General features: G+C 44.3%; 1 protein-coding gene across 2 annotated transcripts; it reads right to left on the bottom strand.

Annotated features, from left to right (window-relative positions):
• Positions 1-32602: 32602 nt before the first annotated feature.
• LOC129702557 (immunoglobulin-like domain-containing receptor 2) lies at positions 32603-138201 on the bottom strand. Of its 2 annotated transcripts, XM_055644323.1 has the most exons (10): positions 135902-138201; positions 82926-83264; positions 82234-82353; positions 65071-65127; positions 50351-50497; positions 47592-47756; positions 44460-44582; positions 42510-42705; positions 40030-40669; positions 32603-33839 (listed from the first exon to the last, which is right to left on the bottom strand). In XM_055644323.1, the coding sequence occupies exons 1-10, from the start codon at positions 135948-135950 to the stop codon at positions 33804-33806; spliced, it is 1872 nt and encodes a 623-aa protein (XP_055500298.1). In that variant the 5' UTR covers positions 135951-138201; the 3' UTR covers positions 32603-33803. The 2 variants fall into 2 exon arrangements, with proteins under 2 accessions (XP_055500298.1, XP_055500299.1); XM_055644324.1 differs by lacking the exon at positions 65071-65127.
• Between the last annotated feature and the right edge of the window lie 5978 nt (positions 138202-144179).

The raw sequence follows: 144179 nt of genomic DNA, 5'->3' as shown, positions 1-144179 counted from the left end.
CAGAAGCAGGCAGATACAGTATAGTTACATAGATCTGTTTGCCTTGTTCTTCTTTGTGTTGTTAACGTGTACTAAGAAAATAAAACAATAGCACGTGGGAAGCATTTTTGAAAATTTCAAGTAATACCATCAAATTCCAGGAAATTTGGGATTCTATTTAAGGAAAACAATTTTGAGGTGTGGAAGCACTGGCTGCAAGTAATTCTTGTGCCTACCGGAAAAGACAAACTATAAAAAAGCAAATGGTATGTTAGCATTCATAGCAAAAGGATTTGAGTATAGGAGCAGGGAGGTTCTACTGCAGTTGTACAGGGTCTTGGTGAGACCACACCTGGAGTATTGTGTACAGTTTTGGTCTCCTAATCTGAGGAAAGACATTCTTGCCATAGAGGGAGTACAGAGATAGTTCACCAGACTGATTCCTGGGATGGCAGGACTTTCATATGAAGAAAGACTAGATAGACTTGGCTTGTACACGCTAGAATTTAGAAGATTGAGGGGAGATCTTATAGAAACTTACAAAATTCTTAAGGGGTTGGACAGGCTAGATGCAGGAAGATTATTCCCGATGTTGGGTAAGTCCAGAACTAGGGGTCACAGTTTAAGGATAAGAGGGAAGATTTTAGGACCGAGATGAGAAAATCACTTTTTTACATTCTCTGCCACAGAAGGTAGTTGAGGCCAGATCATTGGCTATATTTAAGAGGGAGTTAGATGTAGCCCTTGTGGCTAAAGGGATCAGGCGATATGGAGAGAAGGCAGGGATGGGATACTGAGTTGGATGATCAGCCATGATCATATTGAATGACAGTGCAGGCTTGAAGGGCCAAATGGCCTACTCCTGCACCTATTTTCTATGTTTCTAAGTCAATGTTCATACCGCCGGGGTGTAAGCTACCCAAGCGAAATATGAGGTGCTGTTCCTCCAATTTGCGCTGGGCCTCATTCGGACAATGGAGGAGGCTCAGGACAGAAAGGTCAGTGTAGGAATGAGAGGGGGAGTTAAAGTGTTTAGCAACTGGGAGATCAGGTAGGTTTAGGCTAACTGAGCGGAGGTGTTCAGCTAAACGATTGCCGAGCCTGCTCTTGGTCTCGCCGATATATAGGAGTCCACACCTGGAACAGCGGATACAGTAGATGAGGTTGGAGGAGGTGCAAATGAACCTCTGCCGGAGTCAAGGGAGGAGGTATTGGGCAGTTGTTGCATCTCCTGTGGTTGCAAGGGAATGTACCTGAGGAGGAGGTGGTATGGGTGGGAAGGGATGTGTTAACCAGGGAGTTACGAAGGGAATGGTCTCTGTTGAAGGCGGAAAAGGGTGGAGATTGGAGGATGTGGCTAGTGTTGGGATCCCTCTGAATGTGGCAAAAATGTTGGAGGATTATGTGCTGAATGTGACAGCTGATGGGGTGAAAGGTGAGGACTAGAGTCCCTGTTGCGACGGGTGAAAGGGAGCAAGTGGTATGAATTAATGTTCCTGGGAATTAATGTTTCTTTAGTATTGTACAATATAATTTCTACCTTTACATCAATGTTGCTAATGAAGTATTGATATATTTACTTTTGACTCAAATCAAACTTGCAGCTACCCAGCAGATAAGAACTAATTGTGAAAAGTCATGAGTATTGAAGAGCAATTCTATGCTCGTTACCATGGATCCGCCGAGATAGTTAGTGTAAACTTACTAAAATATCAAGATTTGCATAGGCTCTGTGCCAGCAATTGTATTGATGTAATCATGGTGCAAACACGGCTTACAGTAAACTAAATGCAGGAACACCTCTGGTTACGAATGACCTGCCGTATGGAAATCTGACTTTACACAAATTCTCCCTTGCATTCTTGAAGCTACGACTATGAATAGTACATTTTTATGTGGACTTCATTAATGGCTGGTTACAGTAATGATGGACAGTGTGAGGTTGATTATTCAATGAAATGAAATAATTATAGCAAGTATTTGTAGAACTGTGATACGGGTAAATGTGTAGGAAGGAACTGCAGATGCTGTTTTAAACCGCCGGGAGATAGAGGGCGAGGAGGGGGGTAGGGATGGGACAGAGGTTATGGAGTTAGGAAGGGAGTGACTGAGGGTAGGGGAAAGGAGAGGGAGGGAGAGGGGGAGGGGAGGAGGAGGAGGGGCGAAAGAAGAGGGAGGGTGAAGGAATGCTGGGGGATGAGGGGAAATGAGCCATGCCTGCGCAGTTGGAGGCTATGGGTGAGTGGTGGAATATTGTGTTGGGGGAATAGGTTGCGTTGGGGGAACGGGGTCCAACGGGTCCCACTTGGTCTAGTCTATACTATAACTAAAACTCTTCGTCTTGTTTGTGGCTGTATGTGTGTGTGTCGATTTCTATTTTCCTATTTTCTTCCAAACACCAGGCCACAGCCTTCCCATTTTTACACATTCTACTCACATTTTTCCCGTCGAGGCGATAAACATCTTCCCGTCGTATTCCCACCTATATTTCCAAACTTTTTAATCGCTTAAAGTTTAAAAAGCCTGAAAACTCACCCATTTCGGATAAAAACCCAGAGTGACGTCACAATGTACTCGAAAGGCAGGACGGGACACTCTGGAAGGCAGGACGGGACACTCTGGGAGGCAGGACGGGACACTCTGGGAGGGAGGGCGGGACACTCTAGGAGGGAGGGAGGCACACTCCGGGAGGGAGAGACACTCCAGCGCACCCGAGTGACGTCACAATGGACTTGCAAGGCAGGACGGGACTCTCCGGGAGGGAGAGAGGGGGCATTCCAGGGCACCCAAGTGAAGTCACAATGGACTTGCAAGACAGGACGAAACACTCTGGGAGGGAGGAGCACTCCAGCGCACTGGCGTGACGACTGCTGCCGGATGGGTAGGGTGGTGCTGGAGCTGGAGTGAGAGCCGAGCAAGGGGCCAAAATAGAAGCCGCCACTGCAACCTAGGGCAAGCCTGGGTCCAGGGTCAGGGACGAGCACAGGTGGCGGCCGAGCTGATGGCTGAAGTCTACAGCCAGGGCTGGGCCGAGTACGAGAACCAGGCCGGGTTCCAGGTCCTGGTGCTGCTGTAGGACCTGGGTAGATCCTGGGGCAGGGAATGGGAGTGAGTGGAGGAGGATGAGGGAAATGGGGAGGAGGGAGATGGGGTGGGGAGTGGGGTGGTAGAGGGAGATGGGGGGGGTGGTGGAGGGAGATTACTTGAACTTGCACTGACAGTTCGCAGTGTATGATGTCACAATGGGATCTCAATCACATAAACTGCCCGTCAGCAGTGTTCCACCACACAATGACATCATAATGGGATCTCATTTACATTTTTTAAAGTCTGTTTTAAAAAACGCAGCATTGTTCCATTCAGATTGATGTTATATTTTGCAAGCTATTCACATTTTAAACTTTACGAAATTAGAACATTAGAATATTAGCTCCTATCTTAATGAATTTAGTCTCAATACCAGCTGGTCCAGATCCACAATCATCCTTTAATTAATTAATAGCATGTTGAACGTCAATGGGTTTTATTTTTTGAAAAGAAAAAGAGCTTCTACATGTAGAGGTAGCTGGAAAGTCACATATAATAGATGAGTCAAATACAGTAGAGCTACATACAGTGGAGAAGTGCTGGTTGAAAGCATTGGATATAACAGCAGGGTCCTGAATTATGTAATTGTTGACCCGAATCTGAGTGCTGATATTTTGATTTGATTTATTAAGAACAGTATTTAGTCTTTTCCAGAACTTTTTTGGATTATGCATGTCTTCAGAAAGATGTTTTTTAAAATGACTTGATTTAGCATTACGTGTTTTTGTCGTACACTGATTCCTTAAGGACCTATATTTTTCCCAATCAGCAGGGTCCTTTGTTTCCCTGAAAGTCTTCCAGACTTTATCCCGCTCATTAAAAAGGTTGATCAAATCAGCACTAATCCATGGTAAATGTTTTCCCTTGACTTTTATTTCTCTCCAGGGGGCATGCTTATCGATAACTCTTGTGACTTCAGTGTATAAATAATTCCAGGCATCCTCGACAGTTGGTATAAGTTGAAACCTGTCCCAGTTTATTGCAATCAGGTCATGCATATAATTATCATAATTAAATTTTCTACATTGTCTAACACGAATATGTTTAGGAGGGAGACGGGAAGGTTTAATCTTCCACGCACAGAAAATAGCAGAATGATCGCTAAAGCAATCTGACAAAACACCAGATGTTAAGATTCGGTCAGGATGGGTAACAAGAATCCAATCTAATAGTGATGTAGAATTGCCATGAACTCTGGTAGGTTCGTTGATTAACTGGGTCAGGTTTATACTTTTTGTCGTTAGAAGAGGAGCGATCGAGCCAGTTTTTATTGAAGTCACCAAGAAGCACTAATTCACATGGGTGTTCAATAGAGGTGAGAGTGGAAATTAGGGACTTAGTTGAGTTAGGATGAACGGGGGGGGAATCGATAGATAGTGCCGATAATTAGATGTTTATTCTTATGAAGGTTTTAACCTAATGAAAAGGCTTTCAAAGAGAGATGAGGTTACTTTAGGGATAGTAGGTTCAGATATAAAGCGAGTTGACACATAACAAGCCACACCTCCAGCTCTCGTAGTCCTATCTGCTCTATATAATACAAAATTATCAATATGAATATCATTGTCACAAATTTCACTATGTAACCATTTTTCTGAAAATGTTGTTGTGTCAGGTTTATTCTGTGCAATCCAAACTCTAATTAAATCTATCTTTGGAAGAAGACTCCTAATGTTCAAATGGATGATTTTTAGGCCTTTAGCTGTATCAATTGTGGATCAATTGGGTGTAGATAAGGTTGGGGGAGTGGGGCAGGGAAATAGCATGAGAAAGGGGACGAGAGAGCCACATACACAGATTGACACAAACACACACACACACAGAAGACAGGACAGACAAAGCACACAAGATCAGGGAGAGGGAGAGGGAGAGAGAGAGAGGGGGAGGGGGGGGAGAGAGAGAGAGAGAGAGAGAGAGAGAGAGAGAGCGAGGAGCGAGAGAGAGAGAGAGAGAAAAAAAAAAAAAAAAGCGAGCATACACACCTCAGTCTGCATAGCTCATGTTTATGCAAATAGATCAAAGTATGAAGTCCTGGACCAATTATTTTTAAATTAAATTAATGAGGCTTTATGAGGTCCAGAATAACAACTCGTATTATCACATATCAGTCATAACAATATTATCATATCACAAATTGTCAGTCATAACAACTCTCATGCCAGCTACAACTTTGTGGTTAAATAATTACAAGAGGAGCCGCCGGCATTAAATTATAGAAAAAATACAACAAAAACCAGCTAAACACAGAGTTCATCGACAGACAACATTAATGTGCTAACGCTAACACCAACATTAGGCTGTTATATCAGAGTCCATGGAGGAGTTAATGGAGGAGAGCTCACCAAGAAATGTCCCAACTTCACCAGAAAGAACTGTGTCTTGCCAGCGTGGACAACTCTCAGTGTGCAGGGAAAGATCAATGCTTATTTGATGTCACGGTCGCGTAGTTTCTTCTTAGGCGCATCATACTCCCGGCGTCTCTGGACAAGACCAGCGCTGAAGTTAGATATGAACCCAAGCTCCGTTGTACTCAAGGGGCACATTTTTCTCCCGGGAGAACTTCATTATCCTCAGCTTATCCTGGAAATAGTGGAACTTCACCAGGATCGGCCTCGGCCCCTTGGCTCTGGAGTTATCCTTGCGACCAGTACGGTGACAGCGCTCAATCACTAGAGGAGTGGGGAAATTCGCTTCACCGAGAAGCTGCGGTATCAGACGGCCCATGAATCCGGTGATATCTTTGGACTCGACCCTCTCGGGGATGCCGACGAAACGTAAGTTGGAACGTCTGCTTCTGTTCTCAGCGTCATCTGCCCAAATTTTCAGGGCAGCGTTTTCTTTTTCAAGTGATTTTACACGTCCAACCAGGTCTGTTATATTATCCTCGTTGGAGCTAACTCTATGCTCAAGCTCCGTTACTTGCTCTCCAAGCGTTTGAAGTGAGCCTTCAATGTTAGTCAGGCTTGCTCCAATTGGATCAATTTTATTGTCCATGTGTAATATCATGTTGAGCTACATTTGCTGCATGTTATCCAAGATACTTTGGAGGGCAATTGGCTCGCCCATTATAAGGCCAGTAGTCTTTTCCACTCAATGAAATAGTAGAAGGTAAAAGGTAGTTCTAAAGTCCTTACTTTTAGTACTAAAGTTGTTTTACCTTGCTTTTTAGATTCACCAAAAGTTGTTCATTGACATCAGGAGAGTTAGAGTGAAAAGGTATCTCAGAACGCCATCAGTAGACAAATAGTTGAGCCAGCAGACTAGAGCTTGTTACAAACCCTCACACAGTAACGGCAGCCATTTTCCAATGAAATTGGAAATTGAAAGAACACAACATCTCCGAGATAATCCGGAGAGAAACCAGGAGAGGGCACAAGAGACACAGCTAGAAACATCTCAGTGTCTCCGAGATAGTAGGGGGAGACAGCGGGAGAGAAGTGCACATGTGATGCAGCAAAAAACAACTCAACGTCTCAGAGATAAACGAGAGAGAGAGCGGGAGAGATTGGCTGAAGAGACGCATCAAGAAACAACTCAACATTTGAGAGATAAACGAGAAAGGGAGGAGGAGAGAAGGGCTCAAGAGACGCAGCCAGAAATAACTCAACGTCAGAAATAAACGAGAGAGGGAGCAGGAGAGAAGGACTCAAGAGATGCAGCAAGAAACAACTCAACATCTTGAGGAATATCAAGAAAGAATACAATTGAGAAGGGATGAAGAGATGGGAGATGAAAGAACTAGAAGGCTGGATGAACAGCGAGACAGATACAAGACAACGAAATGCACAACTAGGATAAATCTTTCTGTTGATGTTGGTCAAATGACCAATGTTTGCCTTCAAATTCAAATTCAAATTTCAAATTTATTTTGTCACATACACCTAGGTGTAGTGAAATTCTTTTTGCCATGCAGCACATTAAAAAAGAATACAACATGACAGTAATAGATAGTTTCAACATCAAAACATCCCCCCACAATGGTTCCCATTGTGGGGAAAGGCACAAAGTCCAGTCCCATCCCCATGTCCACCCATAGTCGGGCCTCCTTACTCGAGATCGTGGCTTCCGGAGCCGACAGGGCCGCGCCGAATGGAGCTCAACTGGCGATCTCATCAGGAGATCCCAGGTTCCCGATGGAAACTTCAGCGCCGCCGCCCGCAGCCGCTCCACAGACCCGCCAGTCACCGCCAGCTCCGCAATGGCGCTCCAGCGCTGCACCGCCGTCCTCCGACCCGCAGCTCCGCCGCCGCCGAGCTGGTACCGCTGCCGCCGGTGCCGCTGCCGCTGCCACTGTTAAGCTGAGCCAGTGCCGCCGCCGCCACAGCTGAGCCGGTGCCGCCGCCGATGCCGAAGCTCCAGGCGGTCCCCTCAGGAGACACCGCTCCAGGCCCGCTGGTAGGCCGCGGGGACGGGTCGAAGCTGCAGCCCTTCCCCCCCCCCCCCCCCCCCCCACACACAAAAAAGCTAGAACTCCTCAAAACAAAACACTAAACTAACTAAAAATAGAAAAAGAGATGAAAAAAAACTGACAGCTGCAGGCAGCTTCATTGTCGAGCGTACCGCTTCTCAGGAGAAACGACCAATTTTTGCTGCATGAAGGGCAAGATCAACATTGCTCCTCTGAAAACACTCCCGAATGCACTCATTTACTCATAATGAATTGAATTACAATAGATCAGAACAACAGTGATTTGTTGATGAGAAGGAGCCTCTGCTGAATACTGAGCAGAGAGAAGTTTATGACCACGTGTGTGACTGCTTGCAAAGGGATCTATCTTCAATGATTTTTATTGACTCACCAGGAGGAACAGGAAAGACATTTCTCATGAATTTGATCCTCTCCACGGTTAGAGCTCAAGGTCAAATTGCCATTGCTGTAGCATCATCTGGTATCGCAGCTACATTAATGCCTGGTGGAAGAACTGCACATTCTCACTTCAAGATACCTATCCATGTGAGGGAGGATTCAACGTGCAATGTCAACAGCGACTCTAAAATGGGAGACTTCTTCAGAAGAGTGAAGCTCATTGTTTGGGATGAATGCTCAATGATTAGGGGGGAATGCTTTGAAGTGGTGGACAGAACTCTTCAAGATGTATACCGCAAAAAGGATCATTTTGGCGGGATTCTTACCATTTGTTGCGGTGATTTTCGACAACTCCTTCCTGTAGTGAAGATGGGAAGTGATATTGATGTTCAAAACTCCTGCATCAAGACATCGTACTTGTGGCGAACTTTCACAAAGTTTGAATTGAAGAGAAATATGCGATTGACCGAAGGAGAGGGTGAGTATTCTCAATTTTAGTTGAATGTTGGAGGTCAAGATTGAAAATAATGAATACAATGAAATTGACTTTCCAGAAGACATGGTTCTCTCAGCAAGAACACTGGATGACTGCATTGATTATATCTATCCAGCATTTGACCACCCTGCAACATTATTCTCTAAAATTGTATCTTGGTTCCTCACAATGTTACGATGAGAAGAATCAATTCAACGTGTATCAGACGCTTCCCTGGAACCATGAGGGAGTACTGTTCTTTCAATACTGTCACTGACGGAACAAATTCAACTCACTTCCCAACGGAATTCCTCGATTCAGTCGAGATCTGTGGATTACCACCACACAAGTTTGAGTTGAAGAAAGAATCTCCAATTGTTTTAATCAGAAACTTGCAACCGCCAACGTTTTGCAATGAAATGAGGTTAATTGTAGAACAGCTAGACAATAATCTCATCGTTGCTAGAATCAACATGGGGGCCTATAAAGAAGAGATTGTTCTCATCCCAAGGATGATGATCAATTTGTCAGAACATGAAAACATTCCCATTAGGCGGAGCCAATTCCCTATTCTGTCGAGTTTTGCGATGACAATTCATAAGGCACAAGGGGAAACCATGGAGAAGGTCTCGATATACCTTGAGAAACCAGTATTTCAACATGGCCAACTATATGTAGCTCTTAGCAGAGGAAAGGTGAAGAAACAAGTAAAAGTGTTCTTGAAGGATGGGACATCAACCAGGAATGTTGTCATTAGATAAATGCTTTGTTGATCAATGACTCCTGCAGTAAGTGCTCAAATGCCCATCCGGTAGGCGGCGCGACTCTGGTCAGCAGCGGCCTCTGCAGCCTGTCCGCGTTTTTATTATTTTTTGTCTGTGTTTTTATGTAGTTTTTGTTATTTTATGTTGGGGTGTGTGTGTGGGGGGGCGGGGGGGGGGGTGGGAGGGGGGGGGGGGGGGGAACTTTTGAATCTCTCCCTGCACTGGAGATCCAACCTTTTCGCGTCGGGTCTCAGTTGTCGTTGGGGCCGCAACGAGGAGCGGCCTCCAACAGGAAGAAGCCGGGGACTCTGGTGCTCCGACTCACCGTCGCGGAGCTGGCCGAGACCGGAGCGGGTGGAGCGGTGGAGGAGCGCTGCCGCTGCTGCTGCTGCTGCCGCTGCTACTGCTGATGTGGAGGCTCCAACGGCGGGTCTGTGGACGGTGGCACCGGGAGCCCGCGGCTCCCTGGAGGGAGACCGCTTTTCGGGGCTCCTGCAACAGCGACTTCCCCCGCCCGAGTTGCGGGGTCGAAGAGCTCCTGGAGCGGGGCCTAACACCACTGCCCCGCGCGGCTTGGAATGGCCGCGGGACTCTGCGAGCGCACACCGGGGTCTCTAACACCAAGACCCGGTGTGCGACCTCGCACCACCCGGCGTGGCTTTAATGGCCGCGGGACAATCGCCATCGCCAGCCGGGGGCTTTGACTTTGACTCTGACATCGGGGGGGGGGGGGGGAGGGGGCGGGGGAGAGATAAGTTTTTTTGGCCGTCCATCACAGCTATGTGATGGATGTTTATGTAAAATGTAATTATGTTGTGTCTGGGGTCTATTTGTGTGTAATGTATGGCTGCAGAAACGGCATTTCATTTGGACCTCCAGGGGTCCAAATGACAAATAAATAGACTATTGACTATTGACTATTGAATTTTCCTAAAGTCAACGAAAGAACGCAAAACTGAAGGCAACAAGCGATGCAAGATTAGAAGGTCCCGAATGTCCAGATGTTTGCTCCTCAGTTCAACAACGGATGTTTAACACAGGAATTACATTTCTGCACACAAAATTTTAAAATGCTGCCTCAAGCTTCAAGGACACATTAAGTGACATGTAAAATCTTGCCAGTTGCATTTGCCTTTTGGATTGAAAGTTGCTGGAGTTGTTCTCATGCTTCATGATAAAGCTTGCAGATGGATTATTTCCTGCAAGATATAAAATCACAGGCTTGCACATCTAGGGCATATGTATCAGGTCCAGTTCAATTGTTAAGTCAATTATTGATTAAATTATGATTGTCAAGATATTGATGTTTGAGGATTTGGTGCTGGTAATGGCATTGAGTATCAAGGCTATGTGGTTAAATTCTGCCTTGTGGGAAATTATCGTTACTTTTTCTGTTGTTTGACATGAGTGTTACTTTCCACTTTGGTCTATTGTCAAGTTATTTTGTTTGTAAGCATTGACTGCATTTTCTCAGGAGTTGCAGTGGAATTGGAAATTCTGTAACCATCAGTGAATATCAACTTCAGATCTTAAGATGGATGAAAGGTCAATATTTGAAATTATTTGGGACCAGTGCATTGTTTTTTTTATCCTTGATACAAATTTACTTTAGTTTTATCAGAATGCCCTAATACCATTCAAATGCTGCCTTTTTGTCTAGAGCAAAGATATGTTGAGAAGCAGTAAGGAGCAGAAGTGAACAAGAGACAGAACAAGAAAGGACTGAACCTCTTGAGGATCTCCAAACAATAATTGAAGTTTGCATGGAACAAGAGATAAAACAATAAGTTGCCAAAATACAGCCAAAACAGTACACAATGGTGTAATGACACTTTTAGTCATAGGTTGATTTATTGATAGATATAATTGTCTTTAGAAGTTTATAAATTTCTGCAATAGATAAAATTGTCTTTACAAGATTATAAATACCTACATCGTGATAAACATTTCTCCTTTTTACATTAAGTCAAGAAATGGGAGCAAATGTGCTGCAGGATGGTCAAGGAACACCGCAAAGAGATGTTGAGAAGCAGTAAGGAGCAGAATGAAACAAGAGGCGCAACAAGAAAGGACTGTACGTTTTGAGGATCTCCGAAAAGTAACGGAAGTCGCAGGGAACAAGAGACACAACAATAAGCTGCCAAATTACATACAAAATGGTACATAATTGTGTAATGTCTTTTTTTAATTATAGGTAAATGCATTGATAGATATAATTGTCTTTAGAAGTTTACTAAACCAAATGCAGACCCGTTGGGTCTGTTCCCCCAACGTGCGGTTGTGGGGGGGGGAGGCGGCATGCAGCGTCACACACACTAACTACCCCCCCGCACTCACGCTAATTACCCCCCTTGATATTATATTAATATTATTAATTTGCTCCTTTTACCCCATAACCACCCTATCTACTGACGCATAGCCCCCAACTTGCAGTCACATCTAGAGAGCGGGGGGAAGAGGAGGGAGGGGGGGAAGAGGAGGAGGGGGGGGGAGAGGAGGAGGGGGGGGAATAGGGGGGGAAGAGGAGGGGGTGGAAGATGAGGGGGGAAGAGGAGGGGGGAGGAAGAGGAGGGGGGAGGAAGAGGAGAGGGAGGAAGAGGAGAGGGGGAAGAGGAGAGGGGGGGGGGGGGAAGAGGGGGGGGGGAAGAGAGGAGAGGGGGGGGAAGGGAGAGAGAGGGGGGAGGGGGGAGAGATAGAAGTGAGAGAGAGAATGGGGGGGGGTGAGTGGGGGGGGAGAAGGGGGAGAGGAAGAGGGGGAGGGAGGGGGGAGAGAGAGGAGGGGGGGGGAGAGAGGAGAGGGGGGAGATGAGGAGAGGGGGGAGAGAGGAGAGGGGGGAGAGAGAGAGGGGGGAGAGAGGAGAGGGGGAGAGGAGGAGAGGAGAGGAGAGAGGAGGGGGGGAGAGGGGAGGGGGGGAGAGAGGAGAGGGGGGTAGCGAGAGTGCCTTTTTAGAGAGAACCCAAACCCCCCAAACAACCATTTGCAGGCAGTGCTTTTTTCCTTCAAACTAACCATAACCATATTTTCATTATCAAACCAAATTAAGGGTACTTACTCACAGCTGTGTAGACATTTGTTCAGTCATTCAGAGCTCAGACCTCCATGTTGTAGAGACTGATTGGGGCACACCACAATGGTTTTATAGTCCCTCCCCCATTCCACCAGCAGGAGCAGCAGAGAGAATGGGGAATTTTGTAAAAACATTAATATCTCTGTCATATTTCATCAACGGGAAAAATCCTCGGCACACATGCGGCAGAGGGGGGCTCTGAGTGAGGTGGCCAAAAATGACGGCCGTAGGTGGCGGCGTTCCCTCGGAAATCGCAGCACAGTTCGCCAAAAGCGGTCAAGAACAGAGTTTTAGTAATATAGATAAATGTCTACAATAGATGAAATTGCCTTTACAAGTTTATGAATATCTATATCGTGATAAATATCTTTCTCTTTTTTTACATCATGCAAAGAAATGGGAGCAATCGAGTTGCTGGATGGTCAAGGAACAACACAAAGCGACGTTGAGAAGCAGTATTGTACTGTACTGTATTGTACTTCCGGTGGCGCTGGTACCAGCAGCCTCCACCTTCAGCCGGGTATCTTTTTGTTTTTTTGTTTCTTTAGTTATGTCGAAGTGTGTTTTTTATGATTTTTTTAATGTCTTTATGTGGGGGAAGAGGGCACGGTGCGGGGGATACCGTCCTTCAGCCGCTTCCTGGTGAGGACGCGACTATTATTCGAGTCGCGTCTCCCCCCCCCCCCCCTCCCAACGCGGGCGGCACTGACTAACAATGCGGGATCCTGCGACTCTGCCCGGCTCGACCTGCAGACTCGGGAGCTGCGGACTCCGGCTACGGGAGGCGGCTGATCTGGAGGTCCGGGCCGCTGAGGAGGAGGATGTTCACCGTCGGGGATCGGCGTCGGCGTTCCACCAGCCCGGCGTGAGGGCCTGAACATCGGGCCACCCGGTGCGGCGACTGCGGGTGCTCGGAAGGCCCCGACCACGGATGAACATCTGGGAAGATCGGAGGGGAGGCTGGCTGGACTATGGTGCCTTCCTCACCTTGGTGCCACTGTGTTGTGTCGTGGACTTTCTGTGTTTGTGCTTTTTTTTAAATTTCTATTTTATTTTTTTAATATGTTTTAATATTTATTAATTATTTATTTTTATGATACTGACTGTAAAGGGAAATTCATTTCGTTGTCTCTAATTGAGACAATGACAATAAATTTGAATACAATACAATACAATACAATAATGAGCAGAACGGCACAAGAGACGAGAGGAAGTTGCCAAAATACAGCCAGATCGGTACACAACAGTACAATGTCTTTAGATGTTTATAAATATCTACAAAAGATAAAATTGTCCTTTTTATTCATATGTTATTGGCTTCATAGAAGGAATGAAAACGCAACAAGAAATAACGTTAGAAATTTCTCCAAAAAAAAGGAATTCAAGACAAAAGTAATGAACAGCCGTGACAAGAGAAACAGTGTCTCGAGGATCAACGAGAAAGAACACAAAACGAAAGAGACACAACAAAAATGAACTTAACTGAATACATTTATCTTTAACATTTAAATTGTTGTATTTTAAGTTATTTACATGTTAAGATTTAATAAATCCATTTTCCACTTGCAGTGCCTGTCAGCCGCTCTCTCTCTCTCTGCCCCCTCCCCTCTCTCTCTCTCTCTCTCTCTCTCTGATCTTTATCTCTTCCTCTGCCCCTCTCTCTCTCTTCCACTCTCTTTGCACCCTCTCTCTGCCCCCCACCCCTCTCTAGATGCACCTGCGAGGTGAGGGCTATTCGTCAGTGGATAGGGTGGGGATGGGGTAAAAGGAGCCAATGAATAAAATTAATATAATATCAAGGGGTGTGATGAGTGTGTGTGAGGGGGAGGGGTGGTTAGTGTGTGTGTGATGTCGCAGGCCACCCCCCTCCCGCAACCGCGCGTTGGAGGAACAGATCCAACGGGTCTGCACTTGGGCTAGTATATTATTAAAACTCTCATCTTGTTTGTTTCTATATCTGTTAATCTGTGTGCGCAGTGTGATCCTGAAATTACGGCAAAACGGTACACGATAGCGCTAGAATTTTTGGCCCATCTTACTCACCATTGTCCTAGTGTGTTGTGTATTAAGTTTTGTTAAGATTAATAGTATATTTTACAAGTTATTGACAATTAAAACAGTGCCCTCACTTGCCATTAGCAGCGTAAGATGTCATAATGGGGTCTCATTTACATAAACTGCCCGTCAGTAGTGCTCCACTCCACAATGACATCACAACGGGATCTCATTTACATTAAAAAAAACCTCCCTTTTAAAAAACACAGCAGCTTTCCTCCATTACCTCACAATGGGATGCCATTTACATTAAAAAAAACTTTGCTGTTCCCGATAAAAGCACACTGGACAGACACGGAAATGACTGGGGTTCGAGCTGGTGCGAGGTCCGGGGGGCTGCTGCTCCGGAGCCGCAAGGAGGGAGAGGAGCCAGACATCCGGGGCAAGGACCAGGCCGCAGCCTCAGCCTCTTCATCCCCCTCCCGTGGCTCCAGACCAATGTGTCGGCCTTTCCCTCCTCCCGTGGCTCCAGACCGCTCAGCCCCTCCCCCCGAAAGCCCCCGTCTCAACTAGAACTTAATCGCCGACGTGGTGGAGAAAATGGGGCCGGTGGTGGTTTACATCGAAATCCTGGGTAGGTGAGGAGGGAGTTGGGGGGTTGAGGGAGAGGAGGGTGTAGGGACGGAGATGGATGGGAAAGTGGGGGAGGTGAGGAGTGAGAGCAGGTGGGTGGGATAGGAGGGAGGTGAGGAGTGAGGAAGGATGGGGTTACCAGGAGAGGAGGGGGGGTAGGGAGGGGATCGAAGGTTATGGGGGGGAGGGAGTGACTGAGGGTAAGAGGAGAGGGGAAAAACGAGGGATATGGGGAAATGGAGGACGGGTAGGAAGAGGGATGGCGACGTATTGGAGGAGGGGAGGGGGAAGAGAAAGAAGGGGAGGGAGGGGGTGAGGGGAAGAAGCAGAGGAGGGTTGGTGGAGGGTGGGGAGAGGGAGGATAATGGAAGAGGGGACTGAAGAGGGAGAGTGAGATGCGCTCACATTGATCTTATATTTTACAAGTTATTGCAATTTGAATCTTTGAGAATGTCAGCCGCGCCTGCGCAGTTTGGGGCAATGGGTGAGTGGTGGAATATTGCATTCGGGGACCAGCACTCCCATGGGACTGGGACCCAATGGATCCTACTTGGGCCTAGTCTAAACATATCTAAAGCTTTGATCTTGTTATCTTCCAGTTGCGCGGTCATTCTATTAGCGCAAAAACCTTACGCAATAGCTTAAGCGAAAGTTTCATTCCAATTGGTGGTCTAATGCGAGGTTTAAAAATCTTAAAAACCTCATGTGCACAGATCCATCTCCTCTCTTGTCGTTCAGCGCCGTATGGATTGGTCTTTTCTCCTGTCACTTCCTGTCCGCCCCTTCCTGCACCATCGCGTTTTTACTGGAACGGTGGATGGCCGGTGGAGGTTTCCAACCAGACACAATTTTTGGAGGGACTGGAAACGGCACGGCCCGGCATGGGAAACGTTGCCAAACGGAAAGTGGAGAATCTGATCGTGGGGCCGTGGGGGGGAGAAAATGGCCGTAAGGGGTGTTGGGAAAAAAAGAAATGGTGGGAAAAAACGCGCTGTATCTCTGAACACAAATGAATTCAAGATATGCAAAAAAGTATCAATGATAAAGGAAACAGGCTGTTTGCTAGATGAGAATGAAAAACTAGGGCATTCTTTCGGGAACAGGGGTTCCTCTCTTCCATCATAGATGAGGCCCTCACATGTGTCTACCTACCACCCCATCAGCCGTCTCATACTACACATAATCCTCTGAAAATTCGGCCACCTCTAATGGGATCCAACCATTAGTCACGTCTTCCCATATATACCCCTTTCCACCTTCCGCAAAGACCGTTCCCTCCGCAACTCCCTGTTTAACTCATCCCTTCCCACCCAAACCACCGCCTCCCCAGGTACCTTGCTCTGCAACCGCAGGAGATGCAACATCTGTCCTTATACCTTCTCCCTCGACTCTGTCCAGGGACCCCAACAATCTTTTCATGTTAGAGGTTCACTTACACCTCCTCCAACTTCATCTGCTGTATCAATTGTTCAAGGTGTCATCTCATATACATCGGCCAATGCTAGACTGGGCAATCGTTTCACTGAACAACTTCGCTCAGTCTGCTTGAACCTACCTGATCTGCTGGTTGCTATACAATTTCCCATTCCCACACTGACCTTCTGTCCTTGGCATTCTCTATTGGAAGAGTAAACGCAAATTGGAGGAACAGCATCTCATATTTCGCTTGGGCAACTTACAACCCAGGGGTATATTGATTTCTCTAACTTCAAGTAACCCCAGCATTCCCTCTCTCTCCATCCCTCCCAGACCCAAATCACACCTGTTTTTCATTCATACCTAGCAAACAGCTAACAATCAGCCATGATCATATTGAATGGTGCTGCTAGTTGGAAGGGCCGGGTGGCCTACTACTGCAACCATTGTCAATTTTCTAATGACCTGTTTCCGTTATCATTGTTACTTTTTTGCATATCTTTAATTCATTTGTTCTTTTTCTCTCTACATCATCGTCTATACCTCTCGTTTACCAATCCTGTGACTTTCAGTTTGAAGAATGGTCTCGACCCGAAACATCACCCATTCCTACTCTCCAGTGATGCTGCCTGTCCTGCTGAGTTACTCCAGCATTTTGTGTCTATCTTTGATGTGGATCATTATTTTAAAACAAGGATTTCTAATTTACAATAGTGAATATCAGGGAATAAATTATATTGATAAGTAACCTCTCCAGCAGACAATCACACATAATTGCAGAGATGTACTCAGTGGTACTATTATACTGCTTTAGTAAGCACATTGCATTGGCATGTCAGTGTTCGTATGCAGATTCCAGTCCTGAGCAGCATCCAGTTCTGAGCAGAAATGTTTGTTTTGCAGCCAGGCAACGTGAATAGGAACTTCTTTACTACCAAGCTTAAACTGAGCAGGAATTCTTTTGGTTTCAGATGCAGCGTATTTTCGTAATTGAACACACAATTTATGATCTTGCCTGAGATGGTTTCTCAGGTACAACAGTGCTGTTCTTTGGCCCATTTGGAGCTTGAGTATTTTCCTTTTATAGAAATTGATCAGCATTGATCTCATGGTAAAATATAACCATATATTTGACTATATGGTTAGTATAGCAACCTATATTTTGGGCCAGTGTTACAGTGCTGATTTTTTAGCTGCCAGAGCTGTCAAACAGAGGCGTCATTTCAGGTTTTGTTTGGGGGGGGGAGGGGGCAAGCTAGTCTCCCAAACAAGATTATAGCCTATCGCTACATCCCAGTGCGTAACTAGTACAATTAAACATATAATACTTAATTTAATAATGACAAAATATTGCATGGTTGTACTCACTAATTATCATTAAATATAATTGTCAGGCAAGTTAAGGAAAAGCCAGTAATCATGGATTTTTACAGAGGTGCCGGCCCGGCACCAACTTGCCCTGACTCTCCCGCAGCTCTGGGTCTTCACACACACACACACACACACACACACGTCACACACCCTCACTCATACTCACTCACCCACCCTCTCACTCACTGACTCACCCACTTCTTCTTTTTCTTCTTGTGTATGGCGTGCATAGCCTAACGTTGTAGGTCAACTTGTTCTATTTGATCTTGTTTGTGCACGTCGGGTTGATTCCATTACTCGAAACAGGGTGGACCATGTGAAGGTTGCAATCTCCCACCCCACTCACCCACTCACTCACCCACTCACTGGCAGCTCTGGCAGCACTGGCAGCACTGCACCCCTGTTTAAGGGATTTGATGGCGGTATCCTTTCATGAGGCGAACTGGATGCTTAATTTTATGAAAGGTTTCTTCAAGTCTAGTAGAAGACAATCCCAACCCAGATTAGATAAAATGGTAGTGGTTAAATTGCTTTATTCCACTACAAACTTCAACCAATTGAAAGGTAATTATGATCAGACTCCGTTAATTAAATCTGTAACATGTAATCTTTGCATAATAATCCGAAAACACCATGTTTAGCAATGTTACAAAATTTTGAGATTTAAAAAATCAAGTCTGTAATTTATCCCATCAGATAAAGCATAAAAAGAAGTTTAATTTGACACCTAATTCACTTTCATATCTCAAGTATTTAAAAAGTTATGGCCATTTTCATACTTGAAAATTAGCATCTTGTTCCCTATTGATTTTCTATGGACATAACAAAAAAAGCTGTGATCGTGTGCAGTCAAAAGCCCATAACCTTCTTCAAAATTAAGAGAACTGAATGAAATTTTCAGTTATCGTAGATTGAACCATTCTGAAACAAATATAAAATAATCTTACTTGGATGACCTGAAATTAAAGCATATAATTAGTTACCCAATTGTAGCTAATTTCAAACTTCAATTACTAGATCTAAACATCTATCCATTTCTTAATAAATGATTAACATTTTTAAATAGCCTAAGTGTCCAAATAATATTCATAAATAATTCACAATAAAACATGATTTTTAAATCTCATTTACATTAATTTATAGGCCAAATGGAAGGAATTTAGTGTTCAATTGCTGTAAATTAAAGTCCATTTTAAATCAGCTTACTAGTGGGACCCTGTGAACGCGCTGATTTAGAACGTTCACATTGCGGTGGATTTGTGCCCTCAAATGCCCAGAAAAATACTGCGGGATATAATGGGGCCAAAATGAGCTACTCGCAACTTTAAACTTTGTATAAAGGGATCTTAAGAAGCCCTTTTTAATGTAAAAATAAACAGCCTACCTTCTGTTGTCTGCTCTATGCGACCCTGACAGCTGCCGGTGGTCGCGGGTTTAGAGATTGATTTTTAAACTACTATAACTATTATACAAGGCTTTTAAAACTAATAATAGCTTTTGCGACGGGGTCTTCCAGCGATTTTTCGTTAATAATGAACTAGGCTGAACATCTTCGATTGGAACAGCCTAGAGAAAATCGCGTTTTAAACCCGCCCCCCTCTAAACGGTGCCAAAATCGCGCACACGGGCTGGGACAGATTTTCAGCGACGCTTCAGGTAGGCTTTGCAACATACCTACCATGTTACCCCCAGATTATATTTGACATATAAAATAATTTCATAATGTCATTCAGCATTTCTATTCACTGAGTTTCAACTAAATATTTTACAGATTCCTCCGTAAAACATAATTGGCTGATTTTGATCCCTTTTATTTCTTAACTGACTACCTCTCTCCCAATCTCTGTATAAAGTGGACAAAAGATGACTATCAGACTTGCCAGCATTATCCATGTGAAGTGGTTTACTGAACACTAAGACAAAATAATTAACTACTTATTAACTGTCCAAAGGTAAGCAACATTTGAGCCAGCTCATTAGCATTATATTTTCATGTTGCTTTGATGCTTTTATTTAAAGTAGTGTAAATTCACATAAAATATAATGTTTAAGTCAGATTCTTTACTTCCCTAACGATTTGTGGGATAAATGGTCATAACCTTTCCTCAGGCTATCAACTCAATCATTTAAATGTACACATTTTTAAAAGTACATCATATTTACAGTATGCCACCAGACCTTTAATATGCAACTTAAAACAATTTTGAGGAACTTTCAGTGCAAAATTTGTTACGGATACGGAGCATTGAGCTAAATATCCATTGCCTTACCACCGTACCATGAAAGCCAAACTGCACAAACACTACAGGACTCTCATCTTGTCCAGTTCATCGTGACAATGATGGCGAACCGCTGCTTCTTCGTATGCCTGAATGGTTAGAACAGCCATTGGAGACGCCAAAAGAATGGTATACCACAGGGCAATGTCCTTGCCCCAACGTTCAATATATACAACACTGACCAACCCATCACCCGAAAAGTAGGTCGTTTCTGTATGCCGATGACTTATGCATCGCAACACAATCCTCAGACTTCAGCCAGATTGAGACTGTACTAGAGGCTGCTCGGCAGAATATGACAACATACTACCAACAGAACTCCTTGCACCCAAACCCAACAAAAACGCAAAGCGCAGCTTTCCACCTCCGGAACCTGGATGCGAAACATCAACTGCAGGTGTGATGGAATGATGTCCTGTTGGAACACTGTAAAGCCCCAAAGTACCTAGGTATGGTCCTCGATCACAGGTTATCATATCGCCAACATGTTGAGAAAACCAAGGCAAAGGTCAACACCCGGAACAATGTTATCGATAAATTGGGAAACAGCTCATTTGGAAGTGAGCCAACAATCCGCACTGCAGCCCTGGCAATCTTTCTCATTGGCAGTATATTCAAACCCCTTCTGGAGCTGCTCTAAACATGCACACAAGGTGGACTCTGCATTGAACACTGCCACACAAAACCACAGGAGCCTGAAGCCGACAAAGGTTGAACTGTACGAGCTGGCTGACATTGACAAACCATCTTGAAGACATGATAGGGCGGCTGCAGTAGAACGCTTCAATGCGAACACAGACCCCCGCCACCCCTTGCACAATCACCAACATGCCAAGAAACGCCTGAAGAGTCGGAACAGCTTCATGGAACTAGAGCAAACCATGCCTTGGATCGCTTCTGGAAGTGGCAGCGCTGTTGACAGCTGCGGCTCGCCTGCGGTCTGTCTGTTTTTACTTTTTTTGATGTTTTCCTTTGTCCTGTTTTAGTTACATTTTAGTTTATTAGGTTGTGTATATGTGTGGTGGGGGGGAATGTTTTTTGTCTCTTCCTTCGGGGGAATGTGACTCTTCTTGTTGTATCCCCCTTCTCTGCCTCCGTCTGCGCTGAGGCCTAATGGCGGAGCTGGCTGCCTCCAACTGCGACCGACCTCGAGGCTCCGTAGGCAGAGCCAGCCAGGACTTACCAACGCAAGGCTGGCCGACTTCGGGCTGGGGCGGGGCTCGGCCGCGGGCCCAGTGGACAACATTGTCGGGAGCTCGCAGGTCACAGGTTGGCGACCTATTTTTCAGGAGCTCCCGCAACTACAGTTGCGTCCGCTGGACTGGAGGGCGGCAGCTTCGGCAGCTTCGACTGCCCCGGGCCACGGAGCTTGAACTGACCCGTTCGCGGAGCTCGGTTGAGCCGCGGGACTGACTTACTTACCATCATCCGGCGGGGGTCACAACAACGGAGGCCTGGATCGCCTCAGCGCAGAGGGAGAACAAGGAGGGAAGAGACTGAGAGCTTAAGTCTTTTGCCTCCATCACAGTGAGGTGGTGCCTGGTGAACTCACTGTGGTGGATGTTAATTCGGTGTTTATTGTATGTTTTGTTATTTATTATTATATGTATGACTGCAGGCAACAAAATTTTGTTCAGACCGAAAGGTCTGAATGACAATAAAGGAATCTAATCTATCTAATCTAAAAATGCCTGGCACCTAAACCAAACAGCAGATGGCACCAGGACACCACCTGCCTTATACTACCTGGAAAGCCCTAAACAGTCTCCGCACTGCAGTGGGGCATTGCGGACTCAACCTGAAGAAGTGGGGCGTCTCGGTCTCTGACAAGTGCAACTGTGGAGAGGTACAGACAATGGCCCACCTACTGACTTGCTGCTGATAGGCATGCACTGCGGACGATCTCCTCTGAGGCACAGATGTGGCACTGGCTGTGGCAAAACGATGGCAGAACGTTGGCTGACACACAAGCAAACTAGCATGACATCGGTGCAGGTTCAATTCAATCTCTAACATCAAATATTTTAGAGAGATTTAATTTTAATTTATTTCAAATACAATTCTTACCCAAACTTTGTTAACTTTAATTCCCCTTGCAATCTTTAAGTGTTTTTAAATAATTCCCTCTGATTTAGCAGCAGGGCCATCTTGACTTGCCTTGAATTTTTGAATCAATTAGCAATGTCACTTGCCTTATTTTGGGTTTTATATCTGACCCATTAACAAGCACCAGTACTTATTAGATAAAATCAAATGAGAGACTGACTCAAACAACAGTGTTCCCAGATAACGTGTGCTTACCTTGTGATCAAACAGTTATATGCTGAGTTATAGACTGCCACCACGATAGCATTGGAGATGAATATATGACTTTATCTGTATGTATTGGACTCCATCTAGTATTTTCTGACATCAGCATAAACTGAGGATTGATTTGTTCACCATTATTGTATCACTGTTCCGTTACTATCTGTAAGAACTCAGACATGTTATATTGGAGCAATACCAATACCATTAGATGAAATTATGATATATATTTTGGGAAAATATTGTAAATGATGAAAAACAACTTTTGTTCCTTTTCACTTCAAAAGCTGTCTGATAATTACCCAGCTTATATTGCTAATACGTGACAAGGAAAGGTTCAGAGGGATATGGACCAAATGCAAGCAAATGGAACTTGTTTTGATGGGATATCCTGGTCAAGTTGGGCCCAAGGGCCTGATCCTGTGTTGTGTGACTCGACACAAACATATGTAGAATATGAGTAGTTACATTTTCCAACCACATTGTGAATTGTTTAACTTTTTGAATGTTCTATATTTACCTAGACTCTTCACTTTTTTTGGTTTATATCTTATCACTGGTTTATATATTATCACTTTTACAACAATTGTTCCAAAAGAAAAGCATTCCCCATTTTAGAAATGATTGAGCACAAGATAAAATTTGAAGGATATCCAAACTGTATTGTAAAGGTAAAAGGTTAAAAAAAAGTTAACTGGGCATATAAGGGGAATTAGTGTAAAGCTGATTATAATTAATTGTATATTTGAGAATTAAGTTAGAGCATTGCTGCATGAATTCAACGATGCTCTAAAACTTAGGGTAAAGGCATGATTATGTTGGTGGGCTAAGCTACCTTTCTATCCATGTATGTATGTGTGCGAAAATGGTATATACGATTTAATACAAGCAAGGTGACCCTGAGCAAGCAGAATATGCAATAAACGTATAAAACGAATAATACTTGAAACAGGAGATTAAACAGAAAAGGGATATCATCTATATTTCTTCAAGACCAACAGCTTAACGTATGACAGAAATAATGAAAAATCTTTGAATTAATGGCCTTATCCAGTAGGATAAAATAAAGCCCGAAAGACATTAAACTCATATCAAAATTGGTGCAACCCATCTTGACACAATATTCTAAGAAAGCAAGGATATCTTAACATTGTGGTATATACAGAGGAAAGCAACCACCAAACTCAAGTTTTCCTTTATGCCCAATAAACTCACATCCGTTTTTAATTCTGATCATAACATTGTAATGGGCGTATAAAGCTACAGCAAGGTAACATTGTTTCATGTTGGTACATCTGACAATTAAATACTTGATTTGATTCTTAAATTCTATTTCAAATTATAGCCAATAAACTCTGTCCATTTCAAACTCTTTAGATGCTGTGCTAAAACTCAAGGAACGTAAATCCAGTTTTGCTACTAACTCTAAATGGCTACAAGAATATCAGAGATTGGTGAACACAGCCAGTTCATCACAGGCTTGTCACTTCCTCCCATCGATCCATCTTCACAGCACATTGCATCAGGAAGGCTAGGAGTATTGTGGAAGATGCTTGGCACACTGGCTATTCCCATTTCCCTCTTTTACATTCTGAGAAAAGGTACAGGAGTGAGAGCTCAGATATCCATATTTAAGAATAGCTTCTTATAATAATAATAATAATAATCTTATTTATATAGCACATTTTTAGTCAACTTGCATTGACCCCAAAGTGCTTCACATAATTACATTACATTTACACACAGGCAAAGGTGGGTGAAGTGTCTTGCCCCAAGGACACAACGACAGTATGCACTCCAAGCGGGATTCGAACCGACCTTCCGGTCACCAGCCGAACACTTAGCCCATTGCGCCATCTGTCGTCCCACTTCTTCCCCACTTCTATCTAACTCCTGAACCAATCAACTCTTTCACACCCCATTCTTGGAGGTGGTGCCATGCACTCGACTCTTAACTCTACTCATTTATTAGGTTATTCCTTTATTGTAATTTATTATTTTTCATCACTCATTTTTACACTCTGGCAAAAAAAAAAGGATTTGCTGCTTCTTGCAGTCTCTATTGTGTTTATATGAACCCTTATGCATAATCCTGACCTAAACGTGCTGTTTCAAGTATGGCAGAGAATTAGGATAAATGCTTTTGTATCTGCGAGTTTAAGAAGGAACTGCAGATGCTGGAAAATCGAAGGTACACAAAAATGCTGGAGAAACTCAGCGGGTGCAGCAGCATCTATGGAGCGAAGGAAATTTATTTCCTTCGCTCCATAGTTGCTGCTGCACCCGCTGAGTTTCTCCAGCATTTTTGTAAAGTCTTAAGAAGGGTTTTGGCCCGAAACATTGCCTATTTCCTTCGCTCCATAGATGCTGCTGCACCCACTGAGTTTCTCCAGCATTTTTGTCTACCTTTGTATCTGTGAGGTTGGAAGTTTAATTGCTTATATCAGGTGCGGAATAAATGGATCAGCCATTTACTAATGAGCATTCAGCGGACACTCTCCATCCCAGAGGACTCTGTAATATCCAGTCGATAAAACTTTCAAACATTGAAAGGATCAGATGATGGGGTTGGAAAGTGTTCGAGACACAGGATCAGCCAATACATTAACTGGTGAAAAAGATTCATTGGGTATTCTGGCCTCCACTTGTTACTATTTGCAAGTTTGTTCTGTTTGCTTTTCTCTGCAGTTCATTGCCAAAAATCCATGTCGCCTAATAGAATGATTACTCTTTCATTATCTAAACTGTGGAAGAATATAAGAGCAATGAAACATATTATTATCTGTGCAGAAAGTTCTACTTTGATACTGAGTTCAAAAGAAATATTGGTGGTGTGGGTCATACAAACACAAAGGAATACTTTTGCCAAAGCTTACAAGTTCATAATAGTTACAAATAACTACGATATTCAATGTACATTCACAAATACTGAAGAAAGGTCATGTGGCTTCAATCTCGGAAGATGAGCAAAGAGTTTGGATTTAAATACTGAACAGAGAAAACAAAAAAATGTGAAAAACAATGGCATGGCAGGAAAGACAGTTTGTGTCAGCAATTCCAAGAGGACACGAGGCAGAATTTTAGAGAAAGGAACTATTCAGAGTTGGATCTATATTGTGTCTTTTCCTTTCAGCATGTCCCAAGGCAGTTCACAGCCAATGAATTGTTTTGGAAAAGTGGGCACTATTGATATCCAGCCATATGAAACAGCATGCTTTACAAACGGCAAGATAAAAGACCGGTTCTTTGGTTGAGGTTTTTGATCTTTGGGGCCAGTTGGATTGAGCACAATGGTCTGTCCACTAAACAGAGGCAGAATAGTTATAGATGTATTAGTCTCTCGTTAGGTTATGCTTGCAGAGACAAGGCCAGGGATAGTAAAGAGGTTCAGAAGTTAAGGATATAAATCTGCCAAGACAGAGAGAAGCGCTGAGACAGGAGAAAAGAAGGGAAGGCAAAGCATGGGGAAGCAATAAGAGAAGATGGTGGGTTAAGAATAAGGACAGAGACTGTGGCGTTGGGAGAGGCAAGAAATGGAAAATAGAGGAAACAGTTGAGGGAAGAGGACGAAGCGGATGGGAAGTAGCTGTTCAGTGGCCGAGTTTCACTTGCTCCTCAATGGGGATGGGGTGGGTTAGGGAGATGGTGCGACAGGAGTGCTTACAAAAGCTCAAAGTAGTCACTGCGGAGAAAATTCGATAATACTCAGCAGAAGGATAAGAGACTCTCAAAGAAGAACTGGTTTAGAGGGGTTATGTGTGTGTTGTGGAAAGAAGAATGCTTGGTATCAAAGCTGTTTCGAAGAGTGGGGAAGAAATACAGATACTGTATCACAGAAGTACAAGTTATGTTCAGTTCTGTAAATTGAATAAGTGGCAATAATGCTCAAGAACAGTTCAGTGATGAGTTCGGCGTGAAGATGGGCTGTGTCTAGTTAAAGACAAGCCAAAAAAACTGTGAGGAAGTGTGGAATGGATGGGCATCCGGCAATATCCAATCACAATGTAGTGCTGGATGAGGTAAGGGGCAGCTGGTGTTGGAGGGAGCGGGGTTTTAGTGTGTGCTCCATTCCTCTTTTCATAGGCAACTCTTTATTGATCGTCTTACACTAAAAATGCGTTTAATATTGTTTCTTTTTTCCCTGTGCTCAAATAACAGCTGCTACAGCGGGCTGTTCTATGGTGTGACTCAGTCACCAGGTTATGAAACTGAAAAGAAACGGAATCAGTGTGGTATTATTTCTTAATGTGTTTTCCCAGATGGCTCCGAAGCAAGGCGACTCTCCGTGTGCTGGCTGGACCCAGGAGCGGATCTGCGTTCAATTGAACATTACGCCCCATTATTTTAAACTTCTACTCCAACAGCTGCATTTCTGTCTCATTAAAGATTATGTCTTTTATCCTGTATCTATACACTGTGGAAGGATTGATTGTAATCATGTATAGTCTTTCTGCTGGCTGGATAGCACGCAACAAAATAAGCTTTTTATTGTACCTTGGTACACGTGACAATAAATTGACCCAAAGTAGATTTTCTTTTAATAGCTAATGTGAAATGTAACATCCAGCATCGTACACCTAAAGTAAGTGGTGCTGGTAAAAGTCAAAACCATTATGATTGGTTGTTGATTTGAAGAAGTATGGCTTATAACTTTAAATACATTTTGTGGAGGAATACATCATTTTAATATCCATTCAGAATATTCGGTAGATATTTTGCTACAAGCAGTGTTAAAAGCAATTTGGACATCCTGCTAGCACAAACTAAAATATTAAATAAGGCCCAAGGTGTTGTCTTTGGCCATTTGGTACATTATTCAATACAGAATATGTAGGCAGAACTGATGTCCTTCCTAATGTAGAAACACAGAAAATCCATAATAACCTAAGTTACTGTCCCAAGCAAATATATTACATAATTCATTCATTCATTGTTTTTCTTAAAAATGACAACAATGTGATTATGGCAAGACTTTAGTTACCAACATCATAAGGTACAATAACAAGAGGTATTCATAGAGAAGTACTTATGTAAAATAGAAATCTTATTTTCTTATCAGTATACCAGTCAAAGGTTCAGAATGACTATCAGTACAACATGTTCTAGCAATTACACTGTTTATCACTAGTTTTCAGAAAATGATTAAAATACAGCAGATTGCAAAATATTTAATATTTGACTACATATTCAGTACCTGATAGAACTACATATTCACTAATATTGAGAGATGGATAAAGTCACTGGTCATAACTGTACTTTCAGATAACCACAGGAAATCACATCCATTTAAAAATAACATCACTTATAACAGAAAACAAATTCATATCAGATGCTGTAATAGATCCATCATTGAATGTGTTAGTCTCTATATATATATATATATGTTAATATACATTCACTCCCAGATTACATGGCTTTTGACAAGGGTGTGCATGGATTGTGATGCACAAGGCATTAGTCATGTGGAATTGACTGCTTGGATGCCTGTCAGTTATTTTTTTGTATGCATTACATGTAGTCTTGAGAAAAGGATTGGCAAGTATGAACATGGACAAGACATGTTTCATAGTCCATATTGCAATGTGTTCCATTTTTTTTGCTTCTCTAAGATTGTCCATAAGTTTAGCCCCTTTTTTTTTTGATTAGAGTGCGGTTGTCATAGCTCCAACTGTCTACTTTGAATAAATATTAATGAATAGCACAGAAGAAAAGCTGCCATTTAGAGTGCAAGATGCCATTTAGAATATCAATAGTGGCCCATGTTGTGTTCTTTGCATTTTGCTCTTCACCTGATTTGCCAACCAGATTGAAGGTACACATTAGACCAACAGAATGAGAAAAATATATCAATTGTAGCAAAACAGGCAGTTTTAGATTTTATGAAACCACGAGAGTGCATTAATAACGCTAACAATGGAGTCTGAGTTTTTGATCAGTTAAAAATAATCTTGAGATGGGAGAAATATTCTTTGCGCTTAGGTTCAATGACAGCTCCTTTTGTTGGCGTTTTAGTTGATTATAAAAACTCGAGACACAAGAGACTGGAATCTGGAGCAACAAACAATCTGCTGGAGGAACTCAGTAGGTCAAGCAGCATCTGGAAGCAAAAGGATGGTCACGTTTTGGGTCGAGACAGTTTATGCTCAAGTTGCATAGAGCATGCATAACTTAATGTTTCAATGAGCTCCCACGTGAGCACCAAGCTCACGGCATGGCGAAAACAGAATACTTCGGAGCAGTTGTCTGAATGGGGGAGGGGGCAACTACAAAAGCAAGACAAGGAATTGAGGGATGTTTAGTGACACTCGTACACATCACTAGGCAGTTAAGCAGCTAATTCTGACTTCCCGACTGCAGGATAACCTTGGAGGTCAGGGGAAATCAGTCAAACGTCTGGCACATCAGTGATGAAATAAAGTCAAATAATTAGTCAATTAAGAGTATTTGAGATCACAGTTTTATTTTATAAAGCAAAGGAATATTAGGGAGGTTTCGGAAGTGAGATTTAATGGAGTGTGATTTGTAGCAAAATATTAGTGCAGTTTGGTTTTAGAACAATATTTGAGGGGACGGTTTTGAAAAGGTGTTCTAACGCAGATACTCGTCGATACCAATACACTGCTTCTTGATTACTTCTTTAATTGAGTCTCTAATAAACCCAAGAATTGGAACTGACAAGAAATATTACAGAGACAATGGGAAATCGAAAAATGATTTACAGGTAACCGATTCTGTGAATGATTGTAAAATAATGTTGACCTAATGAATTTATACTTCTGCAAGCTTTTATACTAACCCACAAGAGTAGAAGAAAGAAAGTAGTTCTATGAGTGAAAGTGATATAGAGGTAGGTGTGATGGATGCAGTTGGTGTTAAGGAGGTGAGACTAACATTGAAATTGCTAAATTGATTTGGGTTGAGATAATGCTGAATGGGGCTAATAAGGTCAAGGCCAGAGGTGGAAGTATGCATTGGAGAGGGTGGTGGGTATATGGAATGAGCTGTCAGAAGTCGCAGGTTAGATACGTGCAATAACAACATTTAAAAGACATTTGGACAGGTACAATGGCAGGAAAGGTTTAGAGCAGTGGTTCCCAACCTTTTTTTGGCCATGCCCCACCTAATCACCTCTAAAATCCTGATGCCCCCCCCCATGTGGTGATATATAATTCTTATCATTTAAAAAGTGAACTCCGTTTCAGCTGAAGAAGCTTAAAACGCCAATACGTTGGTTTAAACAAGCTTCAAAAGAACATGGCATCCATGAAAAAGAAACATGAAATAAACAAAAGACAGTTAAAGTTCTGAGCAAGAAATTACTAAAAAATTGTAAAAAAAAAGAAAAAAACATTAGGTGGAAATTGCCCCCCTTAAAAATCAAATTGCCCCCCTGTGGGGCGTACGCCCCACGTTGGGAACCACTGGTTTAGAGGGATAAGGGCCAAACGTGGGCAAATGAGACAAGCTTGGATGGTGCATCATGGCCAGCATGGACACATTGGGCCGAAATTAAAATGATTTACTATTTTTAATAAGTAATAATTTATCACCATGAATAACTACAATGTTTTGAGGATATCTCAAGTCATGGCATATCAATCCCTTTGGAGCTTCCACAAAAACTGCAAAATATGTACTTTGATGTAAATTGATCACAAATGTTACAATCTGGCTATTTCACTCACTCCACTGAATGAGAGTTAAAAAAATTGATTAAAACAAAATCGAAACCGAATATGAATGTAACCACACCAAATGGACTAAAGTTAAAAGAAAAACAAAATGTTCCAGCATAGTGCTTAGGCCAGCATTCCTCATACCTAGTAAAACAAAGTGCTGGCATAACAGCGGGCCAGGCAGCATGTTGGAGGACAGGGATAGGCGATGTTTCGGGTCGGGACCCTTCTATTGACTCTTATGTCTAGTTGTACACTTGTTAAAATATCAAAGGTACACAAAAGAGCTGGAGAAACTCAGCAGGTGCAGCAGCATCTATGGAGCGAAGGAAATAGGCAACGTTTCGGGCCGAAACCCTTCTTCAGACGTTAAAATATTTACGTTAAAAGACGTTACATGATGTTAAAATATCAATCCTGGCATATTGGGTGAAGTAGTTATGGGGATGTGGATTTTGCAATGCATTTAGAACAATGCAACCATTTCCTGAAATTGGAAACCTGTGACAACTATATTATTTGGTGGGACAAATAACAAAAATCTATTTCTTGAAGGAATGCAATGTAAGTGTGGATGAAAAGCATAGTTAGTACTCTAATAGCATGAAAATTCACCCAACTGTAACAGCAGTAACATATCCAACTGATAGTTCCTAAATTTGTAGCAAAATATAATCTTGGTCTGCCATGTATGAAGGGGATCTCAAAGTGGAATGTGACATCGTTTTTTCTCCACCCTGTATCTGTGAAAAGGCTCGTTACAAGGAAGCAGCTAACTAACTTAACAACGGAGGAGGTTGGAGTAAACAAAAGAGGCGATTGAGTCACGGCGTATTGTGTATGTTGTAAATGGAACTATGGCAATACTTTTAGAAGTATTTCCGTCAATTATGTTTCTGACGTGGTGGATTATCTCTGCAATCCCCTTAAAGGTCGCACCCAATTCAAAGTGATGCTGAAAGAGAAGAAATCCAGGCTTAAGAGCCCACTGAAGTTTTGTGCGGGTTGTTTTATTTTCCAAGTCATCAGACACTTTGTCAATGATTGTAAATCTGGGTTGTTAATTTAGTTTCTGCCCACACAAATACTGGCTGACCTGCTGAGCCAGCATTTTCTAAAAACTCTGGACGAGCATGCATTTATCCAGCTGGGCTTTTCAGGCCCTTGTGTCATCGCTTCAAAAAACAGATACGGTGCATCTGAAAAATGGCAAATCATATACAGCAGTCACATTACACCTAAAATTAGTCAGTTATGTGTAGTGATTTTTATTGAAAAAGAACTACTAAATGGAAAATATTAAAACCTTAAGAAGCTGCATATTGGATTAGTTGGTTTGGTTTTAGCATGGCTCTTGTTAAAAGTTTTATAATTGACTCAATGTGTAGGAAGGAACTGTAGATGCTGGTTTCAACTGAAGATATGACACAAAAAGATGGAGTAACTCAGCGGGACAGGCAGCATCTCTGGTGAGAAGGAATGGGTGACGTTTCGGGTCGAGGCCCTTCGTCAGACTCAAATTCTGCAATGTTGAACAAGATAAATAATTTATTATCAGTAGCCAGAGGTATACATTGCTTTTAACAATGGCATTCTCCAGTTGTTTACTGACTGAACCTTTTTCCATGTTGAACAAACCTCCAATCCTGACTTTGTATAAGAATTCCTTAAGCATTCTCTTGGGAATGAAAGAGAGGTTTGAGATTAGATGGCCAACATTTCTTGTTTGAGGTGTAAAGAAAGAGGGTGTTGTTGAACAAGAAAAACTCTTACCATCAGAAAATGGGAATGATCAGAGACTTGAAACTTATAGCGTAACTAGCAGGTATCAGGGGAAACTTATAAACACCAACAATTTTCATTGAAATAATGTTAAGAGATCTAAAATAAATGTTTAATTTAACATACATTGATAAAGTGAATGGAGAGAACTGACCCATGAAAGAATAGAACAAGAATTTAATTTTAATCACCAAAGGAATTGATAGAGCAGCTGGAATTTATTTTCTCTTGGCAGGGCCGGCCTTAAGCCAATTGGACCAATTGCTCCCAATTGGGCCCCGCGCCTAAGGGGGCCCCACGCCTAAGGGGGCCCGGCGCTCTGTGCTAGTGCCGCTAATCTTCGTCTAGAGAAGACTATATTGGGGTCTGCAGTTGCTTGGACTGTTGCTGAATGTGCGGGAGTGTTGAATCCCTTTTGCATTGCTTTTAGTAACGGCATCCTTTATACGATGCAACGCAGGCTCACCAATTGTTCCCAATTGGGCCCCGCACCTCCTAAGGCCGGCCCTGTCTCTTGGGTAGTATAGTGTTGGAATTGGAATTCCACATCAAAAATGTTGTGGAAGTGGAATCTATAACGGATTTAATTATAGCCTGGGACTGGATGTCAGGTATCCCGACAGGCTTTTGGAGGATGCTACTAGCTAGAGACAGACAGAGCAAAATGCCGGGAGATCAAAGGAGCACAGTGAAAATAGTCACGTCATTGACATGTGGTGAGAGCAGAGCTGAAGGTAACTTCACGGCTAAGGCAGTGCGGCCTGGAGAAGATACGGTGCCTGGAAGGGACAAATTGCAAAATGACTCTAATGGGAAGGAGATATGAACAGGCGACATAATTAAGAAGGTACACAAAATTGCTGGAGAAACTCAGCGGGTGCAGCAGCATCTAGGAGCGAAGGAAATAGGCAACATTTCGGGCCGAAACGCTTCTTCAGACTGATGGGGGGTGGGGGGGGAAGAAGGAAGGAAAAGGGGAGGAGGAGGAGCCCGAGGGCGGGCGGATAGGAGGGTGGGAGGAGACAGCTCAAGGGTTAAGGAAGGGGAGGAGACAGTAAGGGTTAGCAAAATTGGGAGAATTCAATGTTAATGCCATCCGGACGCAAGGTCCCCAGGCGGAATACGAGGTGCTGTTCCTCCAATTTCCGCTGTTGCTCACTCTGGCAATGGAGGAGACCCAGGACAGAGAGGTCGGATTGGGAATGGGAGGGGGAGAAAATTAAGAACTCCCTCGCCTGATAAGGAATGAAGATGTGTTTTGTTTATTCAGCCCTTGGAGGAGTGACAGGTTGAAATGATTGACTGTAAAGCCATGAGAGCCTTGGGTTGGAACAAAGACGTCCTTTTGAAGATGGAAGGAAAATTAGTATAAAAGAAGGGGCATTGGCAGCGACAAGCTGGGAACAACCATCACAAGAAGGAGGGACCTGAGACTACCCCCTACCCCCAGAGTGAATCTGGCCATTCATTCATATCTGACTCCAAGTCATGAGTTTGTGATTTAGTTTAAGAAGTGATGTTGAAATAGTAAAGTAAATGAGAAGTTATTAGGAGTCAATTATTTGCATGCATGTTTAAAGTTACCCAAGTTCTAATACAGATTAAGTTGTACTGAACTAAACCTTGGTTTAGAGTCTTTTGTTCGACATGTCACTTGATACCCTATAGAGGTAATAGGGTCAACATAATAAAACAGTAAATATTAGAACTATGAAAGAAAAGCAAATATGGAAGTGACAAATTGGCTCGTCCCTTCAGAAAGCCAGCATGATCTTTAGTTGTGTCCTATCATTCTTTGATTCTCAGGCTTGTATTTGATACATGGTAAATTGTATGCTAATGGCCACACTCAGCTAAACTGAATCAGTCACTAGATACAAAGAGATGATTCCTAAATTCCAGAGTAATACCATAGAAGCTATCATATTAATGTAGTGTTCTGTACATGTAAACCAATCTGACAAATCTGCCAGAGACTCACACTACTGGACATATGGAACTGGGGCAGACAGCTCCCCAGGGTTGTGCAACATGTTTAAGCAAGCGTTGATGAGGCCCATGTTGAACACAAAACATGTCGTCAGCATTCTGAAGTCCATGGCATTTCCCCTTTGTCAAACAGCATGAGCTTAGAGGCAGAAACGTCCCATCCTCCTTTTTGCTTTTACACCACAAGAGCATCTCTGGCTGGGAAAAGATTCTGAAAGACAAAAACACAATCACCAATTACAAAAGGGATTTAACAATATGTTCCTTAAAAATATCTGTCACAAAGTTCTAGAGAGATATAGGTAACCCCCACATTATGGCCGATTGTGTATTGGAGATTTGCGCTTCACAATCTCTGCCCAAATATTAATGTTAAGGAATAACATTTCCTTTCACTGGTATATACGTGGAGGGGGTAGGGGTAGGGGGGGGGGGGGGGGGGGGGGGGGGGGGGGGGGGGTGGAAACGAAGTAAATACAAAATGCATGCAAAAAACTAAAATGGCATTTTTATTTTGAGTTACTCAATAGTGTGGGGACAATGTGTTTTGGATACGATAACACCGAGTTGATGTTGGCAGTCACAGCCTAGCCCCACCTTTGCCATGCCCTCCCCAGTCCGATGACTTATCAACAGACATATCAACAGAATAATGATCTCCTTCTTTTCTTTTCACTATTTTCTCTCTCAACTTTCTTCATTTACTCGTTTCCTTTCTTCACACACTATATATTTCACATTTTTCTATCCTTTACTATCTAACTTCTTTTTCTTATTCTCATCTTTTTTCAATGTAACAAAAAAAAAAGAAGTTGTACATAAAATGTATTATGAAAATATATATTAGGCACTTTGGTGCCATATGACTGTGCTTACTTCTAATAAAATAAAATATTAAATAAATCAACAGACATATCGGAGTACCACTCTCTTAATCTGCAAGGCATGTTCTGTGATGCACTGTATTGTGGGGTTGCAGTTGCCATGGCCAGCTTGTTAAAATGGCCCCTCAGCCACACGTAAACACACTACCCTCCTGAAGGTCTATATCTCCTTTCTCCCACAATCTCTGATCCTGGAAACCTTTCCTCTTCTCTCACATCCCTTCCCTTCCTAAACTCTTGTGTAGGAAAGAAGTGCAGATGCTGGTTTATACCGAAGATACACACACAAAAAGGTGGAATAACTCAGCGGGTCAGATAGCATCTCTGGAGAAAAGGAATAAGTGACATTTCTGGTCGAGACCCTTCTAAGGAAAGATCTCGACCCGAAATGTCACATATTTCATTTCTCCAGAGATGCTGTCTGACCCTCTGTCACTCCAGCTTTTTGTGTCTACCACAACTCTTTCCTAATCCACAAATGTTAGCGCCCCTCGTTACTGAGTGACTGAAAATTAAAATTGACAACATTTGTTTAGGTGAGCCTTGTCCATCCCCAGAGTCATATGCCTAAGCTGATAGATAATGTCAGTGGATTATTTTGTCATTTTGATCATTTTGAGAATCAAATGGCTTAATAAAGGAGGAATGTATCTCCACATAACATGGAAATTAAATGGGAAAAGGGAGTTCAAGTTACTGAAAACCACAGACTGCACCGTGACATAGGGGTAATCTGTATTGGAGACAAGTCCTTAACCCACTGAGTCCACTCGGCCCATCAACCATCCATTAGGATGAATGAGATCGTGGATATTTATTGTAGGAAGGAACTGCAGAACCTGGTTTAAACTGAAGATAGACACAAAATGCTGGAGTAACTCAGCGGGCCAGGCAGCATCTATGGAGAGAAGGAAAGGGTGACGTTTCGGGTCGAGCCCCATCTTCAGACTGAGTCGAGGGAGATTGAGAGACAAGGAAGTGTAAGGTGTGAAAATGAAACAAAGGGGATACAGTTCCAGGCAAATATGGAATAGATCATTGTTAGCTAGGAGAAGTATATGTAAACGCGGACAATCAGACTAATCATAGAGCTGGGAAGGGGAGAAGGATGGAGAGAGAGAAGGCAAGGGTTACCTGACGTTAGAGAAGTCAATATTGCTACCGCTGGGGTGTAAGCTGCCCAAGCAAAATATGAGGTGCTGTTCCTCCAATTTGCGCTGGGTCTCACTCTGACAATGGAGGAGGCCCAGGACAGAAAGGTCAGTGTGGGAATGGGAGGGGGGAGTTAGAGTGTTTAGCAACTGGGAGATCAGGAAGGTTTAGGCGGACTGAGCGGAGATGTTCAGCTAAACGATCGTCGAGCCTGCGCTTGGTCTCGCCGATATATAGGAGTCCACACCTGGAACAGCGGATACAGTAGATGAGGTTGGAGGAGGTGCAAGTGAACCTCTGCCTCAACTGAAAAGACTGTTGGGGTCTTTGGACGTAGTCGAGGGGCGATGTATAGGGACAGGTGCTGCATCTCCTGCGGTTGCAGGGGAAAGTACCTGGGGAGGGGGTGGTTTGGGTGGGAAGGGATGTTAACCAGGGAGTCGCGGAGGGAACAGTCTCTGCGGAAAGTGGTGGAGATGGGAAGCTGTGGCTAGTGGTGGGATCCCGTTGGAGGTGGTGAAAATGGCGGAGGATTACGTGCGGTATGCGATGGCTGATGGGGTGAAAGGTGAGGACTAGAGGGTCTCTGTCCCTGTTATGACCAGAGGGAGGGGGAGCAAGAGCGGAGCTGCGGGATATCGAGGAGACCCTAGTGAGGACCTCATCTATGATGGAAGAATGAGGGCATCCCAGATATCCTGGTATGGAACACCTCATCTTGGGCGCAGATGCGGTGTAGACGGGGGAATTGGGAATAGAGGATAGAGTCTCTACAGGAAGCAGGGTGGGAAGAAGTGTAGTCTAGATAGTTGTGGGAGTCAGTGGGTTCACAGTGAATGTCAGTCGATAGTCTCTCTACTGTGATGGAGACTGTGAGATCAAGAGACAGTAGGGAGATGTCGGAGATGGTCCAAGTATATTTGAGTGCAAGATGGAAATTAGTTGTAAAGTTAATGAAGTGAGTGAGTTCTGCACGGGTGCAGGAGGTGGCACCGATGCAGTCATCAATGTAACGGAGATAGAGATTGGGGATAGGGCCAGTGTACGTCTGGAACAGGGATTATTCGACATACCCTACTAAGATGTCGACATAGCTGGGGCCCATATGGGTGCTCATGGCTACGCCTTGGATTTGTAGGAAGTGGGAGGAGTCGAAGGAGAATTTGTTAAGAGTAAGGACCAGCTCCACTAGGCGGCGGAGAGTGTTGGAAGAGGAAAATTGGCTGGTTCTGCGGTCGAGGAAGAAACGGAGGGTTTTAAAACAGAGGGGCATGGAGATGTAGAGTGACTGAACATCCACAGTAAAGATGAGGGAGTGGGGGCCTGGAAAACGGAAGTCATTGAAGAAATGAAGAGCATGTGAGGTGACTTGGACATGGCTATGGAGGGATTGGATCGGGGGGGATACGATGGAGACAAGGTATGGGGAAATTAATTCAGTGGGGCAGAACCAGCAGAAACAATGGGTCTGCCAGGGCAGTTCTGTTTTTGCAGAGAAGATAAAACCGAGCCGTGCGGGGCTGGGGAACGGTAAAGATGGAGGCTTTTGGATGGGAGACAGCCGGAAGTAATAAAATCAGATATGGTCTGTGAGATTGTGGCCTGGTGCACATCTGTAGGATCATGTCTGTCCTCGTTTACATTTTATCTCTGTTTGCTTTGTTGTTACCTTCTCCTAGCTAACATTGATCTACTCTACATTTGCCCTGATCTCCATCCCCTTTGTCTGGTTTTCACACCTTACACTTCCGTATCTCTGTATCTCCCTCTCCCGTGACTCAGTCTGAAGAAGGGTCTTGACCGATATGATCACCCATTCCTTCGATCCAGAGTTGCTGCCTGTCCTGCTGAGTTACTATTGGAAAGTTATATTGGCTCCTCTGTTGATAGCATGTTTTTTTTCTTTTTGCCATAATGCATAGCGTGGGACATGTTTGTCTACCATCAAATATTGAACCTACGAGGCCGGATCTGTTGTGTAAGAAGGAACTGTAGATGTTGGTTTAAACTGAAGATAGACACAAAAAGCTGGAGTAACTCAGTGGGACAGGCAGCATCTATGGAGAGAAGGAATGGGTGTTGTTTCGGGTCGAGACCCTTCTTCAGACAGGTCAATCGTCTGAAGAAAGGTCTCGAGCCAAAATGTCACCCATTCCTTCTCTCCAGAGATGCTGCCTATCCCGCTGAATTACATAGAAACATAGAAAATAGGTGCAGGAGGAGGCCATTCGGCCCTTCGAGCCAGCACTGCCATTCACTGTGATCATGGCTGATCGTCCCCAATCAATAACCCGTGCCTGCCTTCTCCCCATATCCCTTGATTCCACTACCCCCTGGAGCCCCATCTAACTTTCTCTTAAATCCATCCAGTGACTTGGCCTCCACTGCCTTCTGTGGCAGGGAATTCCACAAATTCACAACTCTCTGGGTGAAAACGTTTTTTCTCACCTCAGTCTTAAATGGCCTCCCGTTTATTCTAAGACCGTGGCCCCTGGTTCTGGACTCGCCCAACATTGGGCTCCAGCTTTTTGTGTCTATCTTCATCTTGAATTTATTCTAAAATATATCAAAATCACAACTACAAAATTGTTATGACAACTACAAACCAAAAATAAATCAATACCTGATTTGACTATTTTGGAAACAAACAGGCCATCTTTCACGAGGTGGCTCGAGAAAAAACTCAATGAGGGATAGTCGCCGTTAAACATGCTCATTTTTTTCAATCTGTTGATTTTAATTGCAATTCAAGAATGAAGATTAGTTTTACCAAGCTCTGGTTTCCTCCCACATCCCAAACACGTAAGGGGTTTGTAGGTTAATTGGCCTCTGTAAATTGCCCCTAGTGTATAGGGAGCGCATGAGAATGTGGGATAACATGGAACTGGTGTAAAGCGGTAACCGATGGTCGGCATGGACTCGGTGGGCCGGTGGTTAACGCTAATTCCATATCATGAATGATTTTTTGCAAAATCTTTGATAGCAAGAATAGGATTTCCTAAATTGCTACACATTTTTCTTTCAATTTCTCTCATGCTAATGATGATGATGATGAAAAATTTGGATTCCAGCTTCATTGCCTGTCAATTGTGCCATCAATTCCTAGAAAATAAATGTGCAAGCAATTTTCAGAAACTCTGCATCAGCGACCAGAGATTATAGTTCAGATGCATCATTTAAAAAATATTGTTTTCTGCAAACTCCATCAGCATAACAATGTATTCCTAATCACAGAATTTAAATCATCTAAGCTTGCAAACATTTTTATTGAACAGAAAACAAAGAACTCACTGTTTCTTCTGTCTTGTTTGCTCTTTGCGCTCATGAGCGTTCTCCATTTTATGATAGAAACCGTTGTTTTCCTCACCCTAATCTTCTGTAAATGCATCTCCAGTATTAATGTAACTGGAGGATTTCCCATTGTAATGCTCATTAGCCCGCTTCTCCATTTTTTGAAGGAGTTTCATCTTGAATCCCATGCCTTGGCCTTTTTTCTCCAGAACATGATATCATAGGAGAATTACACCTTAAATTCTTCCTGCTTAATCTTCCCTGTTAGAATATGTTTGGCTTCAAACATGCCATCTGAATCCTTTTGTTGGCTTAATCATCCAAAAACTCCCTGATTGCAATCGGTCTAGAGTGCCTTGTAAGACTGCCCTCTGTCATTTCCTTTCTCGTCGTTCTGGCTCCCAGGGAGTTGCCTCTCCTTTCACGATAATTGATGTCAAGCAAAATTACTTCCATACCATCGAGTGACTTTCCTGTTTGTCGTGTAATTGCAGTTCAATTCGTTTCAATTCACATGCTAATGAGAATAACCATGGAAATGAAAAATTTCCCAAGTGTGGGCCACCATGTTAATTCTGTGATTAAACACCATTGCATTCCATGAATAATTTCAAATCTTCTGATAGCAAGAATAGGATTTCCTAAATTGCTACACATTTTTCTTTCAATTTCTCTCATGCTAATGATAATGATGAAAAATTTCCCAATTCACCATGGAATGATTCCCTTGCAATGATAATTTCAAACCAGCTTCACCCTGGTCCCTGTGCCATCAATTCCTGAGAATAAATGTGCAAGCAGATATCTTTTGTATCTTGTACCAGAGAATGGAGCAAGGTAAAAGGCAGAAACTCTGCATCAGCGACACTGAGAGACCGGGAATCAGATAGTTGGCAGACCTTAGCAACATTTAAAAATATTGTTTTCTAGAACTGACAAACTCCATCAGCATAAAATGTATTAACACAAAATAATACTCACATTTTAATTAAATATATTGCAAAGAAGCTGTGCAAGTTCCAAAAAGATATCGATTTTATTTTACTTTTTATTGAAAGAAAACAAAGAACTCACAGTTTTCTTCTGTCTTGTTTGCTCTTTGCGCTCATGAGCGTTCTCCATTTTATGATAGTAGACCCTTGTTGGCACTTCCTCTGCCCTAATCTTCTGTAAATGCATCTCAGTATAAGGAGGCAGTGTCTCTTCTTCTTCTGTCCTGTAACTGGAGGATTTCCCATTGTAATGCTCATTAGCCCGCTTAATACTAGCTTTGGAAGGAGTTTCACTGCTGTAGCTTTCATTGTAAGATCTGCCTTTGGCCTTTTTCTCCAGAACACTGTTCATGAAAGCATCATCATAGGTTCTGCCGCCATCATTTGTACACCTTAATGGGTATTCTTCCTGCTTATCTCTCTTCCTTTGACTGTTATAAATATGTCCTTGGTCAGCTTCATAGAGTTCATGCCTGCTCTGAATCCTTTTGTTGTAATAATCATCCAAGGAACTCCCTTGATTGTGGTATCGGTCTCTGAGTGCCTTGTAATACTGCCCTCTGTCAGCCTCTTTCCTTTCTCGTCGTTCTGGCTCCAGGGAGTTGCCTCTCCTTCCCCGATAATGATAGGATTCTGCAAATTCTTCCAGTTCATCGAGTGACTTTGCTTGTTCGTTGTCGTGCAGTTCAATTCGTTGTCTTTCACAAGATCGAGACCGCGACCTAGTTAATAAACAATAAATATTCTTACCAGCTTTTCACACAAATTTAGAATGAACTACATTTTTATTTAAAGTGTAATTACCACCATCAAAGTTCATTTAATTCTGTGAAATATATACATAGTAAAAACTTTAAAAGATTAAGGGCCTGTCCCACTTGCATGTGATTGCATGCGTTTGTCACGACCGGCCGTAAGCGGAGGCATCGTGTGGCCGTGCGTGGGCCGGTCCCACTGAGAAGCGCGGAGGAGTATGCAATTGTGCACAACATTTTTTTAGTGAACAAAATCTTTGCGCGCCAACGGCCTGTCGTGTAACTGACGGCCAAAGTGGGACAGGCCCAAGACCCTGGCGCGACGCAACGCAACGTCTCACCTCCAACAGCAGCAGAAGCAGGCAAACGATCGCCGAGCTCGGCCTGGGGCTCACGGCCGTTGCGGTCTGGATCCGCCCCCACTTCTACTCCCAGAGCAGGGCCAAGAAAATTGAAGATAGACACAAAATGCAGGAGTAACTCAGCAGGACCGGCAGCATCTCTGGAGAGAAGCAATGGGTGACGTTTTGGGTCAAGACCCTTCTTTTCAGACTGAAGAAGTCTCAACACGAAACGTCACCCATTGCTTCTCTCCAGAGATGCTGCCGGTCCTGCTGAGTTACTCCAGCTTTGTGTCCATCTTCAAATGACGTCACATGCTCCAGATGGTTGTGCGTACGCATGTAATCGCGCCCGACCTTCGCGGCTCAACGCGACCATGAGGTTGCGTAATTTGCGTGCCAAGGACACGTGAGTGTGACAGGCCCTTAAGTCTTTTTTAAGACTTCATTCAACAATATATACACCATCTCAGGTGGTTCTCATTTCATTTTAACGTTGGGTTAGGAGTGCGAAAGTTATTAATCTACTCAAATTCTAAAATTACAGAATATAAATTAAATACTGGTTGTTCTTAGAACTGAAATAACTTGAAATGTTATAGAGAAGCTTCATCTGTATTTAGAAGTGCATGCAAGACCATTACACTTCTGACCAGAACTGCATTGGACATTTATGCTTGGGGTCAGAGAATGTAGGTCAGGCAATAAACGAGTACTTTGGATTGGTGTTCACCAAGGGAAGGAAGGACATGGCGGATAGTAAACCAGTATGGAGTATACTAATATGCTGGAGGTGGTTTTTGGACATTTGGGAACATTAAGGTGGATAAATCCCCAGGGCCTGATGGGATTTATCCCAGGTTAATGAAAGAGGCAAGAGAGTTTGCTGGGGCCTTTGCAAGATATTTGTATCCCCTCTAGCCTCATACAGGTCCTGGAGGTTTGGAGAGAAATCAATATTGTTCCTTCGCTTAAGATGAGAAATAGGGATAATTCAGGAAATTATGGCCTTTGAGCCACACGTCAATGGTAGTGAAGCTACTGCAGAGGATTCTTGGGGGATCGGGAATTACTTGCTTTTGGCAGAGAATTGGGTTAATTATAATGGTGGAAACAAATATGGTGTTGTGTGTAAGAGGCGTACGTGAATATGCAGGGAACGAAGGGATAAGGATCATGTGCAGACAGAGGAAATGAGTTTAATTTGGCATCATGGTCGACACTGACATCATCGACTGAAGTACCTGGTCCTCAGCTGTACTATTCAACGTTCTAATTGTGCATCTTGTTCGGCAGCAATGCTTTTCCATCAGTCACAATTCAGACATGAATGTCAATTTTCATTTTTAGAAATAGAGATGACAGGAATAATATGTCCAAAAACAAAATAGCTCCAAAGGTTATTACGAAGATCAACTTTAATACTATACTGTTGTTTTTCAGATTGAACATTGCTTTGGTTGTACCTGCTATTGCAGCATTCACCGTCTCTCTTTGCTTTGCTCTTGAAATGTCCCGATCCTCTCACCAGCTGAGCCCTGAATGCCAAGTCAATATCCTGGTCAGTAACTGGAGGTTGCATTTGTTTTCGAGCCTGGCAGAAGTTCTGGCAGAAATCGGTGTTCTGATCATGCAGTGAACTTAACTCTGACATGTTGCTCGCTGTATATAATACAAGTAGTTTAGATCATTCATTTATATCTTTTTCTAATGTTTTCACAATGGGTTAATGTTACAAAAGAGAACAACAGAATTCTTCGAAAACCATTCAAAATGCAAAACACATTTACTGATTTGCGTATGAAAAGGGAAAGAGACGCTGAACTCAATTGAAGTCAAAGCTGGGATTTCCAACAGAAATGTTCTTTGAGTAAACAAGTGTTGGCATCAGATCAGTAAATCATTCTGCTCTGTGTGGAACAGCTACTATGTGCCCGATTATTGTTCACGGACTAGATCTTGACATTATGAAGGACCTTAAAGAAAACAATGTTCCTGGTGCAAATGGATGATCACCATAAAATATTTCTGAAAGTGGACGGATTTACCCTGCACAAGAAACACATCACAGTAGTCTTATGTTGGAGCACTTGGAGATTCCAACAACAAGATTGGTGAATGTGCAACCAGATCTTTAAAGACAAGATTTTTATACATTTTACAATAAACTGGTACTAATTCCAGACCAAAGTTTCACTGAAAGTAATACTGAATGTGGAAAGGACTAAAGTATTCCTGATCAGATATAGTCCCCCTTAGTTTGATGAGCACAGCATAGAACCAGGCTAATCATCCCATGGTGGTCTGTCAAGGACCACTCCTGCTGGTCCTAGGCAGGATTTCCATCGCTCCATAGATGCTGCTGCACCCGCTGAGTTCCTCCAGCACTTTTGTCTACCTTCGATTTTCCAGCATCTGCAGTTCCTTCTTAAACACTCCTGCTGGTCCTACTCCCTATCTGTCACACAGCTCTGAAAAAATTCCTTCCTCAATTAATTTTCCATTTCCCTTTTAAAAACTACTGTTCAATCTATTTCCACCAAAATATATAGCAAAGTGTTACAATCTCTAACCACGAGTCGTTTTCACAGCATTCCTAAAGTGTTTTGTAAAAGGTTTAGCATAATTCCCAGCTTTTGTATACGCAGGGATCCCCTTTCCTATATTAATTGCTTTATTAACCTGCCATCTTCAAGGTTTATGTGTAAATATCCCAGGTTACCCCGCCCAACCCCCATTTAAAATGACACCAATGAATATGAAATATTCATTTTTCCTATCAAAATGTTTCACCTCCTACTTTCCTGAATTGAACTTATGACCTTTGTGCTGTCCGCCTTCCTGACCTCACCAATCATAATATTGCCAAGTTTCATTCCATCGGAAAGCTTTGAAGTTGACCCTAGTAACTAGAAGATAGACACAAATTGCTGGGGTAACTCAGAGAGACAGGCAGCGTTTCTGGAGAAAAGGAATGGCTGACGTTCCGGGTCAAGACCCTTTGTCAGCTAGAATGTCGCTATTGTAATCTGCAGCTGGTTTTATAGTCCTAGACATGGCTGAGTTTAGTACTTCCATCTTATGTGTAATCGCAGGGACATTCATGAACAATTCACATATTTGCACACATTTGGGGACCTCACACCAGTTCGTAGTTGAACTAAAGGTTGCCTGGATCTCTGCACTTGAAATTAAATACTTCAAAATCTAGCGGTTTCAATGGAAGATCTCAAATTCAGGGTAACCATACGGCAATCTATTTATAAATCATATGCAGAAATGAAACTAATTAATTATGACAGTGAAAACTGAAGTAAAACAAGTGGCTGAAAGGTCCTGTGAAATTGGTATTTTGCTGAAGCAGCAGACTTATTAAAGAAATCAGTACCGATCATCAGTTATCTCTTAATACCTACAAGCCATACACTGCTCATATTTTCTCCGAGTGGGATCAAACTGTGCCAGCTCCTTTTCCACATAGTAAAGGACTTTCATTGAGTCTCGCTCTTTGTTAGCTTGAATCCTGTATCCACTGCATACTGAGGAGGAAATAGAAATATTACAACCCACGCCTCAAGTCCATTGAGATACAATAGCTTTGTGACCATCTCTACCCTTCTCTTCCCCAACAGACACATCTGCCATTCAACCCCTCGTTACCTCGATCCACTCATCACCAGCCACCTCTTGCATCACCCGTTCCCCTCACCTCTTTCTTCCCCCTTTTCCAGTCTTGAAGAAGAGTCCCAACCCAAAATGTTGTATGTCTACTTCCCTGCACAGATGTCTGCCTGAGAGGTGCATAAAATCATGAGAAGAATAGATACAGTGGAGGCACAGTCTTTTACCCAGAGTAGGGGAATCCAGAATTAGAGGACATAGGTTTACGGTGAAAACCCGAGGGGCAGCTTTTTCCACACAGGAGGTGGTGGATATATGGATCAAGCTGCCAGAGGAGGCAGTTGAGGCAAGTACTAATAGCAAATAACGTTCAAAAAGATACTTGGACAGGTACATGGATAGCAAAAGTTTCAAGCAAAATGGGCAAAATGCGGGAAAATGTGACTGGTTTAAATGGGGCATCTTGGTCAGCATGAATGAGTTAGGCCAAAGGGCCTCTTTCCATGGCAATGACTTAATAGACAATAGACAATAGGTGCAGGAGTAGGCTATTCCGCCCTTCGAGCCAGCACCGCCATTCAATGTGATCATGGCTGATCATCCACAATCAGTACCCCGTTCTTGCCTTCTCCCCATATTCCCCGACTCCGCTATCTTTAAGAGCCCTATCTATCTCTCTCTTGAAATTATCCAGAGAACTGGCCTCCACTGCCCTCTGGGGCAGAGAATTCCACAGACTCGCAACTCTCTGTGTGAAAAAGTGTTTCCACATCTCCGTTCTAAATGGCTTACCCCTTATTCTTAAACTGTGGCCCCTGATTCTGGACTCCCCCAACATCGGGAATATGTTTCTTGCCTCTAGCGTGTCCAAACCCTTAACAATCTTACATGTTTCAATAAAATCTCCTCTCATGCTTCTAAATTCCAGAGTATACAAGCCCAGCCGCTCCATTCTCTCAGCACATGACAGTCCCGGCATCCTGGGGATTAATCTTGTGAACCTACGCTGCACTCCCTCAATAGCAAGAATGTCCTTCCTCAAATTAGGGGACCAAAAAAATGAAGAGTTCCTCCGCAATTTGTTTTTTGCTCAAGATTCCATCACCTGCATTCTCTTGTATCTCCACTGTGAGCATTCGGCTAGTCATACCTATTGGGAATGCCCTAGGTGGAGTGCATGATCTCATACCATGGTCTAAGGAAGCCTGGGACAGTTACACAAATTGCATGGAACCATATGTATTGAAATTTTAATTTAAATATGTTCAATTCGTTTGATTTGTTTTCTTTTAGATTATAAATTGGTGAATTCTTTACGATGAACGGTGAGATTATGGTGGGATTGAATCTAGTCTGTTCCTGAGCATCCATGATTAGCAAGGACAGTCGAATCATTTCATGCAAGCACACCAATATACCAGGGATAATTTTAAATGAGTAAACCATTGACATTGATGTTTGGTAACAAGCTGAACAGAGAGAAGGCTACTAGTTGGATTTAGAGCTCTCCTGCTCTTCCCTGATCCTTTCCTTTGTTCCTTTCCCAGTTGCTGGATGGAATCACGGGATTCACATTGAAACTACTCAGGCACGAAAATCGTTGTCAAAACATGGGGGACACACACAATTTCTTGGCGGATGCACATGCGCACACAAGCGGGGTTTCGGCCCTGGGCCCTACGGCCGGTAACATCCGACTCCGAACTCTGGCAACAGCAGCTTCGTCCGCCCCGAATGGTGGGACTTCAATCGGCCCGTTCAGGGGGGCTTCAACATCGGGAGCCTCGACGCAGCAATTTGACCGCGGGGCGGTGGAAGATCCCGGGGTGGGTTTTAAGCCGCGTCGGCCCTGGCGATGAAAAGCCCCGCGAACGGGCCGATTCAAGCTCCGCTCTATGATCTTTGCTCCACCAGGACGTCTCCCTCCTCCAATCACCACGCTCTATCCTCAGTCCCACCGCCCTATTTCCCGCCTCTGACCGACACCACCCTCCTCCAATCATCGCGCTGAATCATCATGCCCCCCCCCTTACTGCCTGCTGACTGACATCTCTCTCGTCCAATCCACTCCCTCGATCATCAGTCCCACCCCCACTGTATCGCGGAAAGCAGAGATTTTTAACAGCTTTTTTTAAAAATAGAGTTTTAAAATCCGGATTACAAAAAATGGGGGGGGCGTCCCCCATCTCTCCAAACATGGTAGGGTGGGGGCGTGTGTCCTCCGTCCCCCCCTGGGATTTCCGCCCCCCTGAAACCACTGTTGCTCCAGGTCTCAGCCACGTCCCCCCTCCCTCCTTTACTTAGATCCATTCCAGTGTCTGGATGGGATCATTGAGGCTTGTAGAAGAGAAGGTGATGACTCCTCTAAAACCTGAGGAACCATTTGGCAAGTTAATAATAATAATGGATGGGATTTATATAGCGCCTTTCTAGATACTCAAGGCGCTTTACATCGCATTATTCATTCACTCCTCAGTCACACTCAGTGGTGGTGAGCTACTTCTGTAGCCACAGCTGCCCTGGGGCAGACTGACGGAAGCGTGGCTGCTAATCTGCGCCTACCACCAATCACTCACACACATTCACACGCAGGCAAAGGTGGGTGAAGTGTCTTGTGCCCAAGGACACAACGACAGTATGCACTCCAAGCGGGATTCGAACCGGCTACCTTCCGGTTGCCAGCCGAACACTTAGCCCATTGCGCCATCTGTTAGACCAACAAGGCAACAGCCACATGGAAGGAATTGGAAGAATAAAAGCAAATTGCATGGACTTATATTGTTGCAGTAATTTAATATTATACACCTGTATTAGGAGCTTTGTGTAGGAAAGGTTTACAGCCTTTGCACTCTTTCACACAAATATGCCAGTAATGATGATGTCTATGTCTTTGAGTTGACATTCGTTTCAAGAGAAATTCATCTTACCAGAATCCCCCATATCAGTGTCGACACGTACTGGTGGAGGCAGAGACTTGGTGTCCATTACACTTGATGAGATTGGTATCCTAGAGACACTGGGGATGTAGTATGGTGGATAGGCTGCTACGTTGGGATGGTGTCTCGCTTTCACTGCTTTTCCAGCTGCATATACTGAGAAACAGGCAAACATAGTATTAAAACTCAGATAAATCATTCTGCCTACATGCAGTCATACAGTGTGGAACTAGGCCCTACAGCCCAACTTGCCCACACCAACCTACATATCCCATCTACATTTGACCCACCTGCCTGCATTTGGCCCATATATCTCTAAAAATATCCTATCCATGTACCTGTCTAAATATTTCTTAAGCATTACGATAGTACCTGCCTCAACTACCTCTTCCGGCAGCTCGTTCCTTACACTCACCGTCCTTTGTGTAAAAACATCACCCCTCTGGGTCCTATTAAATCCCCCCCCCATTTCATCTTAAACCTATGTCCTTTGGTTCTCAATTCCCCTACACTGGGCATGAGACTCTGTGCATTTACCCGATCTATTCATCTCATGATTTTGTACACCTCGATAGGGTCACCCCTCATCCTCCTGCGCTCCAAGGAATAGAGTCCTGCAGACCTCCATATTTGCCTGTTGTTTCTCAGCCTCATGCAACTGAAGTCAATTATTTTCTGGAGTGAAGTGTCGCAACACATTTTACCATTCAAGAGATTAATCTTGTCATTTCCAGATATGAGTCACCACAAGTTATTTGTATGACTTCCACATCAGGGACACTCAGTGTGACATTGTTTCCCTTGTAATATTCCTTTTGGAATATGCGGAGCAACTTAGTCCACATTCTCCTGGGAGCTGCGATTATTGGACACTCCAAGAACATTGTGATCTTCCTAGAATGGAGCCAGACTGGAATGGAAAATTCAATACGTCACCCGCCATTGTCCTCCCAGTACATTTGCCCATGATGTGTTTCCACCAATTATCACCGACTCGGAGTATAAGAATCCTCTCCTCCCAATTTGAATATTCTTCACCGACTACTATCATTCGAGCCAAATATCCCAATGCTGCCATCCTCATCTCCATATAGCGTCACACAGCACAGAAACAGGCTCTTCAACCCAACATGTCCATACTGACAAAGATGCCCCATCTAAGCTAATCCCTTTTTCTCACACTTGGCCCATATCCCCCTAAACCTTTCCTATCAATGTACATGTTAACTTGCCTTCTAAACTGTAAGTTGTAACTGTACCTGTCGCAACTATCACCTCTGGCAGCTCGCTCCACGTATCCACCACACTCAATGACAAACAATGCCTCTCAGATTCATTTTAAATCTTTCCCTAGTAAGTGCCACATGATTTTATAACCACAGTAAGGTCACATCTCAGCCCCCGTGCTCTCCAGGGAACAAAGACTCAGCCTATCAGCTTCTGCTTATAACTCAAATCCTCCAGTCCACGTTATATTCTCAAATATATTTTGCATCATTTTTATCAACCTTTTTATTTCAGTAATCTTTATCAAGTATACTTTTAGTTAAGTGATAGAGCATTTGGGAATATAAAACTGTATGTACAAAAAGTGCTGAGAAACTCGGTGGATCAGGCAGCATCTGTGGGTAGAATTGGCAAATGATGTTTCAGGTCAGGATCCTTCATCTTAACTTAATCTGATTTATACAGTGTTTTACAACTTGGCTTCCATTTTATATGGTTCTAGATGCTCCAATTCGGTTTTATTTTAGCTTGTAACATAGCAAAAGATGACATTTGTAAGATGAAGGTAGACTAAAGTGCTGGAGAAACTCAGCGGGTGAGGCAGCATCTATGGAGCGAAGGAAATAGGCAACGTTTCGGGTCGAGACCCTTCTTCAGACTGGAGTTCTTCAACTCAAATTTCCAGCATTGCAGTTCCTTCTTAAACATTTGTATGATGAAATCATTTTCGGCTATATTCAGTTTTATTTCCATATTCAATCAACACAATTCCTAATCAGTGCAACTTTTGCATGGAGAATCGCTGATACTGTAGCATCCCATGGCAAGCATAGCTGTGGAAGGACATAGAAACATAGAAATTAGGTGCAGTAGTAGGCCATTCGGCCCTTCGAGCCTGCACCGCCATTCAATATGATCATGGCTGATCATCCAACTCAGTATCCCGTACCTGCCTTCTCTCCATACCCTCTGATCCCCTTGGCCACAAGGGCCACATCTAACTCCCTCTTAAATATAGCCAATGAACTGGCCTCAACTACCCTCTGTGGCAGAGAGTTCCAGAGATTCACCACTCTCTGTGTGAAAAAAGTTCTCCTCATCTCGGTTTTAAAGGATTTCCCCCTTATCCTTAAGCTGTGACCCCTTGTCCTGGACTTCCCCAACATCGGGAACAATCTTCCTGCATCTAGCCTGTCCAACCCCTTAAGAATTTTGTAAGTTTCTATAAGATCCCCTCTCAATCTCCTAAATTCTAGAGAGTATAAACCAAGTCTATCTAGCCTTTCTTCATAAGACAGTCCTGACATCCCAGGAATCAGTCTGGTGAACCTTCTCTGCACTCCCTCTATGGCAATAATGTCCTTCCTCAGATTTGGAGACCAAAACTGCACGCAATACTCCAGGTGTGAGTAACTACATGCCTCTGTTTACACTGCATCCCTGAACTACCAGCATACACGGGTGCAAGGGGAAAATAAAGTAACAGACAATAATCCTTCTAAAAGGTGTAAAGATGTACTTACAGGCTTGAGGGCAGCAGCAGGATTCCGGACAACAAGGGCAACGGATGTAACAACAGCAGGTATGAGGACAGCATTGACACCAACATATAGCGAGGAGGAGGATGAGCAGGAAGGATCCAGAGAGCACTAAACCAACAAATGCCCATTCTGCAATACAGAAATATTTCACATGCATTATGCAGCTTGAAAAATGATATTGACATGCTGTGGCTAAATAACAGCTACACCATTTGACATGTGTAGATGCTGGTAAAATCGAAGGTAGACACAAAATGCTGGAGTAACTCAGCGGGTCAGGCAGCATCTCCGGAGAGAAGGAACGGGTGACGTTGCGGATCGAGACCCAAAACATCACCCATTATTTGATGATCAGAAAGTTATATGAAAATTGATAAAAACAGGCATTAATAATAAATCCCCCAAATTTCCGCCACCTCCAACAGGGTCTCACCACTAGCCACATTTCCCCATCTCCACCCATTTCTGCCTTCGGTAGAGACCGCTCCCTCCGCCATTCCCTGGTTAACTCATCCCTTCTCAGCCAAACCACCCCCTTCCCTGGTACATTACCCTGCAACCACAGAAGGTGCAACACCTGTTCCTATACCTCCTCTCTCGACTCTGTCCAGAGACCCTGACAGTCCTTTCAGGTTAGGCAGAGGTTCACTTGCACCTCCTCCAACCTCATCTACTGTATCCATTGTTCAAGATGTGGACTCTTATACATCGGCGAGACCAAACGCAGACTGGGCGATCGTTTTGCTGAACACCTTCGCTCAGCCCGCCTGAACCAACCTGATCTCCCGGTTGCTGGACACTTTAATTCTCCTTCCCATTCCTACACAGACCTTTCTGTCCTCTGTCTCCTCCATTGTCAGAATGAGGCTAAACGCAAATTGGAGGAACAGCATCTCATATTTCGCTTGGGCAGCTTACAGCCCAGTGGTATGAATATTGATTTCTCTCACACCAGGTAGCCCCGGCATTCCCTCTCTCCATCCCTCCCCCACCCAAGTTGCACCAGCTTCTTGTTATCACCCAACAAACAGCTAACAATGGCCAGTTTCCTTTATAATTGTTATTTTTTGCATATCTTTCATTCATTGTTCTTTATCTCTCTACATCATCGTCTATATCTCTCGTTTCCCTTATCCCTAACCAGTCTGAAGAAGGGTCTTGACCCGAAACGTCACCCATTCCTTCTCTCCAGAGATGCTGCCTGTCTCGCTGAGTTACTCCAGCATTTTTGTCTATCCTCGGTTTAAACCAGCATCTGCAGTTCCTTCTTACACAATAATAAAACAAATATTGATTTTGTTTTACTTCTATATTACACTGAAACCGGGGGATTCTGCAACCCAACAATGCATTTCTGTAGAGTAGTTGAAAGGCTCACTGTATCTCCCTCAGCATGCTCCTCGAATTCAGCTGCCCGCATTCAAGCCTCAATATTAATAAATGTATCCACAACAGAAGTATTCTTAGCGAAGGCTCATGTTAAACAAGGATGTGACACTACCCCCCAAAAATGTTCTCATTCTTTCTGGCCCCAATGTTGTATTTACACTCCGATAAATCTGCTGCAAGAGTGAAGCTAATCTTATGAATTAATGCTGTTCAACCTAAAGGAACTACACTTAAAATCCAAGGCTAGCAGACCTCAGTCAACAAGATGCAAAAGGCAGTTGACATGAGTGTTTTGTGCCTGTCTAGAGGCTTAATTCCAGGCTCAAGGCATTTTTAATGCTCAAGGTGAAGTTTGGAAGCTACCAGGTCTTGCATTCAATTTCTGCCACTGAAGGCGTCCATCGACCTGCTGCTGTTGCATTACGTTGCTCTCCATTAATAAAGGTTCACAGCAAAACCTGACAAAATATCAATTGCTTCCCATATTCATGAGCCACCTCTTGAAGGCAGACATTAAAAACATTATCGAGCACAGCCATTGACTGATAGGGGAAAAAGGATTGAAAGTTGAAAACTTCGGGCTCGACACATGACAGGCATCTCAAGGCACATTTAAAGGCTAGACCGTGGGACCCGTTGTTTGTGGGTGAGGGGGCTGCGGCATCACACACACACACACACACACACACACGGGGGGGGGAGTGGGGGGGGGGGGTAAGGAAGGGGAGTGGGGGAGAGATTGGGGGGGAAGGAGAGAGGGAGGAGTGGGGCAGAGTGGGGGGAGAGGAGGAGAGAGGAGAGGGGTAGGGTGGAGGGAGGGGGGAGAGTAGGGGGAAGGGCGGGGGAGGGAGGTGGATGTGGAGGGGGCAGGGCTGCCAACTCTCACGCTTTGAGCGTGAGAATCACGACCTCAAGCAAACTCACGCCCTCACGCCGATCAGAAATTTCTCACGCTCAGTGGTGAGAAATTTTGTGATCAACGAAAATTTCAAAACTCGGATAAACTGCCTGGTCCGCGGGTGTTGGGGAGCCGGGGCTGCGGGAGTGATGGGAGCAGAACCAGCGGCCGGAACAGATGCGGGGAGCGGGGCCGTGTGCGGCGCTGTCGCTCGCTGCAGCTCTGGCCATGGAGCGCTCCGGACAGTGCGAGTGTCCCGGGCCGTCGGAAGCAGCCGATGCGTCGCTGCCGCGAGAGTCTCTGTGCCGAAGGGACAGACTCTCAAAGGGAGGTGGAGAGAGAGAGAGAGAGAGAGAGGAGAGGTGACAGGGGGAGGGGGGGGGGGGGGGGGGGGGGGGGGGGGGAGGGTGGTGAGAGGAGAGAGAGGGGGAGAGACAGAGGGTGCGTGAATGGTGAGAGAGAAGAGGGAGAGAGGGGGGGGTGGAGAGAGGTGGGGGGAGGGGGGGGAAGAGAGAGAGGAAAGAGAGGGGTGAGGGAAGAAAGAGGGAAAAGAGAGGGGGTGGGGAGGGAGGGAGAGGGTAGGAGAGAATGGGAGAGAGAGGGGAAGAGAGAGGGGGTGGTAAAAGAGAGAGAGAGAGAGGGGAGAGAAAGAGAGGTGGAGAGAGAGGGAAGAGAGAGAGAGGGGAGAGAGGGATGCGAGTGAGGTGGGAGGGAGAGAGGGGAGAAAAAGAGAGGTGGAGAGAGAGAGGGGAGAGAGGGAGATGGGGATAGAGAGGCAGGGCTGCCAACTCCCATGCATTGAGCGTGAGAATCACGCATTTCACCAAATTCTCACGCTGATCTCAAATTTCTCTCGCTCTGTTGTGAGAAATTCTGTGATTATCGAAAATGTCAAAACTCATATCAACTGGAAGCAGCGGCGGCGACAGATGCGGACGGGGAGCGGGGCTGGCAGGTGTTTGCCGGGCTGGCGAGTGTTTGCCGGGCTGGCGAGTCGCTCACTGCAGCTCCGGCCATCGAGCAGCCTCAGTGCAAGAGTCCCGGGCCGTCGGAGGCGTCAAAGCATTACACCGCTGCCGTGAAAGTCTCTGTGCCGAATTCGCCCAGGTGACCGGCATGGATCAGCTTGCGGCTCGGTACATCCTGGAGGACAACCAGTGGCTGCTGGAAGTAAGTACCAAGCACTGGGTAGATACGGTGGAAGGTAGTGGACTTCAAATGGGGGTGGTTGGAGAAAGCATCCTGCTTGCCTGCTGGATTTTCACTTACTGTAACTGCAGGAAAAATGTTCCCGATGTTGGGGGTGTTCAGAACCATGGGTCACAGTTTAAGAATAAAGGGGGGGCCAGTTAGTACTGAGATGAGAACAAACTTTCTTCACGCAGAGAGTTGTGAATCTGTGGAATTCTCTGCCACAAGGCAGTGCAGGCCAATTGACACGTGGACCCTTTGTATGGATAAAGTTACCCCTTAAAAAGTTACTTCTTAAAAATACTTCATACAAAAAACATTGAAATCATACTTCTACAGTGCACTAAAACATGATTTTAATACATCAAATTTCAAAAAGTTCCTACCCTGGAAGGGGGGACACCCTTCTTCCACACCCTCTCCCCATTTGGTTGCTCCACCCTCTCCGGGTACCCACAAGGCCGGTGATCAGTGATTGCACAGCCTCCCCCCTTTCAAAAACGCTCCAATCCAATTTAAAGCATATATATTGCATTCAAGTGTAAGTTAAAAGACTCGCTACAGTATGCACCATATTGCACAATTTCAAGCTGAAAAATGGAAATGTTCCATGCCAATGGGAGGGGAAACCCCAACTGCGCTTGTCCGTGGTCGTGCTGCAATAACGACCGCCGCCGCTGCAATGTTGTTGAACTTCAAGAAGCCCAGCGGAGTGCGCAGCACTACATGATCATGTGTTCAACGGCTTAAATCCAGAGCCGGGGGGTGGAGGAGGACGGCTGGGCCATGTAACTCGCAGCTCGATAATGAATCAAATTTACAGATGAAGGGATTTTTGAAATCATGAGGTAAATCTCTACCGGAATATGTAAAAATGTCTCCGTTAACACGTCAGGTTTTCGAGGAGATGTGAATCACATACAAAATGACACACACACACACACAGAGTTTTATATTATACTAGATTAAGTGGGACTCGTTGGGTCCCCCAACGCAATATTTTACCTCTCCACCAATTCCAATATTGGTGGGAAGTGGGGCGGGAAGGGGGGCTTTCTGGAGCACTAGTATAGGTGTTGTGGGCCGGAGGGACTGGTTTGCAGAGGGAGGGACATTGTGGGAAATGGATTCTTGGGTTGGCAGCTCAGTCACTCAGGCCTGGTGGGCTGGCGGCTCAGAAACCACCAGAAATTCTGCCCAAAAAAGGTGAGAGACTCTGTGAGAGAGAAGGGGGAGAGGGTGGAGAATCATATTTTAGACATTTTTCATCTTTTACTGCAGATCAGTCTATCCTGGCCTGGATCTCACAGGGAGCCAATGAAGGGAGGGAGAAACATACTAGGATGAGGTTTAATACTTGAAGGGGGAATACTTACTGATGGGCCAAAATGCTCCTCCTGGGCTAATACGGGCGTTTTGGGCAAAAGGCACTGGTTTCTCTGCTAATAGGGACCTTGTGGGCCGAAATTTGTGGTTTCAGGCAGGCCAAACAACTCATTTCATTTCCATTTCAATTTCAAGCCCAGGGCAAGCCAAACAACTAATTGCAGTTTCAAGCACAGTGCAGGCCGAACAGCTGATTACATTTTCAGTTCACTTCCATTGCAGTTTCAAGCACAGGGCAGGCCAAACAGCTGATCGCATTTTCATCTCACTTCCATTGCCATTGCAGTTTCAAGCACAGGGCAGGCCGAACAGCTGATTGCATTTTTATCTCACTTCCATTGCCATTGCAGTTTCAAGCACAGGGCAGGCCAAACAGCTGATCGCATTTTCATTTCATTTCCATTGTCATTGCAGTTTCAAGCACAGGGCAGGACAAACAACTAATTTCATTAAGGGCTAACAAATCATTTATTGCAAGTACATTGCAGACTCACATTTCAGCTGATTCACAGCTTAGAATGAGTCGTGGCCTCTCCCTCGTGATCTTGCAGGGTGACTGAGCTGTCTAGGCATCCGGTGTGTTTTATAGTCTTCCAACCCTCCCCCCCCCCCCCCCCCGCCCCCGGAAGACCTTCATCACGGTGATTGACAAACGCGAGGATCTTAAAGTTTTTTATACACTCATAATTTTTTTATTTGTCATCGATGGGGCCTGCTCAGTAGAGGAGGACTGTGAGTAAGATGGCCAAAAATCATAGAGATATATGGTAGACAGGAAGTGGTCAAGATGAGACTTTTAATGATATAGATATGATGTGCGGGCAGCTTTTTTTATTTTACACAGAGCGGTAGGTGCCTGAAACGTGCAGCCAGATGTGGTGTCGGAGGCAGATACGATTGTGGTGTTTAAGAGGTTTTAGAAAGGCACATGAAAATGGAGGGAATTGGCTCATGTGTGGGCAGAAGGGATTGATTTTAATAGGCTTCATGTCTCTATGCTGTACTATTCTATGACAAAACTCCTCTGGTGTTAAGCCCTATTCCTAATCTTGCAGGAGATATCAGAGCAAAGACTTTAGCAGGATACTGATCAGGTTAGCAGTGGAAACAACTAGGCTTGTAACTACTAATTGCTCACGAGGACTATTTAAAATTAATTTGTATTCATAAATGAGTAGATTGTTAATTATAAACAGAATGTTATTATGGAAACTGATAACATTCATGTAAAGTTCAACTCAATTATCTTATCCCATTTCATTTGTTAATTACAGCATCATGTAATGGCATATTTTCCGTTATTAGTGACACTGAAGGGCTACAAGCAGCAAACAGCTGTATTACACCGCCCACCATTCTTATAAAAGATTAATTTTATCCGGTGTTAAAGGTGCTTCTGAAAGATCTGGTAAATGCAAAGAATATTTTCTGAAATTCAACAGTGAAATATTTAAGATAAGATAAATCTCTCCCTGGAGCGGTGTAAAAAATATATGTTGTAACTGTGTGTTTGATCAGTTTATTCTGATATCAATGACCACAATCTGGATGAACAGCATTTAAATCAAAACACAAAATGCTAGAAAAACTCAGCCGGTCAGGCCGCATCTGCGAGAAAAGAAACAATGTTAACATTTCAAGTCGATGACTCCTTTCCAGAACCTATTCAAGCTTCTTCAGTCCCAGTTCTGATGAAAGCTCTTCAACGTGGTATAAATATTGTTTATTTTTCCCACAGATGGCTTTAAACATTTTTTTCATGTACTTGTCCCAAAAATTCCACTTTTACCACCTTGAGTATCAAGGGGAACCAGAGGCCTGTATTATTTTTTCCCAGTTATCATTCTATTTGCTACGAAACACTTTGCTTTTGCTCTTTCCTGGTTATTTTCGAATGCACGATGTTTTATTTTTTCTACAATCTTCAGTTGCCCTTGGAATGATCTTAAAAGGAACTGCCAATACTCAAATCTTGAATAAAACACTAAGTGCTGGAGCAACTCAGTGGGTCAGGTAGTGTTTGTGGAGGGAATTGACAGGCGATGTTTCAGTGGGGATACTTCGACCCCAAATGATGCCTATCTATGTTCTCCATAAATGCTGTCTGACCTGCTGATTTAAGGGGCTGTCCCACTTGGGCGACCTGATCCGCGAGTTAAGAAGAGTGTCTTTGACCTTCAAGCTCGAGGGCACTCGCCTGGAAAGTCTCAAGCTCGATCTACCATCCGTGTTGAAACCGTGATCTGGATGGATGGATGGATAGATCGACTACACACACACACAGCAAAGGCGGGGGGCAGGGAAAGCGGGGAAGCGCTGTCTGAAATTCACACTCGCGATGAAGAGGAAGGTAAAATGGCTGCACAGTCACGGTAAGTCCTTTAGAGAGTGGGGGGGGGGGGGGAGGGGGAGAGAGAGGGGGGGAGAGAGGAGAGGGAGTGAGAGGGGGGGTGAGAGGGGGGGCGAGAGGGGGGGAGAGAGAGGGGGGGGAGAGGGAGGGGGGAGAGAGAGGGGGGGAGGGAGAGAGGGGGAGAGAGAGAGGGGGGAGAGGGGGGGGGAGAGAGAGAGGGAGGGAGAGAGAGAGGGGGGGGGGGGGGAGGGAGGGGGAGAGAGGGGGGAGAGAGGGGGGGGGGAGGGGGGGGGAGAGGGGGAGAGAGGGGGGGGGGGGAGGGGGGGGGGAGAGAGGGGGGGAGGAGGGGCGGGGGGAGGAGGAGGGAGGGGGGGGGGAGAGGGGGGAGGGGAGAGAGGGAGAGAGAGGGGAGAGGGGGAGAGAAGAGAGGGGGGGGAGAAGAGAGAGGGGGGAGAGGGGGAGGGGGAGAGAGGGGGGGAAGAGAGGGGGGGAGAGGGAAGAGGGAAAGGAGAGAGGAGAGAGGGGGGAGAGAGAGGGGGGGGAGGGGGGGAGGGGGGGGGGAGAGAGAAGGGGAGGAGAGGAAGTGGAGACACTTTTAAGAAGTATAATAAAGTTTAGAGGGCATTTGACCTACCGGTCGGTTTTCCTGGTCCTGAAAACTCAAATGAGCCAATCAAAATGCCCGGTCAATGAAGGAGATGCCTAAGGCTGCCCTCGACTGCCTGTAACTAAATAGTGACCCCACTCCACTGCACTACGAGTTAAAAAGAACCATGCCAACCAAATTTCACACGCGGAAAGTTTTTCAACATGCTGAAACATTTTCCGCGACCTAGCTGAGGCCACAAGTATTCGGGAACTTCCCTCGAGCATGAAGGAGAGTTCCAGCGACCTCATAGGACCACGTGTTGACCCTGCTGTGAGTTTGAAGGTCGAAGACACTCTTCTAAACTCGCAGATTAGGTCGCCCAAGTGGGACAGCCCATTAACTCCAGCACTTTGTGTTATAGTTCAGGTGATAGTGTTCTTATCATGGGATTCAAGTTATATTTGAGGGTTGGGGTTGGGGGTGGGGGCAGCAGCATCTGGTGCACTGGGATTGTCCTCAGTAGATAAGATTCTGTGAAGCAGGTTCTGTGTCTGTTGCCACAATGCTGAGGATTCATGATACTATGTGGCCAAGATCTTTACACCCACAAAACCAGATTTCAACTGAATCGCTTAATTGTCGTCCGGGACCTTGTGTACAAATCAACTGCCCATGTTTACATGCATAATAACATTTACCACACGGCCAAGAAGCTATTTTAATGTAAAGTGTTTTGGGATGTGTCTGAAGGATATGATAAGTAACTACATAAATGCAAATATTTAATCAGCTTTGATTTACCACTGCTGGTAGTCAGAAGTAATTATCTTTAGTGAAGGAGGCTTCTAAATAAGAACATGTAAAATAATAGTTCTCCAACCGAGGGTGCAAAATGTAATTAAGTAAAGTTGATCCTTCCTTGGAGCACATTAAATTAGCATTTCATTTTCATTATTTTCCAGTAAGTCGATCTCATTTGGGCAATCAAATAACTTTTTTTTCCAGGGTAGGGGAATCAAGCAGTGGGGGACAGAGGATTAAGGTGGGGGGGGGGGGGGGGAAAGATTTAATAGGAACTTCAGGGGCAATTTTTTTCCACATGGAGAGTGGTGGTGTATGGAACGGGCTGCATATGGAGCAGAGTAAGTAGATGATACAATAACAAGTGCAATAACAACATTTAAAAGACATTTGGGCAGGTATGTGGATGGGAAAGGTTTTGAGGGAAGGTACACAAAAATGCTGGAGAAACTCAGCGGGTGCAGCAGCATCTATGGAGCGAAGGAAATAGGCAACGTTTTGGGCCAAAACCCTTCTTCAGGTTTTGAGGGATCTGGGTAAATTGAACCAGCTTAGAGGTCGGCACGGCCAAGTTGGGCCAAAGGTCCTGTGTGCATGCTATATGACGATGATCCGAACTGATTGTTCCTTTGCTCAAATTATTGTGAATTCCAGATTGACTCATGCTATTTTTGACACCAAATTGTTCTCAGAATATCACAAACTCATTTTAAATGTTGCTACTCACCCAAGCAGATGAGCTTTTGATCCTATGAAACGAACAACCCACGGGTCAATACAAATCAGTGGAATTTAAAATAACTGATAACTTGAACTGGAATCACATTTGCCACCAGTGCAGATGAACAGGGAATGCTCTGGCAGAGGAGCAACATCTCTCCAGGAATCTGACATTGTTTCTCAACCTATGTGGCCCACCACCATGGAGAAATGAACAGCGTGCACTATTTTCAGCAACAATTATATAAAAGGATTCCATGAAGCGTAAAGTTACAAGTGTTGGAAGGGGAAATATTTATTAGTTCACAATGGACCAACGGAAGTGGAAACTAGGTGAAAGCTAAGGGCTGCTACTTTAAGTGAAGTCAGCAGTTCAGGCAGTCTGGCATCAGCTGAGATCTCTGGCACAATAAGCAAGTTCCATGTTACCATTACCAAATAAACCAGTGGAGGGGCTCCAACGGCAAAAACAGGATATTGCACGATCGCTGGTCAGTCCCGGAAACATTGCAATTAATATGACAGTTATTAATTAAATTAAATTTTAAAAAGAGACCTTCAATTAATCTCTATACACTCGGGCAAACTCAACAAGTGAAACCTTTGTGTAGCAAGGAACTGCAGATGCTGGTTTAAACCGAAGCTGGACACAAAAAGCTGGAGTTAAGCCCCTGTCCCACTGTACGAGGTAATTCACGAGTTCTCCCGATTTCCCCCGATTTGAACGCGGAGAATTACGGTAATGGCCGTTTGTAGGTTCTCGGGGACTCTCGTGGACACTCTCCGCACTGTTGAAAAAACTTCACGAGCTTACCGCTTTTACCGAGTACCTGCCGTTAGCGTTACGAGCCACTAAGAGACGTCCCGAGCTCCGACGTACCCGCTACGTACATTCTATGTACTTATCACGAGTTTGATTTTTTTTTTAAACTCGGGAGAGCTCTTGGGTAAACAATACAATACAATACAATACCCTTTATTGTCATTTGTGCCTCAGTGAGGCTCAAACAAAATTCTGTTTCCACAGCCATACAAACAAAGACAATTCCTAGACATACCCACAATTTAATTCACACAAACATCCATCACAGTGAACCCACTGTGATGGAAGGCAAAGTCTTTTCTCTCCCTTGTTCTCCATGTCTCTCCCGATGTCCAAGCCCCAGGCGGGCAATGATAAGTCCCACGGCCATTTTAGACTGCGCGGGGCGATTTATGGCCCCGCTCCCGGTCTAAAAGTCACAATGTTGGAGCCCCCGGCGGGCGCTGTAATGTCCCACAGCCATGAAGCGGTGCCGGGCGATGTACGTCCCCGCTCCGGGTCGTTCCAACCCCGCGACACGGGCTGGAGAAGTCGTGTTTGCGGGAGCTCCGGGAAGCGGTCTCTCCCCCCGGACCCGCGAGCTCCCGATGTCCCAGTCCACCGGACCTGCGGCTGCGTTGCTGGAGCCTCCGAGCCCCGGGAGTCGCAGCAGCGAGTCACCACCGCTCCCCACGCTCCGAGGCCGGCCAGCCCCACGATGGTGAGTCCGCAGCTCCCGAGCCCCCGGGTCGTTCAGGCTGGAGGCCGCTCCACGGTGCTAGGCCCCAATGACAACGGAGACCCGACAGGGAAAAAGTTGGGTCTCCCGGACAGGGAAGAGATTTTAAACAGTTTCCCCCTCCCCCCCCGCCCCGCCCCCCACATATACACATTTAAAACCAGTATTAAAAAAACACCAACACTACATTTAACTAGACACAAAATTAAAAAATGACAGACAGGCTGTAGGGGGCGCTGCAACGGGTGAGTCGCGTCGCCAAAAACTCGTATAGTGGGACAGGGGGTTAACAGCGGGACTGACAGCATCACTGGAGAAAACCAGGTCTCGAAGGGTCGAGACCCTTCTTCAGACACAGAGTCACGGAAAAGGGAAATGAGGGATAGAAACGGTGATATAGAGAGATATAGAATAAATGATGAAATATATGCAAAAAAGTAGGTGAAAAGGAGTATAGACAATGAGACTCAACAAGACAACTTTGAGGCTGGTACGACTTGGGTGGGGGAGGGACGGGGGGAGGGGTGGGGCGAGAGGAGATGTAAGGGTTATTTGAAGTTAGAGAGTCAATATTCATACCGCTGGGCTGCAAGCCGCCCAAACAGAATACGAGATGCTGTTCCTCCAATTTGCATTTGGCCTCACTCTGACAATGGAGGAGGACAGAAAGGTCAGTGTGGGGATGGCTTTGATTCAAGATTCAAGAGAGTTTATTGTCATGTGTCCCAGATAGGACAATGACATTCTTGCTTTGCTTCAGCACAACAGAATATAGTAGGCATAAATACAGATCAGCGTGTCCATATACCATTAAATAAATATATACACACATAAATAATTAAACAGATAAAGTACAATGGGCTATTAATGTTCAGATGTTTGTACGAGTTGAGTTTAATAGCCTGATGGCTGTGGGGAAGTAGCTATTCCTGAACCTGGATGTTGCAGATTTCAGGCTCCTGTACCTTCTACCTGATGGTAGCAGGGAGATGAGTATGTGGCCAGGATGGTGTGGGTCCTTGATGATGCTGCCAGCTTTTTTGAGGCAGCTGCTGCGGTAGATCCCCTCGATGGTAGGGAGGTCAGAGCCGATGATGGACTGGGCAGTGTGTACAACTTTTTGTAATCTCTTCCTCTCCAGGGCGCTCAAGTTGCCGAACCAAGCCACGATGCAACCGGTCTGCATGCTCTCTACTGTGCACCTGTAGAAGTTCGAGAGAGTCCTCCTTGACATACCGACTCTCCTTAATCTTCTCAGGAAGTAGAGGCGCTGATGTGCTTTCTTTATAATTGCATTAGTGTTCTCGGACCAGGAGAGATCTTCAGAGATGTGCACGCCCAGGAATTTGAAGCTCTTGACCCTTTCCACCATCGACCCGTTGATATAAACGGGGCTGTGGGTCCCCATACTACCCCTTCCAAAGTTCACAATCAGTTCCTTGGTTTTGCTGGTGTTGAGGGCCAGGTTATTGTGCTGGAACCATATGGACAGTTGCTCGATTTCACCTCTATACTCTGGCTCATCGCCATCAGTGATACGTCCCACAACAGTGGTGTCATCAGCGAACTTGTTAATGGAGTTCGCACTGTGACCGGCTACGCAGTCATGCGATTGTCCTAGATTTGCTTGACTGTACTGCCTATAGCATTCTCAATATTGTTGGAGGCACCAGAATCCTGGCAACCAACATTTTTTCCTGTGTTCTCTGGAAACTGGCCGAATTCGGAGCTGAAGCGGCGTTCCGGCATTCCTGTGGCGGCGGCCCGGATTCGGGGCTGAGGTGGCGTTCCGATGGCGGTGGCCCGGCTTCTGGGTTTCTTAGCTGTGGCGACGTTCCGGCAGCTGCGACCTGAATTTAGGGCTCGGCCGCGGGCCCAGTGGACGGCATCGTCGGGAGCTCGCAGGTCACAGGTTGCGGACCTGTTTTTCCGGAGCTCCCGCAACTACAGCTGCGTCCGCTGGACTGGAGGGCGGCAGCTTCGACCACCCCAGGCCACGGAGCTTGAACCGGCCCGTTCGCGGAGCTCGGTTGAGCCGCGGGACTTATTCACCATCACCCGGTGGGGTCACAACATCTGAAGCCTGGATCGCCTCAGCGCAGAGGGAGAACAAGGAGGGAGGAGACAAAGACTTTAAGACTTTTGCCTCCATCACAGTGAGGAGGTGCCTGGTAAACTCACTGTGGTGGATGTTAATTTGTGTTTATAGTATGTTTTGTTATTTATCATTATATGTATGACTGCAGGCAATAACATTTTGTTCAGACCGAAAGGTCTGAATGACAATAAAGGAATCTAATCCAAAGAGAACAAGGTTGAGGGCTCAGCCTATTTGATCAGGTCTAAACACAGTTTCCCAACATATAGCCTGGTTTTCACCTATTAATGGGAAGATTTCACAGTCAAAGATTTAGATCATAAATACTTATCAAGTACATTTGTTTGAAACAAATCTGCTGCTTGAGAAAACAGTATTGCAGTGTACAGTATTTGCAGGTAGACGGAAGTGTTAGCTGTGGCCTAGGTGTTTGTGGCTGTGGCGTATATTTGCATTCTTGTGCTGTACCTGGTGATTTACACAACCCACTCTGCTAAGTAATAATAAGATTTTTTAAAATATTTTCTGTGTAGCTGAACCAGGTAAAACTACTCTACCAGCTTCAAAGAAACAGTTCCACTAAAAAGCTCAAAAGAGCCTCAAACCAACATCTGCCTATAGAAATTCATGTTTTCTTATTTCACTCTTTGTACACTTAGTGAGAATACTTTTGAGAGCCGACTAAATTAAAGAATGCAATCTTGTTTGTGTAAATGTTATTACGTGTGTAGTTTTATATTGGAAATTGTCATAAAATGTACATTCATTTCATCACCTGGAGGAAGTTAAGTCGACGCTAGTTTGCAACATAATTTAATATATGGCATTTGTTGGTTTAAAATGATTTTTAAAAAGTAAAACAGAAGCAGTCCTCAAATCTAATCCAAAGCATCTGATTCTTACATTTCTAAAATGTGCAAAATAGTTTAGGCCTGAAATGCTGCAAAAACCCATCCTTTCTAAACACGTCTTTCTTGTTTGAGCTAGTGACTCATTCCACATATCACATTTTTAGTTCAAAAACAGTTCGTCCTGCACTTCCTGGTTATTTTCTTATCTTAAATTTGTCCAAACATTCCATAATTTTAAATTCTTTTTCAAGGGGGTAAAGCTGCAACCTTTATGAATCAGTCCTAACAGTTCAGGAATCAATGCCAGGACGTCATGTCCTCTCAATAACTGCACCACACAGTAGCAACAGGCAATGTGCGCCCAACATTCACATTGTTGGCTTCAATGGAATGAATTTTGAAAGAGCACAATATCTCTGTCCCTACAATAATTGAAAATGTGTTTTGTACTAACAAGAAAATTGCATGCATAACTCCAGATATGATCTCACAACGGATAAATACAGATTGAAAGTGATCTTTGTCAATCTATACAACCCAATATTCTGTTACCTCTTCAACAAACTGGTAACGTTGTGGTGTTTTGTCATGCCTATGAAAACTGGAAACCTCTCTTCTCGCTCAATACTTCAAGTATTATCCAGTTGGATATCTAAACCCCAGCAGCTAGTTCTCAAACTTTCCTTTGGTAATGTATCTGCTGTTTCGCAACCAATCTATGCTGGCACATCCATTTGATACATACATCTAGATGCAGTTACAAAAGCATTAAGATAACAATTAGCTTGAAATGTCAACCTTTGAGATACAGATAAAACAACATAATCATGAGCACAGCTTATGGGGAAGGGGTGGGGAGTGAATGGTCTTCATGAGAAATACCAGTACCTGGCATAATCTCTACATCAAAATTGGGTAACAGATCTGCAACCACTTCACTCCTACCTAGGAAACCAGAGAGAGAGAGAGAGAGAGAGGGCGAGAGAGAGAGAGAGAGAGGGAGAGATAGAGGGAAGAGAAAGAAAAGAGATATGATTACAATGCATTAAAAGAGTACAATTTAATCTGCATCTGTGCATGCGCAGACTTTCTAATAGCCCTGTCCCACTATACGAGTTTACCCAAGAGCTCTCCCAAGTTAAAAAAAAATCAAACTCGTGGTAAGTACGTAGAATGTACGTAGCGGGTACATCGGAGCTCGGGACGTCTCTCAGCGGCTTGTAACGCTAACGGCAGGTACTCGGGAAACGCGGTAAGCTCGTAAAGTTTTTTCAACATGTTGAAAAATGTCCACGAGAGCCCCAAGTACCTACGAGCGGCTATTACTGTAATTCTGCGAGTTTGAATCAGGGGAAACTCGGGAGAACTCTTGAATTACTTTGTACAATGGGACAGGCCCTTAACTACTGCATGCTAGATGTGAAAAACATGTACTAATGATTGCATTCATTCAAACCAATGTCATGCTTCCCATTTGCTGCTTTCTATACATCCATCATCATTCTGCCAGATCAGCAGAGAGGAAAATACCCAACAGGCATTTGAAAAAATCTAGAGACCCGGAAGTTTTAATAAACTGTAATGAACCTTCCATCTGCTTTAGTGCAAAGACCACCCCCGCAATCTCTGGCGGATTCCAAATTAGTCAGAAGTTTAGATTCAATTACTTACTTTTATTATTTTGTATCTCCGCTGCATTTAATGTTTGTTTGAGATGATGAAGAATGGTTGAGTGAAGATATGAAATGCCCTCTCCTTTTTCTTTAACCTGCGCTCAGACTATTTACTCTACTTAAAATGATTTGAGATGATTAGAATGCAATAACGTATCCCCACACCAAAAGCACTGTCTAAATCTCTCCATTTAGTGCACAAATTCATTGGCCAAAATGAGACCTCAGTGTTTCTCATCAGGAAGCGTAGACAAGTCTTGCAGCTACCACATCAATAATACATTACGTCAGAGCAGGGGTGGGGAACCTTGTCATGTTGGAATGCCGCATTAAGTTAGCTGTAATCTAATAATAAGGCCGCATCCAAGAAACTTCAATTAGATATACTTCAAAATGTACATTATTTTGTTAAAATAGCCCTCATGACTTACTAATGTTTTAATTGTGGCCGTCAGTCCGAGAGGATTATTTTGTTGAATCTTCTGTTACTCTTTGGTATTTTAAATACGTTCATTTTAACATTAAAATAAAAATAACAAAAGAAAAACAAAAACATATTAATAAAAATAAAAGGATTTGTTCTACAAAATTTGGATTCATTCAAAAGGCCGCACTTGATGGCCTAGAAGGCCGCAGGTTGCCCACCCCTGCTCTAGAGTATACCTTCCATAAGCCAGGTTGTAGTTTTGATCTTCCAACGTCCCCACTATAGACACAGAGCAGCACAAGAACAGACCCTTCAGTTCACAATGTCTGTGCCAAACATGATGCCAAGACCAACTCTTATTTATCCGCATATCTCTCCTTTCCTTGCATATCCATGTGCCATCCAAAAGTATCTTAAATGCCACTATCATTGCCTCAACTACCACCCACGGCAGCACATTCCAGGCACTCTGTATAAAATGAACTTGCCTTGCACATCTCCTTTAAACTTTGCCTCTCTCACCTACAAATATGTCCTCGCATTTGACTTTTCCACCCTGGGAAACAAGGTTTTGACCATATCTTTCATGCTTTTATATACTTCTATTACATCTCCCCACAATTTCTGGCGGATTCAATGAAAACAATCTAAGTCAACAATACTCTCTAAGTCAGGTAAACCTCCTCTGCACCCTTTACAGAGCCTCCCCATCCTTCCTGTAATGGGGCAACTGGAACTGCATGCAATATTCAAAACGTGGCCTAACCAAAATCCTATAGAGCTGCAAAATGACTTCCTGACTCCTGCACTCAATGCCCTGACGTTTGAAGGCAAGCACACTGTACATCTTCTTTACCTCATAGTGGATATTGCACTTTTTCCTCTGTAACTGCAATGCTACAATGCTGTAAAACTATTCAGCATTCTGGTATTTTTCTCTTTGCACTGCCTGTTGTACATGTGCATGATTGTACTCATTCATAGTATGATTTGATTAACCGTGATAGAACGCAAACAAAAGCTACTCACTGAATCTCGTTGCATATGACAATAATAAATCAATACTATGACTGCTTAGAAACAAGTTAGTGCCGAAAGAACTCTTATGGCAGCCACAATACTACAGGAAGAAAGGATTGCCAATCAGACAAGTGCTGGGAGAGAGACACTGCATCCTCCTTTGAGTCTGCAAGCCTTCAGTACCACAGTATGACTTGTCGTGGTGGGCTACTGTAGCCCAAGCCACTGTCAGCAATGGGTGATTAATGACCAGTATTCACTGTAGGCAGGACACAAGTGATCGCCAAAACAAAGGCAAGGATCAGGGAAGGGAATTCAGTGAATTATTCATCAATATCTACAGCATTGAAGATTAGTCTGGGAAATGTTACACACAGAATATCACTGCGATAGTGCAGAGCCTTTAATCAAAGTCAAATATTCCCAGCCCCTACACAGTGTTCCTGGATTTATTATGAGATACTAATGAAAAAGATTTCTCCAGAAGCTCCAGTTCTGCTGACAGTGGATGAAACATGCACAGCATGGCTTATGACACAAGGAACTGCAGGTGCTGGTTTACAAAAATAGGCACAAAGTTCTGAAGAAGGGTCCTGACGTAACCATGTTCTCCACAGATGCTGCTTGACCAGCTGAGTTACTCCAGCACCATCTTTTTTCCCCAAACATGAATGCCACTTTTCCATCATCTAGAGGCACTAGATGGCACTGTTTCTTAAAATAAACTCACACCCTAACCTCTTCATGAGAAATAAATGTTTGAGGTTTTCTTTCGTCTATTTGCAGTTACGTTGATATCTTGTGATTCTTTAAGATAATTTCTGATGAAAATGGTCAATTCATTTTAATTGTCTACTGTTGTAAGTGTTCCTAAACTAATTTGAATGTAGTTTATTGTCATGTATACCATGGTACAGTGAAAAGCTTTTGTTGCTTGCTAACCATTCAGGGAAAGACAATACATGTTTACAATCGAGCCATCCACAGCGTACAGATACACGATAAAGGAAATAATGTGAATAACGTTTAGTGCAAGATAAAGTCTAGTAAAGTCCGATTAAAGATAGTCCAAGGGTCTCCAATGAGGTAGATAGTAGTTCAGGACTGCTCTCCAGTTGTTGGTGGGATGGTTCAGTTGCCTGAAAATAGCTGGGAATTATGACTCGTCCTTGATTATGCCGAGACAGGGTGAGACGTAAATTGAGTCAATCGAAGGAAAGCTAGTTTGTGTGTTGGTTGGGGCTGCATCCACAATTCTCTGCAAATTCTTGCAGTCTTGGATGGAGCTGGTCCCAAACCATGCTGTGATACATCCCGACAAAATGCTTTCTACTGCGCATCTGCAGAAGTTGGTGAGTGTTGTAGGGGATATGCCGAATCTCCTAAAGCGTCTAAGAGAGTAGAGGCGTTGGTGAGCTTTCTTGGTCATTGCTTCAATATGGGTAGTCCAGGAGAAGTTGTTGGTGATATTTACTGCTAAGAATTTGAAGCTTTCAACTGTCTCTACTTCAACACTGTCAATGCAATCTGGGGTGTGTGTACCACTTCGCCTCCTGAAGTCAATCACTATCTCCTTTGTCTTGCTGACATTGACAGAAAGATTTAGGTTTCCCTCTTCCATCATAGATGATGCCCGCAGCTCCACTCTTGCTCCCAGTCGCAACAGGGACAAGAGTCCCCCTAGTCCTCACCTTTCATCCCATCAGTCGTTTCGCTGAACCCCTCTGCTCAGTCCGCCTAAACCTACCCAATCTCCTGGTTCCCAAACACTTTAATACACCTTCGCATTCCCACACAGACCTTTTTGGCCAGGGCCTCCTCCATTGTCAGTGTGAGGCTAAACGCAAATAGGAGGAACAGCATCTCATATTTTGCTTGGGCAGCTTACAGCCCAGTGGTATGAATATTGATTTCTCGAACTTCAAGTAACCCCGGCATTCCCTCTCTCTCCATCCCTCCTCCACCCGTCGTACCAAAGACATCTTGTTGAGTCTCCTCTGCACTCATTCTCACCTCACAGACAGCTAACAATGGCCCGTTTCCTTTATCATTGTTACTCTTTTAATATATCGTTCATTCATTTGTTCTTTCTCTATCCACATCACCAAAATCGCTAATTTCCGTTTCCCTTGATTCTCAGCCTGATGAAAGGGTGTTGGCCCGAAACTTTTATTCCAGCTCTTTGTGTCTGTCTTTGAGAGAAAGGTTGTTGTCTCGTCACCAGGACATGAGGATCGCAATCTTCTTCCTGTACTCCATCTCATCGTTATTTCATATCTGGCCCACAATGGTGGTGCCGTCTGCGAAATTGTAAATTGAATTAGATTTGTACATGGCTGCACAGTGGTGGCTGTACAAGGAGTAAAGAAGGGGGTGAGAACACATCCTTGTGGAGCACCAGTGGTGTGGATTATCACAGAGGATGATTTGTCCCCTATCCTCACTGATTGGGGTCTGTTGGTCAGGAAGTCGAGGATCCAGTTGCAGAGATGAGTGCTGACACCAAGTCGTGTGAGTTTGGTGATGAGCTTGGATGATATAATGGTGTTAAAGGCAGAGCTGTAGTCTATGAATAGGAATCTAACGTAGGTGTCTCTCTTCTCCAGGGGTTCCAGGGATGAGTGTAGGGCCAGAGTGATGGCATCGTCCGTGGACCTGTTGTGGCGGTAGGTGAACTGCAGTGGGTCAAGGCCGCTTGGTAGACTGGATTTAACGCATTCCATAACTAGCCTCTCAAAGCACTCCAATGAAGCAAAATATGATAATATCTAAATGTTGGAGATGAACGACTCATTAAAGGAGGCTTTCCTCTTGTATAAATACAAAATCTGTAACCATCAATACGTAGGTGGAAAATTATGTGTAGGATATAAACATCAAACATGAAGACTCCCAGAAGAGTGACCTGCTTCGACATTATCTGCAAAGTGCAGGAGGAATTCAGTGGGTCAGGCAGCATCTGTAGACGGAATGGACAGATGACGTCCAGGATCTTTCTTCATAGCGATCAGTCTAACGCAGGCTCCTGTCCTGAAACATCGCCTGCCCATGCCCATCACAAACGCTGCCAGACCAATGGAGTTCCTCCAGCACTTTGCCTTTTGCTCAAGGATCTAGCATATGCAGGTTCTTATGATCTAAAGATCTTGCTGTCTTTAATGCTAATGTGGCAACAATTTAAAATAAAGTGCCATAGCGCTCCAGATTTGGATGGGCTTAGTGGGATATGGGATGAGCCTAGACAGGCAGTGTTGGTTGGCATGGATGGCATGAGCTGAAGGGCCTATTTCCTTGCTGTATGATTCTATGACCCACCAATATCAGAATCTTCAATTGAATTTACAACAGCTGTTGCCTGGACTCGAGGACCTTAGCTACAGGGAGAGGTTGCGCAGGCTAGGACTTTATTCCTTGGAGCGCAGGAGGATGAGGGGAAATCTTCAAAAAGTGTATAAAATCATGAGGAAAATAGGTAAAGTAAATCCACAGAGTCTTTTTCCCCTGGAATCAAGAACTAGAAGACACAGATTTAAAGTGAAAGAGGTAACTTACAAAATTCTTAAGGGGTTGGACAGGCTAGATGCAGGAAGATTGCTCCCGATGTTGGGGAAGTCCAGGACAAGGGGTCACAGCTTAAGGATAAGGGGGAAATCCTTTAAAACCAAGATGAGAAGAACTTTTTTCACCCAGACAGTGGTGAATCTCTGGAACTCTCTGCCGCAGAAGGTAGTCGAGGCCAGTTCATTGGCTATATTTAAGAGGGAGTTAGATGTGGCCCTTGTGGCTAAGGGGATCAGGGGTATGGAGAGAAGGCAGGTACGGGATACTGAGTTGGATGATCAGCCATGATCATATTGAATGGCGGTGCAGGCTCGAAGTGCCGAATGGCCTACTCCTGCACCTAATTTCTATTTCTATGTTTCTATGAAAGATTGAATGGGAACCTGATAGGCAACTTTTTCCACACAAAAGGTGGGTGTATGGAACGAGCTGCCTGAGGAGATAGTTGAGGCAGGTTCAATAACAACAATTAAAAGAGATTTGGACAGGTACATGAATAGGAAATGTTTAGAGGGATACGAGCCAAATAGGGGCATCTTGACCAGCATGGGCAAGTTGGGCTGAAGGGCCTGTTTCCCTGTTGTCAGACAATGACTTTGCGGCACACATCTGGCCCACTGATCCACCCATTCTTACTGATGAAGCATCGAGTCAATGACTCAATGGGATATAAAGGCTTCACAAACAACAACAGAGCGTGGGAGTCCTCTTGAATATGCGTCACTGAATATAATGGGGTTGCGTCAGGTTTTAAATATAGTTAGCGGAAGTTCAAAAACATGCCTTGCTCGTCAGAAGTGAAGTATACTATAGCAATATACATGTACTTCAAAAAGGACACAGAGTGCTGGCATATCTCAGTGGGTCAGGCAGCTGTCTGAGTGGTGTTTGTGTTCTGGTTCCCTCTCACAAAGTTAAATGGGCACTGTAATTTGCCCCTAGTGTGCAGGTGAATTTGAGATGAGTGAATGAGGATGTGGGGAGAATAATAGTGGACATTAATGTAAGATTAGTGTAAAATGGACAATGAGTGTTGGTGTGGACTCGTTGGGCTATATATGGCTCTGCGAGTCTTCTTGTGCTCTTATTGTTCTTCTACTTTAAGCCACACAATAGTCAGTTGAAATGACCCTTCTGAACTCGGCAGACAAACTGAGCTGATGTCCGAGCAAGCACTGGAGACATCAAGCAACAATGCAGGTTTCAGGTGAGAAGGAAAAGATCACAAAGGTAACGGAGGGGCAACCTTTCCCACACGGAGGGTGGTGGGTATATGGAATGAGCAGCCACAGGAGGTGGTTAAGGCAGGTTCTATCACGACATTTGGTCAGGTACATGGATAGGAAAGGTTTAAAAGGATATGGGGCAAACGCAGGCAGGTGGGACTAGTGCCGGTGGGACATCTTGGTTGGCGTGGGCAAGTTGGGCAGAAGAGCCTATTTCCCTGCTGTAACCTCCAACGGGATCCTACTACTGGTCACATCTTCCCATCTCCTCCCCTTTCTGCTTTCCGCAGAGACCGTTCCGTAACTCCTTGGTCCATTCGTCCCTTCCCACCCCTCCCCGGGCACTTTCCCCTGCGACCACAGGAAATGCAAACTTGTTGCTTTACATCCCCTCTCGACTCCATCCAAGGACCCAAGCAGTCGTTCCAGGTGAGGCAGAGGTTCACCTGCATCTCCTCCAACCTCATCTAGTGCATCCGCTGTTCCAGGTGTCAACTTCTCTACATCGGCGAGACCCAGCACAGGCTCGGCGACCGCTTCGCTGAACATCTCCGCTCAGTCCGCCTTGACCTACCTGATCTCCCGGTGGCTCAGCACTTTAACTCCCCCTCCCAATCTGACCTTTCTGTCCTGGGCCTCCTCCATTGCCAGAGTGAGGCCCAGCGCAAATTGGAGGAACAGCACCTCATATTTTGTTTGGGTAGTTTACACCCCAGCAGTATCAACATTGACTTCTCTAATTTTAGACAGCCCTTGCTTTTTCTCTCCTTCCCCTCCCCAGTTCTCCCACTAGTCCTACTGTCTCCGCCTCTTCCTTTCTTCCCCCCCCCGACATCAGGCTGAAGATGGGTCTCGACCCAAAACGTCACCTATTCCTTCTCTCCATAGATGCTGCCTCACCCGCTGAGTTTCTCCAGCAGTTTTTGTCTCCCTGCTGTAAAACTCAATTGCTCCAAGCTCGCACCAGGGTCTCATCCATACCCCGCAACATGGCTCCCTCTCCCCATCCCTGCACTCGCAACAAGGGCAGAGTCCCCCTGGTCCTCACCTTTCACCCTACCAGCCCGCAAATACAACACATAATCCTCCGCCATTTCCGCCACCTCCAACGTGACCCCACCACTAGCCACATCTTCCCATCTCCCCCTATGTCTGCCTTCCGCAAAGACCGCTCCCTCTGCAACTCCCTTGTCAATTCTTCCCTTCCCTCCCGTACCAGCCCCTCCCCGGGCACTTTCCGTTGCAACCGCAAGAAATGCAACACCTGTCCCTTCACCTCCCCCCCTCGACTCCATTCAAGGACCCAAGCAGTCGTTCCAGGTGCGACAAAGGTTCACTTGTATCTCCTCCAACCTCATCTACTGCATCTGCTGCTCTAGGTGTCAGCTGATTTACATCGAGGAGACTAAGCGGAGGTTGGGCGATCGTTTCGCCGAACACCTCCGCTCAGTCCGCAATAACCTACCTGAACTCCCGGTGGCTCAGCACTTCAACTCCCCCTCCCATTCCCAATCCGACCTCTCTGTCCTGGGTCTCCTCCATTGCCAGAGTGAGCAACACCGGAAATTGGAGGAACAGCACCTCATATTCCGCCTGGGTTGCTTGCAGCCTGATGGCATGAACGTTGAATTCTCCCAATTTTGCTAGCTCTTGCTGTCTCCTCCCCTTCCTTAACCCTCGAGCTGTCTCCTCCCATCCCCCTGCCCTCGGGCTCCTCCTCCTCCCCTTTTTCCTTCCTTCTCCCCCCCACCAGTCTGAAGAAGGGTTTCGGCCCGAAACGTCGCCTATTTCCTTCGCTCCATAGATGCTGCTGCACCAGCTGAGTTTCTCCAGCAATTTTGTGTACCTTTGACTCCAAGTGAATGTTGGGGATAGAATGAAACAATTTGTTGAAGGTCAAGAGATAACTACCATTCTTATTCCAACCACAACCGTGAATGAATAGCACCAACGATAAACTGACTGGTCATTAATCCCACTGGTTTTTTTATTGCGTGCTCTGAAACCAGAGCTCCATTTGTCCTCATCACAACTGTGGCACTTCAGAGTACTTTGTTATCAGTGGGTTACTTCAGAAAAAACATTCCCAATGGCTATCCAAGGGAGCAAGATAAACATACAAAATGCTCCAAGTTAGCCTAATGCAATGGAAAAATAGGAACTGCAATTAGATCCAATATACTTTGCTTTTGGTTGGGTTATGTACCTCATTCATTCTGTCTATATGAAACTTATGCTTTCCTCCAGATTTTAAATTATAATGGAAATTCCATTGATGCAAAGTAATTGACCTGAAATGTTGACTGTTTTTCTCTTCAGAGATGCTGCCTAACCTTCTGGGTATTTCCAGCAACTTCTGTTTATGTTTTAGATTACTACCGCATCTGTGGTCTTTAGTATTTGGAACTTAAATCCTTACTCATTAATTATTATACTTCTCACAAATGGCACTTCATCAGAAGCCGTTTTGAAATATATTTGACAAATGTATATTTATTAAAATAATTTCAGATATATCGTCCACTCCAATTCCCAGACATGAAAATCTGACAGGAGCAATTCTTAAAACTGTTGGCTCACTGATACTACTTGTAAATACATCCGCAAATACATTTAATAAAAATAAAATCAATGCATTACATTTCATGCTGTGCTCTTTAGTGTGTGCCCAATGAAAGGTTCAGAGAGGTAGGAGACTGCAGTGCTGGAATCCTAACCAGAAAACAAAGTGCTGGAGGAACTCAGCATTCACCAGAATAAAAGCAGCATTAGCATTCTTGTCAGCAACGCACGGATTGTGAAAACACAAATAATGTTGGTGGGTCAGAACAGCTGGAGTCTATCACCACAGAAAATAACGCTCTCACTCAGGGACACCAAGGAGTGTGAAAGCAATTTGATAGACAGTTAATTAAAAAGGTCCTGTGGTAAAAGATCCACAAGGGGTGGCTAAAGCTGGGAGGGGTGGCCCCATTTCCACACTCCACCTCTCCACCCTTCTCCCGCACAACGTACGTGCTGTTGAAGGATCTGTGCTGCTAATTTAACAAGTAACAGAGGCTGACGTGCGTGCTCTTTGGATTTTGTCACAAATGACTTCTTTGATCATTCCCCATCGCCACACATCTGCTTTTAAGATCTTATCCAATAATCTGTCAGACATGCCAGAGTGGATGTATTCTTATTCTGTGTTATCGTGTACAATGTGTGTTGAGCATTCAGGCACCTGCTACCATTCCCACTGTGTTCACGGCTCTGTGGAAATCTGTACAAAGCATCCAATTACCTGTATTCCTCCACCTCCCAATCAAAGTGTCCCATGACCTTTAAAAACCTATTTTCCCTTCAAAGTCCGTGCAGGCAAAAAATATTGTTAAAGCTAGGTTTGTGTGCACGGGTTTCATTTATCTGCATTATTTATTATTCCAAGAGGCCACAGAATTGCAATTAAAAAAACATTCTTATCACACTAACAGCAGTAAGCTGGTGTGGGGCAGCAATGGAGCAGTGGAGTCGACACAACGACACAGAGACTGCAGGAGAGGCTGATGGAATTCAACAGCCCATGACAGCTCCTCTGCATTTCTGAGCATATTCCGATAATGGAGACAGTGTTGATCAAGAAAAAATACTTGAATATAGTGTAGATCACTATTAGAGAATTGGTAAAGTCTTGCACGTTTTTCTTAACCTAAAAAAATGGTTTCAGCAGCAACAAGAAAAACCAATTAAGTTTCTTGAAAAGTGATATATTAACTATTGGCCGTTGTTTGACTAGCTATTGCTAAAAGTGTGTACCAACACTGTAGTTAATACTGATCACCAGAAGTCACCAGAAATGTAAGATTACTGCAATTGCCTCATGACGTAATGGTCTCGGTAATAAAGAGCCCTTCGATTCCATACTGACTATCAATCAATTTACAGAGGCCAATTAACCTACAAACCCACACATCTTTAGGATGTGGGAGAAAACTGGAGCACCCCATGTGGTCACAGAGGGAACTTGTAAACGCCATATCTGCAAAATTGTACACCTTCCCTTAATACAGCACCTATTTGTATTAATTCGTTTTAAAAAGCAATATTAATATCTTTAACACACCTCTGTACCTTCCAGAGTATATAAAACAATATGAAGTGCATATACAATGCTTACTGAATGATACGAGCAACATTATTTTAAAACCATCTGGGGGGGATGTGGAATGCATGTTATTCCAAAATGTATTTTCGACATAATCGGTTTTCTTATTTTACTACAGCAATCTGTACACAGGAGTAAAATTCCTATTTGACCCGTGGCTCTACCCTTCACTTAGCCCAACAATCGTCATAGCAACAGCAGATATACTGAGAGACTCCAGCCAGTGAAGGCTCCCTGATTACACGTTGGTTTTCGTTCAACTCCTGGGGACAACAGGTCATCGGAGACACTAGCTTGTTTGTTTATTTAGGAAAACATTCTCCTCTGCGAGATAAATGGCGGGCACAGATTTATTGCCAGATGTATGTTCAATTAATTTGTTTATTTCTAGTTTCCCAATTTTGATTCTCTGCGAGCGGTTTACAGCCTTCCACAAACCAGCAGAGGGAGGCACCCACACAAAAGAAATACTTCTGAAAAGATCAAAGGCCCAACAAGCAACAAGAGCTTTGCAAATGTGGTTGCCATGGAAACACTGGAAGCAGAGACCTTGATCAACAAAACCCTCACTCCTTACAGCTTATTATTTGTAGCCTTAAGAATAAATCTGATGCCACTGTGTGCTGGGATGACTACATTTGTCCCCATATTACACAGAGAGTGACCAAAACACTGGCTTGAATTGCTGTGGTGGGGAAGTCTGTACAATTGGTTCATTCATGAAAAGAATGTATCTCCTTTAAAACTGCCTCTATATTGGACCTTCAGTTTTAAATCACATTCGACAGTGAGTTGCCCCGTTCTTATCTTGGTTGGAAAATTATCTCCAGGCACCCTTAAATGAGGCTTCGCACAGAAATAAGATTTGAAGAAATTTAGGAATGAATGTGGAAGGGCTGAAGGGAAAATTGTACTGAGGCCACCTCTCGTCAGCCCAGTCACAGTTCCAGACAGAGCCCCGGCAGCTCTGGTGAACAATGCTTCATTGCTGGGCCTTGTCGCCTCCCAGCTTGACAACAGCCTAGAGAGGCAACTGAAAGAAAATGGTGGAGAACAATAAACGGATAAGCTTACTGACCCACCACGTCTGGTCAACGGCCAGCAGATTGTTATGAATTATCCCACTCGCACATTTTGTACCCCCAATTCTGCATTCCAAGAACTGGCGGCTTTTTATTGCCGTCACCATTCATTCTGCATATATTTTGATGGATAAATTGGTACAAAGTACACTCAGATTATATCCCTCACAAACCTGTTACAGGCCAAAATAATTGATGAACATTACATGGACTAAACATACTTTCAACCAAGAATTAGAAAATACCAATTTAAAGGCATCTCATAGAAAACAAACAAGAACATTCTCAGCACTGATCCCTGCTCTTACTCCACTTCCAGTCAGAAGCTCACCTATCCACCACTACCCTCAGCCTCCTAACACTTAGCCAATGCAGTACGCACCTTCGGCCTCTTGTGCATTAACCTTGTGGATCAGCTAAAGTCCATGTAACCCACATGTACTGCTTTGCCCATATCAATTTCCATCTGCAGTTCCTTTCTACACTTAATCATTTTCTCTAGAAATGTTACCTGATGCGCTGAGTTACTTCAGCATTTTGTGACTGTCTTCAATTTTCTTAGTTCCCTTCTCAGAATAAAAACAGTTAGATTTATGAGACATGATCTCTCCTGCACAAAACTGTGCTGACTCATGATTCCCATGTTTTTGTCAGGGTAGGGGAATCTAGGACATAGGACATGGGTTAAGGTGGAAATGGAAAGATTTAATAGGAACCAGAGGGGGAACTTGTTCCACACAGAGGGTGGTGGGTGGAAAGAATGAGCTGTCAGAGGAGGCAATTGAGACAGTTACAATAACAATATTTAAAAGACGTTCGGACAGGTACCTCGATAGGGTTTAGGAAAGAACTGCAGATGCTGATTTAAATCGAAGGAAAGCACAAAATGCTGGAGTAACTCAGCGTGCCAGGCAGCATCTCTGGAGAGAAGGAATGGGTGACGTTTCGGGTCGAGGCCATTCTTCAGTCTGCTGGAATTGGTGTCTTCTTCAGTCTGAAGAAGGGTCTTGACCCATTCCTTCTCTCCGGAGATGCTGCCTGACCCGCTGAGTTACTCCAGCATTTTGTGTCTACCTAGATAGGTTTAGAGGGATATATGGGAAACACACACAGGTGGGACTAGCTTAGATGGGGCATCTTGGTGGGCACGGACGAGTTGGGCCTGTTTCCGTGCTCTATGACTACGATTCCTAATGGTTATGCTGAAGATGTGTGGGGATTTAAGGCAGCTTAAATATGCTAAATATGTTATTATTTATTTCTGGGGACCCTCTCGGCAGTCTGCACACGGCAGATTGTCAGCCATAGCTTTAGAGAAACAAGGAACTGCAGATGCTGGTTACAGAAAAAGTGCTGGAGTCACTCAGTAGGCCAGGCAGGATCTCTGGAAAACACGGATAGGTGACATTTTGGGTTGACACCCGTCTTCAGAGTTTGGTTGAAAGAAATCCCAACAGAATGCGGAGTTCCCTACCGACTAAAATCACAAAAGCACCTTCAAAGCCAGGCGTGATGTGGAAAGCTGTGCTTTTGAAGGAGTGTGAACCAAATGATTTTTAACGTGAATTCAAATCCGTATGGAACAGCGTGGGATGTTTATAAAATAAAAACCCACAACCTAAATATGTTTTTATTCATTGTCATCTCTATTCAGAACTGATTGGACATCCACAGGCACGCTTATTCTTTATTGTTAATAATACTGGATAATCAGTTTCTCATCTTGCAGTGAGTGACTGCTGTATTTTCTCGAGATTTTCTGAATGTTGTCATGACAGCATTAAACATATTTCCGCTGCTTGACAGTCTCAGTTAGTAACTGCCTTTGTCAGAATCACTCTTGTGCTTCTTTTAAAGGGCATTTAAAGGAAATGTGGAAACTGCGGAGCAGTGGTGAGTTTTAAAAGGAGCAGGGTCCGAGCGAGCAGAGAGAGTAGGCTGAGATTGGTGTCTTAATGGAAACACACGAACTGCTTCCCTGTCTTGAGTAAAGATGAGAACCACGGCTCCAATGTATCGAAAGCAGCGCACAAACTGGGGCTGCCCCGAGTGATGATGGGAGTGTGAGAGAATGGGACGCTTATGTGCTAAATGGAGTGCAGGAACCAGGGCCCCTGTGTGTGGAAAAGTTCAGCGCCTGGTAAGCCAGATAGCAAATCTTTGGGATTTCTGAGCAACTGTTTAGCGGATTTCTGGAGTTTTACAACAGCCGGTATTAAAAGACGCAGTCAATGTCAAGCCACGAAAAAGTTATGCTTCAATCAGGCTTCAATGATATTTTATTTGTTGTGCCTCCTAAAGTATGATGTGCACTAAATTATTTTATATATTTTAAAGTATTTAATATATTCGCCTGAATCATACTCTGCATTTTAATGGCATATATATCAACAATTTATAATGAGTCCGGATTACATTATTTAAAAATGAATTCTATAATAAAGAAATGATATGCCAAATTTAACATGACCACAACCTGTCTTCATTGCTTGAGATATCACGTGACTCAGCGCAATGTACATCCTGAAGATAAAGTGCGTAAGGTGTGATGATACACAAGTCAATGTTCAAACTAGAATACTGCAGATATTGTTTTACACTTGGGTTTAAATTGGTGGTAATAATGCACTTAGCAGCATGTAAAACATCAAATATTCAACAATAATTATCCCTATTTATTTAGCAAGATAATTCCGACTAAAGTACTGAGAAAATATATTTGTGTAGTCTTCTGAGGAAGGCATGTTTAAACATACCTCGAAGGTACACAAAAATGCTGGAGAAACTCAGCGGGTGCAGCAGCATCTATGGAGCGAAGGAAACAGGCGACGTTTCGGGCCGAAACCCTTCTTCAGACTGATGGGGGGGGGGGGGGGGGGGGTGGGGGGGGAAGGGGAGGGGGTGAGCTTGGGGGCAGGGGGGGGGGGGGGGGGGGGGGGGAGAAGGAAGGAAAAAGGGAGGAGGGGGAGCCTGAGGGCAGGGGGGATGGGAGGAGACAGCTCGAGGGTTAAGGAAGGGGAGGAGACAGCAAGGGCTAGCAATATTGGGAGAATTCAATGTTCATGCCATCCGGACGCAAGCAAACCAGGCGGAATATGAGGTGCTGTTCCTCCAATTTCCGGTGTTGCTCACTCTGGCAATGGAGGAGACCCAGGACAGAGAGGTCGGATTGGGAATGGGAGGGGGAGTTGAAGTGCTGAGCCACTGGGAGTTCAGGTAGGTTATTGCGGACTGTGCGGACGAAACGATCGCCCAACCTCCGCTTGGTCTCCCCGATGTAAATCAGCTGACATCTAGAGCAGCGGATGCAGTAGATGGGGTTGGAGGAGATACAGGTGAACCTTTGTCGCAGTTCCTTCTTGAACACTTTAAACATACCTGGTTTGGTTTCAGCTTGGAGGCAGCTGTAATTCTGGCACAAATTGCAGCCAGAATTTGCGCGCATTTCTCAAATGTTTAAATTTGTCCAACCCTAGTTTTGTTTTTAGTAAATAAATCTTATAATATTAGTGCAAGGTAGTTTTTTTAAAAGTTTTTTTTTAAACTGGCTACTTAAGCAATTTCGCTTACAAATACTCTTTAATACACTTTAAAATTATTAAAGAGGTTTCATCAACATTGTTGGAATCTCATTGTTTTAAACGAGTATCAACTTAAGCAGATGAGAAGAATCCAGTCATAAAACTTTGAAATGCAAAGAAATGCAGATGCTGGAAATCTAAATGAAAAGTTTAGCCTCCTGAGTGCTAGACTACTCTGTTATCATTACTTTGAAGCTACTGAAAGAAAAAAAAGGAACAGAACTATTTTTAGTTAAATAGGAGAGAAGTAAGGAGGTCCTTCATAAATTTTAAAAGTTCATCCAAATGTTTTCAAAACATATTCATTAGTATCTTTGACCCAAAACCAGCTGCTTCATTGTGAGTCTTGCCAAAGACCTTCAAAAGAGCGCAATTAGCAAACACTGCTGATGGTGATTCATTCAACAAGGGTGTGGTCAGTTTTGGATCGGAGAGAGGGGGGTTGGCAGGTTTAGCATTGTAGTTTCAAAACAAGCACAAAAAAGATGCCCATTTTTGCATTTGCCAATTGCACCTGATATGCCAATTATCACAATAATAATAATAATTTTATTTATAGAGCACTTTAAAAACAAACAATGCAACAAAGTGCTGTGCATCACTAATCATTGACAAAAAAGTTAATACACACCAAAAATAACAATCAAAAGAAATAGTAGGAAAAGACATGTAAAATAAAGAAACATCAAAAACACCACAAACAGAAGCGAAGCCTCAGGCATGGTCAAAAGCCAGGGAGTACAAATGTGTTTTAACACTGGATTTGAAGATGGACAGTGAGGGGGCCTGTCTGATGTGCAATGGCAGGGTGTTCCAGAGTGCCGGAGCAGCAACAGAGAAGGCTCTATCCCCTCTGAGCCTCCGACTAGACCTCGGTACCTCCAGGAGCAGCTGACCAGCTGACCTGAGGGACCGGGCAGGAGCGTATGGGTGGAGCAGCTCAGAGAGGTAAGGCGGGGCGAGCCCATTCAGAGATTTAAAAATAAATAACAGTATCTTAAAATGAATCTATATTGTGAACAACAAGTAGAATCAAATGGAAAGTGAATTTGAAAGTAGTGTTAATATTGCGAATACAAATGTCATAAATATGATTATCTGAAGATAACAGCTTTAAATTTGGTGTTCATATTTAGATCAATTATGTTTGTCAGTCTTAATGTTTTATATTACCACAGTTCACTGGGATTTTCATTCCTACCCTACTTAATGCTGGACAAGAGAAGAAAGTGCATGATAAATCCAAAGCAAATGATGTGAAGATGATTGTACATGACATTGCTACACCCACATTCACAGCCAGCTGTTTAAATGCACCAGCTGTGTCTACTCACCCAAGACAAGAAGCTCCATTCTTTCCTCACTGTTACCCACAATATCATCTGAAGTGATAACTGAACAGTAGTAAGCTCCACTATCTCCCCAGTGCAACTGTCCAATCTGGAGATCAGCATCTGCAAGAGACCAAAGCATTGCATGTAATTGAAATAGACAGCAAGAAAAACAGCGCTTCAAACAACAGCACAATACATTCTCATTAATGTTCTTTCATCATCTACATTTTTGTTGGTGGAGACTTTCTGTGTAATATTCAATGCATAGTTATATTACAGTAGGCAGAGCACACAGCTTAGTAACATCACCGACAGTTCGGTCCAACTTATCCATGCCGACCTAGCCTCTCATGTACAGCAATTTAATGACATTGAAATATCTTATGTAAACAATAATTTTGCAAAACAAGCAACACCAAACATTTGTCTCCTATTCACCTCTAGCCTTTTTCGTTTGTTCCACCCATCCATCCATCAATCAATCCCTCCCTCGCCTGTATCTACCCATCACTTGTCAGGCTTTGACCTTCCCTTTACCAGCATTCTGCCCCCTACTCCATCAGAAGGATCCCAATGCAAACGTCACCTGCCCATTCCTGTACAGATGTTGCAGGGTTCCTCCCGCACGTTGTCCAAAGCATTTCTCATCGCATGAAAGACACGAGCAAGTTACTGGAACCATAAATGCTTACTGTTGATTATGGTGATCTCCCGCCCCTTGTAGTAGTCACCCAAGGTGACAGCAGAACCTTGGCGGGAAGCCACAACTCGGACCGTGCGGCTGTTGTCTGCGCAGTCCAGGTACGGGTCCCAGGCGGGAAGCTGTTCCTTCTGGCTGACGGTGTACGTGGCTGTGCTGCGGATACTGAAGGCATCTCTGGTTCGGTCCTTGCAGTACGACTTAAATCGCCACTGCACAACAGGTTGCTGGACAGATGTGGTGGAGTACTGGCACTGCAGAACCACAGGCTGGAACAACATGGCTATCTTTTTATACTCAGAGATGGTCACTTGAACACCAAGGGATACACCTGTAAATATAATGAAACATTATTTAACATTAAAAAGACTAAGATTATCTAACATGTTTTATCAATGGGGCTTCCAAATTTTTCAACTCGGATCAATGTGATACAACTTCAACATGCCCGCATATTCCCATTCAAGTCAAGTCAAGTCAACTTTATTTGTCACATACACATACAAGATGTGCAGTGAAATGAAAGTGGCAATGCTCGCGAATTGTGCAAAAACTACAGAACAAGTATTTACATATTAGGAAAAAAACAATTTTAAAAACACAACAGTAAGTTAGTCCCAGGTGAGGTAAGAGTTTACAGCCCTGATGGCCTGTGGGAAGAAACTCCATCTCATCCTCTCTGTTTTCACAGCATGACAGCGGAGGCGTTTGCCTGACCGTAGCAGCTGGAACAGTCCGTTGCTGGGGTGGTAGGGGTCCCCCATAATGTTGCTGGCTCTGGATCTGCACCTCCTGGTGTATAGGTCCTGCAGGAGGGGTGAGTGTATTCCCATAGTGCGTTCGGCCGAACACACTACTCTCTGCAGAGCTCTCTTCATGCGATCAGTTTGTGATGTTGCCAGACAAGATGCTTTCTACAGCCCCAGAGTAGAAACACTGGAGGATCCTCAGAGAGACTCTGAATTTCCTCAGCTGCCTGAGATGGTAAAGGCGCTGCCTTGCCTTACTCACCAGTGTGGCAGTGTGTGCTGTCCATGTCAGATCCTCTGTGATGTGGACTCCCAGGTATTTAAAGCAGCTCACCCTATCCACAGTAGTCCCATTTATCCCCAGTGGCGTGTACGTCCTCGGATGTTGTGCCCTTCTAAAGTCCACAATCAGCTCCTTAGTTTTTATGACATTCAAGAGGAGGCTGTTGTCCTGACCCCAGAATGCCAGATCAGCCACCTCCTCCTGGTAGGCCTTCTCATTGTTATCGGAGATCAGGCCCACCACCACAGTGTCATCAGCAAACTTGATGATGGAGTTGGAGCTGAACCTAGCCACACAGTCATGTGTGTACAGGGAGCACAGTAGGGGGCTGAGGACACAACCCTGTGTTCAGGATCCTGTGTTCAATATTCAAACAATATTGGCTTATTGTTGTCACGTCTATCAGTAAACAGTGAGAAGCTATGTAGGAATGTTATCCAGTCAATATATAAGAGTACAATCAAGCCATACACAAGAACATCATGCAAGGCAAAGAGAAAAATACCAGAGTGTAGAGTATAGTGTACAGCAATGTAGTATAACAGCGTTAGAGTACAAGGTCTGCAACGAGGTAGGTTGGAAGATAGGGATTACACCCTAGGTAATGGGAGGCCCATTCATTAATCTGATAACAAAGGGGAAGAAACTGTTCCTGAATCTTGTGGAATTTGCTTTCAAACTTTTGTATCATCCGTTCTCCAGAAAGAGGGAATGACGGGGCTAAAATAAATCCTTGATTTTGTCAGCTGCTTTCCGGAGGTAGCGTGAAGCGTAGATGGAGTCCACGGTGGAGAGGCTGGTCTGTGAGATGGACAGTGCTACATCCACAACTATGCATTTTCTTGCAGTCTTGGACAGAGCTATTTCCAAACCAAGCCCTGTCCTGGGTCTCCTGGTGTGACAAATGCTACCGAAGAATAATTCTAAAGACAACTCCTCACAGATTCTTCCATGAAAAGGAATTGTATGTAGGCTGCACTATGTTTATGTAAAACGGCAAAATATCATCTCTGACCCCGCTCATCCTGGCCACAAACTCTTTGAACCACTTCCCTCTGGAAGGCGACTCCGGACTGTCAAAGCTGCCACAGCCAGCCAGTTTTTATCCACGAGTAGTTGCTCTACTCAACAGCCAAAAATCTGTAGCCTCCCTTTGATCTGGTATTTTGTTGGCTCACATGCTTGATCAATGGTGTTTTATCATTAATGTTTCATTATTATTAATGTTTAGTGTTTTGTCATTCGTAACTGTCACTGTATGTCATGTTATTACTTGTGGGCGGAGCACCAAGGTAAATTCCTTGTATGTGAATACTTGGCCAATAAACTTACTTACTTATTTTTGCTGGTATAAATCTGGGTGTTGCAGTTCAGTTGACCTCAGGACACGTGTATTTTTAAAAGTGTTTTTTTAAGGAACTTGACTCACTGCGACCTGTATTTGTACAGTCGGCACAGTAACCCACTTGAAACCCTGATGATCACATTGGACTGTGAGGGGAAAAACCAAACCATAGCTTCATCACTGAGAACTTCCAGCATATCCCTCCACTCCTTGCATATCCCTGAGCCTATCTACAAGTGGAGATCAAATGTGCCAAATTGGACTTTTTAGAAACAGCAGACATGGATAATTTTGCACAATGTCATGTAAATACCAGAGAACTGCACAAGAACAGATTGGCTCAAGGCATAGCTCCTTCAATACAACTGGGATGTGGCCTTCATTGTATCCAGTCACTGACCCTGGATTAGGGATCATTGGCCATTAGGAGAGGTTGAACAAACGTGGATTGTTTTCTCCAGTATAGTCACAGGAAATAATGAAGGCCACATCCCAGTTGTATTGAAGTATCTATGCCTCGAGCCAACCTGTTCTCGCGGAGGCTTGGGGAGATCTGATCAGTATATAAAATTATGACCGGCATAGATAGGGTAGACAGTCAGAACCTTGCTCCCCAGGGTGGAAATGTCAAAGAACAGAAGGCATAGCTTTACGTTCAGTGGGAAAGTTTAATAGAGATGTGTGGGGTGCCTGGAATGCACTACAAGGAGTGGCGGTAAAGGCAGATAGGATAGGCATTTAACAGGATTTTAGATGGGCACATGGATATGCAGGGAATGGAGAGATATGGATCACATGCAGGCAGAGGAGCTTAGTTTAACTTGGCATCATGTTTGGGTATGGACATTGTGGGATGAAGGGCCTGTTCCTGTGCTGTACTGTTCTATGATCTGTGTCTATGATTAGCTCTCTGTCTTTGTGCGATATCATGCATGATTTACCATGATTTTATAACATTTCCTCCAGACGTTTTAATGCATTAAAGATTTCACTGCCAGCCATGCTGAGCACAGCTTGAAGTTCCTGTAGGCTATAGATGCCATGACCTGCTGCCCACGGTGGCTGGGAGCCAAACAAAAGGACAGTGTGCAGTCAGTCCTCTCCACAGCTTATGGGGTTCTCCATCTGCCAGTATCCCCCGATTTTGCACAAATGCCATGTAGTTCTTTGACAGTACTGACCCACTTCCCACGGTAAGTGCATGAATTATGCAGCACAGCCCACTGCATGGTCCAGGTTAATTTAACTGCCCATTTTATCTGGGATGTACTAATCTTGAAATTTCTTTTAGTGTTTTGCCATTTGGCATTTGGACAAAATCATGTTACACCCGGAAATGGGTGAAATCCAATTTCTAACAGATTGCAATCTACATATCTTCCAGCACCCAGTTACAGGAAGGATGTCATTAAGTTCGAAAGCGTGCAGAAAAGATTCACCGGGATATCGTCTGGGCTTGACTTATAGGGAGAAGTTGAGGAGGCTGAGCCTTTTTTCTCTGGAGAGAAGGAGGCTGAGAGGTACAAGATCCTGGGGAGCTGATAAGGGAATGCTCACAATCTTTTTCCCAGGGTGGAGGATTTAAAAACTTGTGGGCAATGGTTTAAGACGCGAGGAGAGAGATTTAAGATGGACCTCAGGAGCAACATTTTCTCTCAGAAGGTGGTCTGTATCTGGAACGAGCTGCCAGAGGAAGCTGAAGAAGAGGATACAATTATGACTTTTAAGACACATGGATAGGAAGGGATTCATAAGTGATAGGAACAGATTTAGGCCATTCGGCCCATCAAGTCTACTCTGCCATTCAATCATGGTTGATCTAACTCTCCCCCTCAACCCCATTCTCCTGCCTTCTCCCCATAACCCCTGACACCTGTACTAATCATGAATCTATCCATCTCTGCCTTAAAAATATTCATTAACTTGGCCTCCACAGCCTTCTGTGGCAATGAATTCCACAGATTCACCACCCTCTGACTAAAGAAATCCCTCCTCATCTCCTTTCTAAAGGAACGTCCTTTTATTCTGAGGCTATGACCTCTTGTCCTAGACTCTCCGACTAGTGGAAACATCCTCTCCAGATCCACTCTATCCAAACCTTTCACTATTCGATAAGTTTCAATGAGGTCTCCCTTCATCCTTCTAAACTCCAGTGAGTAGAGGCCCTGTGCTGTCAAACGCTCATCATATGTTAACCCACTTGTTCCTGGGATCATTCCCATAGGCCTCCTCTGGATCCTCTCCTGCGCCTGCATATCCTTCCTCAGATATGGGACCTAAAATTGCTCACATTACTCGAAATGTCATCAGACCAGGTCTTTATAAAGTCTCACAATTACACCTCTGTTTTTGTATTCTAGTACTCCCAAAATAATTGCTAGCATTGTATTTCACAATCACAATAATACTTTATTAGCCAAGTAGGTTTTGCAACATACGAGGAATTTCATTTGCCAAGCCAGTCATACCAATAAAACGCAACGGAACACACAAAACACGTTTGAACATGAACTTCCACCACAGTGGCTCCTCCACATTCCTCACTGTGATGGAAGACGATAAAAATCTCTTCCCTTTGCTCTCCCGCGGTCAGGAGTCTCGAGTCCTCCGTTTACGGGATGATCTTGACTCCTGTGGCCGATGGCTGGCCCTCCGCATCGAGGCGATCTGCTCCTGCATCGGGGGGGATGTCAGCTCCTCCGTGCCGGGCGATCGAACCCTGCATCAGGGCTTGTCGAACCTTCCGTGACGTTGGAGCTCCCGACATCCACGGCCTCTCCCGAGACTACGAGCTCCCGATATAAAGTCCACAGGCCGCGGATGTAGCAATCCCAGGCAAGGGATCGACTCTGATGTTAAGTCCACGCCCCGCGGTGGGGCCCCGAGGTCAGACTGAGGAGGCCTCCAGCTCCATCGATGGTAGGCTGCAGAGCGACCGGAGAATGCGATCCGAAAATTAATCACATCTCCGGCAAGGTAAGAAACTGAAAAAAAAGTTTCCCCGACCCTTCCCCCTCCCCCGACCCTTCCCCCTCCCCCCAAATAAAACAAACTGGAGAACATTCACACAGACTTTCACCATGCACTAAAAATTAAAAAGAGACAAAAAAAACAAATGTTGGCGAGGCTGCCAATCATACGGCGTCCCTGGTGAGACTTCCTTACTACCAATTCAATTTGAAAAGTTACTTTTGGGAATCCTGCACCAGCACCCCTGTCCCTTTGCACCTCCGACTTTTAAATTCTCTCTACATTTAGAAAATAGTCTACGCCTTTATTCCTATTATCAAGATGCATGACTCTACACTTTGCTACGCTGTATTCCATCTTCCAAATGAGTGAATAGGGGCCAAATGGGACTAGCTCAGAATGCCAACATGATATGCACAAGGTTGGCTGAACGGCCTGTTTCTGTACAGCTCTATTTCCCAATTCTTCTTTCCCAGAACTTGTTGAAGCAGACGTCTTTTTAAAGCCTGCTGATCCCAAGTCTCTTCTTCTTCCCTGCCTCAAAACAAGGTCACTTTGCAAATATTTTGCAGTGATTTTTAATCTATGTTATGCCCATTTGGTTTCTGAGCAGTTAAATGAGAACATCTATTGAAATCTTTCATTTGTCTCCAGCTGCTCAATAGCCTTGAAGAGTCATAGTGTCAGCATTTTAAAAGCTACTAGTTTGGTAACAAAACAATGTGTCAGAAGCAGAGATATTTTAGGATGAGTTTGTTGCAACAGGGTTATACTGAGCATTCAGTCCCCTGTAACAAAGTCTTATGGGCCTGTCCCACTTACGTGACTTTTTCAGCGAGTGCCAGCACCCGTCATAGTCGCAACAGGTCGCCGAAAATTTGAAAATGTGAAAATCCAGCAGAAAAAGGTACGACTCTTTGGGCGACTACTCACGACCATACACGGCGTCACCCCGCGGCATGTTGCGTAAGTGGGACAGGCACTTAAGGAGTTCTTCAAAGGGTGGGGATATTATTGGTTGTCAAAACAAAATCGCTAGCCCTGTAAACTGCTATTTTATCTAGCCTTGTAAACTGCAACCAAGGAAGATTGACCAACCAAGGTGGAGTCGGTTTTGTTAAAAGAAATATACAAAGGAATGTTTTAGAAATACAGCGTGGAAACAGAACCTTCAGCTCACCGAGTCCATGGCAAGTAACAATCACCCCGTACACTAGTTCTATCTTACACACTAGGGACAAGTCACAAAAGCCAATTAACCTATAAATAAGCTTGTGGGAGGAAACCAGAGCACCTGGATCAAACCCAAGCGGTCATAAGAAAATGTGCAAACTCCACACATACAGCACCCGAGGTCAGGATTGAACCCAGGTCTCTGGCAACGCAAGGCAGCAACTCTGCCACTGCGCCACCCTGCCTAGTATTTATTTGTTATATTAATTGGCAACGGAACAGTGAAATTCTTACTTGCTGCAACTAAACAGGCACGTTTACACAACAGCACATCGATAAATATATATCAATAATATAATAAATTAATAATCAGCAATAATAGATAACCATCATAGTGCAAAACCAAAGTCTGTAGTGCAACCAAAGTTCACAGAAGATCATAGTTGCTGAGGTTCATGTTGTGTAGTGTTCAAGAACCTGATGGCTGCTTGGAAGAAGCTATTCTTGAACCTGGTGGTCAGTTTTCAGGCTCCTGCACCTTCAGCCCTATGGTTGGAGTGAGATGAGAGTATGGCCAGAGTGGTACAAGGCGAATGATAATAACGAGAATCTTTGTATACAAATAGTACGCTTCCAGTCTCAAAAAACATTTTTTTTTTTAAACTAATGATATAATAATTAATCATTAAAAATATTTAATTTAAGAATCTGAAACAAATATATTTCCTATTCATTCTGCTAAATTAATTTCTGCTAATAATGCACATTAAAAATAAATGTTTTTGAGCAAAGATTAATAGTCGATACAATTAGTGGCCACATTTACTAAACTGCTGGGAATTTGATTTTTAACATGGCTCATTGAAATGAACCTACTGTGCCTGACTATAAATAGATCTCCAGTTACAAGTTGATTCATTGAGGATTATTACACAAAGTAGTGCAAGTGACATGTTGTTGCTCTGCTGGGAGCAAATGGCGCTAGTTTAGATCGGCTAACACAATTTCATTTGAATGAATGTTTACTAAATTGCCTTAATGGTTTTCTCAGATTTATGTTAAATTAAGTCATGCATTAGTAAGGAACATCACCAGATATTTAACTGAATCACTTTCTAACACAAGAAACTGTGGGAATATTACAGATGAACGATGTCAGTACCAAGCCACTCACTACTAAAACAGAACTAAAGGGGTGATCAAAATCAACATGTTTCACCATTGCATTGTGTATAAAGTCAGCATGAATTTAACATAAAAGAGTACAGCACAAGAGCAGGCCCTTTGTGCCAAACATGATGCCACAATAAACTAATCTCCTTTGACCCCACACTCTTCATTGCCTGCAGATTCATCCGCCCATCCACAAGCCTCGAACCACTACTGTATCTTCCTCCAGCACCACCCTTCCAATGCTCCAATCACAGATCACCCTCTGTGGAAAAAAAAACGCCCCACATATCTTCTGTAAACATTTCACTTCTCAGTTTACTATTTCTTCAACTTGTCTTTTTTTTGTAAAGTTTAAAATGAATGGTAGAGTAATTCAAAAATCGAATTTAAGCTATAGTTCCATTTTAACATATGTCTTGCTCCGTTATGGTTACCTAGTATTAGTGTTTTTATTAATTAATTATTATATATGTATCTGTGCATTATTGCGTTAATGAGCTTGTTAAGCTACAGCAAATAAGAATGTTGTTGTTTCATTGCTGGTACATATTTGACTCTTGGTCATAGTATTTGAAAAAATGCAGTTGCCTTTAAAACTCCACAATCATTACATCCTCTACATATTATTTTCACGTGCAGCATCAATATATATGAATGGGTGTAGAAATGCAATAAAAAAATGTTGGGGAATCCAATATCTTTCAGCTTCATTCATGACAAAAGAATTTTGACAATGTAAAAAAAAAGTTCACCTGTTCTCTTAGAATTGAGTGGATTATTTGGTACAGGTCACAGTGGAATTCTCTCTCCACTTGAAGTAGAGTTTTCTTTAAACATAATACAAGGCCAAACATAAACATAAGGCCAGAGCAGACTCTTTTTCCTCAGAAGACTCAAATCCTTCAATGTGTGTAATGACATGCTGCACATGTTTTACAACACTGTGGTTGCAAGTGTTATTTTCTACGCTGTTGTCTGCTGGGGCAACAGCATTTGTGAAAAAAACAACAAGAAGCTGGTCAAACTGGTTAAACGAGCTAGCTCAGTGCTGGAGGGGAGAGTAGACTCTGGGATGAATGTGCTTGAGAGGCGTATGAGGCACAAGGTGCAGGTCATCCTGAAAAACCCCGGGCATCCCCTCCATGTAATTCTGGAGAGTCAACAGAGCACTCGGAACAACAATCGGCCCCTCTCCCTGCCCTGTAGAACGGAGCGGTTCAGGAGATCCTTCACCCCTGCAGCCATTAGATTTTATAATTCGGACCGCTAGGCTGTAGGGGGATGCATTCTTGCAATTTTTAATTTTTAATTGTTAATTATTGGTCTTTTTAAGTATTTATTGCTCTCAGGTAGTGTCCACAGTGTATTCTATGTATTTTCTGCCTGCGTTCGTTATGAATCTGTGGGTTTGTTGGTTGGGGGCTTCTGGACATCTGAATTTCCCTGAGGGGATCAATAAAGTATTTATTATTTATTAATTATTATTATTATTATTATTATTATTATTATTATTGTCAACCAACCCAGAGGAAAGATACTCAGACAAATTTCGGATTTTGAAAACCTTTCGTCCCAAGCACAATACGTTATGATAGAACCTTTATTTATGAGGAAAATCGATCTGACAAAACTTCTGCAATGATAAAGTGCTTTTTCATTAATAAGACACCAACTCAAAAATCAGACTCTTTTATTAACAACCCAAATCATTGGCATTTTATGCAAAATGGCCAGTGTTCACACTGGGGGTCAAGGTAGAAGCGTTCACGTCACGATCCCTGCCAAGTAATATCACCAAAATTACTTGCGAATTCTACCAAACACTTTGAAGCCAAGCCGAAAGCCGAAAGACAAATGATGTCCAGAAGCCCAACAAATGGCAGTAGCCCATCAGCCCGGAACAGGAAGAGAGGCCAACACCCATCCCCAAGGCCGGCTTTGACCATCATATCTCTAAATGTTGAAGGACTGTCTGCAACTAAAGAAGAACTTGTTGCCGAACTTTGCAGAGAGCATCAGTGTGATATTCTCTGCCTCCAAGAAACCCACCGCAGATCCAAACATCCCCGCCCTCGAGTGGAAGGCATGACCACCCTCATTGAAAGACCACATGAGAAACATGGAAGCGTCATGCTTGCAAAAAAGGGCCAATCATCGAATCAACATCAAAGAGCGATGAAAACAACATTGAGGTCCTAACCGCTGAGCTCAGAGGAATGACCATCACCTCCATCTACAAGCCACCTTTCCTGATGCCAGAAATACCTTCATCTGGGAAACCAAGGATAGTGATTGGAGACTTCAACAGCCACAGCTCACAATGGGGTTACGCCGGGAACAACGTTGATGGAGATGCAGTGGAAGCATGGGCCGAAACCAACCAGCTCTACCTGATCCATGATGCCAAACAACCAAAGTCCTTTAATAGCGGGCGATGGAAAGCCGGCTACATCCCTGATATCGCGTTTGTCAGCCATAGCATCTCTGGATTGGGCAAGAAGCTGGTACTGAAGCCACTGCCAAAAACCCAACACCGCCCCATTGGCCTTACAGTCAATGCTGCAGTTACCCCAGCCACAGTTCCTTTCCAGAGAAGATTCAACTTTGGGAAAGCGAACTGGCCTGGTTTCCAAGAAGATCGCCCACCTTCCAGCGGACCCCAAAAACGATCAAATCTTCACCAAGTTAGTGCACCAGGCAGCCCGGAAGAACATCCCGAGAGGCTGCCGCACTCAATACATCCCCGGCCTTGACACTCTAAGCAGCGAACTATATGAGCAATACCAACAGCTCTACGAATCTGACCCCTTTGCTGAAAGCACCATGGAAGTAGGTGAGAGACTCATGACCTCCCTATCAGAATGCCGCCAGCGGAAATGGCAAACTCTGCTGGAGACAACTGACATGGCAAAAAATAGCAAAAAGGCATGGAGCCTCATCCGAAAAATCAGCAATGACCCATCAACACCAACAGTATACCACCACGGCCAACCAAGTTGCGTACCAGTTGCTGCTCAACGGGAAATCCACCACCAAACAGCCAAGACCAAAGGCAGACCGACTTCAGCACTCCCAAAACACCGGACTGACTGAGCCGTTCTCCCTTGAAGAGCTCAATATCAGCATCAAAGCTCTCAAGACTGGCAAAGCCATCGGCCTGGACAATATTTTCACAGAGGAGATCAAGCAATTTGGACCTCTGACACGGAAGTGGGTCCTTGAGCTGATGAACAATTGCATGCTGACAAGAAACATCCCAAAGATCTGGAGGAAAACCAAAATCATCGCTCTTCTAAAACCCGGTAAAGATCCAGCATATGCAAAGAGCTTCCGCCCAATCTCCCTGCTATGCCACCCGTACAAGCTGTTTGAGCACCTGATCCTCAACAGGCTTGCCCCAGTCGCTGAACCAGCCATCATCCCTCAACAAGCTGGATTCCGACCTGGCAAATCCACAACAAGTCAACTTCTGAATCTCACACAGCACATTGAAGACGGGTTCCAGAAAGGACTGATGACAGGAGCCGTCTTTGTTGATCTGTCTGCCGCGTATGACACTGTGAATCACCGCCTCCTCCTAAACAAGATCTTGGAGAATACCAAAGACCTGGCACTCACGGACCTCATCGGAGCCCTCCTGAAAGATAGGCGCTTTTATGTTGTCCTTAACAACAAGCAAAGTCGCTGGCGACGACAACGGAATGGCCTGCCTCAAGGTAGTGTGCTGGCTCCACTACTATATAACATCTACACCAATGACCAGCCAATGGACCAGAACACTGAGCGGTTCATCTACACCGACGACCTCTGTGTAACATCCCAAGAGAGTACGTTTGAAGCTGTAGAAGCGAATCTCACCTCAGCCCTAGAGGAGCTACACCTCTACTACGAGCGCAACCACCTACACGCAAACCCTGCGAAGACCCAAGCCTGCTCGTTCCATCTCAGAAACCGGGAAGCAAACAGACCCCTTAACATCACATGGTCTGGAACACCTCTTGAGCACTGCACCAACCCTGTCTACCTCGGTGTAACACTGGATCGCACTCTCTCCTATAAGGAACATGTCAAAAACACCAAACTGAAAGTTAACTCCCGAAATAACATCCTCCGGAAGCTGACCAACTCCAAATAGGGAGCCACAGCACACACATTAAGATCTACTGCTCTGGCCCTGTGCTACTCCTCTGCGGAGTATGTGTGTCCTGTTTGGGAGAGATCATCCCATGCCAAGAAACTAGACCCAGCGTTGAATAACACCTGCCACTTAATCACTGGCTGCTTGAAGCCCACCAACATAAACAACCTGCACCTCCTCGCTGGCATTGCCCCTGCCGATGTGAGACGGGAAGTCGCCAGCCGAGTAGAGATGACTAAGGCCACCAGTGATGAAAGCCACCTCCTCTACGGACGTGTACCCCCAGCCCAACGGCTGAAGTCCAGGAGAAGCTTTCTCAGCCATGTCCAGCCCCTAATAGCATCACGGGAAGAAACCAGACTCCAACTATGGACAAAAAGGCTTGAGGACGAACCCCCTCCTACTGACATGGGTATCCCTCCTTCTGAAGCCCTCCCTCCGGGCTCAGAAGCACCATGGATCCAGTGGAAGACGCTCAACCGCCTGAGAACAGGAACAGGGCGATCAAAAGCTGCCATGGCCAGATGGGGCTATGAAACTGGCCAAACCACCTGTGAATGTGGAGAAGAGGACCATACAATGCAGCACTGCCTTGTCTGCCCCCTACTACCCAACCAGTGCAGCCCAAAGGATCTTGCAGTGTTCAATAAAAACGCAAAGGACTGTGTAAAGGAATGGGAAACTGTCATATAACCAACCAGCTTCAAAGACCCGAAAAGAAGAAGACGTGTTCACACTACTGTTGAACCTATGTTTAAGAAGGAACTGCATGTGCTGGAAAATCTAAGGTAGACAAAAATGCTGGAGAAACTCAGCTGGTGAGGCAGCACCTATGGAGCGAAGGAAATAGGCAATGTTTCGGGCTGAAACGTTGCCCATTTCCTTCGCTCCATAGATGCTGGCTCACCCGCTGAGTTTCACCAGCATTTTTGTCCACCTACTGTTGAACCTAAACCTCATTGCCACATGTCAAAGGCTTTTCACTCTGATTGAAGGGGCTCCAAAGGCTGACCCTACCCCTTCACACACACTCCAGATAGGTGGTAGAAATCTCTTACTCCTGAATCTCTGCTCCCTGCCATGGATGCCCTCCACCGAAAACGGTGTCTGAGACGGGCTGGGAAGATCATCAAGGACCCCTCACACCCCAACCATGGACTGTTTGCCCTCCTCCCATCAGGGAGGCAGTACAGGAGCCTCAGATCACGTACTAGTAGGATGAGGAAAAGCTTCTACAACAACACAATCACACTGCTGAACTCGGAGTCCCGACGATAGATTTCTCTGGTCCCTCCGTCCCCTTTGTTTAATCATTCTGTATTTCCTGATTATTCTGTATCTTCCCTCTTTCTATTTTTTTTTTGTTTTTCTTTATGTACAACTACTACGGACTGACGCAAAACTGCATTTCGTTGTACTGATACTTGTATTTGTGCGATGACATTAAAGTTGAATTGAATTGAATTGAATTGAATTGAATTACTCCTTCCCTCTCAGGCTCAAAACGGCAAGGAGAGCATTGTAGTCTAACAGAAGTACCAGTGGAGAGTGGACGGGTGCTGAAGGAGGTAGGGTATATGCTCTGAGTGGGAAAATATCATCTGTGGCTTGCAGTTCAGTTTGAGAATGCAAAATGTCTGTGCATTGTTCCTGAACAGTTGAGAAGAAAATAGCAGTGAGAGTCAAGGCAAGTTGAGTTAGAACCAAATAAGATTCTGGTTTTGTTTAGTTCATTGTTGTCACATGTACCGAGATACAGTGAAAAACTGTGTGTTATTCAATCAAATCATGCTATATATATACACGTATGATCAAGCCATGCACAAGTACAACAAATAGCGCAAAGAGAAAATTATTAGTTTGCAGAATATAGTGTTCCAGCATTGCAGCGTTACAGCTACAGAGAAAACTACCATGACTGCAATGGGGTAAATTGGAAAAGCAGTTCTTCACCCGAGCTTATAGAACATAGCTCAGGAATGGGCTCTTCACCCCACAGTGTCTTTGCTGAACACAATGCCAAGACCAACTCTTAACGGCCTGCACATATTCCATCTGCCGACCCAAAAGCCTCCCTCTTAAACACCACTAGGATATCTGCAGTGCAGGCTCAAAGGGCCGAATGGCCTACTCCTGCACCTAATTTCTATGTTTCTATGTTTCATTAGTCTGGTAACAGCGGGGATGAAGCAGTTCGCGAGTCTGGATGGAGGCATTCAAGCAGAAATTTATAGTCACCAGTGACTTAATTTTAGGGAATAACTAGACCAGGTGCGAACCCGTTGGCCCCGTCCCCCAAGGCAATATTCCACCACTCACCCATAGCCCAAAACTGCACAGGCGCAGCCGAGGGGTTCCCGCTGTGACACCAGAGATCCTCGTTGTGACTAGATTCACGGCAACCCTCCCCCAACTACACCTCGCCATCCCTACTTCTTACCCCTATCCTCCTCCATTCCCCCTCATCCCCAACACTCCCAGAACATAGTAGACATTGACTACAAAACAGATCAGTGTGTCCATATACCATTATATAAATATATACACACATCAATAAATAAACTGATGGTGCAAATAACAGATAATGGGTTATTAATGTTCAGAGTTTCGTCCGAGCCAGGTTTAATAGCCTGATGGCTGTGGGGAAGTAGCTATTCCTGAACCTGGTCGTTGCAGTCTTCAGGCTCCTGTACCTTCTACCTGAAGTTAGCAGGGAGATGAGTGTGATGTCATTGTGGGGTGGAACAGTGCTGACGGGCAGTTTATGTAAATGAGATCCCATTGTGACGTCATACTCTGCTAACTGCCAGTGCAAGTTCAAGTGATTTTTGTCAAACTGGATTTGTAAAGTTTAAAATATGAATAACTTGTAAAATATACCATCAACCTGAACAAAACTTGATACACTACACCCCAGGACAACGGTGAGTAAGTTGGGCCAAAAATTGTAGCACTATCGTGTACCATTTCGGCGTAATTTGACAGACAGACAGAATGAGAGTTCTTAGTAATAGATAGATAGATGGATGGAATTATCTATCAGTGGAATGGCAGGGTTTAGCACCAACATCGTAAAGGTGTATTCTGGTGTCACTTGAAGTTCTTTACATTTGAAAATTGTACTAAATGTGAATAAGAACCCAAATTTAATAATAATCTACCAGACATCAATTAAAACAACCCCAAATGGAGAATTGAACTCAAATTTTAATTACCTCCCACACAATCAGCTATTCTAAGGTTAAACTAAAACAGCATTTGATTATTTGAAGTAATTATACTGTCCCAATATGCATTATAAACAAAGAGGACTACTGCTTTTTCTGAATCATTGAATTATGTAGATAAACAATGGTTTCCATTTGAGAGTCCATTCCGTTTGTTTCATGTGCGTTTACAAGACCCTAAACCACACAGCAGAATTGCCAAGCACTCCTCCCCCACGCATACTTCGTAAAGGGCTGCAATGGTATCCTTGGAAACAAAGCTTCTCAACTTTCCTTTTGTGATGCAGATTGAGAGTCATTTTAATCTCAAGTGGCAAACCGCAGTTACGAAATTTTAACTTTGTGAAGACTGCTCTTAAGGAAATATGAACACCACGTTAATTTTAAATAATGGCAGTGATCAAGTGCAGTGCTGCCCCTTGCTCTTACGCTGAAATAGAAATCAAGTTTGTCCTCATTGCTGAGAATATTTTAAAACTTTTCACAAGGAAGTCAGTACAAAAATGATTGTTTTAGTTGCCACAAACTAACAATGGGCCATTGTTAAACAAAAATGACAAAAATGACGTAATTTGTGCATTGTTAATTCCCGGCAGAGAAAGACAAAAACATCATTATGTTGAATTGTTTGGTCAACAACTTCACTTTAGACCAAATATAACTACCAAGTCATTAGTACATAGTCACTGTAAATTACATATAATTAAAACACAACTTTATATTAAAGGAGCTTAACACATTTCTCAATGATTTAAAGTTTACAATGAGGACAGAAAAGTTCACCAAAGAACTGCAGATGCTGGAATCTTGAGCAAAACACAAAGAACTCAGGCAATGGGTCAGGCAGAAGCTGTGGAAGGAGAGACAAAACTTTGCCTGTGGAGTCCATCCAATAATGCTGCCTGACACACTGTGTACTTCCACCACTTATGTTTTACCAAATTAATTTCTGAAATGGAAGGATGGGCAATGCGAGAAGCTCAAGGAGACCATGCGTAAAACTGTGGTCTAGTTGAAACACACAAGACTCCCATGGCACTTGACAAGGTAGTTACCCCGTCTTCAGTGAAGTGAGGCAGCCAGGTGCAGATTCTCAAAATATGGGGGCAGCCATTCAAGTCAAGTCAAGTCAGTTTATTTGTCACATACACTTACGAGATGTGCAGTGAAATGAAAGTGGCAATGTTCGCGGACTTTTGTGCAAAAGACAAACAACAAAACAACCAAACAAATTATAAACACAATCATAACACACATATTCTTTTACATAATAAATAATGGAAGGAAAAACGCTCTGTAGAGTTAGTCCCTGGTGAGATAGGCGCTTACAGTCCGAATGGCCTCTGGGAAGAAACTCCTTCTCAACCTCTCCGTTCTCACCGCATGGCAACAGAGGCGTTTGCCTGACCGTAGCAGCTGGAACAGTCCGTTGCAGGAGTGGAAGGGGTCTCCCATGATTTTATTTGCTCTGGAGTTGCACCTCCTGTTGTATGACTGAAGATGAGAAGGAATTTCATCAGAGGACAGTGAACCTTTGGAATTCTCTTTCCCATTTGTAGAGTATCTGTCCTTGGCTACATTCAAGGCAGGAAATGCCAGGTTTAAAGCAATAAGGACATTTTTTAAATGAGATTAGTCCAGGAAAGTGGCAAAGGAGTGAAAGATCATCTATTTCGTAGCAGAGCACAAGGGACCAAATGACCCACTCCTGTTTCAGTATCTTCCACAATTCTTTAATGATGCTTTAAATGTTTAATTTGGGAGATGCCTCATCACACTGCTTCACTTCATGAGAAAGCCAACGTCTAAAATAGGGCACAGAATGACAAACATGCACAATAAAAAATAATTCAATAAAATAAAAAGGTAGTTAATTGCCACAGACTAGGAGGGCCAGGCATCTTTTCTATTACCTAGTGAACAACAAGACATATTTGGGTAATGGAAGTCTTGGAGTTGGCAGTTCTATCCCAGGCATTGGGAAGCTACTCTGAGACAGGCAGAGGAATTAGTAGTAAGTTATAATTGTTTTGCACAGCTACAAGAAACATACAAGTTGCTCCCGGTCTACCAAAATACTCACAAAGTAAAACTTATCTGGCCAGATAATGCCGACATAAGCCCATTTGTGGTTACTCTGCACCTGATCCAAATACTAAAGGGCCTGTCCCACTTGGCCGTCATTTGCGCCTCATTTACGCGTCATATGTAAAATAGGTCGACGCGTCGTGATGCGCGACATCGCGCGCAAATCACGCGTCAGCACAGCCGTGTGGTGCGCGTGACATCATTAGAATACCCTGCGGCACGCGGCGACACATGTTTACGGACGTTGACATAACCATGCGTTACCACGCGATACACGTGAGACATCGGGACGCCAGCGTGCAACGCCAATGCCTCAGCGTGCATAGCCAATGCCTCAGCGTGCGTACGCGATACGCAGGTGGCGCACGAGGATTTTGTTACATGATTCCACGTCTCACCATGCGCAATGCGTGCGTCACCCACGCGCGCCCCACGTGTTGACCTATTTTACATATGACGCGTAAATGAGGCGCAAATGACGGCCAAGTGGGACAGGCCCTTAAGGGCTCAAATCACTGACCTCAGCACCAAACTCTCAAGAGTCATACATCCTTATAGAGTGCACTAAACATCTGTATTTCAAGAGAGCTTGTATATAAAACAGGGGTGTAATGTTGAGGCACTATAAGGCGCTGGTAAGGCCACATTTGGAATATTGTGAGCAATTTTGGGCTCCATATCTGAGGAAGGATGTGCTGGCCATGGAGGTTTACAAGAATGATCCCAGGAATGAGTAGGTTAACCTATGATGAGCGTTTGTTGGCACTGGTACTCGCTGGAGATTAGAAGAATGAGGAGGGACCTCATTGAAACATACAGAATGGTGAAAGGCTTGGATAGAGTGGATGTGGAGAGGATGTTTCCACTAGTGGGAGAGTTTAGGACTAGAGGCCATAGCCTCAGAATTAAAGTAAGGTTTAGCAGAATTAATCAGAGGCATCGGAGATGTCCTCATTCTTTAGGGAATGGGGGTTCGTAACAAGGGCAGAGTCCCCCTTGTCCTCACTTTCCACCCTACCTGCCATCACATACAACAGATAATCCTCCGAAGGTAGACAAAAGTGCTGGAGAAACTCAGTGGGTGCAGCAGCATCTATGGAGCGAAGGAAATAGGCAATGTTTTGGGCCGAAACCCTTCTTCAGAACCCGCTGAGTTTCTCCAACACTTTTGTCTACCTTCGATTTTCCAGTATCTGCAGTTCCTTCTTAAACAGATAATCCTCCGACATTTTCGCCACCTCCAACGGGATCCCACCACTGGCCACATCTTCCCATCTCCTCCCGTCGGCTTTCCGCAGAGACTGCTCCCTCCGTAACTCCCAGGTCAATTCATCCCTTCCCACCCAAACCACCCCCTCTCCTGGTACTTTCCCTTTAAACCGCAGGAAATGCTACACTTGTTGCTTTACCTCCCCCATTGACTCTATCCAAGGACCTAAGCAGTCTTTCCAGGTGCGGCAGAGGTTCACCTGCACCTTCTCCAACCTCATCTATTGCAACTGCTGCTCTAGGTGTCAGCTGCTCTACATCGGTGAGACCAAGTGAAGGCTTGGCGATCGCTTCGCCCATCTCTTTCGTTCAGTTCTTTTTTTGTAAATTGCAAAATAGACTATATTCAGGTAATAAATATATACAATACATGAACCGTGCAAAAAAAAATTAATCCGACATTTGCGGAGGCTATACTAATTATTCAATACTGTCTACATACATTGCTCAAATTTCACAAATTTATCCCCCACCCTTGCCACTCATGTGGAATCCCTTCCCTTATTTTGATGGACGTCTCCACCGTACCCTACCCCCCGTGTCCAGCAGCGGAAGGACCCTAGACTGTGGTCCTCCCCCACCGAGCTTGGCGTTGGCTGCACCGAGCTTCAGTGCGTCCCGTACACCTGCAGTCGGCAGCGGGCCAGTCAGCAACATTCCCCGATGGACGTCTCGCTCTGCTGGGCGGTGAACAACGCTCGGGCAGACCATAGACGAGAAGGCCTACCGGGAGGAGGTGGCTGATCTAGCACTCTGGTGCCAGGATAACAGCCTTCTCTTGAACATCAAAAAAACGAAGGAGCTGATCGTGGACTTTAGGAGGGCACATCATCCGAGGATGTACACTCCATTGAGGATAAATGGGGATCCTGTGGATAGGGTGAACCATTTTAAATATCTGGGAGTCCACATCTCTGAGGATATGACATGGACATCACACGCCTCAGCACTCGTGAGTAAGGCAAGGCAGCGCCTTTACCGCCTCAGGCAATTGAGGAAATTCAGAGTCTCCGAGGATCCTCCAGTGCTTCTACTCAGCGGCTGTGGAAAGCATCTTGTCTGGAAATATTACCATCTGGTTTGGGAATTGCTCTGCCCAGGACAAGAAGGCTCTGCAGAGAGTAGTGCGTTCGGCTGAACGCACTATTGGAACTTCTCTCGCCCCCCTGCAGGAACTATACAACAGGAGGTGCAACTCCAGAGCCAACAATATCATGGGAGACCCCTTCCACCCCTGCAACGGACTGTTCCAGCTGCTACGGTCAGGCAAATGCCTCCGTTGCCATGCGGTGAGAACGGAGAGGTTGAGAAGGAGTTTCTTCCCAGAGGCCATTCGGACTGTAAACTCCAATCTCACCAGGGACTAACTCTACTGAACGTTTTTCCTTCCGCCCGCAATATTTAATATGTAAAAGAATATGTGTGTGTTTATGATTGTGTTTATAGTTTGTTTGGTTGTTTGTTTGTTTGTCTTTTTGCACAAAGTCCGCAAGCATTGCCACTTTTCATTTCACTGCACATCTCGTATGTGTATGTGACAAATAATCTTGACTAAACTAAACTAAGAGCCTCTTTCACCGAGTTGATGACCTTCCGGCAGCACTCGATGTCAGTCTCTGAATGCGTTCCCGGGAACAGTCCGTAAATCACAGAGTCCTCAGTGATGGAGCTGTTCGGGATAAAGCATGCCAGGGACCATTGTCGACCTCTTCAGACTCTCTTTGTGAATCCACACTCTGCAAAGAGGTGGGAAACCGTCTCCTCTCCACAACAGCCGTCCCGAGTGCAGCGTGCACTGGTAGTGAGGTTCCGACGGTGCAGGAAGCATCTGACTGGGAGGGCTCCCCTCACCGCCAGCCAAGCCAGGTCTTGCCCTCTCTCCCCTGTCTTGTTTGTCTGTTGTATTGAACCTTTTGCCGAGTCCATCAGGAAGGATGCGAGCATAAGAGGAGTGACATTGCCAGGCAGTGGGGGCATTCAGGTCAAAACCTCCCTGTACATGGACGATGTCGCCGTCTTCTGCTCGGATCCAGGGTCAGTCCGTAGATTGATCAGCATCTGCGACCAGTTTGAGTCGGCCACGGGAGCCAGGGTGAACCGCAGGAAGAGCGAGGCCATGCTCTTTGGCAACTGGCCCGACCGATCTTCCATCCCCTTCACCATCAAGCCTGACTTCTTGAAGGTGCTGGGGATCTGGTTCAAGGGGGGCTGAGGCGAGTAACAAGAATTGGCTGGAGCGGATAGCCAAGGTGGGGAGGAAGCTGGAGCTGTGGAGACAACGCTCCCTCTCCATAACGGGGAAAAATTTGGGCATCAGGTGTGAGGTGCTCTCGGGGTTGCTGTACTTGGCACAAGTGTGACCTGTCCCTCCCTCCTACGCCACAGGGATCACCCGGGCCGTCTTCCAGTTCATCTGGGGGTCGAGGATAGACCGGGTGCGACGGGCCACAATGTACAAGTCAACGGGGGTAAAAGCGTGCCCAACGTCGCCCTCATCCTGATGGCCACCTTCGTGTGTGGCTGCATCAGGCGGAGTGTAGAACCAAGGCACTTGGGCACTAAGTGTCATTACCTGCTGAGGTTCTACCTGTCCCCGGTGTTGCGAAGGATGGGCCTGGCGCAGATGCCACACAATGTGCCAGTCAGCTGGACATTGCCGCCCCATCTGTCGTTGTGGAAATGTTCTTCCAGACCAACACCTTTGACCACAAGTCCATTGGGCAGTGGTCAGCACGGAACGTCCTGCAGGGTCCGGTGGCGTGGTTCCCAGAACAGACTGCCCAGCTTCTCTGGCAAAATGCCTCATCGCCAGAAGTCACCAACAAACTCCGCTCAGTTCGCAATAACCAACCTGATCTCCCGGTGGCTCAGCACTTCAACTCCCCTACCCATTCCGAATCCAACCTTTGTGTCCTGGGCCTCCTCCATGGCCAGAGAGAGAGGGGATGCAAGGGCTAGTTGAAGTTAGAGAAATCAATATTCATACCGCTGGATTATAAGCTGCCCCAGCAAAATATGAGGTGCTGCTCCTCCAATTTGCGATGAGCCTCATTCTGACAGCGGAGGAGGTCCAGGACAAAAATATCAGTGTGGCAATGAGAAGGGGCTAATGTGTTTAGCAACCGGAGACCCAACGTGGACTGAACGCCTCCACTGACTGTCAAACGTGTCAGATTCAAAATGTTTCCGAATGAAGTAAAGAATTTTAAAGCGTAGTAAAAGATAAATGTCCTTAATCAATACAAGCTAGCGTACCCAATTAACTTAACAACACAAAGAATTTACTCCCTACTCCATGCTTCGCTACAACCTCCAGTGAAATTAGCGACATATTTGGTTGTCAATCTGTGATGTCACAAATATAGTTTAGTTTAGAGATACAGCGCAGAAACTTGTCCTTTGGCCCACTTGGTCCGCACCGACCAGCGATCCCCGCACATTAACACTATCCTACACCCACTGAGGACAATTTTTACATTTACCAAGCCAATTAACCTACAAACCTGTACGTTTTTGGAGTGTGGGAGGAAACCGAAGATCTTGGAGAAAACCTACGGGGAGAACGTACAAACTCCGTACAGACAGCACCCATAGTCAGGATCGAACCCGTGTCTCCGGCGCTGCATTCGTTGTAAGGCAGCAACTTTACCGCTGCGCCACCGTGACCGCCCTAAATGGCGAATATAACGACAGCTGTTATAAATCATTGACAAAGCTCATTTACCTGTCGAATCAAATTGCAATTGAAACCAAAACATTCAATCATCCAGAAAATACTATTTGACATTTGGAAACTAGTCTTGTGTAGATTCATCTGGTTGTGAGAGCTCAGAAATTATAGGCAAAAGTACCAACACAAAAATGTGTCCTTTGCAAAGTGTGTACTTAGATTAGGTTGATTATATTCACGCATGCAGAGGTACAGTGAAAAGCTTTGTTTTGCATGCTATCCAATCAGATCAGATATACCATATAAATACAATCAAGTCAAATTCAAGTACAATAGGGAGAGTGAAAGTGTAGATACAGAGTGCAGTGACACTGAAACATCCTGAACAGCCTGCGTTCATTGGCAATTCATTCCAACATAGGCAGTCCCTGGTTCACGCAAGGTTCTGCTCCCAAGAACCAAGCCTAATCCGATTACTCCACAAATCTTGTATAGCTGGACGTACACTTACTACGAAACTCACCATAACACCAAAATTAAACTAATGGAACATATTATTAATGAACCCCACAGAATATCTTATTATTGCCATCTTAAAAACGTATGTGAGAATGTGTGTGGTCAGACTTCAGCAAGTCTGGTCATCCATCAGCCTGGGAGCACCAGCACATTAAAGCAACAAGATTCAAGAGTGAAGAGAGTTTATTGTCATGTGTCCCAGATAGGACAATGAAATTCTTGCTTTGCTTCAGCACAACAGAATATAGTAGGCATAAATACAGATCAGTGTGTCCATATACCGTTGAATATATATACACACACACACACTATTGTGCTATTAGTGTTCAGAGTTTTGTACGAGTTGAGTTTAGTAGCCTGATGGCCGTGGGGAAGTAGCTATTCCTGAACCTGGACGTTGCAGATTTTAGGCTCCTGTACCTTCCACCAGAAGGTAGCGGGGAGATGAGTGTGTGGCCAGGACAGTGTGGGTCCTTGATGATGCTGGCAGCCTTTTTGAGGCAGCGGCTGTGGTAGATCCCCTCTATGGTAGGGAGGTTGGAGCCGATGATGGACTGGGCAGTGTGTACAACTTTTTGTAATCTTTTTCGCTCCTGGGCGCTCAAGTTGCCGAACCAAGCCACGATGCAACTGGTCAGCATGCTCTCTACTGTGCACCTGTAGAAGTTAGAGAGAGTCCTCCTTGACAATCCGACTCTCCGTAATCAGGAAGTAGAGGCGCTGATGTGCTTTCTTTATAATTGCATCCGTTTTCTCGGACCAGGAGAGATCTTCAGAGATGTGCACGCCCAGGAATTTAACGGTCTTGATCCTCTCCACCATCGACTCGTTGATATAAATAGGACTATGGGTCCCCATACTACCCCTTCCAAAGTCCACAATCAGTTCCTTGGTTTTGCTGGTGTTGAGAGTCAGGTTATTGTGCTGGCACCATTTGGTCAGTCGGTCGATCTCTCTTCTATACTGCGACTCATCTCCATCAGTGATACGTCCCACAACAGTGGTGTCATCAGCGAACTTGATGATGGAGTTCGCACTTTGACCGGCCACGCAGTCATGAGTATAGAGTGAGTATAGCAGGGGGCTGAGCACGCAGCCTTGAGGTGCTCCCGTGCTGATTGTTATCGAGGCTGACACATTTCCACCAATACGGACAGTTGCCCATGAATAGTCAGCTCCATCAGCAGGGAGGGCAGTGAATGACTGCAGGCTAAACTGTGCCGTGCTCCAGAAGGGAATATCATTCCCAAAATGTTGTCCTCAAAGATGTATTAGCTCGCAAGTGAAATCAACTGACTTTTCTAAGCCAGCACTATCCACTGAATTCAGAACCCTTGGGAGACCCAAAAGATCTTGTTATTTCTTGCCATTTACTTTCCAATCCAACTGTTGTTCTTTCACTTTCCCCACCTATACAACAGCTGTTCATAAATAGTTGAATAGAGGTCAGCTGGCGAGCCTGTTTAACAGCGGCTGGTGGCATCATCACTCAATCTTGTGAACCCAAGCTTCACTAGAGGGACACGGTGTCCCAGTTAGTAAAGCTGCTGCCTCAGAGCTCCAGCAAGTTGGCTTCAGTCCTAACCTCCAGTGCTGTCTGTGTGTAGTTTACACATTCTCCCTGTCAATCCCTGGGCTTTCCCCAGGTTTTAATTTCATCCCATTTCCCAAGGACATGCAGGTTGGCAGGTTAATTAGTCATACTGATGCAGCATAGAAACAGTCCCTTCGGCCCAAGGTGCCCCAACTAAGCTAGTCCCATATTCCCATGCCTGGCCCATATCCCTCAAAATCTATTCTGTCCATGAACCTGTCCAAATGCCTTTAAAATGTTAAGTTATGTTATAGTACCTGCCTCAACTATCTCTTGCATCTCATTCCATATATCCACCATGTTCAGTGTGAAAATCTTGTTCCTCAGGTTCCTATTGAATCTTTCCTCTCCTGCCTTAAATCTGTGCCCTCTATTTATTGATTCCTCTGGGTAAGAGACTGCATGCACCTGATCTATTTCCCTCAAGATTATATACACCTCTACTAGATCACCCTTCAGCCTCCTGCATTCCAACATTGTCTGTTTCATTTCATATATTTGACACTTTTGTCAATGGCAGTAATGTCATTGATTTTGAGATCAGACAGATTTCCACACAAACACGAAACAGAAGCACGAGTAGACCGTTCAATACACTCATGGCTGATCCCTTACCTCTGCTCCACTTCCATCCACTCAAAACTCTTAACATCCAAATATCTATTGATCTCAGTTTTATATATTTGGAGACTGAAGAAATGAAAAGGAGGCGCTACAGGTCTCTCCGTTGCCGGACCAGCAGGTCGAGGAACAGCTTCTTCCCTGCGGCTGTCACACTACTCAACAACGTACCTTGGTGACTGCCAATCACCACCCCCCCCCCCCGGACACTCCTCCCACAGGAAAAAACACTATGTCTGTATACATGTAAATAGATTTATTTATTGAAATCATATTTTATGTCGCTCTCCAGGGAGATGCTAACTGCATTTCGTTGTCTCTGTACTGTACACTGACAATGACAATTATAGTTGAATCTGAATCTGAACTCACACCAACACCGAGCTTGCATCATCAGCAGGGCCACACAGATGGCCCCCGAACCAACTTTGCAATTGTCGGTGAGTTATTTCGCACGGCAGGGTAATGTCAGTAAAAACTGTGGGAGAAGTTGCAGTTCACACAGATTGTCCACCCCGCCCAAGGCACGTGCTGTTGTTCAAATCCCTTTGAGAAACCAACATAAGATTTTTTTTTTTAAACTTTCGTTTGAGCTGAAGATACGGGGTGGGGCAGATTTCAAATGTGAACCGCTCCCAGTTGAAATGTGTTATGTCAGCAAACAATCAAGATCAGCCTTAGCACGAGAGTGTTTGTAGAAATAAATTCAATCCACTTTGCTTCAGTAATAACCTCACTCACTGCTCATGTTTGAAGAACGAGTGTTGTGCTGCTTTTTACCAAACTCATTCAAAATCAATCGCATTTCCGCTGGCCTTGCAGATGCTAATCCATTTTCTTCTTCGAAGGAGGCAATGGATCTCACTTTCATTACTGCCCAAGACCAATAATAACCCTTGCTGATTCTTTACAAACAAAAAGTCCTTCTCTCTCCACCACCATTGCACATTGATCAAAAGACAAAGTACTGGAGGAACTCAGCGGGTCAGGGAGAGGGAGAGGGAGAGGGAGAGGGAGAGAGATTATATATCTATCTATCTATCTATATATATATAAAACTCAAATCCGTCCGTCCGCCTGCAGTACGGATCCCTTCCTGCCTTTCGATTCGTGCCCGATACTCGCAGATGTCCAATCGGAATGGCCGATGCTCGCAGATGTCCAATCGGAATGGATTCATTTGCATGTACGGCTGCCGGCTGCATTTCTTCCTTTGATTCATTGCCACGCCCAATCCAGACGCTCAATCTCCGAGATATTTTCCATTTCGGTAGAGATTTCGCTTTTCTTTCTAAGTATCCGCTCCTCATTTCATTTCGTCGTGTTGAAGTACATTTTTTTAATCAAATCCTTCTCTCCCCCCCCCCCACCCCACCCCCACCCACCCCCAAGTATTTCAAAAATAAACAGGCTTCTCCATTTACATGTCAGCTTCCAACACACTTCGAAACAAAGTTGCAAGAGAGGAACACTGAACTTTTCACTGCTGCAGCAGGCAGGGGAGGGCTGCAATCTTACATTTGGGAACGGGCTCAGTTCCAATGGAGGAGACAGGTGCATGGTGGAATATTGGGTTGGGGGATCACACCATTCGGGGAGCAGACCCAACGGGTCTGCACTTGGTCTAGTATATATATATATGAGGTGGGGGTAGGACAAAGCCTGGCAAGTGATAAGTGGATATAGGGTTAGGTGGGGGAAGAAGGGGTGAATGGCAAATAAGTGACAAAGGCTAGAGATGAAAAGACATTCAAAAAGTCGTCTGTGCATTCCCTCCACAGTGCTGCCTGACCCCGTCGAGTTCCTCCAGCACTTTGTTTGCTCAAGATTCCAGCATCTGCAGTGGCTTGTGTCCCCATTTCATAACGCTCTCCACACAGCAAATACATATTTTTTCCTTCTCCTTTCTTTCAAACTTTTGAATGTGCCTCTTGTTTTGTATGTGCCCCATCTTCAGTGTACATGCACACCCAAGGAGTAAACAGCAGCTGGCAAGATCTTAGTTATTGTTAACACAAAGGAAAAAAACTAGACAACAGGATCTCCCGATCGCAAGGACTCGGTGTACATGAATAATTAGATGCAAACACCGCCATCACAGATGCTGCCTGACCCATTTTGTCTTTTGTGATTCATTGTCAACTGAACTCACAGCACTTTGTAATCCTGTGGACAAAAATAATTCAGTTGCAATGTCTCTTTAGGCTCTGGTGTTTAACTGGAGTCTTGAACCAAGCAGAGAAAAAAGGACACACATTTGAGCATATTTGTTGCCATGTGTTGCTGAGATAAGAATGCCGAGGTTCCGAGTCAGTAACTTGGATAACAGCCATCCCTATCCTTTGAAAAGGAAAAATTACCAATGAAACAATATAGATATTGAACATGATTAAAAATTCACAGAAATTCAGAGTGCAGTAAATACAATCTGATGGAACAATGAAATTCTTACTTGCTGCAGCTTAACAGGCCCGTTAAACACAATAGCACACAGATAAGTGTATATAATAATCAATGATCCAATAAATTAATAACCACCATACTATATTATCGTAACAGTGCAAAACCGATGTCTGTAGCGCAACCAAAGACACAATCCACAGAAGATCCTAGTTGTCGTCAGTGTTGTGCAGTGTTTAAGAGCCTCACAGTTGTTGGGAAGAAGCTGTTCTTGAACCTGGTGGTCACAATACGATTGGCTCCATTTTAATGTATTTATTCCACTCAATGTGAATCCCAGTGATTTTTTTTATTGAGTTATTTATCTACATTATTTCATTGGTTGACTTAATTTTTTTTAATTTCCGAAGCGTACAAGCAGTTATAATCCAAGTTACCAATTGGACTCAGAACCTCTGCATTCTTATCTCAGAGACTCACGACAACTTCAGACGGGACCCGAGTCAGTCAGCCAGCCAGAGGGGTGAGGCAGGAGCAGCTGCAGAGCACAGATAGGGGAGAAGCAACGGATGCTAAATTGTTATTTAAATCTGTCAAAAATAAATAAGGAAATACAGTGATGTAAACCTTAATTTAACGGGGTTTTTAAAACTTCTAATCTTCCTGCAGGAAACCCTAATTGAAGTATAGATCAGAATCAAGTGAAGCTTCTCCCTCTCTCAGCAGTCCTTCACTTCCAATTTCTTCATCATATTTTACCCTTCACCCAAAAGTAGTCTAATCTTATCCCAGAGGCCGGGGATTATTCTTCCTTTCAAATGCAGGTGATTTTACAGAAGAGTGCACACCAGTGGGCTGGCAGTGAATTCATTTAGTGATTCCAGAAGATCTGCTGAAATTTACATCCTTTCTCAAGGCTCCTTTTAAAGCACACAGGTCTGAAGAGACATTGCCATTAAACTATTTTTGTCTGCGCTGGAAGTTCAGTTGATATCTTTTCAGACGTCACAGAATTTCCATTAATATTTAGTACTACGAGACTAAGTGGGACCCGTTGGGTCCCATGTTCACACGGGAGGGCTGGTCCCCCAATGCAATATTCCACCTCTCCACCAATTCAAATATTGGTGGCCAGTTGGGGGGGGGGGGGGGGGGGGGGGGGGGGGTGTTCTGGAGCGCTAGTATGGGTGTTGTGGGTCAAAGAGACTGGTTTCCAGAGGGCTAGTATGGACATTGTGGGCCGAATGGATTCTTGGGTTGGCAGCTCAGTCACTCAGGCCTGGTGGGCTGGCAGCTCAGTTACTCAGGCCTGGTAGGCTGGCAGCTCAGTCACTCACGCACGGTGGGCTGGCAGCTCAGGCCTGATGGGCTGGCAGCTCAATCACTCAGGCCTGGTGGGCTGGCAGCTCAGTCACTCACGCACGGTGGGCTGGCAGCTCAGGCCTGGTGGGCTGGCAGCTCAGTCACTCAGGCCTGGTGGGCTGGCAGTTCAGTCACTCAGGCCTGGTGGGCTGGCAGCTCAATCACTCAGGCCTGGTGGGCTGGCAACTCAGAAACTGCCAGAAATTCTGCCCAAAACAGGTGAGAGAGGATGGAGACATTTTAGACATTTTTCATCTCTTTCTGCAGATCACAGCAGTGAAGGAGGAAAGTCTATCCTGGCCTGGATCTCACAGGGAACCAATGAAGGGAGGGAAAAAATACTGGGGTGAGGTTTAATACTTGCGGGAGGAATACTTACTGATGGGCCGTAGGGACTCCTCCTGGGCTAGTACAGGCCTGGTGGGCAGAAGAAACTCTTTAAAAAGAGGGAAATCTCAGTGAAAGGCACTTTTTCTGGAATTTTCCTTGCCTGGCACGGGCCTTTTGGGCCAAAATGCTCCTCCTGGGCTAACATGGGCATTTTGGGCAAAAGGGACTGGTTTCTTGGCTAATTGTGGGCCGAAATTAGTGGTTTCAGGCAGGCCAAGCAACTCATTTCATTTCATTTCCATTTCCATTTTGCATTTCCGTTTCAAGCACAGGGCAGGCCAAACAACACATTTCATTTCCATTTTGCATTGCAGTTTCAAGCACAGGGCAGGCCAAACAACGCATGGCATTGTCATTTCATTTCCATTTTGCATTGCAGTCTCAAGCACAGGGTAGGCCAAACAACTCATGGCATTGTCATTTCATTTCCATTTTGCATTGCAGTCTCAAGCACAGGGCAGGTCAAACAACTCATCGCGTTGTCATTTAATTTAAATTTTGCATTGCAGTCTCAAGCACAGGGCAGGCCAAACAACTCATGGCATTGTCATTAAGGGCTAACAAATCATTTATTGTAAGTACATTGCAGACTCGCAGCTCAGTTGATTCACAGCTTAGAATCACAGTTGTGGCCTCTCTCTCGTAATCTTCCAGAGTGACTGACTCACGTCCAGGCGTCCAGGCATCCAGGGTTTTATAGTCCTGTCCCCCCCCCCAGAAGGGGCGTAACCTGCATCATGGTGATTGACAGGCGAGAGGACCAATCAGCTGATCAAGATGTTTTAAACACTCATATCTTTTTTATTTTTCATCGATTGGAAAAATCCTCGTGGCTGCCTCAGCGGAGGAGGACTGCGAGTAAGATGGCCAAAAATCATAGCAATATAAGGTCAAGTTGTTTCTAAAATCAATATACAGCACAGACAGGAAGTGGTCAAGATGAGACATTTAGTTATATAGATTTGTTTAATGCCCAATTGTTTAAGTCTAGATACTGGCATTAGTTTTCGCCTGATAAAGAGTTTTCAACTTTGAAATATACCGCATTAATATTAGCATGATGCTTGCTAGGAAGAACAACTTCTCAGCAACCATCAGGCTCTTGAACAATGCACCACACAAACCTCAGCAACTACGATCTTCAACGGAGATCCATATGCAGCCATCGTCCATGTCTTTGGCTGCACTACAGACTTTGACTTTTGCACTGCTATGGTTACATAGTATTAAGTTAATAAATGTATTGCATTAATGATTATTATATATATCTGTGTGTTATTGCGTTCAGTCGTGTTAAGCTGCAGTAAATAAGAATCTCATTGTTCTGTTGCTGGTACATATGACAATGAAACACTCTTAACAAGCTCCTGAACAGGCTATATGCATTGTAGATGTACATTGAGAAGCTACAGGTGATGTACATTTTAAAAGGTAAGCTGTCATCAACCTGTAAGGTTGACCCATTCTCTCTCCTCGCCTGATGCTGCTCAGCCCGCTTGGTATTTCCATCATTTTATTTCAGATTTTCACCTTCTGCTGCTTTTTGCTTTTCAATCAGGTTGGACCTTGTGTGTTTGATTTCTAATGACCTCATATTGGCAGCATCAGGGGATGGTTCCATCAACACTTCACTTCATCCATTACACAATTATTCATAATTTGTCATTCAGAGTTGAACATAGAACAATACAGCACAAGAACAGGCCCTTCGGTCCACGATGTCTGTGATGAATACAAGGCCAAGAGCAACGCTTATCTGCCTGCACATAATCCATATCACTCTATTCCCTGCATATCCACACCGGAGGAGGCGCTGTCCTGAACGGCTGCCTGTCCTGCAGCTGTCCGTTTTTTTCCCCTTCTTTTTTGTTATTTTTAGTTCGTTTAGTGTACAGTCAGGGGGTCTAATCTTTTTATGTGTGGGGGGTGGTGGGGGGGAGGGGGAAACTGCTTTTCCAAGTCCCTACCTGGTCGGAGGGGTTGCCTTCCTCCGAGCAGCGTCTTCGACCCGTCCTCGCGGCCTAACAGCGGGTCCTGGAGCGACGTTTTCCTGAGGGGCCTGCCCAGAACATCGGCTTTGGTGGCGGCGCAGAACATCGGCTTTGGCGGCGGCGCGGCGCTGGAGCGCTGTCGTGGAGCGGGCGATGCCTTTCCTGGGTCGCCGCGCTGGAACTCCAGTATGCTGGGACTGCCGAAAACATCATCGGTGAGCCGCGGTTCTGCGGAGCGGCCAGCTGCGACGCTGAACTTTACATCCCGGAGCCTGGGATCTCTCGCAGAGATCGCCAGTGTGTGGAGCTCCGTCCGGCGCGGTCAGGTTGGCTTGGAAGCCGCGGGCTCCGTTGGGAAGGTGGCCGTTCCTGGCACCCCAAGCCGCTGGGGGTTCTCCCGACGCCGGAGTACCATCACCCGGCGAGAACATCGGGCGCCGTGGCGGCGACTGTGGAGGCCTCAATAGGCCCGACTTTGGGTGGACAAGAGGATGGGGACTGAACTTTGTGCCTTCCCCCACAGTGGGAATCACTGTGGGGGGATGTTTTATGTTTGGTGTTGAATTTCTTCATGAATACTTTGTTGTATTTTTTATTAGTGTGCTGCAAGGACATCAGAATTTCCCCTTGGGGATTAATAAAGTTTATTCAATTCAATTCAATTCAATTCAATTATCCAAAAGTCTCTTAAACACCATTATCGTATCTGCCCCCATCACAACTCCAGCCAGCTGGTTCCAGGCACTCACTACCTTCTTCTTTCAATTTTGCCCATCTCACTTTAAAGCTATCCCCTTTGGCATTTGAGATGTTCCAAGAATTCCAAAGCTGAGCAATGTAAAGCCAGGCACGCTTTATTCTTTTTGACAAAACTGTTGTCGACTCTGGGGAAAAAAACAGCAACTTAGAGTATCTTCGGTCTCCTCCCACATAGAGTCATAGAACGATAGTGTGGAAACAGGCTCTTCGGCCCAACTTGCCCACACAGGTCAACATGTTCCAACTGCCCGTATTTGGTCCATATCCCTCCAAACCTGTCCTATCTATGTACCTGTTTAACTGTTTCTTAAATGTTGGGATATTCCCTGCCTCAAGTACCTCCACTGGCATGTTGTTCCATACAGCCACCACGCTTTGTGTGAAAAAGTTACCACTCAGATTCCTATTAAATCATTTCCCCTTCACCTTAAACCTATGTCCTCTGGTCCTCGATTCATATACTCTAGGCAAGAGACTCAGTGCATCTACCCGATCTATTCCTCTAATGATCATGAACTAAAGATCACCCCTCATCCTCCTGCGCTCCAAGGAATAGAGACCCAGACTACTCAACCTCTCCCTATAGCTCACACCCTCTAGTCCAGGCAACATCCTCGTAAATCTTCTCTGTACCCTTCCCAGCTTGACAACTTCCAAAATATTGCAGGAAGAAAGAATGTAAATTGCACAAGTAAGCCCCTGTCCCACGATGCAAGTTTACCCAAGAGCTCTCCCGAGTTAGAAGAAAAAATCAAACTCATGGTTCTTCATCACGAGTATTTTTTTACTCTTGGAAATTTTTCAGTGTTGAAAAAAATTTGAGTTTCACGAGCTTTCACGCCGCGTTTCCCCGAGTACCTGCCGTTAGCGTTATGAGCCGCTACGAGACGTCCACGAGGTTCTAAGTACCTGCTACGTACATTCTACGTACTTACGAGTTTGATTTTTTTTTAGCTCGGGAGAGCTCTTGGGTAAACTCGCATCGTGGGACAGGCCCTTTATGTTTAAATCTTAGTTGAGGTCTTATTCCATAGGTCAGATCGCTCATTGTGTCATTAACCTAGATTGTCCTTTTTTCTGGCCCAGACCCCAATGTGTAAGAAGAAACTGCAGATGCTGGAGTAACTAAGCAGGACAGGCAGCATCACTGGAGAGAAGGAATGGGTCAATGGTCAGCCAAATGCAATTAGCTGTCAGGAGGTGGAACCAGAGGTCTGAAGGCCCGGATGGGTCGCCAAAAAAGGCACAAAGGATTTTGCACTGAGACGCAGTGTTAAAGACTTACAGCAATAATAAATTTGATCACACATTAAACCTCTTTTTTCTAATAATTTCCAATAAGATTTTTGCAATGGGGATAAAAGGAACAGCAGACACTGGAATCTCGAGCAAAACACTAGGTGCTGCTGAAACTCGGTGGGTCAGGCGAAATGGACAGGTGGCATTTCAGGTCAGGATCTTTTTTCAGACAGATGGACTTGCGGGATGAAAGCTGGAATAGGGGGCGGCGGGGGGGGGGGGGGGGGGGGGGGGGAGATCACTTGTCAGATTTGTGCAATAATTGGTTTTAAAATGTAATGACAACCGCCACTAACTCAGAGGAACATTTTCCAACCAACTTGCGTGTAAAATGTCTCAGCTGAGACCGCTTCCTTGATCTTTGCGCTGTGTGCACCTTTAATTTAATGGTTTCTCTGATGGTTAAATTAATTTAGTTCCAATTATGGAATAAATAAATTAGGTGGGCCATTATTTCAAGAACAATGTCTAATGGAAATAGAATTTGATGTAGAGCAACATGTTCAATTTGATGTAAAAAACAGTGTTCACATTTATTCTGCGCTGGATTTAATTAATTGACACACACGCAACATAAATTTGCATTTCTGACCGGCTTTGTAATGAAATGTACTCAAGCAGTAAACAAGGGATTGAGGAGTTGATTATTAGTGATTAGTGCTAATCTGCAATGTGGAACCCACATACACTGTTTAATACCGAGGATGCACTGACCAAGTGACACTCAAAATACACATGTAAATAGAAAAACATGGAAGCATTTTACTCTTTGGAATCCTTCAAGCCATGTTATAACCATATAACCATATAACAATTACAGCACGGAAACAGGCCATCTCGGCCCTACAAAGTCCGTGCCAAACAACTTTTTTCCCTTAGTCCCACCTGCCTGCACTCATGCCATAACCCTCCATTCCCTTCTCATCCATATGCCTATCCAATTTATTTTTAAATGATACCAACGAACCTGACTCCACCACTTCCACTGGAAGCTCATTCCACACCGCTACCACTCTCTGAGTAAAGAAGTTCCACCTCATGTTACCCCTAAACTTCTGTCCCTTAATTCTGAAGTCATGTCCTCTTGTTTGAATCTTCCCTATTCTCAAAGGGAAAAGCTTGTCCACATCAACTCTGTCTATCCCTCTCATCATTTTAAAGACCTCTATCAAGTCCCCCCTTAACCTTCTGCGCTCCAGAGAATAAGGACCTAACATTCAACCTTTCTCTGTAACTTAGTTGCTGAAACCCAGGCAACATTCTAGTAAATCTCCTCTGTACTCTCTCTATTTTGTTGACATCCTTCCTATAATTGGGCGACCAAAATTGTACACCATACTCCAGAATTGGTCTAATAGATTATACATTAGATCCAGGATAAAATAGTGTGAAGATGCATCTGTAGGTTACCCTCAATCATGATATTTAGACAGAAGAAGATAGGCAAATGCAACTAGCTTAGGTAGTTAGGAATGGGTGACATTTCAGGTCGAGACCCTTCTTCAGACTGAAGAAGGGTCTCGACCCGAAACGTCACCCATTCCTTCTCTCCAGAGATGCTGCCTGTCCCGCTGAGTTACTTCAGCATTTTGTGTCTACCTTCAAATTAAACCAGCATCTGCAGTTCTTTCCTATACAACTTGCTTAGATTGGGCATCTTGGTTGGCATAAATGAGTTGGACGGAAGGGCCACTTTCTATGTTGTACAACTACGTGAATCAAATCTTAAAAGTATGTGCACAGTAATCTGTGGTGTGAATTTGTGGAATGGTCTGGAACAGGAGATAAAACTTAGCACAAGCATAATTCAGTTTAAAAAGATGTACAAACACGCTTGTTTAAAAGGATATTGGGATGAGGATAGGTGATTGTGATATTTGTTATACTGATTGTATTGGGAAGGGTGATGATAGAGTGATGGGTTGTATATATGACTAAGATGCTGTATAGTATTTGCGGGTTTTTTCTTTTCTTTTTCTTTTTTGTATGGCTTTGTAAATATTTGATTAGTGTTCAAATGTAAATAATTTGGTGTACATATAGTGGCTGGTGTACATATGGTGTACATATAGCTGCTAAATTTGTATGAGATAATTACAAGCAGTTGAATAAGGGGTGGGAATTAATAAGCTTTGGCTTCTTCCTGCTCCTTTTCCGACACATATGATTTCATTTATTTATAGATATTGTTTATGACACTTTATAAATATTTGTGTTTTGTTTTTTTTGTATGCTGTTTCACATTTGCTTTTTTATTCTTTTATTCTGTCCGAAATAAATAACTAATGAATAAAATTAATTAATTAAAAAAAATTTTATAACACCACGCCTGTCAGCACATCCGAATCAAAAAGTAAGACTCCCCTTTGACTTTGCAATTAACCTAATATCTTTGCAGCAATTTTGTGGTAATTAAATTGAAATGTTTAATCCAAGTTTTCAGGTGCTGAGAGTTTGTCTGCAAACAGGATGTCCCCAATCTCAATCATCCCCAGTCCTCAGTCTCAAAAACTCAACACACGAGCCCACGACTGGATGGAGAGAGGAATCACTCCGACTGAATGCCTCGCCAGCGGGCACGACCTCCCATGGCCAACCTGGAAGACCCTCAACAGATTACGAGTGGAGCAGGGGAGGTACAAAGCACTTATGAAAGCATGGAACTACCAGGCAGAAGACACATGCAACTGTGGAGCAGTACAGTCAATGTCCCACCTACTGGAGTGTGACGACACCCCCCAGTGCAGCCCCCAGGACCCGGCTGAACCGACCCGACCAGCTGTGACCTGCGCCAGATACTGGCAGAACGACATCCGAGATTGCAACGGACTCGAAGAAGAAAGTCTCAAAAACTATTGTTAATCCTCTAACAATTAGATAGCAAAGCCTTCTCCCACCCCCCCATGCATATCGATAGTAAGACAAGGAAGGACTTCATGCTGTAGCATTTCCCCAAGTCTTGTCATACATTAGACCCCTTACTAAATGGTATGGAGACATATCTGTAGGCTGACCTCAATAATAAAATGTACATGAATAAGTATAAATATCAAACTAAATAAAAAGTTGTTTTATTGAGGCCATTTTATTTAGCCTTGTCAAACTACTTAAAGTATTGTTGCTTACGGTTACACAAAGTAAAACTAGAAAAGAAAAACAGTTCACAAACCACAGGGAAAAAATGTCAAACAAAATGAGTCACAAATAAATTCACAAGGCAAGCTGACTAACTAGAAGCCACACAATGGGAGATGCACTTGTGACAGTGTTTGCTTCATACTAAAGATAAACTTATATTGCAACATATGGTGAAAGAACATTCTGTATTTCTCTGGTGAATTGGTGAACATGCTGTTTCAACTGCTGGGATTAAGTAAGTTGTCACATTATGGCCTTTTATTGTCTTACATTTCCAAAACGTCAACCAAGGTCTGACTAATACTGCATCTATGCAGTGTGACTACTCATTTTTGTCACTGTCTGCCTGTTATTCCTTCCTCTGCTGATGCCCTAGTCTTTGGTAATTATGCTTCGAGTGTGAAAAAATGGCAGTACTGGCAGGCTAATAATGCCAATTTAACACAGAAAATGCCCCAAAGCAATTTTACCTGATGTCCACAAAGAAGCACTTCTCGTTACTGGATTGCAACAAGGATCTGCAATCCTAACCATATGTGATCCTGTAATCTGTAATGTTGGGTAATCCAATGAAAGAGTTAGTGGACCCATGTGGTCGTGTTCATAACCAACTCAAAGTATTTCCATTAGGGTTACATCTTGTGAACTTGGTTTTGATATGAAAAAGCAAATGAATAGGGTAGAAAAGATTTAGCAGGATATGGGCCAAATGCAGACAAATGGGACTCGTTGAGATGGGGAATCTTGGTAGGCACGGATAATTTGGCCCAAAAGGCCTGTTTCTGTGCTTTATGATTCTATGAATATATGAATAAATCTGACAGACAAAAAAAAATAAATTGTGAAATGACATGAAAATCCAATTTTTTTGATATGTTAGCTCTGCTTAATGAACATGGTCCTTGTTAAAACCAAAATGCCCATTTCAGGTCCCAAAAGCCATTTAAGGATTCGAGCGTTTCAAATCTTCAGTGCCCCTCAGGGCACATCCCACAATCTGCAAAAGGCAATTAAAGAAAAACAATGCAATTTATTGTCACAAAGCATTCCCCATAATGTTGCTTCGTCTTTGTTCCTGACAAGAAATTCCGTAAACATAATTTCAATCTTGGCAACACTCAAGGGCTTGTCCCACATGCCGATTTTTTCGGCGACTGCTGGCATCATTGATTCATGTATCAGGTCACCGAAAAACCTGCGGCGTGACGCGGCAGTGACGTACGACGCGCAGCGTTTTTTCAAGTGTTGCAACATTTTTTATTTCTCGCCGCTGGATTTTGAAATGTTCAAAATCTTTTGGCGACACTGACATGACACGAAGTGGGACAGGCCCTTTACCGTTCAAAATACCTTAAAACATTCTCCCAAATATTGAGAGGGATATAGCTATGCTATTTATAATAACCATATAACAATTACAGCACGGAAACAGGCCATCTCGGCCCTACAAGTCCGTGCCGAAAAAAACTTTTTTCCCTTAGTCCCACCTACCTGCACTCATACCATAACCCTCCATTCCCTTCTCATCCATATGCCTATCCAATTTATTTTTTAATGATACCAACGAACCTGCCGCCACCACTTCCACTGGAAGCTCATTCCACACCGCTACCACTCTCTGAGTAAAGAAGTTCCCCCTCATGTTACCCCTAAACATCTGTCCCTTAATTCTCATGTCCTGTCCTCTTGTTTGAATCCTCTCTACTCTCAATGAGAAAAGCTTATCCACGTCAACTCTGTCTATCCCTCTCATCATTTTAAAGACCTCTATCAAGTCCCCCCCCTTAACCTTCTGCGCTCCAGAGAATAAAGACCTAACTTATTCAACCTATCTCTGTAACTTAGTTGTTGAAACCCAGGCAACATTCTAGTAAATCTCCTTTGTACTCTCTCTATTTTGTTGACATCCTTCCTATAATTGGGCGACCAAAATTGTACACCATACTCCAGATTTGGTCTCACCAATGCCTTGTACAATTTTAACATTACATCCCAGCTTCTATACTCATACTATAATCACGTTTAACATTTGTTATTTGTATTGGTCCTAAATTTTGGCATATATTGCATTTATAAAGACAAAAGGATTTTCACACCCAATTATTTGTTCCACATTTCTGCACCACGATTTGAAGGAATGCAGTTCTTGAATTCTTTTTTTCTTTCTCTCCAAGTGTGTTCGACCGTCCCGATGTCGGAGTTTCGATCATCCCGACGCGAGGGCCTGTACATCCGGCCCTCCGTAACGGCGACTGAGGAGGGTTCATGGTCCTGACCATGGATGGACGGGGGAGGAGGCCTTACTGAACTTTGTTGCCTTCCACCACAGTGAAGAATGTTGTGGTGGATGTTTGTTGAATTCTGTTGTGTCTTGTGTGTTCTTTTTTCAATTGCATCGCTGCATGGCAAATTAATTTCACTGGGCCTTATTTGGTGCATGTGACGAATAAATTTGAACTTTGAACTTTGACCAGTGATCATAAAGATATGAATAAATAAAATTGAGACCATTGACTGAATAGAGATAATATTAAGCAGTACAGCAAAGAACAGGCCTTTGGGCCCACAGTGTCTGTGCCGAACTTGATGCCAAGACCAACTCTTATTTGCCTCTGTGTTCAATGCTGTTTAGATTTTGTTGTCCATAACTGTTACTTACCTAATTCCCCAAACTCTGCATGAAAACCCTTAAGACCAGCACAAAAGGCCTTGTGCTTTATTAGGCTGGATGCATTGAAGTGGAATGGAATGTAGAACTGAAACTAAAGTCTGGGCTCCCTGATAGCTGAATTAATGAAACCTCATCCAACTTGGGGAAGGGCCATAGTGTTATTACATAATCCAAAAATGTAAATGAGGATATTAATGACTTCACTATTCCTCATCAGTGAGCACATCATTTGTTGGAGTGAAGAGCACTATTCCCGAAATAGCAAACCTCCAAATAGCAAAGTTCAGATGTTCTTCTGATGTTTTTAATACATGCTCCAAGAGGCAAGGACTTTTGTCCAGCCCAGCCACACCTACGTTAGAAGCAGGGGGGACGGCATGGTGTCGATTATCTGTCGATTATCCTCCCTTTGTCTTGAAAGAGGTAACATACAAGATTATTTTACCATTGTCCCACAGAGTTCCTTGACAAACAGGTCAGAATTTAAAACAAGATGAACAGGAAAGTTTCATGGGGGACTTGGTCATACGGAATCCTATATTTAGTGTTGTTAACAGTCTGTTCCTATCTCACGGTTGTCAATCAATGTGAAAGGAACATTGTTCAACTGTTCTCCATGGAACACATCTGCTGAACTAGGAATTATCCCTTACATTATAATCTCTGCTTCACAACAGAAAATATGAATACATCATGCTTTACAAATACAGCAGAGGAGGAATATTCTGTTTAAAGTCCAGAAAACGGCACAAGAGAAATGCAAACCTCATATAGAGTGGGAAATAATACAATATGATTACATCAAACTGACGTGGTTAATAGCATTGATATTGAGGCACAGTGATGTCAAGACCAGACTACAAATTGTTCAGAAGCATCAGTGCTCGAGACTCTGCATACCAATTTTACCCAAGTATTTCATACTTGCTTCGTGTTGTTCATTTAAAAATCCAGTTAGTTTATATCCTATATATTTTTCAGGATGGAAGCATTGGTGGCAGGCCAGTATTTCTTTCCTAGTTCCATCCCTAGTTCCCCGTGGGAGGGTTACGGTGAGCTGCCTCCTTCACCTGCTGCAGTCCTTCTGGTAAGAATAGTCCACAGTGCAATTGGAGGAGTTCCAGGATTTAGACCCGGCAACAACAAAGGACCGGTGGTGCATTACCAAATTGGGACGGTGCAAGAAATGGAGGGCATAAGCTTATTATTGAACGTGTACTGAGATACAGTGAAAAGTCTTTGTTCCTGGACTATCTTGTCAAATCAAAATATAAATGAGTACAATCAAGCCATACACAAGTACAACAGGTAATGCTGAATATAATATTACAGCAGTGTGGCATTGTAGTTATGAGGAAAAAGTTCAATGTCTGCACAAAACAGGTTTTAAGATAGAAATTACACCCTACGTTGTAGACTTAGTATGCTTAGTGGTCTTTTTACACACCAATTAAGAATACAAATACAACATTGGCTAGGCTTTCTGTCGAATAGTCCACAAGGAGGATTTAAATTTGATCACCAGTCTGGGCTGAATTAGTGGATATTAACCAGGGCACAGGTAGATTAATGCTGAAGCAATTGGATTTAACAACACCAGATTAGTAAGGGAGAGAAAATTGCAGCAGAATTATTTGCTCACTGTCTGTGGAGAAATGAATGGAAAATAAAGTTGAGATCTTCTCTTGTGAATTTTCAACCTTTTTAAAATATATATATCTATATATGTGATGAATTTATCAAAGGGAGCTGTTACCTGCCAGCTTCTTTTCTTGGAATGCTTGTACATACATGTATAGATGATAATGTTGATCGTTAGAAACATTACAAATTTCAGACTTGAATTGTTTTCTCTGGAACACTGGAGGTTGCAGGGAGACCTGACAGAGATATATACAATTATGAGAGGACATAGATAGGGTAGACCATGATGGAAAAAATCTAATACAAGAGGACATAGCTTTAAGGTGAGAGGGACAAAATTTAAAGGAGATGAGCGAGGGAAGTTTTTTTAAATTACACAGAGGGTAGTGAGTGCCTGGAGCTTGCATGAGTGCCGCATCTCAGTGACTTTTGGATAGGCACATGGATATACAGGGAATGGAGGGTTATGGATTATGTGCAGGCAGATAAGAGGTGGTCTTAGCATCAAATTCGGCACACATTGGGCAGCGCAGCGGTAGAGTTATTGTCTTACAGTGCTTGCACCACTGGAGACCCGTGTTCAATCCTCACTACGGGTGCTGTCTGTGCGGAGTTTGTTTGTTGTACGTTCTCCCCATGACCGCGTGGGTTTTCTCAGAGACCTTCAGTTTCCTCCCACACTCCAAAGACATACAGGTTTGTAGATTAAGTAGAAAGGAGCTGCAGATCCTGGTTTAAACCGAAGATAGACATAAAATGCTGGAGTAACTCAGCGGGACAGGAAACATCTCTGGAGAGAAGGAATGCGTAATGTTTCGGGTCGAGACACTTCTTCAGACTGAAGAACCATTTCTCGACCCGAAACGAGATTAATTATATCTATTTTTAAATGTTCACAGAACTAATACTAAACTCCTACACAAAGAGAGGGAGTGTTGCTTCTGAAAATAATCTATGGGATGAGTATTTAGTAATAAAACTAGACTAATTGGTCCCCCGACGTAATATTCCACCTCTCCACCAAATCCAATATTGGTGGCCAGTTTGGGGGGGGGGGGCTTTCTGGTGCGCTGGTATGGGTGTTGTTGGCTGCAGTGACCACTGGTCTCCAGAAGGCTAGTGTAAACATTGTGGGCCAAATGTATTCTTGGGGTGGCAACTCAGTCCCTCAAGCCTGATGTGCTGGCAGCTCACTCACTCACGGCTGGTGGGCTGGCAGTTGACTCACGGCTATTCCTTGAAATTCCATTTCTAGCAGAGTGCTAGGCCACCAAATTCAAATCCATTTTCCTACCATTTCAAGCAGGGTGCAAGGCCACCAAATTCAAGTGCAATTTCATACCATTTCAAGGATGGTGCAAGGCAACCAAATTCAAATGCAGTTTAATACCATTTCATGCAGGGTGCAACGACACCACATTCAAATGCAGTTTCATTCCATTTCGTGCAAAGCCACCACATTCAAATGCATTTTCATACTATTTCAAACAGGGTGAAACCACCATAAAAACCACCATAACATCACACAGTAGACATTCAGTGTGTTCAGTTGATTCACAGCTCAGACAGAGTCGTGACCTCTCCCTCCCCCATCATGCAGAGACTGAGCCATGCCCACACTCCTGGGTTTTATAACCCTTCCCCCTCCCACCGGAAAAGGTGTGGCCTTCATGGAGTGATTGACAGGAGAGAGTTTCTCAACATTTTTTAAACACTAATAACACTTTTGTTTTTCATTGATGGGAAGAATCCTCTGCACCCGATGAGAGGAGGGGAACTGAGTAAGATGGCCAAAAATCACAGCCGTAAGTGGTAGCGTTTTATCTAAAATCAATATAGTGCAAATAGGAAGTTGTCAAGTTTAGACAAACAACCATTTTAGCAACCCAAATCCCCCAAACAACCATTTGCAGGCAGTGCCTTTTTACTTCAACCCAAAGCCCCCAAACAACCATTTGCAGGCAGTGCCTTTTTATTTCAAACCAACCATATTTTCATTTTCAAACCACACTAAGGGCACTCGCAGTTGCGTAGACATGTGTTCCGTGTTCTTCAGAGCTCAGAGAGATGGCTTCCTCCATCTTGCAGAGACTGAGTGAGGCACACCACTTCCTGGTTTTATAGTCCCTCCCCCTCCCTCCAGCTGGGGCAGCAGAGAGAATGGCAATTAAAAAAAAAACATTAATATCTCTCTGATTTTTCATCGGGAAAAAATCCTCTGGTCCCGGAAGGTGGAGGGGGGCTCTGAGCGAAGTGGCCAAAAATGACGGCCGTAGGTGGTGGCGTTCTCTCGGAAAGCGCAGCACAGTGGGCCAAAAGCGGTCAAGATCAGACTTTTAGTAATATAGATATATATTGGCATTTGAAAATATATAAATAAATGTAGAAGTTTTTTTTAATGCAAGGATTAAGTATCATCAATATTACGAGTGAGCACCTTGGATGGGAAATTGTCTACAGTATTTTGATGTGAATATGATGAGGGCAATTTAACTCATGAATTTTATTTTCCTCTTCTGCATAAAGTTGCTTAATTTTAATATGTGGGGACTGTTTGTGGGGAAGGTTTCCAAATGGAACATTTTGGTGCTCAAATGAAACTTGGTGTCCAAATCACTAAAAAGCCGACATCCAAATTCATCAGCAACGAGGAAGGCAAAGTCAATAATCCAAGAAAGGTTCTGTTGAGGAGTAAATAAATCTTACAATTATATCGGACTTTGGCAAAGCCACACCAGGAGTGTTGCATACACCTTTGACCTCCTTTACCAGTCTGGTTCCTGGGTCAGCGGATTTGTCATATATGGGCCAGTTGGTTGGGTGGACAAAGATATTGTTTGTTCTGTACTGAACAGATGAATGATTGAATGAATGAATAAGTTTATGATTGAATGAATACATTTATTGGCCAAGTATGTTCACATACAAGGAATTTGCCTTGGTGCTCCGCTCGCAAGTAACAACACGACATACAGTAAACCATTAAGAATAAAATTTAAAACGTAAAAATATTAAATAAAACATTATAGTTTAAACATGCAAATGAAATAAAATACCAGAGCAAACATAAGCTACAGATTTTTGATTATTGAGTAGAGCTACTGCTCTTGGAAAAAAGCTGCTTTTATGTCTGTTTGTGGGACAGTTCGGAGTTGCCTTTCAGAGGGAAGTTCTCCAAAGAGTTTGTGGCCAGGGTGAGAAGGGTCAGAGATGATCTTACCCGCTCGCTTCCTGGCCATTGCAGTGTAAAGTTCGTCAATGGAGGGAAGGTTGCAGCCAACAACCTTCTCAGCTGATTGGACGATTTGCTGCAGCCTGCGGATGTCGTGCTTGGTGGCTGAGCCAAACCAGACCACGATGGAGAAGTTGAGAACAGACTCTACGATGGCCGTATAGAATTGGACCATCACTGCCTGTGGCAGATTGCGTTTCCCCAGCTGCCGCAGGAAGTACATCCTCTGTTGGGCCTTTTTTACTGTGGAGTAGATGGTAGCCCACCTCATTTAAGGTCCTTGGAGATGATGGTTCCAAGGAACTTAAAGGACTCCACAGATGTGACTGTGGTGTTGTTGATGGTGAGTGGGAGGAGGGGAGGGGGAGCTCTCCTAAAGTCTACTATCAATTCCACCGTCTTAAGAGCATTGAGCTCCAGGTTGTTGCGATGATACCAGGACGCCAGCTGTGACACTTCTTGCCTGTGGGCAGATTCCTCCCCATCCTGGATCAGTCTAATCAGGGCTGTGTCGTCCGCAAACTTGAGAAGCTTGACAGAGGTGTCTGTGGAGGTGCAGTCATTGGTGTAGAGAGAGTAGAGGGGAGGGGAGAGTACGCAGCCTTGCGGTGCTCCTATGTTGAGGGGCTACGGGTCTGAGATGTGCTTTCCCCATCTCAAATGTTGCTTCCTGTCTGTCAGGAAGTTGGTGATCCACTGACAGTGGGATTCAGGCACAGTCAACTGGGAGAGCTTGGAGTGTAGTAGTTCTGGCACAATAGTGTTGAATGCAGAGCTAAAATCCACAAACAAAATCCTCGCATAGGATTTTGGCGGTCTAGGTGCTGAAGGATGAAGGGGAATGTCCATGGTTTATACCCTTGTTTTTACAGATCTCTTTATAATGGATTTTGGTTATAGCGGACTGACATACCGACCTTCACCACCAGGCCGATGCCACCCCCAGTTGGCCACTCCCAGGCTGTGCCTGCCATCACCGCCACCACAGCCATGCCCGCCACCATCTGCCCAGTCATGCCTGCTGTCACCTCCACCCCAACCAGGCCCGCCGCCATTGCCACCGCCTCCCCAGTCACTCTCAGGCCATTCCTACTGCCGCCGTCACCCCTTACCTACACTCTGGAGGGCCGCGATCAACGACTCCGGCAATCCTCACCTCTTCCCCACTGTCAGCATGCCGGGGCCATCAACTCAACTAGTTTCAAGATCCAGTTCCAGACAGAGTCTCAAGAAGGGTCCCGACCTGAAACGTCACCTATCCATGTTGTTCAGAGATGCTGTCTGACCCGTTAAGTTACTTCAGCATTTTGTGTGTAAACCTGCATCTGCAGTTGTTTGGTTGTACCCTGATAATCCCAAACACGGTTATAGAGGGCAGTCGTCAATAAAGGTACACCACCCCATGATACATTTTAATGAGGGTTTACTGTCATTCCTTGATCCAGTCAGTCAATCAATCAATCGGATTGAACAATTGTTACTGAATGGTGTAAAGTTTGATCTACCAAATACAAGTTTGATTATTTTCTTCAATAAACAATGGAGAGAAACTAATGAGGAATTAAAAAAAAAAGACAATTAAGAAATGATACAGAAAGCAGTTGGTTATCACAGAAATGGGTCTTCGATTGTGTAACTAGTGGAGTGACACAAGGATCCATCTTGACCTTCAGTTATCTACTATTTATAGTAATGACCTTGAGGAGGGGGCAGAGTATAATGTATCCAAGTTTGCCAATTTCCCAAAGTAGTAGGAGGATATGTTGTAATGAGAATATTTGGACTGGAACAGGATACAAGCCATTGTTAGCAGTTTGTAGGGTGAATCAAATGAGAAGATAGTGCGACTTGGGTGGGGGAGGGATAGAGAGAGAGGGAATGCCAGGGCTACCTGGTGTGAGGGAAATCATATTCATACCAATGTTAAAGGATACAAGCCATTGTTAGCAGTTTGTAGGGTGAAAAAGATAGAGACTTGGGTGGGGGAGGGATCGAGAGAGAGGGAATGCCAGGGCTACCTGATGTGAGGGAAATCAATATTCATACCACTGGGCTGAAATATGAGATGCTGTTCCCCCAATTTGCGTTTAGCCTCACTCTGACAATGGAGGAGACGCAGGACAGAAAGGTTTGTGTAGGAATGGGAAGGAGAATTAAAGTGCCTGGCAACTGGGAGATCAGGTTGGTTCAGGCGGGCTGAGCGAAGGTGTTCAGCGAAACGATCACCCAGTCTGCGTTTGGTCTCGCCGATGTACAAGAGTCCACATCTTGAACAATGGATACAGTAGATGAGGTTGGAGGAGGTGCAAGTGAACCTCTGCCTAACCTGAAAGAACTGCTGGGATCCCTGGACAGAGTCGAGGGAGGAGGTATAGCGACAGGTGTTGCATCTTCTGCAGTTGCAGAGGAAGGTACCTGGGAAGGTTCACTAGACTAATCCTAGGGATGAGATGGTTGTCCCATCTTGAAATTACACCTGTATTCTTTGGAATTTAGAAGAATGCAGCACAAGAACCGCATAGTGCATAATAAAGTAGTTGAAATGTTTCCTCTAGCGAGATAATATCCAACAAGTCAACATGGTTACAAAGGGACACTCGCTTAAAACCGAAGGGCAAAGAACTTCCATTCACAGAGATGTCAAACATCCAGAATTCTCTGACATGGAAGGCTCAATCATGGGAAGTATTTAAAGAGAATTTAGATGCATTTTTGAAAGAAAGATTAGTGAAATTAAGAGCATGGAAGATTAGCCATAATCATATTGAATGGCAGGGCAGGCTTGAAGACATGGGACTCCTCCTATTTTCTCATGTTTTTAAGATAAATTATTTAAATCTCCAATAATAATGAAGTCTGAAGCAATTGGACTCAACATGTCAGATATGGGTGGTTGTTAGCAATAATTAAGACTTGTCAGAATGTTAGAAATTGCACATTTCTTAGTCTGCTTCATAAAAATATATATTTGTACAGGTGTTTTGTGTGATTGCACGAGTTTTAATATCACGGTGAGATATTGGTATAACATGGCTTCTGGAGAGTGGATGAGCAACTAAAACAGCATCTTCCTGATTTCCTCATTTAATTTCACTGATATGGTTACTGGGAATTCATTCAACTTGTACTTAAATAATATGTGGTGATTAAAAATATTATTTTTAACATGAGAGTCTAGGTGATTGTTACTGACTGTAGTGAGGCCATTTTGTATGAAAGAAACGTGACTGGTTGAAAACACTTGGTGCTGTGCTGTTCACGTTAATAGAATGGTTTGTTGAGTGTCCCTGCCAATAGATAGATATAGATATGCCATTTATTGTCACTATACATGTACAATGAAATTAAAAGCTGCTCGTACTCAGTGCATACATATAATTTAGTACAAAAAACAAGAAACAGAAAAACAAAAACAGAAGGGAGAAGGGAGAGGGAGGGGGGGGGGGGGGGGGGATAGGTGCACAATTCTGCGGCGCTATATACATATATACAGATGGAAGTCCGGGTGTTGGGCTGTGAAGTCAGTGCATGTGTGAATTTGAATTAAGAGTAGTTATAATTTTTGGAAAGCAACTATTCCTGAGTCTATTTGTCCTGGATTTGATGCACCTATAGCGCCTTCCAGAGGGCAGCAGGTCGAACAGTCCAAACGCAGGATGGGAGCTGTCTTTGATGATATTCTTTGCCCTGCTAAGGCAGCGGGAGGTGTAGATATCCATCAGGGAGGGGAGAGGGCAACCAATGATCTTCTGCGCTGTCCTAGTTACCCTCTGAAGCCTCTCCCTGTCTGCCATGGTGCAGCTGCCATACCATGCTGTAATGCAGTATGTCAGCAGGCTCTCGATGGACGAGCGGTAGAAGGTCAGCAGCAGGTTAGAGTCCGCAACCTGGACTCTCACATGTGCCTGGAGATTACCTTCGTGATTACCGGAGTGAGGGCCACAGGACGGTAGTCATTAAGGTTGGTGATGGGAGACTTCTTCGGCACTGGGACGATTGTGGCTGATTTTAGGCAGGACGGAATAACTGCCTGGTCCAGGGAGAGGTTGAAAATTCTGGTGAAGATGGCAGTGAGCTGGTGGGCGCACGCTTTGAGCACCTTACCAGGTACTCCATCTGGGCCGGTAGCCTTCTTGGGGTTCACTGCCAGGAGCACCCGTCTGACATCGTGCTCCCTGACAGTGAGTGGGGTAGTACAGGAGCCAGGTGAGGGTGGGAACAGGGCTGTAGCAGGTGAGTGCTGCTGTTGTGATGTTTCAAAGCGGGAGAAGAAGCAATTTAGCTTTTCTGCCAGCGGCACACTCAGGTCTTCTGACTTTGTGGCACAGCCTCTGTAGTTGGTAATGTCTTGTATGCCCCGCCATACCTCCCGTGTATTATTGCTGGACAAGTGGGACTCTATGCTCCTCTTATGGTCCGCCTTGGCTTTTTTAATACCACTTTTCAGATCGGCTCGAGCAGCCCTGTACAGAGCTCTGTCACCTGACCTGAAGGCAGCATCGCGGGCTCTGAGGAGTGTGCGGACCTGGCTGGACATCCAGGGTTTCTGGTTTGGGAAAACCCGTATGTTTTTGTCCACAGTCACGTTTCCGATGCAGAACTTGATATAGTCCAGCACCGATTCTGTGAGAGTTTCCAGATCCTGGTGTTCGAATATGTCCCAGTTTGTCTGTGTAAAGCAGTCCTGTAGATTGGAGAGTGCATTTTCAGGCCAGGTTGTAACAGATCTTATGGTGGGCCTGGCACTGCGTCTGAGGGGGGTGTAGGCTGGAGAGAGCAGGAGGGAGAGATGATCTGACTGGCCGAGTTGGGGGAGGGGGGATGGCTCTATACGCGTGCTTAATATTGGTGTAGACAATGATCACACAGAAAGACTGGAAACTTGGATGAAATACCAGAGTCATTGTGTGTGGTGCAGACTTACGGAAAGTCAGCCTCTTCAAGAAATAACAAAATAAACAATGCAACAACTTCATCAATACATGTGAAATCTTCCCATTCTGCTACTGTGCAAAAAAATACATGGCACATGGAGATGATTCAACACTTGGCAGTATCTCCTATTCCTCACTTCAAAAACAACTTTGCATTAATGATACTAAATAGGGTCAATAATCTATTTAACTATGGTTTGCGAGCCACAGGAAGCTCCTTTTGCACCCAAAATTAAAATGTTACGGCAACACCAAAATCGACATTAAGTGATTTGTCAGAAATTGAATCTATAGAACCATTGCTTTGACTGAGACAACAGGCAAGGGAGCTACTATTACTAGAAAGAACCATACAAAGGTTCTGCTGAAAATATTACAGATAAAAAAAAACAGGGACTAACAATGCACACATGTGTAATAAGTTCATAGGTTCTGGGAGCAGAATAAGGCCATTCAGTCCATTGCGTCAACTCCACCATTCAATCATAGTTGATTTATCTTTCCCTATCAACCCCATTCTCCTACCTTCTCTCCATAACTCCTGACATCCTTACTAATCAATATCAATTGTCTTGGCCTCCACAGCCGTCTGTGGCAATAAATTCCACAGATTCACCACCCTTTGACTAAATAAATTCCTTCTCATTAACTTTCTAAAGGCATGTCCTTTTATTCTGAGGCAATGGCCTCTGATCCTACACTCTCCCACTAGTGGAAACGTCTTCTTCACATTTACTCTATCCAGGCATTTCACGATTCGGTAAGTTTCAATGAGGTTCCCCCTCATCCTACTAAGCTCAAGTAAGTATGGGCCCAGTGCCTTCAAATGCTCATCGTATGTTAACCCAATCATTCCTGGGATCATTCTCGTAAACATCCTCTGGACCCTCTCCAATGCCAGCACATCCTTCTTCAGATGTTTGCATTATAGCCCTTTCGACATATTTCCTAGCATTGCATTGCCTTCCTTACTACCGATTCAACTTGCAACATAACTTTTAGGGAATCCTGCACCAGCACTCCCAAGTCCCTTTTGCAATTCTGAATTAATATTGGAGTTTGACATAAAAGGCTTAATCAAAGTAAAAACAAAGACATCAAAGAAAAGGCACAAAACACCAAAGAAAACAATCAAAGAAAATGCATAAAATGGGTGTAAAACTGAAGCATAAATATGCCACAAAATATTCAAAATAACAATTTATAGGGGATGCAAATGTCCTAATTATTCACAAACTGAAAACCTGAAAACAATATACAAAATCTATCCGAGCCAAATCAGTTTTGTTTTAGTCTCCTCACAAAATAAGCTAAAGTCTTGCACAGTACACAAGCCATTGGGCTAAATAAAATCTGTCTTTATTATCTGGACAGTCACCAGTGAAATTGCTTGGTCAAAGCAGTAGTTGATCATAAGAGCAGAATAAAGGCTAGATATTCTGCAACAAGTGTTTTACCAGCAAACTATCAATTGCAAGGCACTCTTCACAATAGTTACTTCTGAATGGCATGCTTTGATTCTGGGCTATATATGGTCACTTTCAATTATATCCTAAAAATAGGCAACTCTAAGTGACACAAGAAACTGCAGATGCTTAAATCCCGAGCAAAACACAAAGTGCTGGAGGAACCCTGCGGGTCATTCAGTCACATCAAATAATATTACGAGTACAATCAAGCCATACACCAGCGCAACAGGTTGGACAACGTAAAATACCACTGTGCAAAGTATGGTGTTACAACATTGTAGGATTATAGTTTAATGTAGAGATACAGCGTGGAAACAGGCCCTTCGGCCCACCGAACCACACCTACCAGTGACCCCTACACATTAACATTGCCTCGCACACTGGGGAAAATTTACATTCATACCAAGCCAATTTACCTACATACTTGTACGTCTTTGAAGTGTGGGAGGAAACCGAAGATCTCAGAGAAAACCCACGCAGGTCATGTGGAGAACGTACAAACTACATACAGACAGCATCCATAGAACCCGGGTCTCTGGCGCTGTAAGGCAGCAACTCTACCGCTGCCCACTTACAGAGAAAATGTTCAAGGCCCACAACGAGGTAGGTTGGAAGATTGGGCCTACACCCTAGTTTATGGGAGGACTGGTCATTAGTAGTCTGGTTACAGCTGGCAAGTTGCTGTTCTGAGAATTAAGATAAGAACACAGCGGGTCGACAGAGACTAGGTTGATGGAGCCCGCAGCCAGCCCCTGCATTGACGGAGCACCGAGGCTGGGTCGGCGCCGCGGAGGCTTCAGGAGGGGACCCGGCTGCAGTTGTGGGGGAAGTCGGTGATGGTGTTGGGGTCGGCGGTTGTTGAAGGCACGGTGGAGGATGTACCGCCAGAAACAAAGGAGGACCCAGCCTGGGGGGGGCCGCTGTGAGAGGGGGAGAACAAAGGAGGGCCTGCCACGGGATACTCAGTGCCCTTTATGTGGCGACTATTTGCATACCTTGGGTGTGCAACAAAGAATTTCACTGGGACTTGTCACATGTCAATAAAGTATTTATTCATTTGCTCGGAGTTCATTTTATATACGAGGGGGATTTTTTGCTTCAACTTTCTTTTGCTCAGAATTCCAGTCAACTTGCGGAAAAAAACCAACTTTCCTTTGTTATTCCTAAGTGAATTACTTTAAACCCATGCTCTGCGGTATTTGACCCCTCTGCACTGGGATATGGGAAGACCCTTTCCACAACCCTCAGATTTTATGTACCTCTGCTTCCCATTCCTTGCACTGCCCTTCTTGCTCTGTTTTCATCACATACTTTCCACAATATTCAATCTCATCTGAACAGTGAAGATAATTAGAAATTAAACATAAGCTTTCAATCAACTTGCAAAAATAAAACTTGTTAATCTTTTGTTTGAAAAGTAATATCTAAAGCAGAATTTGAACGTGTACCGCAGACAGCAAAGCTCCGTTGATCTTGGAGCACGTGTAATGTAATATTATCACAGAGGAAAGGCAATATTAACATTACCTATTACGAGTGATGGCAATTGAAGTTTTGACACTGATTCATATGAAAACAGAATGATCCTCTAAATTTTACTTCAACCACCTTCCTAAAATGTCGGTTTAACTAATTTCGCACCACGTTTTTTCTGCAGAAATAAACTGAATACGAGACAGCGCCATAAAATATATCTTGTTTTTTGTTTAAAGCAGTGTTCAAATGGAGAGCCATATTTTAATTTTCCGTTAGCTGTGCTATGGTGGAGGTGGGTCGATAGTTTGGAAGAAATAATACCTCCATTAACTGTTCAAGAAGGAACTGCAGATGCTGGAAGATCGAAGGTACACAAAAATGCTGGAGAAACTCAGCGGGTGCAGCAGCATCTAGATGCTGCTGCACCCGCTGAGTTTCTCCAGCATTTTTGTGTACCTCCATTAACTGTTCTACACAAACCTACCCGGGAAGATGTATGCGGGGGGTACCACCATTTTAACAACTAGTTGCACTTGCATCCAGAACTGCGGTGAAATAACGGTGGCCTTTCTGAAGCCGTGCTCCAGTCAGTTCAAAAGAAAAACAATCTATATTTCAGAGAATTTGAACCAAGCGTTGTTTCGCTGCAAAACCCCTAGCACGAATTGAACCGTACAGTTCAACCAAAAACAAACTACAAAGCTTCGGGTCTCCCGAGGGTTTTCCACACAACAAAATAACGAGAACTTGCACAAAAATCAGGTTTCAGCTCAGATACGAACACACAATTCCGAAATAAAATTCACATTAGATGTGCCGAGTTAAATTATGCAGCATTCTCGAATTTATTTGGAGAAAGAGGTTCGTCTGATGCAACTAACGGACCAAGTCTTCGCATGTGTGAGTCAGTGCATCATGCGAGACAGCGAATGAAATGATTCATGGATGGTCTAGTGCAGGGTTTCACTGACACGGATTTTAATGAACCGATGTCACTGAAATACGGGATTTTAAATTAAAAATGGATTAATGATCCGCCTTTAAAATGGGAAGATTTTAACGAGCTTATAATTGAGGCATCTCGTGACTAAAACATAACCTCGTACCCTTTCATACGTTCCTGGGTGCTATAACGGTTTTTACTAACATTACCACATGAAAAACTTTGCTGTGAACAGCGCATACAGACGTTTCAAAGGGCAATTAATAATATGGGGGCGAAGTAATTAGTCAGGTGTTTATTATTTGATGTAAGGAGAGGGTAAAATGGAAAATTGCAAACAATCTCGTCTTTGGACAGCCATGTCCACTCATCGTTTTTTTTTTGCGGGAGCTAGCGGTACCAATACATTTCCTACAAAGTTAAACGTAGTTTAACTCTTACCTGCCAGGCAGAGTACAGGCATCCACCACGAGAACCCAGATAAACACATTTTCAACGTTCTTTACATCCCAAATATTTTGTTACGACTCGAAATTGGCTAATCTTGGGCTGTGAATTAAATTCCGATTTCCCATTGTAATTCCTCTCTGTCTCTCTCAACACTGGCAAGGCACTGAAGTATCGGCCAAGCTTTATCTGGCACCTGTTACTCGTCCAGCACTAAAGGGCTGTACGCTGTTCCGACCCTTGACAGAAATAAACCAGCAGAAAGGAACGTGGCTTCGGAAATTCATATATGCCTTTTATTCCGCATATAACGTCTTGTTGCTTCGTGTGTTGGCATGAAACAAAATCTAACGCGGGGGGTAATTCGCCGTATAAGTATCCCAGCCCCCCTCTCTCCTGATGAGCTTTTCCAATCACATGGCTTCATTGATGCTGATTTGGTCTCGACTGTGGCTGAAACTGTCAGCGTTCCTGGCTCAAAGTACAGATCATTTTATCCACTTGCTTATTTTTGCGGGACTTCTTCCTTCACCTTTTGGTATTCCATATAACGTGGCGGACAACAGTAGAATTCTAATTAGAATTTAGCCAACGCGTGAACTCTCGACTGCATGAATGGTGCCCGTTAATTTCACCTCACTGTCTGCATTAACAAAACGCCTTCAAGCTGAGGTTAATGCATTTCGTTCAGAATTCCCACAAAATTGCACAATGCGTTGGACATTAGGAGAATAAATGATGCTTGTTTGGTTGTGTGGAACATTCAGTATGGCACGATTTTAACTGCAACAATGTAATTAGCTTGCAGTATTCAGACATTTATTGGAAGCAGAGCCCCACTGAGACATGACCGGAATTGATAAGCTTGTCAGGAAAATGAAGCAGTAGTCCTGATTCCAAACATTACGTTTCAACGAGATGGATTCCAGAACAGCTTGAGCGAAATAAAAACAAATAATTGTGAAAACATTCACCAGGTCAAGGCAGTATCTGGAGAGAGAAAATTAACATTCTATGCTGACCACCCTTCATGAGAACGGAGTTGAAATCAAACTGAGAACGCTGTTGGCTTATGCGTTCAGCCAGCCAGCCTACAAGACATACAATCACACACCCCATGTGTTATGCAGCTCCATCTTGAATGGAATTAAGATTTTCCCCTCCACATCCCTAATGCAGGTGACTTTTTTTTTGAGTAAAGGTGTTATTTCTTCCCAAACAATTGTCATTTGACCTTTCACCACTTCAGGCATGTGTACTTTTCCTTTGAGTCAGCCTCCCACTTAGATTCTCCGACATTCAGTTATGATTTTGAAAAAGACGCTGCACTCCTGACAGCGTTCCAGCCTCGTTTCAGACATAGGTTGAAATCCAGAGTATCTAACGCACAAAACTGCCCAAGCAAGATAGCGATCAGAGGAAAAGCACTTTCCAGAATTCCTTACCTGATGTCAGGGAAGATCATTTGTTTGAGTTGCCGACCATCGATCATCCATTCACACTAATTCTATGTTAAACCACTTTCTCATCCACTCTCTACACACTAGGGTCAATTTACAGAGGCCAATCACCCTACAAACCCGCACGTCTTTGGGACTAGGTGGAAACCTGAGCATCCAGTGGAAACCCACGCGGTCACAGGGAGAACGTGCAAAGTCCACACAGACAGTGCCCCAAGGTCAGGATCAAACCCGGGACTCTGGAACTGTGAAGCTGCGGCTCTATCAGCTGTACAATCATAAACAAAACACAGAGTGCTGGGGAACTCAATGGGTTAGGCAGCTTCTTTGGAAAGAAAGGACAGATGATGTTTTGGGACACTTCCAAAATATCTTTTGTTTGTTCATGTTCAGGATTTGGGCATTGCAGGTAAAAAGTAAAAAAGTAAAGTAAAGTATCCTTTATTGTCATTCAGACCTTTCGGTCTGAACGAAATGTCGTGCCTTGCAGTCATACATATAATAAAATAACAAAAACACACAATAAACAAAATTTTAACACCCACCACAGTAAGTTCACCAGGCACCTCCACACTGTGATGGAAGGCAAAAGTCTTAGTCTTTGTCTCTTCCCTCCTTGTTCTCCATCTGCGCTGAGGCGATCCAGGCTGCTGATGTTGTGACCCCGCTGGCTGATGGTAAGTAAGTCAGTCCCGCGTCTGAATCCGAGCTCCACGAACGGGCCGGTTCAAACTCCGCGGCCCGGGGTGGTCGAAGCTGCCGCCCTCCAGTCCAGTGGAGGAAGCTGTTGTTGCGGGAGCTCCGGGAAAACAGGTCACCAACCTGTGACCTGCGAGCTCCGATGATGTCGTCCACTGGGCCCGCGGCCGAGCCTCCGAAGTCGGGCCGCTGCCGCCGGAACAGTGCCACAGCTCCGAAGTCGGGCCGCCGGAACACCGGTACGCCGCCACAGCCCAGAAGTCGGCCAGCCTCGCGCTGGTAAGTCCTGGCTGGCTACCGCAAGAACAGGAGTACGGAGGATGCCATCTCAACGGCACTTCACTCCGCCCTCTCCCACCTCGACAACAGAGCCACTTATGTAAGAATGCTGTTCATCGATTACAGCTCAGCATTCAACACCATTATTCCATCAAAACTGATCACCAAACTCGGTAATCTGGGCATCGACCCCTCCCTCTGCAACTGGATACTGGACTTTCTAACCAACAGACCCCAGTCTGTGAGGTTAGACAAGCACACCTCTTCAACCCTCACCCTGAACACCGGCGTTCCTCAGGGCTGTGTGCTGAGCCCCCTCCTCTACTCCCTCTTCACCTATGACTGCACACCTGTACATGGTACTAACACCATCATCAAGTATGCAGATGATACAACGTTGATTGGCCTCATCAGCAACAACGATGGGCTGGCCTACAGGGAGGAGGTCCAGCACTTAGCTGCAATGGTGCGCTGACAACAACCTGGCCCTTAACTCCAAGAAGACCAAGGAGCTCATTGTAGACTTCAGGAAGTCCAGAAGCGGCACGCACACCCCCATCCACATTAACGGGACGGAGGTGGAACGTGTTTCTAGCTTCAGGTTCCTGGGAGTCAACATCTCCGATGACCTCTCTTGGACCCACAATACCTCTACTCTGATCAAGTAGGCTCATCAGCGTCTCTTCTTCCTGAGGAGACTGAAGAAGGTCCATCTGTCTCCTCAGATCCTGGTGAACTTCTACCGCTGCACCATCGAGAGCATCCTTACCAACTGCATCACAGTATGGTATGGGAACTGCTCTGTCTCCGACCGGAAGGCATTACAGAGGGTGGTGAAAATTGCCCAACGCATCACCGGTTCCACGCTCCCCTCCATTGAGTCTGTCCAAAGCAAGCGCTGTCTGCGGAGGGCGCTCAGCATCGCCAAGGACTGCTCTCACCCCAACCATGGACTGTTTACCCTCCTACCATCCGGGAGGCGCTACAGGTCTCTCCGTTGCCGAACCAGCAGGTCGAGGAACAGCTTCTTTCCGGTGGCTGTCACTCTACTCAACAACGTACCTCAGTGACTGCCAATCACCCCCCCCCCCCCCCCCTCCGGACACTTATTATTTTTTTTATTCAAATCGTTTGCTATGTCGCTCTTCAAGGGAGATGCTAAATGCATTTCGTTATCTCTGTACTGTACACTGACAATGACAATTAAAATTGAATCTGAATCTGAATCTGAATCTGGCTCTGCTCCAGAGCCTCGAGGTCGGCCCCAATTGGATGCCCCCAGCTCTGCCATTAGGCCTCAGCGCAGACGGAGACGGGGAATACGACAAGAAATGGTCGCATTCCCCTGAATAAAGAGACCAAAAACATGTTTCTCTCCCCCCCCCCCCACACATACACAACCTAATAAACTAAAATTAACTAAAACAGGACAGAAGAAACCAACAAAAAAAGAAAAAAAACAGACAGACTGCAGCTGTTAAGGCAGTGCCGCCACTTCCACTTCAGGTCAGGCCAGCATTTATTGCCCAACCCCAATTTCCACAGTAGTCCACAGTACATAGAACCATACAGGAGCAAGTTCTTCAGCCCACAATGTCTGTGTAAAACACAATGCCAAGTTAAACAAATCTCTTCTGGCTGCATGTGATCATTTCCATCTATCCCCTGTATATCCATGTGCTCATCCAAACGTGTCTTAAATATCACTATCGTGTCTGCCCCCACCACTAACCCTAGCAGCACTTTCCAGGCACTCGCCGCACTCTCTTTTTAAAACTTGTCCAACACATCTTCTTTAAACTTTGCCCCCATCATCTTAAAGCTTTGCCTCGAGTATTTGATATTTCCATTCTGAGAAAAGGTTCTGTCTACCATCCACTTGTCTACCCCAGTCAGGATGTTTATGTGCTGGTTAGGCATAATCAATGGTGATGCCCATGTAATTGTTGGTGGGGGATGTGGCAGAGCTAATTCTGAGATGATCATGGTTCAGTCTTCTCCAAGATCTATTTAAGAAAGAACTGCCGATGCTGGAAACATCAGAGGTAGACAAAAAATGCTGAAGAAACTCAGCGGGTGAGGCAGCATCTGCGGAGAGAAGGAATAGGCGACGTTTCAGGTCAAGACCTTTCATCAGACTGATGTGGGGGTGGGGGCGGGAAAAAGAAAGAGGCGGAGACAGTGGGACTAGAAGGTGAGCTGGGAAGGGAGAGGGGAAGGAGGAAGAAGTCAAGGGCTATCTAAAATTAGAGAAGTCAATGTTGATACTGCTGGGGTGTAAACTACACAAGCAAAATACCCAAGCTTGTCTCCTCACTACATTTACTGCTGGCTCGTCGCAAATCTGAGTTTTTGAGTGATCTGTGCAAGGCATTCATTGATGCTGGAATTCCACTGTGGAAATTGGAAAACAAATCTCTCAGAGGTATTTTAGAGAAATACACAGAGGAACATATACTGAGCGAGTCATCATTACGGAAAAATTATGTTGACGGCAACTTGAACATTGTTGTGCAGAAAATTAGAGTTTAAGTTGCATGCAACAAAATATGGATCTCAATAGACGAGACAACCGATGCTGTGGGGAGATATGTTGCCAATGTGGTCATCGGTACACTGGAGGCAGGTCAACCATCAAAGGAGTATTTGTTGACATTGGAAGTATTGGAGAAGTCAAACAGCTCAACTGTTGCTCAGTTGTTTACATCATCACTTGCTGTACTTTGGCCAGAAGGTATAAAACATGAGAATATTCTTGTTTTTGACTGATGCAGCTCCGTATATAAAAAAAGCTGCTCATGCTCTCAGTTTTATTCCCCAAAATGTTGCATTTGACATGCTTAGCTCAAGGACAATAGAATTGCCAAGCGCATACGTAGCTTGCTTCCAAATGTCGATCACCTTGTTTCCAATGTCAAGAAAATCTTCCTAAAAGCATCGTCACGTGTGCAGTTGGTCAAGGAAATGGCACCCGAGATTCTGCTACCTCCTCAGCCCGTTTTGACTAGGTGGGGCACATGGCTCTCTGCTGTACTCTATGCTGCATATTTTGAAAAGATAAAATAAATCGTCAACTGTTTTGAAGAAGAAGAATCTGCTGCAGTCAGGATCGTCAGTGAAATCATGCAGAAAAAGCCCCTCCACCGCGATCTTGTTTATTTACTTCCAATTTTACAAACTTCCCAAAGCTATCACTTCCCCTGAGAAACGTGGCAAAACATTAGTGAATAACTTGCAGGTTTTCAACAAAGTAACTGACGATATTCGTAAAATTCCTGGCGATGTAAGTAAAGACATCACAAGGAAAATGTGAGAGAGTGATATTAGCTAACAAAGATCTTAATAATAATAATCTTATTTATATAGCACATTTTCAGTCAACTTGCATTGACCCCAAAGTGCTTCACATAATTACACTTGAAGAAATACAAAACGTAACTAAAGTTCTCAAAGGTAATTGTAATGCACAAGGTATCAACATGAATATAGAGTGCGTAGCTTGTTTCGGGTATGCACCAGTGACTTCAGCTGAGGTAGAAATATATGTTTTTCACAACTGAAGCATATTCTGTCTGTCAGACGGCATAGTTTAACACCAGATAATTTGAAAAAACTGCTAGTAATTATGTGCAACCAGGCAACATTGGTCATTTAATGTAGTATACCTTTATATTATCATTTTTAACCATATTTTTGTGGTGGAAATACATGCTTCTTTGCCTTTTTTCTCTCAATAGATGCCTTTCTCGTGCCTTTTTTGTAACTTTATTATGCCTTTTTGCCTGCCTATTTCAGAGTTTTTTAGCACCTAAACATCCTGGCTCTAGTTATGATTGTCATGGCTGGTGTCGATCCTTGCAACCCCTAGATGTTGCTGAAGTTCCACAGGAATAAATTACTCATCTCTAATCCTCCTTTCTTGAACCACTGTTTTGCTTCTGTTGACATTCTCAAAGAGTAGATGGCTAGGATGCTCCTGGAATTGGTGATAGCTCCAAGTGAACAACTTGAGAGATGGTTGTATTCCCGTCTGCCCCCTTTGTCCTTGTCAGCAGTGGAAGCCCGTGATGTCACGTTAGCAATGTACGAGCTAAGAGTAAATAATAAAACACGTAATCTGCTTATTGCTAGGTTCATCATGAAGAGACACAAAAGAGACTGCAGATGCAGAAATCTAGAGTAACAAACAATCTGCTGGAGGAACTCCCAGCTCTCCCATCAATCAATTGTCATTCGCCTTTCGCTACTTTTTTCTGACTCTTAATTGACAAAAGCAGTAAAATCTCTTGGCTGCAATTCTTCTGATAATCAATACTGACTTTGTCCTTAAATAGCTGCGCATCATCTGTAAATGTGATTCACTTAATTTCCAATGTGTTGCCCATATTGCTTCTGCCGCAATTTAATGCAGTGCTTTTCAGAAGATGCAGCGAATTCATCATAATTGTCCAGAACATATATAATGGGTTAATTTATAAAAAATGCATTAATTATTTGAACTAGTTAATTGCTATAAACTGTAGCAGTAGGTCACTCCACTGATCTATCCACCATCCTGAGGTAGACACAAAATGCTGGAGTAACACAGCGGAAGCCGGCAGCATCTCTGGAGAGAAGGAATGGTGACGTTTCGGGTCGAGACCCTTCTTCAGGCTGATGTCAGGGGAGTGGGCGGGATAGAGATAGACCATAGTTGGACACAGTAGGACTGGTGGGAGAACTGGGAAGGGGGAGCAGATGGAGAGAGAGGGAAAGCAAGGGCTATTTGAAGTTGGAGAAGTCAATGTTCATACCTCTGGGGTGCAAACTACCCATGCGAAATATGAGGTGCTGTTCCCCCAATTTGCGCTGGGCCTCACTCTGACAATGGAGGAGGCCCAGGACAAAAAGGTCAGATTGGGAAAGGGACGGGGTGTTAAAATGCTGAGCAACCAGGAGATCAGGTAAGTTAAGGCGGACTGAGCGGAGGTGTTCGACGAAGCGATCGCCAAGCCTGCGCTTGGTCTCGCCGATGTACAGGAGTTGACACCCGAAACAGCGGATACAGTAGATGAAATTGGAGGAGGTGCAAGTGAACCTCTGCCTCACCTGGAAAGACTGTCGGGGTCCTTGGATGGAGTCAAGGGGGAAAAGGTAAAGGGACAGGTGTTGCATCTCCTGAGGTTGATGGGGAAAGTACCTTGTGGTTTGGGTGGGAAGAGACGAGTTGACCAGGGAGTTGCGGAGGGAACTATCTCTGCGGAAAGCAGAATGGGGTGGAGATGTGGCTAATATTGGGATCCAGTTGGAGGTGGCGAAAATATTGGAAGATTATATGCTGTGTGTGACAGCTGATGGGGTGGAAGGTTAGGACAAGGGTCTCTGTCCTTGTTATGAATGGGGAAGGGGGAGCAAGAGTGGAGCTGAGGGATATCGAGGAGACCCTAATGAGAGCCTCATCTATAATGGAAGAGTGGAATCCCCGTTTCCTAAAGAACGCGGACATCTCCAATGACCTGGTATACCATTCTGATCTCTTTCCCAATTTTTTTTTCTTTTCTTTGAAACAAGTTCTGATCCACATTTGAACTCTGACTTTTCAACCTGTAAATAAACGTTTTTTTAAAGCTTTGGGGGCTAGCCATGTCCTTTTGTAATTTCCTCATAAAATAGAGGAAGTTGATCAGGAATGAATTTTTGCGATGTATTTTGATTCAACTAAATGTACATTTTTAAGTGTTCTCAATTAATTAATTTCAAGATATCCATACTGTACGACTGGAGACTGCAGGTGCTGAAATCTGGAGCAAAAATAAACTACTGGAGGAATTCAACGGAGCAAGCAGCATCAGTGC

This window comes from Leucoraja erinacea, chromosome 13 (assembly GCF_028641065.1).
Source record: "Leucoraja erinacea ecotype New England chromosome 13, Leri_hhj_1, whole genome shotgun sequence".
Classification (NCBI taxonomy): Eukaryota; Metazoa; Chordata; class Chondrichthyes; order Rajiformes; family Rajidae; genus Leucoraja; species Leucoraja erinaceus.
The sequence above is the reverse complement of the archived record's forward strand: the minus strand, read 5'-3'. Positions and strand labels throughout refer to the sequence as shown.

Bases quoted from the DNA above. Each gene is read 5' to 3' on its own strand.
- LOC129702557 (XM_055644323.1), bottom strand. From the start codon at position 135,950: ATGTGTTTATCTGGGTTCTCGTGGTGGATGCCTGTACTCTGCCTGGCA. The intron at 50,498-65,070 runs GTACTGGTATTT...TCTGTATTGCAG, and splicing joins TGATGTAGAGATTATGCCAG to AATGGGCATTTGTTGGTTTA. The intron at 47,757-50,350 runs GTAAGTACATCT...CCTGTTTCTCAG, and splicing joins CTGCTGCTGCCCTCAAGCCT to TATATGCAGCTGGAAAAGCA.